This window comes from Bombus bifarius, unplaced genomic scaffold (genome assembly GCF_011952205.1).
Source record: "Bombus bifarius isolate JDL3187 unplaced genomic scaffold, Bbif_JDL3187 scf7180000010271, whole genome shotgun sequence".
Lineage (NCBI taxonomy): Eukaryota > Metazoa > Arthropoda > Insecta > Hymenoptera > Apidae > Bombus > Bombus bifarius.
This window is the reverse complement of record NW_022885586.1, coordinates 3833713-3947882: the sequence shown is the minus strand read 5'-3', so window position 1 is coordinate 3947882 and position 114170 is coordinate 3833713. Positions and strand designations below refer to the sequence as shown.

At 37.7% G+C, this 114170-nt stretch overlaps 1 long non-coding RNA gene across 1 annotated transcript; it reads right to left on the bottom strand.

The window, feature by feature from the left end:
• Nucleotides 1-44945: 44945 nt before the first annotated feature.
• On the bottom strand, nt 44946-110171 carry LOC117216320. Its single transcript, XR_004489350.1, has 3 exons — nt 109936-110171; nt 101965-102239; nt 44946-45067 (listed from the first exon to the last, which is right to left on the bottom strand). It is a non-coding gene; the product is annotated as an uncharacterized LOC117216320 (long non-coding RNA).
• Between the last annotated feature and the right edge of the window lie 3999 nt (nt 110172-114170).

The following is a 114170-nucleotide window of genomic DNA, read 5'->3' as shown; positions in this document are numbered from 1 at the left end:
TTCCTGACTTCGTCCTGCGCCATTAATGACCACGGCTCCCCTTTAACGACCAGCAGCGTTTCAACAAACCTGGCAGGGATCATTTGTACCAGTTTTTTCAAAGTAAAGATCTCTCCTTCTCTATATATCGTTCCATAACGCGTTCAGTATCCCCTCAACAAATTATATTTCCGCGGAAACGCATCTTGCTCAATATGTTTTTCGTTTCTACGTGTCTCACGTGTATAGAGTGAAGTTTCCGTGGTACGTGATGAAACAAAGGTTCCCCTTGTTTCCTCGACGAATCGAACGTCGTATAACGTGCCGTTGTTCCATCGGGCGGAGCATTAATTGCACCATTGTTTCGACAATGTCGTTAATCGAATAAAGTAGCAGCTCAACTCTAGGAGCCAAGTATTAATTAGTTTATCCCGCGAGCTATCGGCTTGAGAGCTGGCTCTGTCTGTAACGAGCCGAATCCACTAACGGAAATGAACGTCGTCGTCGCGTGAACGATCATTTTTTTCGTTATTGAATCGCGTAATGATCGTAAAATTGTCGGATGGGGGATTAATCAACTGCTCGCGTGGAATTACCATTGAAACGTCGATTAATCGATATTTTAACCATATTACTCCGAACTACACTTCTACCAATTTCGTCAAAGTTCAAATTCTAACAGACGTGTTATGTTTCATGATTAAAACGTCGGAGAATCTTGAAACGAAGATGAATTACTTCCTGACAAGGATCGATGATTGAACGATTAATCTTTGGAGAAGAATTAAAATGAAAAACATGTACTATATAATCTGCGGCGATTTTGCAACAACAAATTTCATTTAAATGATAGAAATTATTTCGAGGATTTATAAGAGTACGAAATTTCACAAATAAAATTAACCTTATCCCGAACTTCGATCACTTTACTTTCCAACTGTTATCTCAAAGTTGTAAACTTTCATCAATGTTCACGATAAAATTCATTTTATTGCTACATAAACGTAGCCGAGAATTGTGTATGATTCCGACAATTACAATCAAAAGATCGTTACTAGACAGCGGATCCGTTGGAAATTCATACTTCTACAAACTAGAGAAATGTAATCTAAATGGAGATTCGTTCCCTCGCTTTAAATATTACAACGAGTACTATGTATTTTCGATATATCGTATAAATTTGCATGTTACGCGCATTCTATGCATTTTTCAACGTTCTTTCTTTCTTCTTTCTCTCCGTTTAGCTGTGGCAATCTTTAAATTGTCCACTCTATTGAGGGAAGTTCGGTCGAATTAGAAATCGTTCAGGATTTAGGGGAGGATGAGGATGTTTCTAAGCGGCTTCGAGTGGCCTTCGAAAGCCGGCTAAGAGCTGAGCCAGTAATCCGCGGATCTCGTAAGCTTCTGTAAGCGGAAAGTCCTCAGAAGAGGAGGGAAGTTAGTTACATGAGGCTAATGGAAGCCAGCGGCGGCACAGCTAAACAATATGGGCAGCGACACGCTAACAAAGTTGGCCAGGCCAAGAAACGTAATTAAGGCTGCAGAAGTTAAGTTAATTTGGAAATACCGAGTTAACCGAGCCGTCGGGCTCGACCGGAGAACGCTACGGTTCAAACTAACGGGCTTGTCTGTAAATCAATTCCATGTCATGGTGTGCCTGGCTAGACGCCACCCAAGTGTTCAGGGTGTGATAGAAACGTACACGTAACCGGATAGTGGTTTCTATACATTAAAATGTCACTTTCTAAAGAAATGGTTCGAGTTAAACCATCGGTCTTGAAGCATGAATTTGTTACACGTTAATGGGGATGAAGACAAAAATTATATAAAACATTCTAAAATGTAGTGCTCGTAATAATATATACTAGATATCTTCTCGAGTCTTATCTTTTTAATTATGTCCCTCACAATATGAATTTGCACGATTATCAACAGTCTAATCATAAAAATTATTTTGTTCAAAGTTCAACTAGAGAGACTATATGTATGTGGTTAAATATTTATTTGAAGAAACGAAACCTCGTATGTTCATAAAAAATATAGAAAAATATTTAAAGGAAAATGTATTTGTACAGATACTAACAGTCTGGTCATGTACCATAAAAATTATTTTCATTAAATAGGATAGAACTGTTAAAGAAACTACATGCGGCTACATTTTTATTTCAATAAAAGAAACTTCATGTGCATTAACCCAATATTAAAAAGAAATATAGAGATATTAGTAATGGAAATAAAAACACAAAATGATAGAGAAAATGATCCCTTAATTGTTCTGCGAGCAGCATGGCGAAACTTCAGTCAGTATATCACGCTAAACGTTCTTCTTCTTCTTCGTCCAAACTGCTTCTAATTAAGCAAAACGTCGGATGCACGATTGTAGGCTAATACAGATTAATGTAAGAACTCTTGGTCAATGTATCGGGTCAGTGAAAGTAATCGCGTTAATAGCCGCGAGCTTGGGTATGTTCGTTATCCGAAGGAACCGGTCATAAACGATGAAACTTTATTTTCCACTCTCTTGAACAGCCGGAATAACAAATTCTCCACCCCGCTGCATCCTCACTGCCGAGGCGCAAGTTTTAATTAAATGAGAAACTAGAAAATCGCGGTCCCACGTAACGCCTTAATCTGGATTTTGCGAAATTTTCCCGGTTTAATTCCAGCGCGTGAGTCCGCGATAATCTCGAGTAACTCTAGTAACTGGCCGCTTTGACACAACACGTCAAATAAGAGTATTTGACAGGTTGAATCCTGTTACGTTCACAGAATATTATTTCACATTAAAATTCCGCGTGTATAATACAATTCTACTATATATTAGAAAATTAATTTTCTGATCGAATCTATGGACCAGGTGTACCAGAAGCTATCCCACTTTCCATAGGATGTACTTTAATTACAAAACTGTGGGCACATCAAATCGTAATAATTTTGTTTCTCATAATCATCATAACGAAATACTGCAACGTGTATCCGAAATTGTGGTACAATGATTATTACATTTCATATCTATAAACGGAATTTATATTTTTCGATTTATATTTATAGATTCCACGAAAAAAAAATAGCGACTGTTGTTTCAAATGACTAATTCGCTTGTTAATTTCTATATATTTTAAAACTTACGCATTTAAGATAATAATTTAAAAAAAGAAAACGTAGGCACAATAACTTCGTATAAAAAACGAAAATGACACTAGAAACGATTCTTTACTTTTACGATATATACTCATTTAAAAAGTTAATACATTTTTTAATGCTCAGAGCCTTTCTCCATATGTAACACAGGAAATGTTTTTTTCCAAATCCATTGAAGCCATTAAAACCATCGAATCCATTTTCCCAATTTTCACCAGGCGCCATTCGATTTGACTTATGAAATAGTGGAAAATCCGGCCCTCTAAAACACCGGTGCAGCACTAGGGTAACGTCATTGTCGCGAAACATTACAACTGGCCGCAATATTGCCATCCCTTTCCACGGGAAAGACCCCCGGGAACGAAACAAGAGAGCGGCTCGCGAGAAATCGGAAGGGAACTGTACCGGTTGCGCGTCCCATGAATAAAATATGAATCAGCCAGTTGCCGCTGTGTTTTTAGCGAATGAAACGCGGCACTCGTATTGGGGGCGGGTTTTCATTTCGTGTAGCAGGAAACGCGTAATTTTTCATTCCCGTACGAACGCAATAAAGGTGTACGCACCCGTTGGATCCTTAAATCGTGTAATAATTCTCACGAGATGTGAAATTAAACGAAGAAGAGACGAATCGCGATTCCATTCCCAGGTTTCACTGTGTCATTCGACGACTACACAGGCTCGTTTGTATACATCTTTTATGAATATATCATACGCGTGTTATACGAAACGTTTTGAAATTTCATTAGCATTGTTATGAGATTCGACTGTCATGAGCATATTAGTACAGGTGGAAACGAATTTAAAAATACATACAGAAGCTACAAAATATTTGATACAAGTGTACATTTCATAGAAATCACGAAAGTGTTTAAACAGTTAATTATCAATTATATTGATAAACTTTAATATTCGTATTTAATATTTCTAATGGGTTTAAGATACCTATTTATGTTATGCAATGCTGTAATATTATTTAATACAATTCATAATTGTGTGCAGGTAAGTTTTGTTGAATATATGTTTGCAATAAATGTCTCGTAATTTCTGTATACGTTAATTAAATTGCGTCTCATTAGTGTATCTCATTAGTTTCTGTCTCATAATTGTGTCTCATTACTCGCAAATGAAATTCCATTATACATACTGTATACATAAAAATTATCTATGGTAAGTATTCAAACACTGTCGTGGTCCGGTATATATCTGAATGTTCCTAATGAAATTGCGCAAGAAGGTAATTAAAAGGAGAAGAGAATCGTTCCTCCTACGTTGAGGATACGCAAGAATCTACCAGGCAACACTCTCAAACCCTATTATTGCGAACGGACGCAAGCTTTCTTGAAATGAAAAGATACTGCGTCATCATAGAAATGGATTTTCCCAGGCGTTTTTTTGTGTGCTTTTCGTACGATAAGATTCGCTCGCCTTTGCAGTGGAACTTTACAACAGAAATAATCCTGATATTTGTACCGGTTATATCTCTTGATCATCCGGATTCTTAAAACGTCTCGTATAACGAATACCAAGGACCATTAGCGAGTATAATCTCGCGAACAAACAGAACGAACACTCGTGAATCCCTTCCTTGCCTTCCATAAAATAGTTCCTTAAGTAAAGTCACCTTGCCAACCCTTATGTTGTCCTGCTGTAACACCATGGAAACTTTAAAACTGTCGGCGTAAGTCTAAATAACCGGCTGCAATACGTACCCAGCTAATTTGACCGCGTTTACAAGTAAGACCTCAAAGTTTGTCGTTAAATCATACGGCAGACGGTCGGTATGGCGCTAGCCAGTAGCAGGACAAGGCTCGTGGTTGTTAAGCGCATTCACCAAGAACTTAGTTAAGCAAGGAAGTTCGGTATCAGGAGAACGAGAGATACACATACAACATATACGTATAGGAACCGCGATAGAGAGAATAGGGAACACGAAGATCAGCCAATACTCGCGACCAACTCTCATCTTAGCTCTCTTGGATATTTAGATTAGGACACAGTAGAACTTGCCTAGAAATTTGTTGCAACTTGTTGGAAGACAAACAATTTATACAATTGTAATTCACCCATTTTCTCCGCTACTTAATATTTTTCGTCCACGTGATTAGAGCTGACGACTTGACAAGTGGATTCGCTCGGCGAAAGTTCAGTCAGTGAAATATCAACTAAAATTTCGACCCAACAAATGGAGTTTTACTGTACCGCTGTCGATTAAACATCTGGAGTTTTAGTCTCACGAAGTTTGATAACGGCGCTCGTAAAGGTGTCCTATAAACGCATCGCTTTTCACCAGAATAACGCTTGCATTAAGTCGGAAGATTGTACATCTCAATCGTACTGCGAAGTGTGAATTTCATTCTCCAGGTGTCAAAGTTGCTTTCACAGTCAGAACACGCAGATGGTAATGTCTCTATATAAACGATAATTTTCTTAGATTTGCGGTGAAACAAGAGAACAGTAGAGTACGGGTAAGTAGATACGGTACGTATGTGATCAGACATGGAGTAAAGTGGTTATATGAAACACAAGCTTTTGTTATGCGCATAAATTGGTGTCTATTATTACCTTCTACAACACTATAGCGTGTACATCAAACGAATTCAGAATTGTTATTAACTTATCCTCAAACAGATACCAAAAAGGTATTTCATTAAAATATTCCAGTATTAAAAAAAGACTCGTACGGTTTATCAATTTGTTCCTTCTTTAGCATATAGAATTTATTTTGGATAACAACAGATGATTTGGTGTATTAATATCCTCGTTATAAAAATACACCGTTTGTATTGCGAAATTCCATTCGATCGTAGTTTGCATAATAGAGGCTTGAAATTAACTTGTTCATATAAACGAGGCGCGGATAAACGAGATTTTGTTATATTGAGATAGTTTGCTTATTCCTCGTATCACTGTTATCAGAATCTCGTCAGGGACTTACCACCTGGTGAGACATTAATATTCACTTTGAAAGGACCGCGAGTCTTGTCCCGGCTTAAAATTTAATAACGACAACACCGTCGTCATCCTTCACACCCCGTGCTGTCTTTTCTTCCCCCGATAAATCATGGTTGATCGAGCGTGACTTAACGACGAGAATCTCTCTCTCTCTCTGTCTTTCTCTCTCTCTCTCTCTCTCTCTCTCTCTCTCTCCAGTTTCACATTTTAGGCGAGTTTTATGGATTTTCGTGAAAGGAGTTCGCGAGAGGAATTTGGAATGTTCTTGAGTTGGAAGTAGTAAGTAGTATGTACGTGTGTGTGTGTATGTGTGTGTGTAACAGCGTAGGCGACAATTGTTACGATGACTCAAGAATTTCCAAAAAATTGGAAAACCTGGTACACCGAGGTTCCGAGGTTTAATATCTAGAGGCTTGCAACTTCTACAAGGTGGAAGATTGGGGAGGAATCGAGGCGATTTGAACCCCCGAGAAAAGAAAAATCGATCGACCTGGAGATTCAGTAATCCTCCACGCTGAGTGGCGAGAACACAGCTTCTTCCGTATTCGGCAAAGGAAGTACAAGGGGAAAGGCGATTTATCGCCTCGCAGCCCCCTGCTGTGTGTATTTCCTATGTTGTTCTCTCATTTTCTCTATTTCCCGGACGCGTCATGACATCGCATGAAATTTCACCGTTTTCCAGAAGCAACCACTATTTCTTCGCCAATTTTATTTATTCCACTTATACCGGAAGATCACAGGGAAAGATATAATAAATATCCTTTTGTTGTTTTTCTCATTTTAATATCCCTTTATGACTAGGCAGGAGAATCTTAGTAATTAAAAAAGTAAAACAATTTCTTAGATTGAAAGATGAAAGTCTTTCAAACAGCTGATAAATCGACGAGATTTTACGGCAATCAAAGGTAGAATTATCAAGATAAACAATGTATTAATATTTTCAATATTGTAATATTATAATAAGAGATATTTAAACAAATTTTGAAGGTATGAAGAAACACATGTTTCGTTCGAAAAGCAAATATAAAGACGTTTATGATAATCCGCAGGGATCTCATTTTGTTTGACAGCTACGGGAACATTTATGCTGAACCTTTTTCGATGAATTAATTTGTATTTTATAATAACGCGATCAAATTATAGAGCTATGTCTGAAAATTTGTTTGACCAATTAACAATACAATAATTTGAAAGTGTCTATACCATCGAAGAGTTTCGAATTTTGAACGAGTCGCATCGCAATCGGAAAGCGGGGTATGAAGCGAATTTCCAGAATCGATCACGCGGTTAACTGGTAAAAAATCGTCGAGTATCGTGGTATCGGTGGATTAAGGCACGATAAATCACAGCAGCTCGATTTGTTTCGTTATCTGCCATGAATTTTTTTTATGGCGATTAAGGAAACGTAGCTACAACATACCTGCAGATAAATCATCCACGGTACGCGGAATGTAAAAACGAGGCACGTACAATGCGAGCAAATTTTGAGCGATCCTTTCCGACTTGGACGAATTCCAAACGAGGGAAGGGAGAGGGGAGAAGATTCATCGCTTTCGGTATCGATGAGATTCTAGTGCTGCTTTAATTAGTCGAAAAATAATATCAATATTTTAATGTTATTGTCGATAATAAAACTGAAAACAAATGAAATTGTTTCTAAATCTCGCTATGAATTTTCCGAATAATCCAATGCGTAGAAGATAATAAATAAAAAAACAACATTAATTTGTGAAAAATTTCCACACGACAGCATCAATTTTGAAAGCAAAAAATTTGGAAACGATCATTTCGACTACTTCGATAAATCAGTGTTGGAAGAATGAAGTCTGACCAGCCTGCCTGTTAAATACTTCGTCCAATATTTTACGAGCGTATCTGCACTCTTATTTCGCTCCATGTTTATCACCGAATATTTCACCGAATTGTCAAGAAACCTCTGCATTTCCCTCGTTCAATATGAGAACGCAATTTATTCTTCGATTCAATTTACTCCTCCAACAGACCTGTAAAATCGTATTAATGCGATTATAATAATGCACACTAAGTTGAGAAATTTATTCGTATACAAAATAGTAAATCGCAGACGTTGCATATTGGCCAGAAAGTAGAATCCACGTTTCTCTATGGGTGTATGTATATGTATGCGGGTGAGTGGGTGTTTCTTTGGGGAATGGAAGTGACTTTGGTAAAGATAAGAAAGAAGATACCGGGGAAGGGAAAACCGGCGAAATTATATCCGCGAGTAATGTCTCCGATATGCAGGAGGAAATTGCACCTCAGGCATCACCATTATGATAGAATATCTTTACCATAAATTCCTTTTCACTATGTTCGGCTATCGCCTATGGAGACCCCCCGTTACGTCCTCTCTCTTTGATTATGTTAATATAACGTTATATATGGGTCCTTAGTCACGATCGTTTCCAGATTTTGCAGAGGTATTTTGGTTTATAACAGGAGGCAACGTCGAACGATATTTGATATTCATAATAACAAATATTTTATAAAATCTGATTGAAATTGATGGAGATGCAAGTGAAAGAAGATAGAGAGAAGAAGAGAAGAAAGTAATTTACATCTGTTTTATTATACCAGTATGTAGATTTTACTTACTTCGATACTTTATTTATCGCGAAGAAATGCTAAGAAAAATTGCAATTTCTAAGCTAAATTAAAAAAACATGATATTCGTAATATTTTTTTTACTTGTCGAGCAATTACATTTTAGAATTAAAGTAGTTACGAGCTTGATCGATATAGCCTGTAAAATTTAAAAGTCTTCCAAGTCTAGCCGGTTTAATTATCGAGATGTGTCCCAACTCCCGATAATTCGCGCGCTTCTTGCGAAGTTGAGGGTGGTGAAATTTAAATGAGTTCAAGGTTTGCACCGTTCTTGGCGAATCGATTATTAATTAACGCTAATGCAGTGTATCTTCGCGTCAGATATACATCTACAATAAATTCAACCGCCAGTGACGTCTCTTCCACTCCCTTCCTCTGCTCCGGGATACTTGACGTACGGAAAGAGAACGAACACCGAACGGAAGTCTCGGGGTTTCTGTTTACTTAACCATCAAGATTATGCGCATAAATTAAACGACACACGCTACCATTAGCCGCCACTATCACGTCGATGCAATAAGGGCGTTAACGCCAGTAATAGAGCAGCCTAAGTACACCGTGGATGCAGCTTCCCAAGCGCAACGAAAATTGCCTTTATACAGCGCAGTAATATGGCATACAGAGCTTGTGGAATTTGCAAATGAAAGACAAACCTTCGACTCGATCGCGATATGATCCTAGCCAGAGTTTTCCTTCAATTTTACAACTATGGATTTGAAATTCTTGGCTCCATTGTATCGCGTTATTCTTATTGGTTTTGGGATGACCAAATTGATCGAAAACAGGAATGTTTTAATTGTTTAGAACGAATGATTGAGGTTTACGCGTTGGAAATAGCGCGTAGAGATGGAAAGATGCGAAAATAATAAGAGGATCGATCGGTTATTTCTTTCTATTGGGGTAATGAGAATTTTTGCTGATGAAATGTAGAACAAGCGATTGAATATTTCCAATGTTATGAATATTCTACGCAAATGAGAAAATAACTAGGCAAAAGAACAAAGCAATCAACTGATTATTTCTTACAAATCCCATGCAATTATAAATATAAATATACGAATGCTGATTTGAATAATTTTCTGAAAACGAATATTTTTGGTGATTGCAGCAAATGATCGAATTTCCTGTACTATGGATACGTGGATGAATCGAGCGTTTGAAAGATTTGCGGCTGTAGCCTACTGGCGAAAATAGGCGAAAAGTTGGTATGAAATGGAAGCGAAACTGTAATCCGACAGATCACAAAGCACAAAGTGAAAGTAACGGAGTCTCGCCTGGCATTGTTACGTAAACTCAGAAGATTCGAGATAAATGAAAACTAATCTGTAACTGGGTGTAAGTACTACTTCTCTCTTTCAATTCGAATTTCACCATGGAAGAGAATGAATAGCGAGTTGAAGGGAGAAGAAAGGGAGACTGAATAATCACAGATAATGAAATGATGCTGGATTACACGGAGGATCACACGGCTATCGCCTTCTTTGTCAAACGAACGACATTAGCCCTTCTTGCTGTTACTCTCGAGGGTTAACTTCGTAAAGCCGGCATGTTCGTATTGCTGTAAGCGTGAATAAATGGATATGTTCGTATTTTCTGCGACGGCGCTTGAATTGTGACTGTACAAACAAAGATGCACAAGTCGATCTGCATTTAAATGATCAAAGTTTCTTCAATGGCTCGCTATAGAAAGGGAACTATTCCTTAATTCGACACGCCAGATACATAAGTGCTATTCACGAATTCTATATTCCTTTGTACCTTCAATTCGTTTCACGTTTCTGCATACTTGGCTATACTTCACTAGAAAAGTTTTTCTTCGCGGAATTAAAAAACTCTCGGGTAGATCCATTAACTGGAAACGCCGATACGTAAATGAAAGCCACGGGTTCTACGTATTTTCTATTTTTCCAATCTCATTCCACATTTTTGCATATTTTATACAGAGAAGCTCAGGACAAAATTTCTAAAAGTTTTTCCTTGAAGAATTATACAACTGATCTTTTAATTGAATACACCAGATACGCAAGTTTAATTCAAGAATTCCATATTCTTTTATATTTCAGGCTATTTTAATACGATTCATATAAGAAGATTCAAGAAAGAGATCCACGAGGTAAATTTTATAAAATTTCCCCTTTAAGAAATCGAACACGTAACGTGTAGATCTGACGATCTGACTTGATCTGTTCTGATCTTTCTGATGTTCTGTTCTTTCCTTTTCCCAATATCATTCCCTGTTTTCGCATACTTTGTAGAAAGAGGTTCGAAAAAATTTTCCAGCGAGAGATCTGTAAAAAATTAACCAACTGAACTATAAAATAAATTAGTACCCAGACTATGACACGGCGTACGTTATCTGCCAGATACACACTGTTTTTCCAACAACTGATCCCTTGCAAGTGACACCCGCTTTCGCGAAGGAGACAAACCCAGTTCGCAGAAGTTAGTCGGAGTTTCTGCCGGTTTTTACATAAACCACTGAAACTTCCAGAAGAGATGGCTCGTGATTTATCCGACGTCTGTTTTCTGATAACGTATCTCAAATCCAGAGACTTTAAAAAGCGATCTAATTTCACGTGCATGAACACCGGATGAATCTAACAACTTTCATCGTAATAATTAAAAGGGCGCGTGATTTATATACGGCGCGAAACTTTCTTTAGGAAGCAGCAAGCAAGTCTCGTAAGTTTCTGAGGTTGAAGACCAGTTGGCCGGCAATTTTCCTACGTGAAATACAGCTCGGTACGGAGCGTTTTCTCTCTTTCGAATGACACCGCGCAGTTTCGTTCGTCGCTGTTCTCGCGCCTCTTCTCCGGCCTACGCGTAACCCTGAACCGTGGAATTTTTAATACTTGTTCCAGCCCCTTAATCAAGAGAGCAAGCGGCTATATCTCGACCACTGGAACGACTACGGCCAGAGGAAATGGCCTGGATCCTGTTTAATGAAACCGGGCGAAAAAAAAGTTTGCTTCTTCTCTTCGTAGCAACTTCGTGCATCGTGGCTGGCTTTAACGAAAAAAAAAGACAAGAAAAAAAGGAAAAAGAAAGCTCGTCTTTACATTAGCCGTGACCACGATGAACCATGCAGACACGCGAGTGTAAAGAGGCGCCTGTTACCGTTACATTATGTAATTAAAAAGTAGCTACGCGGTCGATGCTCGAAACAAACTTCGTTCGCTCGACTCTCTGTGAGTTGCATTATAGGTCGTTTATTAATTTTCTTCCCTCAAAAAATTTTATCCGGCAGCTTTCGTCGATAACCAAGTTCGACCGAGTAGAAAGCAAGATCAAGAGAAAAGAAAAACAACCGCGAATTTACCTTATCTATTCGCCGAGGAGCAACGAAAAAAGACGAAAGAGTTAACTCGATCGAATAGAGAAAATGTTTCTCGGAGGAGATGTACCGAGAGAATTTGTACCGATATCGTGTTACGTTCGGTGACGATTCTACGAGTACATGAAAGGTTATCCTTTCTCCTTTCGGGGTAATTCGATTAGGAAGACTCTATCTTCCATCGATGAAAGAGTAGCAAACGTGAAATACACGAGCCAATAATATATCAATATTATTGATAATAAAGAATTGTAGTCTTTTATCGTGTCTCTTCGAAAAGCAACGAACTCTGTGATTCAGTACGAATATCCTGCGACACTGCAGGCACGTACTTTCTATACAGTTTTTGTCAGGCTACGTGACCGAATTATGAAGCATAGCGTTGCGAAAGCAGCAACGGAAAAAACCGAGCGAATATTTTATTCGCATGCCGACGTTCCCAGTATCTTCGGTAGAGAATTGTTTCATAAATAATTCGCTCACCTTTCATCTGCCTTTGGTATCCGTTACACATGCTTCGTTGCTTTCGAATTGTCCTAGAAAGGAATAGGATATTCGTTCTTCCCGCTCGTTGAATGCACGTTATTGATAAAATTTGATACCTCTGTTCTTAGAGGAATCTGTACAGGCGTGAGAATTCGTGCGAAACCGCGTGAAATGCGGATTATTATGCAACTTTATATTTTTATGAACACGAGTAAGAAAGAGGCAATGTGAAAGTCTGTTTCACCTGTTGGAGATTATAACGCGTTCTCCTCTATTTTGGATGTTTCACCACGTGTATTTTGCGCATTTTTACATCTTCCAAATTTTATGTGAATGAGTAAAAGTCAACGATCTAATGACCAATGGTTGAGAATTAAATGAATTATAAAATTCGTACGTTGAGGTATCTTTAGAGCGAACAGCGACTGAGAGAATGTTCTTGGTGGAACGACACCATCATAGAAAACTTCTTTTTCAAATACGAAGGAATAAAGGGAGAAAGGAAGAGACAGTCGTTTTCTCGTGTCGTAGATTTTCGCACGATAAATCCGTGGCTGAGAGCGTGTCAATTAGCGAACCGTGGATGGCAGAACGGCAGGGAAAATTGTCAGAAATTGTCGAAGTAACAACTCAGCGATGGAACATTGTAAAATCGTGGCAGCTGTAAAGGAGCGTCGCTCGTAAACCACAAACTTCAACGTTCGTGACAATTTTGGTGGAAAACGCGAGAATTCGTTCGACCGATCATCCAGAGTCTCGACTTTCTATTTGATCGTGGCAAACATCGAACGATCGAACCTAACACGTCCCACGAAAGCACACCCTGGTCCCTGTCGAAACGATACTCGTTGCATCGTTGTTATCGCTGTCCACAGGCGCCGCAATAATAATTCAATTTTCGCTCGGCGCTCTTGAATTTCGAGAAGCTAGAAATTCCGCGATACAATCTCCGAACATTCGAAGCTTTAGACTTTAAAATGTAACTTTATTACTTTCTCTAGGAGATTTTTTTTAATTACCTGCTCTAACAAGCTTCGGTATTTGTTTATTAGATCTGGCAATAAAATTAATGAAATTCCAGTGTTGTAAATTCCAAAGTAAATACGATGAAACTAATTGTAAAAATAACAGCTCGACTTTATTCCCTTGCCTTGTAATATCACGGTATGTAGACTGTAGTTTTTATTCGAGGGAAATAGCTCGCATTTGTAGGAAAGTTTAATATAAACTTCAACTATAAGACGAACATTTTAGATTAAGAATTATCAAACCTTAGAAAAATTCCGTGCTATATTGTGTAATATATTACAGGTGATATTCTTTCAAAATTTCAAGAAAATCAGATATTGTGAATTTCGAGGGAAATTTAAGAGAACGGCTTTTCCCTGGTGAATTTCCCGCATATTTATCCCTGTAACTTTATCGAAAGCTGGAACGTTGATAAACTGTTTTTTACCTAATATTCTACCATTAAGAAGCCGTTAAAAAAGTCACAAAACAACAGATTAAAACTTTGAATTTTTAATAAACAACCGTACGATAAATTTCATTTTCTCTAGTCGAAATATTCGTCACTGTTCTTTCTCAATCCACTCCAAATACATTTTTAATTTATTCTGTGTTTTTGTTTTCTATCGTAGCTATAATAAAAATCAGCGACGTTCGATTAGTCGCAGATTAATCTACTGAAACTTCTTCTCAAAGCTATATCGTTCCTATCTTCTTTCTCTAATCCTTCTTTTTTCCCGTGGAAAAATCACGGAAAGCAGACACGTACTTCTTCGTTGCGCGGTCACGTAAAATCGAAACGCACGAACGAAACGATTCTTCCGTCCGCAAACAACGAGCGTTTAAGCCGCGGTAGAGAAGGGAAAGCTTGAATAGCAGACTTTCGCCTCGGCGTGACGTTGCTTTTCTTCCCGTATCGGCGACTCTGTATCGGCGACTCCGTGTCGACACCAGCCAATATCCTGGCCAGAAAAAAAGCGTTGACTTCGTTACCGATGCTAATGAAAGGGGATCGTCGACAATTGAAACAGATTTACTCAGCCAGAGAGTAACAGCGTGACGTACTAGGGTGGAAGGTATAAGGGATGGAACACGGGGCTGAAACAGGTTTCACGCATTGTACTCTAACTACAAGGCGATGTTATGGATTAATTCACCGAGCTTTCCATTGTCTACGACTCGAACTGAAAACGGATCAGGATTTTCAGCATTGTTACGCCATTTTGTAGCATTTCCGTGAGTTTTCGAGGAAATTGCGAAATTAACGCACGATCTGGTGTTAGCCTCGTATGGGTTCAAAGACTGAGGAAACGTTTAAAAGTTTGTGCCTGAATGTTTATTTTAATCTACGTTTCATAGATACGTTCCATTCGATCTTGCGAATTTGTTAAACTGTTATTCGTAGTTTTATTGTAGATTTTACTCGTCGCGGACTATTGTGGACTACGGTGGATCAAAATTCCGGTATTGTTGCGTCATTTCCTAGTATTTCCATGAGTTTTTTCATACTCAACGTTATCCGCGTTTCAACTGGGTTCAAAAACTGAAAAAAAGGTTGAGAAGTTTGTGCGTGAAAGTTTTTTGCAGACTGCCTTTGGTCGAAGTGGTCCATCAACCTTGGGAAATTATTATTCGACTCGAAGGTCTGGCGTCGTACGTGATCGAAATGTGAAGCGAGTACGGCGCACGGTCTTTCTCGTGCCATTCTCTCCTTCCCAACTGTGCTTCACGCGGACAGAACGAAAGCAGATGCTGGGAAACGCTCTAGTGAAAAATGTAGACCGCGGTTACGTGCGAACTTATCCCTCTGGTTAATATTGGAAAGCACTAACCAGACAGAATCTTTCACTATGTTAGCTTATGGTTCATCTCACAATGACTTCCTGCTTGTACTTTCAACTTCTAACCCATTCATATTCATACTTTATGCACCTATTCATATTTTAAACTAATTCATATTCATATTTTAAACTTCTATTCATACTAATGTAGACCGAGTGTAATATCAACGTCAAAGGAGAACAAAAGAACGCAATTAAATTTCATAAATTCCCGCGTCGCGCGACCGAAAGACAATGTGTTCTTGGAAAGGTGCCAGCTTTGAATAGAAAACGCGACGGTGTATACGAATTTTCTCACGGGCGCGAAAACAAATCAAAAAGAACTTGGTTAAACAAGGTAAAACGTAGGTAGAATTATGTATATAGCGAGGCAGAATTATTTCAGCTACCAGAGATCTAACGTCTTAAAATTCATCCTTGAACTTTCCACAGCATGATCTTTGTTTTATATTATGAGACGCTATTGATCCTCGGTGAAGGAGATTATGCAAAAATTCTTTCTGTTTTCTCAGAGATATTACATTGACACGCGAATCACGAGTTTGCTCAAACTCCCAAGTCGCTATAATCGAAGACACTTACGGTTGTATCGCTATATCTGTCAAGTTACATTATGATATTACGCGGTCCTGTTAACAACCATAAAATCAATATGACGTCAAATAAATAAATTTCAAAGAAGATGACGATGGGTTACGAGTTTTGAAAATTATTGCTCCTTTCGTTTTCTATTTTTAACCGTAGCAATAACACTAGACACATCGCGTCGTTCCTGTCCCATGGGTTCCATTCCGTAGGAACAGAAAACTCACAATTGCAGCGACAAGAATACAAGAGAAATTAAGTTGTCACTCTACCTGCGAGAACGTGGTTGCACAACAAAGATGAAATATTCATGGGTGCCGATAGAAGCACAACTCTTTACATACGGAATGCTCGCCGGGTTGACTTCTTGGCGTCTTTTGTCTTTCAGAAGTGAGAAAAATCCTCGCATGGGCGAGAGAACACGGTGAACTGTTACATTTTTCATCGTGGGAACCAGTCGTAACAAATTGCAACATGGTTCGACAATGTTTCGCCAGTGACGCCGAGTCAAGAAAAATTTCAACGTTAAATTTCCTTCCGATAAAATTTCTCTTTCTAACTCGTCAGAACTCCTGAGCATACACAGAATTTCTCGTAAGAAAACGAAGCGAGCAGATGTAAAAGGATTGGCAATCGATCGGCAGTAATCATCGTTGGACAGAAAACGATCGAGTTTGCTCGTTGCGATAAACATTGAATCGCCGTACGATTGATCGTGCCCTTTGATCCGTTTACTCTCGTAATTATCGTCAAAAGGGCGACCATGATTAAAGGGCTCGTAACAAAAATAACCCTTCGTCCTCTGGCTTTTTCCAGGAAAAAGGAAGAACATGCCGACCTTTTCAATTTGCTTGTTTGTTCAATAAAAGTCAAGTTTTTGTAATAAAATGTTCATAGTATTACGTAATTGTTGAAACAGTCTTTAATTATATCCTAAAAGAATTGTGTTTATTCGGTAATAAAACACGATGACAGAAAGTAACGAATGATGCGGAAGAGTAGAGAAATATGGGAAAATTCAGGAAAGAGAAAGACGACGATAAAAATGTCCTGAAAGCTTCTCACTGATTTACGACGATGACAGATGTTTAGAATTTCTGCTTTGCATAATGTTCCTCGCTGTTTTACACTTTCACAAGGCTGTTTGTCATATAACCATACGATCAAACAACGATTCTAACTATTTCCTCTCCTTTTTCCATCGGGAACCAACAACTTCGAGTTTCAACTTCGCAATCTCGACTTAAAACACAATTTGGGAAGTCATCGAATTTGCCAGAAAGCAAGATGTTATTTTGGGACGGTGCACGAACTCTCTTCAATCGAATGAAACGAGTTTCGAGTATTTTCCAAGGCAAAAATACCGCAAGGGGGAAATTTCCTGGGACGTTAGGAAATACAGAAGCAACAGGGCAAGAGGAATAGAAAAATCTGAGCTGCAAAGGGACAAACATGCGATTTAGCAAAGCCGTGGAATTAAATTCAAAGGAGGACGAATTTCGCGAACTATTAAAAACTGAAAAGTCATCTGTCCCGCTGTTGACGTATCTCTGAAGCAATCCACTTCATAAGCTAATTTCCCGGCCGATAGAAGGAACGAAAGAAAGAACTGGTTCGCGTTTACCGTGGAACTACGTTTCTGTTCTTCCCATTGTTACGTTTAGCCGCTCTGTTTATTAATCCTCCCCTTCCCCTCGCGACTTTTGTTAAATCGATGCATTAAACGATCCTCTTTCTGCCCCTGAAGAAGGGCAAACAATCTGACCAAGAAAGAGAGATGGTTTTGTTTGTGGCCTAGTTACATCGATGAGGATTACAATATTTGCGTCGTCGCTTAAGCTTCAAAGTCTTAAAATTCGATTTTTAACCTAGCACGGGATAATCTAACTTATCGTATCTTATGAGACGCTATTATCTTTGATATTATAATAGGAGAGGAAGAAAATATCGTGTAAATTTTCTACGTGCAGTAGGAGAAAATATCAAGAACGAAAAAATGATTTGAACAATCTTATTTGGATCAGTGAGAAGTTTTTGTGCGAGAATGAATAAAACGAACGACTGAATAATTTGTAGAAATAAAGTATACACATATTACTGAACTATGACAATTACAACTGAGGAGATCAACATTGTACTTCTTTCTTTTGATGAGTAGTAGTTACGCGAGTTAAAAGCGAGACAAATAGCCTGTTTCAAATGTAGATCGCTTAAAATTGTTCAGAGCTGAGTTTGTCGTATCACAAGGCAAATTACTTGGCTTCTCTGAAACAACTCTACCCTACTCCATAGCAATAGGGATTTACCTACGCTTCTACGTTTTCCAATCGTCGAATCTCTGCCCCTCGATGATATTTCTTTCAAGAGAACCTTCGAGTTTTTACATCAAAGGCAGAAAAGCAACATTTCTACGTAGCGCTTTGTACACGGAACGCAGCGTATCTCGATAGCAATCATTTGGAAAGAGAATATTTGGTCGAAAAGGACGATCTATCGACTGATGTATCCTACCGGAACGATCTACGTGAAATTCATGTCGACTGGGTCGATCTGTCGACAAAAAATACCTGTCGACGAGACAATCTATCCGACAAAATGTTGCGCGCTGGGTGATAAAGAAACGGATAAAAAAAAAGAAAGCGGAAATAACTTGTCACAGGAAACTACCTGTCGCCAACGATCGCGACTTGCCAGCGAGTTGATCGTCACGCGAAATGATAGGTACGTTCTCTGAGAAACGTCCTTTTATTTCTGATGTCGACTCCGCATGCGACCCTATTAAAAAGTTGTAAAAGAACCATCATGGAAAAGTATTTACAAACACGAAAGAAAGCAAAGAATGGATAAAGGGATAACTAAAGCAACGATAAAAAGGCACGGAGGGTAAAGATTGAAAAGCAAGGGAGGAATCGTGACTTTAAAAACCGTTTCGTGGTTTTCTTATGGAAGAAAACTCGTGGTCGGTATTCTTCCTCTTCCATTGTATGCTATTTCCATTATTCGGCTCTTCAAGAGGTTTGTCAAATTCATGTCGTGCCCAGAAAGCTATTTAATTAATTCAGCCAACGTCCCCTCGTCGTTCTTAGTTCCATCAAATCGTTCTTTCCTGTTCGATGGAGATCGACATCAGACGTATCCATCGCTCGCGAATTATATTGGGCTGGCAACTAAGTGATTGCGGATTTTGTCCATACCATCTACTGGCAAAATCCGCAATCACTTAGTTGCCAGTCCAATACATAATTATAGTTCATGTAGATCCTTCCCATGGATTCGAATTTGTTATATCCTTTTTCGAGGATCATTAGCATAGACTATGGAGACAGAGGTCTAACGTCAGTGATCATTTCGCCGTTTCTTGTCATCCAGAGTTTATAATAATTTATCGAGTTTATGAGCAGTCGGAAATGGTTGTCAACGTGGCGTCAAGAGGAAGCTATTGTCAACGCAGCATGTCTCGAGCGATCTTAATTCGAAATTCTTGTTACTTCGATGAATGAAATAACCATTCGAAACAGAACTATTGAGATACGTATAATTTTATGTGCTAGACTAGGTTAGATGCATAACAGTGATACTTGTATGTGAATATTAGTGTGTGTATGAATATCTTTGAAATCGTTTATCAAATAATTATATAACTATTCTAATATAAACTCCAAGTGTAAACTTAGTGTTCCTATACCATTATTTCGGCTATTAAGATCCAAAATTCTCAACAAAAACTTCCCCTTTTCCTGAAACTTTCATAGACAAGAACAATCAGAACCCTAGATCAGTTGAAACAGAGGGAATCAAAACGGAGATAAAATAGAAACGAGTCGTAAGCGATAGTAAAAAGATTGGTGGCAATAGGTTCGAGGAAATGGTACTTCCGGGGCATATTACCGCTGCAATGCGGTAACGCGTGGTCGGTTAACGTTTCGTGCGATATAATTTCCTGCGAGAACACCATTTCTGGCCGGCGATAAGCGGTCGTTCGAGAGACGACGAAGGGAGCCTCGGTGATCGACCAAATTATGTCTCGTTCGAGCGGTCTCTGGTTTAATCGACCCTGTCCAGATCGAATCTGCCCTTCCAACAGTCTTATCTAAATGGACCAAAAGTCTTTCAACGCGGATAGGATAGTGTGTATCTTGACTTCATCAAGGGATTCCTGCAGACCATACGAAATCAACGTCGGGTTACAATGATTAACGAGATCCAAATCAAATACACGTTTGCCTGAAGAATAAGCAATTTAAAAAAAAAAAACATAGTGAACTTTTGCGGAAGATGTTCCATTTTATTTAAGATACGTTCCTTCAAAATACATCAAATGACTGTTCTATAGGTCGTTATTCGCTATAGAGCAACTTTACATTTTAACAAGCGAAGTTGGGTAACTCGAAAAGTTAGAAAAATTTGAAAACGTAGAGCAAACAATGTTATTAATCATGAGGCCATTTTTCCTTCTAGCGAACAAGTTTCCCGAGATGGAATTACTCCTACGAACGATTCCAAGTTTTCATATTGTTTTGAATATTGCGAAACTATGCATAAAATGTTTATATATGCAACTTACAAATATATGTTTGTAATAAATATTTTGTAACTTGTATATGCATCGTCAGATTGCTTGCAAATTTTACTTTATACAAATTTCAAAATATTTCATAAGAGACACATAATAATTAACGTACAAAATCTTTTAGTATAAAACTAATAAAATAAAGAAGTAAAATAAGAAGGCTTCGGAAAAAGTTTTCTGAGCCACTGTAAGTTACGTAACGATGCCCTTAAAATTTTTCTTCAACCTTAAAACGTCCTATTATTTTTTAAAGCAACCATGTAGTCTTATTTGGAAGAAACAAGACTGTCTCATAGGTGTATTTACTATTTACTCGATGAAGCGGTGACAGTTCGTTAAAAACGCGACACCGGAATTCCCAACGCTATTTGCATGGCGTTTCGTTGCATTATACTGGAGGACCGCGCTAGAAATGGGACACCACGGTCTCGCGAGCAGCTTTTGTGCCATCGTCACACGCGTTCTAATGCGTCGCAATGGAATTAAATGGAAAAGTCTAGCTCTGCTTCCGTTGGCTTCTTTGCCTCTCGCGCGCTACACTTTTTCTCGTTTCTCGTCGCCGGGGCGAAATGGTAGTCTACGTCAACATGCTGTAATTATTCCGTTTGTTCCGCGAGGTAATCAGTTCCCCTTTTCACGAACGCTATTGTGAAGCTCATATAGGGACATACGAATGCTCTAAAATACTGGAAAATATTTAACCTCGCTCGAACTAAAGAATTTTCAAAAAGCACACTGGTTTTTTCTTTTCGAACGTAATTCAGTGAAGAATAGAATCGAACGATTCACAGATGACAGTTAAATTGAAATCGAAAAGTACAAAAGAGAGATGATGATGTTACAAAAACTGCTTTTTAAATTTACTTTAGAATTTAGCATTGTTCGTGTCAGTTTCTTGCGATGCAGCGAATTAAAGAATCGAATATTGATCGAGTACTTACGCGATGAAATGAACTGATTAGTGAAAAACGTTATCGATTAGTTTGGCTTCTGAGAGTGGTTAAATTGTAGTAATTCGTTTTCAACTTGTGTATGCGAATGATTTATGATAACTAAATAAATAGAAATACAAATAACAGTGATAAGAAATTTGAGTGGGTCGAAGAGATAGAGAGGATAGGGGCGGATGTAAAATGGGATTTGATAAAACGTAGGCGAGATTAAAATGCTGCTCGAGAACTACGGATATATCGTTTCCATCTTGGACCAAGGATCCTGGTGATGCGCGGCGTTGCTTTTAGGATAATGAAACATGAGCAGGGCACGTTCGATGAATGATCAACGGGTCGCTTTTGGAACACGTTGATCCTTCGCGAGAAAGAGAATAGTTCACCGTAGCAAATGGAAGGTATCGAGTTTAAGAAGAGAATGGAATTGTATTGGTGATACGAGAAACGCATGGAAGATTGTTGATATCGATAAACGATATATTCTCTCCTTTGTCGCTATCAGAACATTTACTGAAAGCGAGGTTCACCTTACGACTGATTAAAAAATTATTAAAAAAGTTTTGAGAATTATTATCTTGTTTGGGATTTTAGATAAAAGTACATAAACATTGCAGAATTTTGAGATAAATAATTCACACAATATTTCTCTAAAAGTTATGAATTATTGTAGTTTTAGTGTTACATAAATTGTTATATCGTGTATGATACCAGGTGGCCTATTTCTCATGAGTGGCAGAGAATATATGGACATATACTACTTATTTTGCTTCGAATCCTGCGTCGTTTACATTCCATTGAACTGATTAATATTACTTAAATCTCCCAAAATATACAGTCGTCAATTTATAAAACTTCCATAGAAGATTACGAACTCTGATGGTTTTGACGTTAGATCAATTGTTATAATAATATCTGATACGAAACCAGAAGGTGTTCCAGTATTTAACAGACGGCTGAGTATACACGACTCATACTACTTGCTCTCGTTCCTCCGTTCATTTCCCCACATTCTATACATATACATTCTGTATTCTTCTTATGTTTAACTACCAATGACAATTTGTTCTGAATAATCGAAAGGAATTGATTTTCTCCTGCTCGCCTTCTAACAGTTATTTGTAACGAATCGGAGATGTCAGTGAATCTCCCATTTATCGTCTGACTATCGACAAGATCGATCCCTGCGACCAATGACCCACGCGATTCAGACACAAAGGGCCATTGTAGCGTTGTAAGGGTCGACGTTAGTTTTACCATCGATCTGGTCTGGTAATCGACGAAATGCGATTACTGCATTTCATGCACAGACGATCTGATAGTTCCGGTCGTATACGCGGCCAATAGATTGTTTCCCTGTGGGCCGTTTCTAAGGCCAGGTCGATGTGAAACACTTGTTGGATAGTAGCAATCCACCTAATAACTTAACAGCCAACTTACGCAACACGTATATACTCTATGTTACATGGTGAACGAGCCATTTCTTGTTGCCCGTGTAATCTCACTTAACGTAACTTTAATGAAATCTATTCAGCCTACCATGGTGGGAAATAACGCGATTAAACTATCGTTTCCTTATTCATCGTTCATCTCACGTTGATTTTAGAGGGATTTCCTCTATGTCAATGCGCGTATAATATTTCAAAGACAGAATCAGCGTTTAAAAAGAATGAAAAACGTTAGATGATCTAGTCGTTTAGAATCTCCAAGTTTTGCCCACTCGCGTCGTATCAGACGTCTTACAATTAGCTACGAACAAATGACTCTGAGATTTAAAATTGGAAATATCGTAACCAGTAGCCTACCTTAAATATTTTATGTATTTCCACGTATTCTGTGCAATTAGTGTATTTTTGCACGTTTAAATTTCCCATGAATAAGTAATCGGATACAAAATGAGAGAACACGAGACTGGTTTATACAAGGCATAAATTTATTTAAACGTTTGAAATACCGTTACGGGACAATCTGTATGCGTCAGAATCCATGTTATTCGTCTCTTTAAGTAGTAAAACAGACTTTACGCGTCCAACCTGACTAAACCATTCTCACGGCGCTATAATTAAGACGCGAAAAGGCATAAAAAGATATAGTTACAAACGAAGAAGAGTAATTTACAGTTACAACGTAATTTAACCAAGAAATACGAACGCGCAAGGATAAAAAGTGAGAAGACGAGCAAAAAGAGTTGACAGTGCGACAAACACGCGGTAGGAAACGTAGCGAATTTAATTAAGGGAAGTTAGAGTAATTATCACCGGAGCTATTTGCCAGGCTGGTGTACAAATAAAGCGGCTTATTCGTATCGTTCGGTACATTGACAAGTTCTAGAAATCGCATTAAAGGTTCCATCGGGAAGATTGAAGAGTTTCGATTCCCAGTCAATCGCTTCGCATTGCCGAACAACTCCGAGTGTTTCGCTGACTACGATTGCACATCCGACATAATTTACCATCGACTAGCTCGTGGTTTCATTTGCGCGAGATTCTCGCGTCAGATATTCTGTTGCGCTACCAGAAATACTTCCAGGCGAATAAAATATGATGGAAAAGTTGCGGGGCTTCATTCTTAAATCGCGAAATTACGATATATGAATCTGAGATTTATATGGATTCAGCTAGCTCGGAAAATGACTGAGTAATTGTCATTATGTTTGCGAAAGCATGTTTTATATTCGTTGTAATCTCCGACGATTATTAATTTGAGGGAATAAAGAACATGTGTCCTTTTTGACTACAAAGATATAGCAAATTCTTGTCACAAGTTTGAAGTTATAGAATATTCTGATCGTTTGATAGAAAAGTTGGAAGTGCAGTATAAACGAGAGAATCTCAAGTTAGCCGTTAAAGAATTAAAAAAGAATTGAAGTTTGAATTTCATCGTTTTATTTCTATCATTTTGTTAAATATAGTTTTATTTGTTTTGTATCGCATTTAGGGCAGCAAAAACTCTATCTTACCGAGAAAACTTGTTGGCAACACTCCCAGATAGATATAATGTCGTCGTGTTAAAGAGAGAAGAAGCGGGAAGATAGAAGAAGCAATTTAAGAGTTTCTGATCGGCGGAAATTAGAAATTCGATTTGCCAGCGAGGAATCGTTAATTTCCAAATCTCATTATCGCGGCTAATCCTATTCGTGATATAATGAACACAATTTTCCTCGCGCGGGATCGACTCGTTGTGCCACGCAAGATATCAGCCATACAGGGAACACACCCCGTTCGGATATTCGCTAGTTAAATTTACTTTGGCGGTCTGCTCGTTCATCCCACCATTGTCCCTGATAAAGGTAAACCACGTACGTAATTTTACATTCCCCCAGCTTCGTTTCAAATTCACGCACCACGCTCTCGCGGTCTTTGATTTCCAAATATTCGTTCCTTTATGGCGAGAAATGAATCCATGTTGTATTAAAACTGTTCTACAAATTTCGAAATTGCACCAGAAATAATAATTTCTAACAAATTCTCATAATAATAATTTTAATAATAATTTTATTCGTTATCGACCATAACAAGGAAATCGCGAGATATTCCATAGTCAAGAATCTAAAACAAATGATTCGTGAGACTTTTCTTATCGTAGAAAAATTCTTTTGTCAAAATTTTATGAAAATAAAGCAAATTACTGTTTGTACTTATAGCGTCAAATTGGCAGAATATTCAGTGTAGCTGTATCTGAGACATGATTTTTTCTCTATTTTAATAGATAATGTATAAAGAAATAAAATAGCTAAGTTCTTCTCCCTTATCAAGAGAAGAAAATGGAAATTACATTCATGCTACCATACAACTCGTTAATATGAATGGTAATAGAGGAAGAAAGTTCTTGTATGAGGAAACATTTCGATTACTAACAACTTGGGAACAACTCGTGACTTCCTGTGTATTTTACATCGGTTAACTTGCACGAAGTGCGGCAAAGCGTTCGACATTTTAAATAAATCAGCATATGTAAGTACTTAACTGTCGCAAATGTATTACCCATAGGGATCTCGATCGTTCTCGACAACTTTTCTGCGAGTAAACTTCAGCTGGCTCCAGCAACATCCTCAATTTCTATTCGACCAACCGAGTGACTAAAAATATCTCCGTTGCAAAAACCTCGAACTTACAATAGTTACATTCCCTGAAGCAGTTTTTCCCCAAGTTCCTCTCCGAGTCTCTCACTCTTTCTCTCCCTCTGCAGTTTCTGAAGCGCTTTCGCGAAAAAAGAAGAAATACACGAAAAATATTTATTTGTAAATTATATTAAATTATGAGATTTTTATCCAAATTTTTTAATATCGAATTAATTCATGAAGTTCCGATTTTAAAGAAGTTCTAAAAATGTATTTTAGATTTATATTGTTAATTTTATTATCCCGGATTGAAGAAGTGCATGATGTTTCATAAAAGAACAATATAAGTTGATCTGATTTCGCTGTCTGTTTCGAAAAATGGATCGACGTATATCACAATAAGAATTTTTATTTTTATACCGATACCGATCTGTCTTGTGCACTCGTACAACAGAAATCCGATAACGATAGAAGTCTATCACCAAGTATATCTAGTTGAACATATATTTCTTCGCAATTGTGTAAAACCTTCGATTTATGTAATTCAGAGTTACACAGTACTGCAATTGTTTTCTTTTGTCTCGAACGTTTCTCAAACCTCCCAACTTCAAATGATTCAGCAGTACGTCTACGCCAATGTATACAATACGATAAAAAGTAGACGAATCCACAGAAAAATTTAGAAAATTTGCAAAAATATAAAATTTCCGAAAAAATTGGTATCGTACTCGATGAGTTAGCGTTCCCATAACCGCACGAAGCGTCTGACAATCCATTTGCTACAAAATGCCAGCGTAAACAGAAGAATCTTGCTCGTATAAACTCGTAAATCCGTCGATGATACGTGTGACGTTCGTGAGTGAAAATACTTGGTCGAGTTGTTCTGTTTGATATTTAAAAACGGCCGCATCGTTCATTGGCGTTGCCAATCAAGGGGTGGCTCGTGTTACGCGGATGTAAAACGACCTATTAAACATTCAACTCGTTCGTCGTGACGTTCAGCAATTTTTTACCTTCCTAAACGTTGCACGGGAGCAGGCAGAAAAGGGAAGTCATAGTTGACGGACAGCCGCAATAAAAATAAATCAGCCCGCTGCCTACGAGAGGGTCGGAATGTTACAAAGGGTTGAAGTGTCGTGGCTGTCCCCGTGGAAAAACCATAAAGGGAGAAGGAAAAATTGAACGAGGCAGAGTGGGAGGAAAAGTTGACGGGTCCCTTTGTGAGTTTATTTCTCTTCCTCGTTCCCTTTTGCCGCGAAACCCGTTTCCACGCTTTTTTTAGCCCGTTACACCAAAGACTTTCATGAATTTATTATTTACGATTCTCGAATACTACCCACAGTAAATCGCCTTTCATCGTTATTTTCTTTCCTTTCGATTTTCTGCAAATCGTCCTTTGAAGTCGTGAATCGTCCAAGCAAACCGACAAACCGGAAATTTCGATCTTAATGAACATCCCCTGTGGTTGGCTCGCAGTCACGTTCGATACAAACATCCGGGGAAAACCTTTCGACTCCACGAACATGCTTTTAAGGTTTAATCGGTCGCGAAGACACGGAACATTTGGACGTCTCTTTCTTCCGGCCTGTCGCGGATGCGCCCTCTCGTTAAGCTCTTTTTATGCTTTCGTGGAGCGCATAATGGTGTACTTTGAAATTTCGACAAGTCATAATGTAGAGTTTAAGTGCGGTATTTTTATGCACGCGAATATAAAATTAAAGTGGCTCGTGAAAATATCTCAACATTTACCGCGGGAAACATTTGTCTACGTATTAAGCGCTCTATATAAAATATTTCCAAATTTTACTAAAATTATAATGAGTCATGACCGTCATCGTTATATTGGTAAAATTTGTCTTATTTCGTTATAGTTCCATTTGAACACTGATACCTATTTTATTTATATAAATCGAAATTCTGATTGTTTAAATACTTTCGTCATTTCCGTGAACTATATATCTGCACTTAATATCTTGCAGGTTCTATGTACATTTTCAGACTTGTTTCAAACTTTACCAATATAGATCGCGATAATCGGATCTCGTTACAGTGCTAACAAAACTTTTAAACATCTTATGTAATACACATAATATATATTCATAAAAGGCTTCCAAATACTTCCCTGGACCACTATACATAGACGTAGTAGAAGAACATTCAGAAGAAGAATAGACTAAATCTAAATTGAAATGAAACAATAGAGATCGTTTCTAAGCGGACGTTATTTAGGTTGCAACTGTGATATCTTATAGCAGAAACTTCTCACACCCAAAAACCATTCACGAGAGGCGATACAACTTAGAAATTCTGCAAAGTACTATGTATAGACTTGGAGAAAGCTTGCTTGCCCGTACGTACGAAATATGTGTCCGAAACGTCGGCGCCTCATAGTCTACAGCACAGTTGCTTACAATAGAAAGTTGCCTCCGCTACAGAATCCATGAAACTTCTTCTTCGATAACACGTTTCCATTGTATTGTTTACCATTACTTTTTCATTCTGACGAGACACGGCTTTCCTCTCTTTTAATTATCTTTGATGATTTATTATTTCTTTGATATCATAGAATTTATTATTACGAATATTGGACATCAAAGTTTCAAAGTATAGATCCTTGGCGCCATGAAACGGAGAGTAAAGCAGTTTTCATAGACAGATGGCCTACATTTCAATCCCTGATAATTTCCCACGAAAATATTTGTCTTTCTCCTTCGAGAGTGATCCTCCGTCCTCAATTCTGTGTTCGTGATTCTGTTCAAGAAACGAACTGCAATTTCGTCCAACAGGCAGATAATAAAAATTATACTCGACGCCTGATCCTGTTCTTAGCAAACAGGCTTTGTTGAAATAATACACATATTGTGTTATTATTAAAACATATTGACATCAGTTCTGCAGGAACAAAAGTCCGCAAAAGCACGTGTCGCATTTGATCGTGTTTAATCGAAACATGGAAAATTGCGTTAAATTAACGTGTCGTTTATAATTTCTTGCTAGTCAATTTGCATTACTGAAAAATTGATAAAACAGGCAATTTCAAAAATATGTTTTCTATCTTTCTCGTTTCTACAATTTCTTTCATCTGGATCCTGCAAGTTTATGAAGTCTAAAGAAACTATAGTTTCGTATCCAGTGGTCCATAAACGACGTCTAGTATGATAAGTTTAGAGATCTTTTTTAAACTATCAACTCAAGTTCTTTTTGTATTTCCGATTTATGCAGCGGGCTTCTCTATTGTATCTATTATTGCGAGAGGATAAAAATCATGAAAGACTTTGAAATTTTATGATGAAACAATGCCGGAGGGTGACCGATATCCAATTACGATGTTGGACGTAGTATAGTCGCATAGACACCACATGGCGCCTCGAATTTTTCGATATGAACACCATCCGATGCCTCCGGGATATCTCGAATTAATTTAATGCCAGGTCATTTCGCTCGTCAGAATAATCGGCGTTAATTAAAAGATTTATCGTAATTACCAGCGCACCTACCACGCGACACTCGTATTAATGATTCAATGATTGTCCACTATTAATATCCCTGCGAGTACCGTTCGAATCAATTTTTTCTTCTTAATTATTGCTCATTACCGTGGCCATCATTCGACCTCGCCTACATTATAAACACATTAACTCCGCGCGAAACGCTGATGTGTGATATTAAACGCTAACGTTGATATCGGAATTCCTGCAAGTGCGACGTCGTAATGAAAATTACGCTACCCATTGGAGACGCTATCTGTCTTATGATTTGTGTTCTAATAGAAACCTTCAGATTATAATCTAATCTTAGATAATATTGGGCTGGCAATTATATAAGGCAACAATATAAACAAACGATATAAGAAAAATGATTTTTTGATTTTTCAATTTATCAACATAAGACGACATGCAATCGAGGATGCCACAAATTAGATTTCTTCAAGTACCGTGTGTCGGGAAGACAAGGTCGTGTGTCACGAACCTTTGTCAAAGAAGTAAAGATGTCGATAGTCGTAAGTTCGACCTATTCTTAGTTTTCTCCAAAATTGATGAGAATCGTATAGACATTTGGAAAAGTGAGGGCTCAGGTAAATTACTTAACAACGTCCAGAGGAGATACATCGATTTCAAAGAACTGTAGCTATAAATTTACCTAAGGCGTAACTAAACATTTAATGTTACAACCTTACGCTCAAGGAAGAAAATCTGATGCATGTTGTACTTTAGAAACGAGCTCAGTGTGTTTTGTAGCTCGATTACTCGATGTACAGGTACTTGTACACTTCGTTGGTTAGCCTCGAGTTACATGACAGAATCTATTTAATGCGATAGGAAAATGGATGTTTCCGAGTATAAGGCGAGAAAGATCGTGCCAGTTTTGAAAGAGGAGACCGCGGAAAGTTGATCTGTTAGTCTGATATTTTATTTTCTGTATTATACACCGGTATACTTACGTTCCATAGAAACCCTAAGAATCTTTATATTGGATCCTTTATGCAACGCATGTAATCTACATACAGCGAGTATACGTTTCAGTATCATGTTCATCCATTAGAAAATTATTTGCAGATTCAACGTTATAAAGGATGAATATCTAATTCAAGAAGAAGCTCTACCTAAATTACGTTCGTCTTTGCCTGTTGCTGTTGGAAATTCTATGCCAAAAAATCTTGATGTTCAACACTGATACCGTGCAACTATGATTGAAGACAACTAGTTCGCCTGCCATATATTTTGCTACGTAAAATTCCACGTTGTAATCCTCGGCGAGATTGATCGATCAAGAATTTTTAAAAGTTCCCGTAAGAACAGTTCTATACAAAGTGCTAGAAAAGAGTCCAAGATATAATATAATTGCACTGGATACATACATTTAAAAATTTTTTTCAAACTTTACCTATGCGATCATGATAGTCGTGTCTCGTTACATCGTCGATGAAATTTCAAAATGTTTTGTGTAATACACGTGCAGTGGCTACAATAGTCATTGGCGTTCCACTGTATTTATTATAACGTCCATGTGCTAATTAATTACGTCCAAGTATACTAAATTTCGTATGTTTCAGTAGCGTTACAAAATTTTAAGACTAAAAATGAAATATTTAGATCATAATTAAAAACTGTTTAAGTCAAAAATAAGGGTATGTGCCAAAACTTTTTGTAACCACTGTGATACATGCGCAAATGTAATGTATCTACAAGCGTTCAATCATTTTTATGAACCGCTGTACATTCATTAGAAATGTTTCATTTCTCTCAGTGAATACTATAGGTCCTAAATGTAAAACTCTCTGTTTTGGTATTATGTAACACAAAGATTAATAAATTCTTCTGGTTGTTTTTAAACGACGGCGTTCTTCCATCACGAAGTTCCCCGGTTAAAATTGAATTTACCACAAGTGGAGCTGCAAATGTAATTACATCTACCGGGAAATTTAATGAAAAATTAGCGTCATTTCGCTGGTAAATATCGCAGGAAAAATCGGGCAAGTTCACCGCGATATTTTTCGCGTTACTGCTCGGCCAATTTGCCGCGGATTTTATTTCGAACTTCCGCGTGACACACTGAAATTTAAGTTTAGCCACCTTCGACGTTGTTGATCCAGTTGATGTATTTCGCTTAAATTTCAAATGAAGAATATCCCGAGGATAGAGGCGTCTCGGAAATATCTCGAGCAACACACGTCGACGAGCGACACGTCTCGCTAACCAAATATCGGCTTTCGTCCGTATTTCTCGATCTGATGCGATCTACAAGGCCACGGTATGATGCATTCACAATTTTTATTTCGAATTACCGACGATACCAGACGATACAACCACACAGACGCCAGATATTGAACACGTTCGTCTTTCGCGACTCCGTCGAATCTTACGTGAAACTTTATGGCTACTACCGCCACATAATTTTTCCGCGGCACGACTGCTACAATTTCCTCCCGCCTCGAATTTATCTCTCACTGTTTCACTTGCCTTCTACGAACCTGAAGGAACGCGAAAATAAATCAATCCCTGTCCGCCAATAATTTTCCAAGGGAAACTGTTCATCACGGTACACCATCTAAATCTTTTGCACGAAGGTTAATTTTCGATACTGTTATTCGATACATCTCTGTATGCTATTCAATATATTTAATATACAGTTCTACAAATATATCTAGCTTTATGTTGCGAATAAAGCTAACGTTATGGTAGATCCGTGTTCCGATGAACTTTCTGATAAATACGTCAGAGTAGTTAGATATGCATAGAGATTCTTATGAGTGAATGGACTTTAATCTTTGGAATGATTCATTCGTCTGAATAGAACGCGCAACTACTATAATCATAGCCTAATTCTGTAATATCGTAATTTTCAATGATCGTGAAATCAAGCATTCGGTGGAAAGATTCGTATAACGCAATAGTAAAATTGATTATGTTGAAGGATTGAAATTTGATTATATTAGATAAGAGAGAAATGAAATTATCGTGAAAAATATCAGACGAAAATTCTTGCATATCTGATTTAATAACCTATCATTTATTCGCCATGCTTAATAATTTTCCACCGTTCCATCTGTGAATTTCAATTTCTAAAAAATGCTCCATTTCCAGATATCCCTGCCTTCTACGGAATCTACAACCATAATAAAAAAGAAGGTGTCGATATCGAGGTCCGAGAAACGGTTAGAACCGCTCCCTCCGATGAGGATGAAATCTAGTAGCCAGACGACGATAAGATCTCGCAATCCTAAATTGAATCTGATATCTCAATTCGTCATGCGTTATCCGTATGGCGAACGAACGAACGAACGAACGAAGTGGTATAGTAGCTAAAGGAAAATTTGCTGAATCGTTGGAGAGGAAAGTTTTTTCCATAACGGCGAGCAAACGAGAAAAGAGCGAGAGAGTAGGGCGTAGTTAGCGTCGTTTAAAGTTTTAAGTACCCGCGCTCGGTCGACCAACGAAATCGAACCGCATTAAAGAGAGTGCAACTCTCATAAATATTTTCGGTCATCGCGATTAATTCAAGCTCGTGCACAAATACACGGATATTTATACGCTCGCGTACAGGGGCAACCGTGTGCAAGCTACGAACGGGTAAATCACGGTGGCCAGCTTTAGGTTAGGTGAGAATAAATCGTCCAACTTGCCACTACTGTCTTCTTTCAATTCCGTGTTGAGAATGGAACGCTTGCCAGCTATAGCTCTTTCTTCCTGGCGAAATAATACCCCATTGGATTTAACCGAGCATCCTTGTTGCCTCACCGGGGACGTTAAATTGAAACGTAGATTTTTACGAGCTTTTTAATCGAGCTTTAGCACGATTAATTTCAACGTTTTCGCTCCTTCGCTCTTTTAGGTGTTTTGATTAACGAAACGATAGTAAATTGTTCGCAAACATGTAAAACAGCGATGGGCAAACTTAATCGTGAAAGGAATTATTTGTTTTATTTCGTTTATTAGAAATTCTCGATGTTCTTTGTTCCCTTTGGAAATAATAACAAATTAAAAGACAATCTTGGAATTAATTTGATAAAAGAATTTTGAAATTAGTTTCGCGTTAAATATTTTATCATGAAGCACCGCATCGATACTATACTAAAACATGTTGGAATCACGGAATCATAAGAAAAATTCTGAAGAACCAACTAAACTGAGTAACAGTTTGGACGACTTCTTCCATGACGAGAAGATCCTCCCATAGAGGAAACCAAATCATTTCAAACAAGAGTCAGATTGGACGCACGAGACTTACTTACGAATTCCTGCTGAAGAGAAAACCACGAACTCACTGCGACACATGCTGATGTCGCATGCCAACGTGCTTTTGGACACATATTGACTGTCTGTAAAGAAACTGAAACCTCAAGAAATCACATCAGACTTGCAAAATTCAAACTGAAGGAATCCTTCCGTGATACAAAAGAATGTTAAAAACCTTCTCAAATTTATTCAAAGCAATAAATACCTGTACGATTTCATCTATCACTAACCAGCAATACGTGTGGCTAAATGTCTTGGATGTTGATGGTAACTGTTTAAATAGAAAAAAAAGGAGCTGTATTTTCCCGTAGAATGTGAAAATGTGGCTATGGTCTTCAGTTAATTTCTTTTCTATTTATATAAAACATGTCGATATTATCCCTTTGTTACTCACTAGGAGAGTTGTAGATTTGGAAGCGAGATAAAACAATGTCATTGGTTAATTATAATACAAAAATAAATAAATTTAATATAATGAAATTCGTAAAAGAAAAAATAATACGAGTAGTCGTATAAGTATTAAAGTATTAAAGATCTAAATAAAAGAAACGTATAAGTATTAAAGTATTAAAGATCTAAATAAAAGAAACGTATGTGATTTGTGAGGCCACCACATGATTTTACCATTCGATAACTACGTTGCTGATAGAAAGATCGATGATTTATTCCAGTTAAAATCAGAGATGACTGGTACAGAACGACAGAAAGGATCGTTTATTGAATCAAATGTGGTAAACTGAAATTTCTGATTCTAAATGATGACATCTGTTTATTCGCGGTTCGAGCCTTTCATACCGGTCAGATTCGGTCTCGTTATTTCTCACTGGAAACCAGTGACCCGTAAATGAGGCAGTATTAAACGACAGTTCGACCGCGACGCCATGATATTCGTTCAAATCAATTAATTTCCTGCGGTTGAAGCGTGGCGTTGCATAGATCTCCACGCAAACGATTCCAAACTGGTTCGCCACTGTTATTTTACTTCGTGAACGCCGTTAATTCAACAAGAGTTCGCACGGTCGTCTCGACTTTCATTCTTTAAAATAGAAGCTAAGAGGCTAGAATTCTCTTTCAGTACAACGACGCCACAGAAAACAAAGTACCTTCTTTTGTTGTTTGTTTTCTAATTCGTTGTTATGCTTCCGAACAATAGTAGTCGAGCGAACATTTAAGTGCACTGGCGACATGGTTTCGCCAGCGAGATTGCAGTTTCTCCGTATAGATTGTAAAAATTGCCTAATTGTGGCTAAACGTTAGTCGCAGAATCACGGAAACACGCCCCAGTTAACCGGTTAATAGCAGTGCCCTGTGATTTGTAAAGAGCGGATTCAGCGAGGCGCAAGTTGAAACCACCTCCATTGAATTCGCAAAGTTTTGCTAAAGGAAACGCGTCTTAGTCGGTTGACACTATTTCATCCTGTTGAAACCTGCAGCTCGCCGCAAATTATATCAAAATAGCCGTCCTTCAGATTAAAATGGAAGATATTGTAAGATTAAGTAATTTGAAACTCTTGAAAATCATCTACGAATTAAAGTACAGAAAATGAACGTAAGTTGGCCAGTCGTACTGTTCCCTGGTGGTTTCCAATTATTAATTCAACCGCGACGAACGTTAAAAAATTAGAACCGGAACTTCCGACGCAATCTATTCAATTATTCGTCAATGTACTTCACGAGAGAATTCCTTTCTTCCGGAAAGTTCCTTCGTTCTAAATAATCTGAAAATTAGAAATTTTAACCTGTCACAGAATAATGAAGTTCTCGGACAAAAGTGTTCTTACGAAGATTCTAAAAAACCATAGAAATATTTTAAGCTTGATAAAGTTGGACGACACGTACAGTTACAGCTTGTCGCGTGTACACTGTGTACATACGTATATATTTTCCCCTTAATTAAGGGTAGTTTCATGCGCGACAAGTATACCGGATGAATTATTACGCAATCTCGTAGAAATATTTCGTGGATAATAGCGGAAAAACAGACGTTCCATTTATACCACTTTTAGCGTGACAGGGGGTAAAGCTTCGACACGGCAGTAGTATGAGGCCCGCATTTGTCAGACATCGTCCTCCATCTGCAAGGCCATTCTCCTTAATACAACGGTCTGGTATCGCGTGCTCGTGACACGTATTACGAGTTCGCTAGCTTTCGCTAGTAGCTTCCCGTGACTGTATTTCGCGCGAACAAGACAAACAGAAACGCATCCTGGGGAATAATCAATTTTCAGATTGTTCGGCAAATTGAAAACTCGCCGCTTGCCGCGAATTGGATACATCGCCGCAGCTGTATCCCCATTTATTGACACGAACGCACATACATCAGGAATAACAAAAATAGCCTGAATATATTCGGACACTATTGAAATTTTCAGTCTGACCATCGTATCCGTATTTCTCTTTTAGAAATCGACTTTTTAAAAATGAGTCTATGTAGAATTGATCAGATCAATGTATTTCGACGTTTATAGAAAAGTTTCCTTGATGCGTTGTATATGTTATGTTAAACATTTCCATGTTTCACGAGACACAGCTGTCATGTTTATATTGGTCAAGTTTGAAACTGATCTAATAACGTAATATAAAAGTTGCAGGATATTTATTTTAAAGATATATTTAATAAAAAATTAGTATACGAAATAAACAACCATTTTAAATATATTGACTCTTATTAATATAATTAACTGTTGAATATTTGTCTGATCTTTGCGAAATATATATTTGTACTATATGTTTTGTGCTTTGTATGTACATTTTCAGATTTGTTTCACATATTATTAAATCACTATCATTAATATTATTAAACACTACCGCCTTATTATACGAGAAAATGTTTCGTACAACACAAATAATACATTTACAAAAGGATTCCCATAAATGTTGGGATACTCTTGCGAGCTACTGTATATCGTGAATCGCGACTTTTCCTAATCGTGGTAAGGAGAAGGGATTTCCATTACCACCGGAAGGGGATTATGGTTACTTTCCTTTTAATTAACATTCAGCAGGGATATTTTCCAGCTGGAGATACATTCACATTCTCTAGGTTCTGTGACACACGGTAGACACACTTTAGTAAAGCTCGACGGGCCAAGTGCCATCTATTTTCCCGACTTAGCCACCGGGAAACTTAAATTAGATTCGCACGGTTTAACTTTTCGGTTTTGACTGTTACAGCCAGTTGCAAACTCTCAGGACAGACAGATCCGGTGGCCGCTGAAAATTATGTGCGCGTAAGAGCTTCTTCAAGGAGCGAAACATCGCCCGAAAACGTTATATTCTTCGCCAACTTCACGTTCCGCGATCTCCAAAGAGATTCGGAAATTATAGCAAAATACCACCTCGCGTAAAATCGCAAGCACGCGAACGAAACTCTTGGCCTAAGAAATGTTGCACGGCGTCGATAACCACTTGCACACCTGTGCGATTTTCACTGCACGTGGTATCCCTAAATAACCAGGAGAGCAGCAAAGAAATATGGTTTCGCGTATCGTATACAAGCCTCGCCTTGTATTGCATGAATTTTACACCAGTACCGCTGTGCCGCGTAACTCACGCGTTAGATTTTAATACGAAAGACACGCGGCCAAGAAATAAAGCGACGATCTTAGCTTACGCTCCGAGGACGCAACTTTTACTGTGTTGCACGACCTCGAATAAATTTCGCGACGGTCTAAAACATCTACTCCATATACTATCAGAAATTTTCTTAAAGTTCCTTTCTCATTATTTTCTCATTCTTTCCGTATAACTAATCGAATTTCAATAGCAAAGTTTATTAATCTTAATTACAATCGTTTATACGCAGCATTATGCTTTGACAAGCTTCAACGAACTAACTAAATCAACTGAGTTAAAACTAACAAATTAAATAACTACGCTAACACTGATTAACTCAAAATCGAATAAATTAAATCAAAAAGGGTAAAATTTCTGTATTTGCTTTCGAGCGTCCTACGGGTTTTAGTAGTTTTAAAAATACGTCAAGGAAGCGGACAGTTTGCATAATTTCCGGTGTAAAAACAACGGACGAAACGAAGGGGTATAAAGTAGCGGTACGAATGCTCGCGTAAACCCAATGTAAAACTACTGATTTACGCTTTCGATAGGCAAAGATAGATAACACGGTGTAACGAGTCGGGCCAACAATAAAGCTTAATTTGATATTTATTTAAACAGCCGCGAACGTTTGATAACAATAGCAGCAACGTAGGTAACACGATGGTCGAAGAAGTCTGGGTGGACCACTAACGTTTATCGTCCTCGTAAATTCGCTGTTGAATATCAATGAACGGCCGCGTTCTGCAACTGCAACAGAGAACCGTGCGAGCCCCGTTGTTTTCCATCTGATACGGAACACCGACTGCCACCCGCTCTCTGTTCTATTCGTGGTTTTCTTGGCAACGCAAGAAATTGCTCTGCTATCGACCCGCTGTCAATATCAATTCGGTCGGGTAAATGAAGATTCGCGTTACTAACCTTCCACTACGACTACTATATGGAGTCACAGTAATCATGGCACCGATATACAAGGAAATGATTCTACATGAAAAGAAGAAAAAAAAAAAGGAAAAGGAATCATCGTATAACAAAATCTTACTCTACATTTTCGAGTTACTAGCAAATTATGAGATTAATATCTCCACCGTTTCGTACCACTTTTATGTCGTTCTTTGAAAAAATCTCTATTATTTCTGGTGATTTGGCGTGGCTCGAGTATCGTTTTGAGTCAACAGAACAAATCGAGGCGCTTTTTTCCATAAATCGAATAAATCAAAATATCGATTGAATAAATCATAACGATTTTCTCCTACTCTGTATCAAAATGTTCTTTGGATTTATAATTCGCGTTAAGCTTCGACATTCTCAAACTGTTCTCATACTTGTTTTGTTCGCATGGAACTGTCGATCGTACTATGATTGCTGATAATCATAGGTGGACAAGAAGAATTGTCTCCTTCTCGTGAAATTCTCTCCCGTTTGTCCTCTATCCGTGCAACGAGTTTAACAAGCAGCCTGTTTCGTCGTTTTCGAGAGCTGTTAAAGTAACAGGACAACGACGTACGATAATAGAGGAATGATCCGATAGGAATTTTAGCTCTGTCGAAATTCCAAATACGAGTTTTCACCGGAAATTTCTACTTGCCTAGCGAGCAACTCCGCAGTTTAATTCGGACGCGAGTTTCGGCTCAGCTGGCATATCCCAGCGTGTGTCGAATCTAGTTTCAATTCCATCGAGAGACGTGAACAAGGCTCTTGATATTCGAGCAACAAGGCTCCAAGAGTGTTCGGAATCCGGCATTGGAAAGTTTTAGTCCCAAGCGTGTCGGTATATCGGAAATCGGTTGTAATACGACAGCATTATAAACTGCGGCTGGTGGACGTCGGATTTTCCTTGTTCTATTACGACTCGGGAATTCCTAATATCCACGTTCGTGCAAACTGAGTTGGACAGACCTCTTATACGTAGACACACAATGTTGTCCGTTATGAGGTGTAACTTTTTACTTGACCCATTCAAAACTCATTTCTGACTATTATTTATTCGATGATTTTTACCAACTATCTCATTTCTTTGAAATATACAAACACGTGTATCTATATGTATATTGGAACAGATCTCTGCTTAGGTTTCGTTTATTTATCCATTTATTTTGCTGCATTCATAATAAAAATAATAAATAAAAGTAATTAGTATATAAAAAATGAATATAAATTTCCATAAACATCCTTATTCTGCCAACAGAGATCCTTTCACCCGATACGCACGTCACTAGTTTGTAATAAATTAAAAATACAAAGAATTTGCTATTTTCGTTTAATAAAGCGACAGGTTCGAGTTACAATCGATTCGATAATGTTCCAAGAGGTAATTTAGGAAAGAGAAAATCCTTTCTAGAACTCTGGGACAAAGAGCACGCTAGCACTGAAAGGCCATCAAGAACAAAGGGCGTCAAGCCGTCAGACGTTACAGGGATCAGAGTAAAACTTTACTGACGACACATCTCGTCTCCAGATGGGACAATTAAACGGTATCGAGAGAATAAACGCACGGCAATACAAAGTGAATACGTTCACGAATACGCTCGAATACGAAGCACGATCTAATCAATGCACTCGAAACAGACAGTGATGCATCGAATCCTGTACGTCTTTCTAACTTGACCATAGGAAAACTGTTGTTTCCTATGTACCATGAGCTTTGTGAAATACGATGTATGCTAGTATTACCTCTACATAGTGATTATGTCGCTGAAAGTCCCAAGAGAGAGGCTGTCAGCTGCTCTTATTTTCAACTCTCACATTTGCATGCATACAGTGATCGTTAAACCGCGAATTTTTATGCAAATTCATATTTTTAAGAATACAATGAGAAAGATAGATCGTCGTTAAAAAATTGTTTTACATGGCAAATATTACAAACAGTACTATACTTGATTTATTCTGCATACTTTTTCGTATTATGTGCATATCGCGCAATTTTTCTTCTTCACTTTCAAATTTCCTATAAATATTTAAAAATATATATGTATGCTGTATGTATGTATATGTGAGAATTGAAAGTAGGAGCGTGGATAATATGAAAGATTTCAAGGGAATTTCACATAAACAATGTAGCTGGTGTTACTCTTGCGACGATATCCAATTAGAAGCTCCTTCGAAATCTCCAAGCGAAAGGATCATCATGCACTTTGAATAAATTAAAACGCGTGGCTGAGCATACGATCGTAACTTTTTCCCCGCACATAAATGCCTACTTGGCAACGCACATAATTCCTGCTTAGCAACGTACGAAGCAGATAATGGGCATTACTATAGCGGAATAAATGAGGGTGAAAGTGGAAAATACCCTTCATCTACAACGGTAAAAAAGTGGGAAAAGAGAGGTAGAAAGTTCGACCTTGAGTCATAAAAAGCATAAAACAGTTCACTGCTTGGCTACAGGGTAAATTCCTAGATCTCTTCTAAAGGGATGGTAAGAAAAGAGCAAACGCAAGGCCTTGCCAAACCTTCAACCGTTAAAAGGGACAAAAATGCACCATTTATCTCAACTCTGTGTGAGTTCTTCAAGCTTCAACAACACTTTTGGAAAAATAGAAAAGAGTAGAGTAGTGGCGAAAGTGTGCCTTTCATAGGAGCAGAATCGAAAGGCAAACGAGAAGTGGAAACCGATCGATCTTGAGACATTGAAGGAAAGTATTTATTCTAATTAAATTCTAATTCTAAATTACGTAACAGGAGATAATGGTACAGACAAGAAAGTTTTGAAAATAAAAAAGAACCTGCGTCGCGATTAAGACTTTAACGCGTGATGTTATGGAAAATATCGAAATTCGATGCTGGCAATGAAAATCTCAAAGTACAGGCGTATGTTAAGCGTAGATTGTCCTTCGGGAAACAATTTCGAAACAAAGCTCTCGGCAATAATTAAGAGCTCTAACTGGATGAGTCGCTCGCCAACTGTACTTGCCCGCTTTCAAACTCAAACTCTGAGCTCTTGAATTTTCCGCGTACAAGCTTCTAAATTTCGTTTCTCGAACCCATTCAGACACGAAACACTAACATTCCTCGAAACGAATTCTCAAACTTCGAGCCACTTTTCTGTCTCCTCTCATGCTCCTTCACTCACTTGTCGCTTTTGTTTGTCATAGAGAAAATTCATTAAAACTAAATCGTCAAGTATCTTTGCCGAACAGTATACATTTTGTGTTCTTCCGCTTGGCGAGATTAACGTTTTGAAACGAGGTAGGAACAAGATAAAACGATCGATCGAGAAACTTAATTACCGGCGGTAGAATTGGTTGACCAGCGCTTTAAATGAAACGAGTTGGCGCTCGTCGCTCATTCAAAGTTGCATTCATGCCCTTGCGACTGTTTAATTACACGAAATTTACATGATGAAGTTCGAGGTAATGGCAATTTTATTGACTGTTACAAATATTGTTTTTAATCAAACTGGAATTTTTGGAAGCAAAACCGTTCGAAACAGAGAGATCGCGATTCTATAGACCCTTCATCATACAGTGCCTCGCAAAAGTATTCGGACACTGTACCATAGAAAATTTTTACGTCCCATTTTTCATTTTCGACGTTTGTAGTTCCATGTTGCCAATTTTGACATCTTTCGTGCTATTAAAACCAAAAAAAACATTTGTGTGACTTTCTTTAACCGAGACACCCTGTATATTATATGCGTTAAATAGATTGTTACGAAATTTCATAAAGACTGTAATGATATAAGATAATTATTTTAAACATATAAATATTAACAATAATTTCACTGAATAATGGTCTCATTAATATAATGAATAATTAACTCTTTAAATACTTTTGTAATCTTGTAGCTTCCATGTACATTTTCAGATTTGTTTCAAATTTTACCAGTACAACCATGATTACAGTGCTGATGAAACTTTAAAATGTTTCATAAAAACTTCCTACCAGTGATCGATTATTTTTATGGGCTACTGCATTTACAGTAATTGAGATATCCTTTAACTAGTTTTGAAAATGTTCATTTGGTTCCTACTCGTGCAAAATCAACGAACACTCGATCGAGATGAAATTCATATTTGCAATCTCCTCGAAAAATATACTCATCGGTGATGAGGATCGATTGATTTACACGGAATACACCACCGAATCCGATGGACGATAGTAATTCGACTAAAATAGCGAGGGAATTAATATCGTTGATTCGTTTCTATGCTCCATGGTGTTATATATTTGCCATATTTCTTATCATCATAATAGTTGAAATAGACAGACAGAGAGAAAGAGAGATTCAACTATTTTAGAAATAAAATCGCTCGAAGGCGTTGGAAACATTTCGTAACACGCATGGAATTTGGAATTGCATCGATTCATGAAAAATTCATGCTATACCTAAATGAGATCCCTTCCTATTGGATTGTTTGATTGAATTATGAATATGAATGAAGGTCAATAACGACGAAATCGTATAGCAACGATATAGTGCAGTCTTAAATCAAAATTGCAAAAGCGGACAGCTCCTGATATAGTGCAGCCAGACAAACAGATATGTTCTACTCGTAGAAATATCGAATAATATGATATAGTATAGACTTCAATAAATATCTCAGGATCCTCTCTGATATTTTGACAGTTCACGAAAGAAACAGATTTTTTAACGTTTTAAGAAAAGCTTCAGTGTAATTTTAAACCGTAATAATTCTTTGATGTACTCTACTCGAGTTTAAGGAATTTTTTAACGGTAGTAGAAACGAATGGATCCAAAGTGTCCGAAAGAATGTAGCAGATTCAACATCCTTGTGAATTTGAACCCTGAAAGGACCTTACGATTTTCATCATTCCAAAAATGCAAGATATCTTAAATTACACGTTTCATCGCTGTAAACTTTAGTTTCTCGCAGACTTTACGACCGTTTTCTATATCGTTCGCACCTACAGTACCAAGAAGTTACTCGCCTGCGCACCTTCCATCGTACAACGATCATCGTAAAATCTTCCTGAGAATAAAGCCTACTTATCACGTTTAACGGCAGTGGTCGTTCACAGTCGAAACAGTATTAGTACAAAGTACGCTTTAATTAATTTATCGTCGCGGTGAATATCGCTGGTCGGTTTAGAATCGCTCCGGGCTACTACTTCCGATTAACTTGACCCAAATGTGCAATTGGGCCAGAAGTCCAAAGTCGGCCTGTGACATCTGTAATAGATAAGTGGGCAGCTGTTATTGACTTAACGTGTGTCGTCGTCGACGACGACGACGACGCAAGTGTGGATGGCTTCGTGCACAATAAACGTTTGCGGGTTTCACGTTGAGAACTTAACCTTTAATGGGCTACTTAAGTGTGCACAGCTTCGTCTCCGCACGCTGACAAGGATTATTGTTCGGCCGCGTTTGTCCGCGGGCTTTTGCAACCAGACACGGCCCTTGGCTTTAGCTTCTTCGTGCTCTCATAGCCGCTCCAACTTGATTAGAGTTCGCTCCGCTCAGGAATTATCTTTCACGGTTAGATCCTATGTAATCAGCTTCCTTGGAACATACCAGAGCCCTGGAACTTCCTTTATTTACCGAGGTTCGCTTCGACTCTCCTTTCGACGTTAAAGGGCTGTTTTGTCGTTGGATCGTTCAATGTGAACGCTGCTTAAGCTGGTTGCTTTCGGAAAACGAAATTTCAACGGCAGATGACGGCGCGCGTGACTGCTTGCTCGATATTCCTGGTCGCTGGGATTATTGACTCGTACTACTTGGTCCGCTGGATTTGGGATTAGATAACCGGCTAGGACGTACAATTTTCAGGTCATGCATGGGCAATGATCACCGATACTTCTTGACGGTTTCGAGTAAAATATAGCAGCAAAATCTATCGACATATTAATCTCCTAACAGCGAAGATTTACTATCTGTTCTTCGTTTTTAGTAGCGTATGAAGTACATTTAGCGAAATACAGAAGAGAAAGTGAAAGAATGGAACATAGTAGGCATATGTTAATAATAACGATGAATTACTAAAAATAACAAAAGGAGGCAAAGATACAATACGAAAAATAAAATGAAATTCTAAACTATTAAAAGAAGACACTAAGACGATAAAGAATCGACTTATGAATGAATGCTGGTCACATTAAAATTGAAGAAAAGATGTTGATTTACAATTTAGAGAAAGTATCGTCTTCTTTTGTCAAACTGAACAAACTATCTGACGTGATTGTCATGGGCTTACACAAATTGGATGTTCCTGCAAACTCATATGTCACGGGTGTGAACACGTGAATGGGTTAAATCTTCGACTAATGGGTGTCGAGTTAAATTCTAGAAAAGTATCAACTTAAGAATTGAAGGGTTTGCAGCAATATTTACACTGCATTTACTAGAACAGGTTAGTGCAGACGTCACATTTGAAAATGTAAAAGTTTGTTAAAAATATTAGTTGTGTGAATTTAAATAGCAAATTCGAGCAGGTACTTAGATTTTAGCTGGATTTTATGAGTTCGTTTAAATTACTGGAAAGTGGGGCCACTTCGACGTTTATTCCTTAAAATTTAATTTTTTTAAATAAACCCTGTCGATGGTTTTTGTAATTAATGCACTCTTTCGTTCACATTCATACCACAAGTATGTTTATAAGGCTACCAGCAAGTCGAAATATTCAACGAGGAACGTTCATTCGAGTCATTTTCCGCGTTCCGCCGCGTCTACCTGAATAACTGACGCGAATACGACGTTATAGGATTCTTGTAAAATGCAACAGCGATGAAAAGGCCGCGTACCTCTGCTCCTGCTTTTGATTACGTTTCACTTGTCACGTTACTAAAACGATTTTTGCACCACGGCCGATGTAAATCTGACAACGAAAGAATAGAGAGAAGGCAGGATCTCGTTTGCTATTCCATTGTGCTTTTCCTCAGTTATTGCGACTAAATCACTGAGATCGCATATTGTTTTCTGTTCGCTTTCAGAACACAAAGATTGCTCGTTTCTCTATTGGGAGTACAATCGAAACCGATGCAATGAAACTGAAGAAAATTGTTCTTCTTATTTAAAACTCCGACAGCGCAATAAAATTACCAAGAATTAACAATTGGAATTCTTCGTCTTTAGGATTTCCCATATTTCTCGTATTGGGTTCAAGAATTCCTTATTTTGAGCCTTTTGCAGAAAATACTAACAATTGCATTAAGTATGATAAAAGTTGATGATCACAAGAAAGAAAACTTACTGGTCTTTGGCGTTACTCGGTGGCTGTTATTTTAATACGAGATAATCAGATCCAGATCCGCAAACTTTTCTGAGAGATCTAACTTCGCAGCGTTCCAACATCTGTAAAGCGATTAAGACATCTACAAAAACGTATTTCGGGTCCAAAAACCAAATAAACTGACAGGATTTACTCATTTAAAACATAGAACTTATCATAACCATATTCGATATTGCTATATTCTTCACCTTACTAATAGATTAAATAATACAAGGGAAACACAATCTATTTTTTCCAGGTTTCACAAAGCAAAGAATTTCGTTTAAAATGTTCACAAATTCGTGGACGAATTCTTCCAAACAAATGGCATCGAATTACCGTCAACAAAGTTTAAAATGAAAAACAACGAAACCATGCTGGATGGTCCGTGTTTCAGCCAGTGATTTTACATTCGATGTAACTCCTCGCGATGGTACACGAACCGCGAGACCTAAATAGCGTGAACAAAAATACGCGCTCGTGGACCAGCGTTTCACAGCCTGTGGCTTTTTTAATCCATATTTTTTGCGATGCTCCGCCGGTTTGTTACACGCCGTCGACGGTACAGTAACGACAAACATGTGGCAAAATAGGTCTCTCGATTCATCTATTCGAGCTGATGCCACCAAATTACGGTTACGCCGAAAAGTTACGCCGAAAAAGACCGAGCCAACTGTTATCGCGGATTCGTACACGATCGAGTAGAGCGAGTAATTGAATTATTACAGACGAATACGAGACTTTTATCTGCGATTTATCCGATAACTAGTTGCCGACTGTACCGCGCCGCTAGCCATCGATTCAAATCGATAGAGTAATGAAGTGTGCATGCTCGAAAGGCGCAGTGTGGTGTTTTTAAGGCCACCGCGCACGATTTGCATGGTGCATGAACATACGTGCGCCGTTTAAATTGCCGCGAGAAATCTTTCTGGTAATAAAATCCTGCAAGAAGGTTCGAACAGACTAAAAGTTAATCGAACGAAAAACTGTCGGATAGAGATTTGCATTGTGACACTGTTGCAAATCGAAATCCCCCAATGGATATAAAATCTAATATTTTACACGATATATGGTAATCAAAGGCGCTCATTTCCAATTTTCCCGAGAATTTATTTTCTATGGGTAATAATAAGTTTATAGGGATGAATTTTATTGAAGGAAGTCGTCGAAACGTATTATTCGTTCACGTTTCGAAACGTTGATACTCCCAGGAGAAATTATCCTACAATATAGATATTAGGACGCGGCAAGAGGATATTGGGGCTATGCAAATATGCAAGAAAACAGGAAACTAATATGATCAGAATGCAAACAGATAGTCAAGATGTTTGCGTGGTTGCCGTATGCATATTCTGTGTGTTGCTGTTCGATCACGCTGGAATGTTTCGTAGTATCAACGACTCGATCAACAAGCCAGCCAAACCCATCGTTCTTATGCGATCGATTAAAGAAACTAAAAAGTCTTGTTGCTATTCACGGCAGGATATTTTCCTGCAACTCCATCTCCGTATTTCGAAGAATTTCAATTCAAGATGATGTAATAAGAATAGAGAGAAAGTACACGAATACTATTCGGAATCTTTCACGAAGGAAATATTCTCCAAATTCTTATTATGTCTATACATCATCGGAAAAATAGAGACGTCTTACAGCACATAAGTTGAACCATCTTTTGCAAATCACTGTTAAACGCTTTGACATGACGTAAGAGGATTTACTAAGAGATTCAAAGTTTACTTTCATAAAGAAAATCTCTAAACTTTTCTGTACATACCATCAGGAATACTAGAAACGTTGAAACAAATTAGATTAGATACAGGCAATTAATTGTACCACTTTTCTCGACTCTCATTCGTTGCTAAATTATGCTTCAAGATGGCATAAGATGCTTCTCTAACAAGCTCAAAAGTTTAAATCCTAAAAATGCATCTATAACGAGAACCTTAAAATGCTTCTCTGCATATCATAAAATAAGACTGGAATCATCTTACGCCAAATGAATTAAGCTACTTCTAAAATCTAATCTTATAACAGGAAACCTTCGATTTCTTTTCTTTTTTCGAGTAGATCAAAAAAAAAAAAAATATAGTAATCTACGCGGAATAAATGAAACTACTTTTGCAAAGGTCGATCGCTGCTAAACGCTTCGACATACTTGCGGACGACGTAAGAGTGTTCGCTAACAAAATCTGAAGTGTGCCTTTCAGAGATTCAGCTTGAAATAGCCGATCAATTTCGTTGGTAACTAGGCGCCGCGTTCCGTGGCGTCGACCGAAGAGCATGAAAAACGCTGCTTACTTGGCAGACCACGTTAGCCAACCCTTTCATCGGAGCCTCGTGTTCAACTTCGTGCTTCACCTCGGCAACTCGAGATGCCCGAACTCGCGACTTGCCAACTTTCCACTTGAAAGTCATCCCTTCGACGACACGACCTACTGTTCCACTCTTCCTCAAAACTAAACGAGGCAAAAGATGCAGTCGCCGCGTCGAATTCTTCTTCTTTGGAATGGGACGCGAATTTTCACGCGTGTAGCTCGATATTCGCTAGTTTTAAAATAGCGAAACAGGAAGTAAAGTGGCGTGTATAGCTAAGAATGTATGTATTAAAGATCGTGTGATTACAACGTTCGATAAGTGCAACGCAAGACCATGCGATATTAATAGAAAAGCAATCTTGGTGTTCGTTCTATTAATGTGTAATGCGAGAATTTGCACAATTTTCTTAAAATATTTAATTAATAAGCAAACAGGCAAGTAACGTTTCAGAGGCTGCTCAAGAAGGAAACACGTGCTATGAAATAAAAAGAGAATATTGATATATCGTTCTTCAGGTATACAGGAAGTTTCATAACATGTGACTTAACCCGACACTTAATGAGTGGACAGTGAATACAAGGACAGTGAGAAAGTTCATACAAACACGTGTACCATTTGGCTTTGTTTCATCGTATCAAGTCATAATCAATTATTATTCATGGAAAATGCTCGAAATATCCACTTGCTCGCGATCATTCTTTCAGATCTACGTCGAATAACAGAGACAGAGGCTAACCATTTCGGACACCCTCTATGCAGCTGAGGAATTATTGAAAGGAAATATTGAATCATTGCGAATTATTGAAACAAAAAGTGCCTATAACTTTGAAACACAAAAGTACATTGAACTATTTCGAATAGGAAAAATTGTATGGCTTCGCGGCTAAGTAAACCGCATCCTCGTTCTCCTTTCGCCAAAGGTAAAGAGAAAATCTAGTTCCTGGTAAGTGGTTAAGCGTTGACCAATTATGATGTTGATACTGAAGAATTATATTTAAAAATAACTACTGAAAATAACTATTATCTAATAATTATTATTTGCCTTAATAAAATAAAGGAATGGAATACATCAAACGAACGAATCCATTGACCAGGAACTTCTGAGTTTCGCGTCGAGTTCATTAAAGAAAGTGGTTAATCGGAATTTATGGTCTCTCGCCGGTATGTCGGTCGTATAATTTATGCGGTTGGCAAACATTCTGTGCTCGAAATTGCTTAATGAGGCTGCGATTAATCAAACGTCCGCGATGCTGCAAGATGATCCACTGCCTTTCCAAATTCCACTGGAAATTCACTCGCAAGTGGAAATCCTTCGGTGAAACTTATTATTACGAATGGATTAGTTGTGTAGCAAATACATAAATTCTTGACTAGATTAATGATTTAATCGTAACAGAAATAAGTCGTTCGTTTCTCGAGAATCGAATATTTATCCCATGCTTATGTATCTCGATTAAAACATTAATAAAAGCTATGGTTGGCCAGTTTGGCTTCTGGTTTGTTCAAATTGTCGTTGAATATAACAAACTATTATCGCGCGTTGTCTATAAATTTTCCATAATTTCTGTATGAAATTAATTCTCGCGACAATAAATAATACAGGAGATGTACGCGAGACTGAAAGGACGAGTTTATTGATCTAGACAATACAATTTCGTCCTATTTCCATCCTGTCCTCGTTGTTAATGTCTACTGAACAGAGAATTATGGTCAATTAACGCGAGGACTGGCCAAACTTAAATTTTTCCAAACTGCCTCGCCAGTAGTACAATACTCTCGGGTGAAATAAGCTCAGGAAATTCGAAATTACCCCGCAAAGTGGAACGAGCCTTTCTAACGCGCTCATTAATATACAGACCCGTACGTGCGAGTTATGCCATATAACTTCGATATTTATGTCGCTCCTCTATCCCAAAATGCATCCAACAGCCGTGTTTAACAGTCACGCCACGTAACTTTTTCGTTTCCCCGTGTTTCCTGCCTCTCACTTACACGTTCTTTTTTCTTTCTGCGTTGTTTCGTGCAAGGTCTACTTAAACTTCATTGCGTGTGCATAATGTTACGTTGTTAAAAAAAAACCCTTTCGTGCCTTGTCGAGATCTAACAGGCAAAAAGCTGGTCATTTTTCTGAACGCCCAGGTGTATAACAGACTAAACGTCTCGAATATTTCATGCTTCTAACCGTGGCGTTTAAATCGTAAGAAGTTCTCCAGTGTCTGATCATGAAACATGTTTCTACTGCCAATGTATACCATGAAATTTAGTTTATTTTGATTTGCAAATGAATTTGATTCTAATGATAAGGGCAAGTTGGTTTCAATTTTTCTTCAAATTCTCTCGCGGTAAACCGCAGAGTATATCGCGCACGGAGAAACTCGCGGCGTTGCGCTTGAAGAAATCGATAACCGAGCTTGCATAATTGAGCGGGTTTCGCGAAGTCAACATGGCGCCCCTATGCAAACTCGATGATTGATTGATGTCTTGTAGATTTCACTTCGCTTATCCCAGATTTCCATTGCATTCTTGAACATTTTCAACAATTAATCTGCAAATGTATTCTCTTCAAACGATCGGACTCTTGAAATACTCTTGTTCGGTATCTTCTAAACAATTAAAATAGCATTCCGGTTTTTTGAGCGCCGTAATCCTCGAAATCCCCGTGAATCCTGGAATTTCAAGCCTTAGGAAGATTCACGGAAAATTGGAAAAAAAATCTTCGCTGGCCAGTTTCTAGTCGATCAATTTCCCAGAATACGTAGCAGCCAAGTGCCATCGCATTCTTAACTTTCTTCCAATATAACAAAAACGTCTGGCGCGTCGAACAGTTCCAAGAAATCGAACGTATCAAAACGATAAGGTACTTTCGCCAGAGGATGCTTCAACTGGTGCTCCGCCAATCGTCCAGTTTCCTCCATCTGCCTCTCGAATGGATTTTTTCCCTGAAGAGATCCATATTCCTACAACAGTCACGAAAATGTCGCTCAAAAATGTATACCGTTCCCTCGAAAGCACTTTAGAATTTGTTCGATTTGTCGGTTCCAGATAGAAAGCCTCTTCCATCAAAAAATTATTTTCATCCATCTTTCTATTTATCGCTTATTATAAGCTGGCTGTTTATGCTGTAGACTAATTTCTTGCTACATATATGTTTGCAAGAAACGCCTTATGGTTTCTATATACATCTAGAAATTTATAATTATTTATTTGCGATCATGACAACACGTGCAATATTTCTGATCGATATTGAAATACTTTCGTGAGTCAGCGTAGTTTCACACGCTGCTCCATATCCTCGTCTACGATCGTTACAAAATTCTGTTCCATTTCGCGGTTCGTTTTACCAGCATTAAAGGATTATCATGTTGCTATCGGTTTATCCAAATTAGTTATGTATATAAACAAGCTGAAGCGGAGGGTGAGAAATCCTGGATATCCTGTCAGGATAAACAGACGTAATAATTCGACTTCAATAGAATGTAGACATGTATAGCGGAACATAGAGCCTATCGGACAAGCCGTATGAAATTCCATAGCTGGCTACCTGTTGCTCTGAGAAATTTCCAACTAAAGTATGTCGGTATGCGGCCTCGCCATCCTAATTAACCTATTTTCTAGTCTTTAAACGAGACAACGGGAAACAGACACGCGGCAAAGAATTCGTGGATAAAGTTTGTTCAGCAAACGTTGTCTGACAACAGAGAACCATAAGAATATTATCGGTATTACGGCGAGCAACACAGACAACGAAATCGCAAATGTTATGAAACATACAACCGGGGAAAATGGAAAAATTCCTGCGCAGCTAAATCCATTGTCTTAATATTCAGTCTCTCGAATGTGATTTTCATGAAGAATATGGTTCCTCCGGAAGCTTTCGCGGTTTCATTCCGCCAGACGTGCCTAGAGGGACGCGAGAATTTTATGCAAGATCCTTCGAAAGCTACGATTCAACCGCTGCGTTGAAATTTGTCGAGGGGATTTCCCATTTTTTTCATGAGAATTCGTGACGAACGAACAAACAGAAGCGAAAGGTTCTCGTAACGAGAAGTTCTCGACGAATTAACGCGTTGAACGGCGCAATTTTTGGAACAAAGGAAGAGAGAGTAACGCAAATTCTACGGGCGTTGAAATTTTGGTAAACGAGTCGCGAATCTTTTCAAAATTTTAACTTCTGATTGGAACAATTGTGAGAAGTTAATTCCTCTATGAGTTAACGTACACAATTTCATAAAATTTGATGGCAGTAACAGAATCGATGATTGACAGTTTACATTAACCCAGAAAAGAAACTTATGATCTTTATCGATGGCGACGTGAACAGGATGGAAGAGTTGTCATTTATGTATATCGAACGTCAAAACGATCCACACAGACAGAGGTCCCTTTATGACATCGTGTTACTTTTTATGTCAAATATCGGTCGTATATTTTTTTTTACGACTGCCTCATCTTGAAATTCTCATCGAACATCTACAGGCTTCTTCGCCAAGCGACTTTTACGCGTTTCACTTTATAATTCCTTGCAACTTACGGTATTTTCAAATTTTCATTCCAATCGGTCCCTCGATTTCGTTATTTACCATCGTTAAGTCAGTTTTGCGTTGTATTAATATTTTAACAGCAAACTAATACAATATGTATCATCCCTCTTATGCCAAAATCGTGAACGAACTATATAAATTGAAGACATGAACGTTATAACATATACAGTACAAGACTATAATGATTATATTCTAAACCTAATCCATTACCTTCAGGATTATTCAATAACTTAACGTTCGATTACAAATTTCTATAAATCATAATTTATAATCTATCGAATCGCGTAATCGTGATATTGGCACAAGAGGGACGATATTATATTATTATATACGAAATATATACGAGTGATAGTCAACGTAGGATTACAAAAGATCACGAAAAGGTTAATTCGTCGAAACAATAGCCAACACGACACATTTTACTTGGCGAGTTGGTAAAAAGAAACTCGCCACCTGTTGTGTCATAATTATTCCAACACCTTTGAGAATCGCGGCTTTAAATAACTTACGTGGCGTGATAGATAACATCGTTAGCCATGGCTCTCCTGAAATCAGTTCAACTTGTTGCGTGCTCGGCGTGCCCGCTTCTTTCGCGACTTCTCGCGCCACGGAATATAAAAGCAATTTTTCAAAACGAGTTACGAGACCAGCGCCAGAATATCTAACATTAGATACCGTGATATTTATGCGTCGAGACTTTAGTTTCCCAAGTAAATTTCAACTTTTACTAGTAAGAGAGGAGAGAGCCTCGTGAGTTTGAGTCTAGCAGAGACCGCCAAGTCTCGCGAAATATCGATCACGCGGCACAGCCAATCAGCTTTGCTTATCTTCCCCTTTTCCTTCCTTCGCAAACTACTTGTTATACATATGCACACTGTCATAAGTTTCTAAGTATGTGGATACTTCGGTACTTGCATTCATAATAAATAAATGATAGCAATCAAATACGAAGTATCAAGTACCAAGATATAGTAATCAATGGGAAATTAATTATTAGAAGAAATACTATCTCATTGTAAAATCAACGGACAGAGGAATCTAATTGAAAAATTGAATATGTTGTATCTCGTATTGTCAAAATTCTTCCTTTCAATTGAATTTTAGAGATACGTATTTGACATCAAAGTACAATGTACTGTTACTTTGTATGAAAATCTCATTGCTTCAAATAGAAAAAAAATGATTGCTTTGTTGCGTGTCAACTTTTAAAAATAAATTTCATTCTGTCACAATGTTTTGTGAAAAAATAACGGATATAGTCAAACTCAGTCTATCTACAATTTCGTAACTAAATTACATTCTGTCAGGTACAAACAACCGCCCACATACTTTTTAGTAACAGCAGCGTACGTGTTGCAATATCGCGATCAAACAGTCAGTCCGATTATCGTGGAACGTAAATGAAAAATTTCACATCCGTCGAAGATGCGGGTCAAAGAGATTGCGTAATTTTTCTCCGGGCGTTTCTCCTACGAATCATAAACAGTTTTAAGCGAATTTTTGCCACTGCAACGCGAAAACACGGACCTCGAACGATTTTAATATAGCGTTACCGAGCAGCAACGTAGTCTCTGGTGATTCGAGACAGCCTTTGTCGTCCGTTGAAATGAAAAATTTCCTAAGGATGAAAAGGAAGGAATTCGCCACTCTACCCGCTCGAATTCTCTCCAAAATTAAACGTTAAGTTAATTGCGGTTCATTTGTTTCCCGGCCAAAGCAATTCTTAAGACACGCTGCATTTTGCCTTGCCGCAATCCAATCTTAATCCATTATTTAATTCAGACGCAGATTATCTAGCGTGAAATTAAAGTAATCTTCGTTTAATGTCCACAATTTGCCTAAGTTAAATTAAGATATTTTTTTTTTCAAATAATCTTCACGTTATCTTTTATTCGAAATAAAAATTCGTTTCATATGTTGCAATTATGATTTGAATTATTTCTAATCGTGAATTACTCTTTAGATACTCACACGATTTACTAAAATCATTTCGTTAAATCGTTTAGATTACTATCTCTAAGTTTTGTACAGCACACGTAATATATGCAGAAAATTATAAAATTTTTTTGACAAACATATCCAAAGTGAAAAAGTAATAAGAAGAACAATAGGATTAAATGGACGTGATATTCAATGTGAAAACAGTCTCAGACTTAATCTTCGTCTTTAACGGTGCTTCAACTTTGCCCTTTCTTTAGAAATCGCCCTTTCGATATCGTAAAAGCACGGGTTTACGATAAAGTGATCGCGGACAGGGAAGTTGAAAAATTTTCCTGGCATATAGAACGGAAATATTTTTATAAACCTGTCGATTTTCCCTTCGGTTCGACTACGTTTGTTCAATTTCCTCGTTCCATGGACGATTCCCTCGCGACCCACGCCTAAAAGACGCAAAACATCGGCTATCGATATCACTGAAATGTTCCCTTCGAAACGAGAGATCAATATCCAGCATCAGCACCGAACTCCACTTCCATCCTCGTCTAATAACAGCAAAAACTTCGCAATACCGAAAACAGAATCGGCCCTGAATTGGCTGAAACTTTCTTAGGAGCAGACCGTTTCGTCATACGTCAACGTCTGAATCAGATTAGGGCGACGTGAGTGCGGTGGAAAAGCGTAAATTACGATTTGATTAAAAATCGTTTCGGCGACGAGAAAGTGCAAAGGAAAGAACAAATTGTTTGATAAAATTTTACAAACGTTTGTTCCTATTGGTATCGTGAATTGTTCATGAAATTGTAAATAGTTCTATATTTTTATTTTACTTTACGAAATAGCTACCCATCAATTTTCCTCGCTACTTATTATTTTTCATTCACGCAACAGGGGATTCGTTTGCAGATAAATGGATTCAATCGAGAAGATTACAGTTAATCGAGTATTAACTGTGTATAAAATATCGTTTTAATAGCGTTCAGATAAATGTAGTTCCACGATGGGATAAAATATAAAAAGATATTTTAATAATTTGATAAAGCAGCAGCAGTTGAGATGCAACGAGTAAATTTTTTCATACGTCATGATAAAAAATAATCCGATTGCAACTCCGGCAAAGGTACAGTAAACCTCTTCTGTGAACTCGTCTTGTCTTGAGCGAAGTTTTGCAAAAATGAGTATGCTGCTTTTAAAAATTCATAAATTATTGACAATATCAACGAAAATAGAGAGCAAAGGGCCCAGAGAAGTGGATTAGCAACCTGTTGGCTTAGAGTTCGATTCCACTTGGGGCTGCGAAATTATTCACCCCATCTAAAATTAATTCTTCGACTGGTACTCCGTGGGGATAATCTGTCGCCGAAAAAGTATTCTCGGGCGTTTTCGAAGCGTGGAAAATCGTATTTCCATTCGAACTCACTTCGGCATGAACGCAAATCGCAAAGTTTTGGGAATTTTCCAACGTTCTCCTACTCAACTGTATAGACACAAGATAAGAAGATGAAGGGAAGGGGAACAGTTAAAAATGAAAAATTCGATTTCGAAACTTTCAAAGGATTAAAACAATCACACGAGTACTAAACCCATTTCACTCGAACGGTAAGTGAGTTCCAAGTCAGAACACCATTAGAGAGATGGAAGAAAGCAACAAAGTAGCGGAACCGATTAAAAGGGGAAGATTCGATTTATTATTAACTTATTATTAATTTAAAATTCCTTGAAAGAACAAAATACTACACTGTCTTCCATAATACTCGCCTTCTTAGAAATTCTACTCTCTTTCAACCTGAATCCCATTGAACCAGCTATATAATATAATTATCTTAAGCGCTTATACATAATTGCTAAACAATTTCGTAATTCCATTGACTTCTAAATCTTTAGGTTCGTTCAAACTATCAGTCTGCAACGCGATTCGTAATCATTAATCGCCATTCGTATATTCCATCCTATTATTTTCCTGTTCACTTTTTCCCATTTTTATCTGTACCACTCATTATCTCGTATTGTCATTTTTTATTCAAACTCCGCTTTTTCGAGGTGCTTTCAAAGTGCTCTGGAGTATTTTAGAGTAATACGTAACCACGTATACGAAAAGAAGGTTTTGTTTCAGATAAATTACAAATAGATATTATTATTATTATTATTATTATTATTATTATGCTGTAGGGAATTCCAAACTTCATGAATCTTTTAAAAAGATAGGACACTACACGAATAGTTTGATATGCTATTTAGTAAAACTACTGAAATATAAGTAAACAGAATAGAACAAATCAAAGTAGGAGGTTCGACCTTAAGTCCTTCAAAGTAGAAGAAAAAAATTCGCAACACGTGTCTTCGACCCTGGATGAATTGCGAGCTTGGTTAGACGGTTTTTTCAGAGAAGTGGAAGGGAGATAAGATGACATTGCAAATATCCTCCTATCTGAGAAGCAAAAACAAAGATAATTGGAGGTGGGAAATTCGACCAAAGTCTTTCTCGGTGGATAAAAACGGAGACATTCACCTGAACGAATTCGTAGCAAAAAAAGAAACAATTGAGGCAAAGGTACAAGAAAAGACGAGCCACGCGTAAGTTGGCCCGATGACGCGCAAGATAATGGCCTGTATCTGTGCGCGAATAGGTTCGCAGCAAAAAGGATCCTTTGAGCGGCTCCGACTTTCCATCGTATTCATCCCTGCGGATGGCAACGGACGTATAGAAGAAAGAGATCACGAAGAGAGGGAAGTAAAAGGAAAATAAAAAGTGTGCTCGCGCGTGAACAAGGGCCGTAAGGGTACGGACGTGTGAGCTTTAGAGGCAAAGTAAAATCAATCCACATACGAGGTCCCGTCTTTCCACGATTTCTGAAATGTAAGTCTCGCGTGGAAATCGAAGAATCTACGAAACTCTCTGGGGACCTAACTGAATTCGAGTAGCGAAGTCGTTTTGGAATTTGAAAAGGACAACTCGAAATTGTACGAGTACGTGGAATCGTTGTCCCAAGAGGGCAAAGCTAACGATATTTTTTTGCAGTTATCACGGAGGAAACGAGCGCACGTTGTTAACGGCCGTAGTTGTAATATCGCGTTTTTAGCATTGCTGAAATTTGCAGTGGAAAAATTGCTGAAAAAATGGACTATGCAGATGTACGAAGATTTTTGTAATACAATTAAATTGAAATAAAAAATTATTCGTACTGATATTCGAATGAATTTTAATAAACGATAAAAACGCATAGTAATGGATTATATGTAACGAATAATAATGTATAACGATGAGTAATATTTTCGACAAATATTTGTTCGAAATAGATCGAATAATGCGCAGATCTGATTAAGAGTGCAGATGGCCTAGTTATTTTTCCGGGTGACCAAACCCGCGAATATATGATTCAGCAGCTACAAAATAATTTTTAGTACTCGACTACTAACATCTAAGGTAGAAGATTAAGCGTTCGTTTGGACAGCAACATTTTTCAAAAATAATAATCGGACGTAACAAGAAGTGGAAAAATAGATGGATTAAGACTTTGAGAAAGTCCAGTGTAGAAGACAAAGTAAAAACAAGAATTCGTGCCCGCTGGTCTGTGTTGGATACTGTGTCGTATCCATTATTCTCAGACGTATGAACGAAAAGCAGAACCTAGTAATCCAGCAAGTACGTTCACTGCTTATCGCTGACTTTCACGACGTGGCTCTCCGTCAGAGGCCTGTACCTTAACTCCGATACGGGCCAGATAAGTGGCAAAAATCCGAGGAAGAGAAAACGGGTTGGAAGGAAATACAAAAAAGAAAGATAGCGACGTATTTCGAAAGCGGAAGACGTAAATGTTTCCTGATGGGGATTTGGCAGAATGATGCATAATGTCAGTTTCGGGCTTCACGAGCTTTCTCAGCTACAATTTCCGTGCGACTTTCTATTCTCGCATTGTTCGTTTATAAAATTGCACAAGCGAATGTTGCAATTATTACGCACACGATCGTTCTATCTGAGGTAAATTTGAAAAAATTTGCGAAACAAAAGAGAATAATACGCTTAATATCATAACTAATATTGCTAACTCGATATCTCGATACGTTTTAGCAAACCATTGTTCGAAAAGGATCTGATAACGTCTACTTCCTATCGTAATAATATTTGGTACGAGCTTCAGACAAATTTCTATGTATAATCAGTACAGAGCTGAAATTATATTTTATCTGTGCGAAACGTAAAAGTAAATCGCGTATGGTCCAGTTACTATCTGAGTCACGTCGCCGATAGGAACGAAATAACCAGAGGCGGTTAATTCTCGATCGATTATTAATTAAATTACATTGGTTTTTACCGTAGAAACGCCCGATAGAAACGAGAGCATGCAGCTAAACGTACATTGGCGTACCTGGCATAAACAAACGGAACGATCGCGATTTAAATAGGAACAACGTGATTATCCCAAAAGGCACGAACATCAAAGCCGAGTTACAGAAACTCCTATTGTTTCATTCTGCATGCCAATGAACCGACTCTTTCCATCTGTACGCAAAGCGAACTCCGTGCTATTTGTAATCCAACTGCGCCTTTCATTCGCCTCATTATTTATCGATCTTCGAATGGAAAATACCGCGTGCTCTACAAAGAGAGAAAGCGAGAAAGGGAAAGAGAGTGTGTGTGTGAGAGGGAGAGAGAGAGAGAGAATGGCCGGTTTTCTAAAGCAACAATCACCAATAACAATTACGAAATTGTTGAAATTCCGTTTCAGTCTCTCTTCAGCATCCAGACTGCGACGCATATCTAATTGAAACGAGCTTTAATCTATTCCAATCTTCTTCCGCATCCCCGAATATTCTTTTAATTAAAGTCCGGCGAGCATTGCCGAGGAAAATTGGAATAATAATAGTTTCCAGTGCGTCGAGGGGAAGAGAACGCGAAATCGGGCCGTGGAATTGCTAGTTTCACGTCACGTCGAAGAAACAGAGATAGCGAGCACCGTGTTCTGCCGCACCAGGTTTCCGCTATCAGTGGACGAGTGCCAATAAAACGCGCAGATAGCGAAGCCTAGTTTAACCAGCTGCTGACGCGTCATCCCGAAATATGAACAAACTCGTGTACACTCGTTAGACACGCTTTAAACAACGATAATATTTAAATATCGGTTTACCAACGGGGTGGAAACGCGTAGAAAACTGCATACCGGCATGAAACCACTTTTGATGAATATATTATAGGTGCTATACGAAGCATTTTGAAATTTCTCTATAGTTGAAAAATATATGTAGACGTTAAAAGATATTTAATGCGAGTATAAATTTTGCAGAGAGATTACAAAAGTATCTAAACTTCGTGCTGTAATTAAATTTTTACAAAATATATCTTTGCAGCAAATGTCTCATAACTTGTATATATACTTTCAGATTGATTTCAAATTTGATGAATTTAATTAGAATAATCTAGACTCATTAGAGTGCTAAAAGAATTTCACAATATTTTAACACGCGTAATATGGACGTAAAACTTTTCTATGGTAACTAGAAATCATTTATAAATAAATTATACGTGTTGTAGAAAAAATTTGCGTTATATCAAAAGATCGTATTTGCAGGTTTTGTTTGAATCGAAGCATTGCTGCCAGGCAGTAGAAAAATAATTCATCTACGCATTTATCACATAAAAATCTCCTATCCGCCATTGAAACTGCAAATACAATAATAAATGACGTATATGAAATCGATGCCTGGTTAACTAATAAAAATCATCTTTCTTAAAAACGCCTTTTGACCGGATACACCTATTTGAATTAACACTACAGTATATATTTCATAAAGATGAGAAAGATATAAAATACTCAGTTTTATACAACTTTTCCATACATAGCACGGGTATTAAAGAATCGACGTAAATTCTGGATTATTCCGTCGATTCTGCCAATAAACTAATATCCCTTCGGGTCTCGTGTACACGCGTATTCTCCACCATTTTAGCCCAAATTTTATACGTCAATCCGTTCCACTCGTCGAGTTTGTCGGATATTTAAACGAACAAATAAAACATCTATGTTGCGCGATTGCGTCACGGCCGAAACTTTTAATTCGAATATCGAGGCTGATCGCTTTTATTCCCTTGCGAGTACCGGCGCCAAAATTGAACGAAGAATAATGGCTTCTGAATAAAGGCGAAAATAACGGAGCAACGATAAACGGTAGCGACGAAGACTCGAGGAACGGAAAACGTTGAAATATGTAGCGAGAGAACTTTATGTTGATGAAATTTAATTATGCTTGGCAAGTTTTAGCGGAACATGGATGCAAATATTACACATATACGACTAAAAGTGCTCTTAAGAAACTGCAATCCGACGCGCAATAACGTATTCCTTCAGATTGTCTAATTCGTTTGCAGCGACGATGAATATTAACGTCTATCAAGAAATGAAATTACCAAGCTTTAGTAAGTTTCACGGAACAGACAACCGTCGTACTATCTGATATTAGCAAGTCGAGTTCTTTGAAAGCGTGTTCCGTTTAATTTCGAACAATTTCTACATAGAAAAAGTTTTCCCTCGACAGCGTTTAAATTTCTGACCACATGCGAATTGCTTGCGATCGCGTGACGAAGATGGAACGAGCGATCGTGATTAAATTTGCGATTATCTATTCAAATGACAAACTTCTAACTTTGGCTTCTAATTTGAATAAAGTTTAATCTTAAACTGTTTATTCAATCGCGTAACTTTCTTTCGGTTCTCCCCGAAAATCCAACTTCGATTTTCCGTCGTTTTTATCCTATCGACTACATCGATTTGCAATTAACCTGATATAACGTAAACGATATAATGCAAATAAATAGCTATATACAATCATCAGCTTTCATTTCGATAAAAATAATTATTGTCATCTTAATAAACATTATAATTTTGCCAATGATACCCGCACACATTTAGTAATTGTGAAAATCTGGAATTTTATAGTTCCAACGATAGGAAATTCATCTGTTTGTTAAAAAATCTATTTGAAAATCACGTCGGTAGAGAGGTAATCGCTTGAGAATTAGTCAGAGTGCGTGAGAATCGAAATGAAAGACAAGGAGAAGCGAGTTATGCTACTATGCTAATTGTTTCACACGGCAAGGTTCCCACCAGCGGTTCTAATTATTGACATCCATAATCCGTTGTATCTACATCATCGTTTACCGACTTGCCCAGATAGTAAGCACCGCGGATGATAAGCCCCTGATATCGCATCATTGTAATCGCTAATCACCCCATCAAGGCAAACCTCCTTCGAGGAGCGAACGTGATTGTTGTTTCGCTCGTGAAACAGCGCTTTAATCACGATAAAACCAGTTTGACATGTACGGGATAAATTCCCTTCCAAAGTAATTACAGGCAAACGTCGATTCGCCGATACTTTTTACGAAGCAATAGCTTAACTTCAGCGAAATTCAGCTTAAGCAGCTCAAGAGATTATTTGCTAAATTACTGGACGACATTCCTCACGTGCATATAATGCCAGCTAAGTTTGGTCACCTAAACAGCGGTAAGTATACGTGCTGTTAAGGAATATTGTCGAGCAAGTTTACAATCTGACGAACACAGTTTCAAGTGGATTATTTGTCTTTCATCTTATTACTGCAATGAACATAAGATGGTAGTACTGAATGCGGCTATAAACGCAAGATAAGTTGGCTGACATAACGTAGAACGAAACTATAATTATATATAGTATATTTCAGTGCTATCTATTTTTCACACCGGAGTATTGTACTATTCGAAATCCTTGAAACTTTTAGAATACTAAAGCCTATAATACAAGGCCTGTTTAACTTCCAATTTTTCAATCAGGTCCGCAAATATTTGAATTTAATTTTATATCACGATATTCGCGGTCTAATGATTTATGCGTTTATAGGAAATCTAAAGACACAGAAATATAGAAAATGCATACGATATGAGAAATTACGTGAAATATTCGATGCGAAGCATTGCTCAAACAAATTTCTATTTTGCTTCTAAAATATAAATTTGCATAAACCGTTCGTTTGTTAATTCCACCATTCATAATTCTCCATGAACCGAATAATTCGCCGAACGTATCGAGTGAAGTTAATCGATTTGGCTTTCGCCTAACTCATATATGAAAACCTCGCAATGCTATCAGAACTAGCTGAAATTTCGATCCAATGAATCTGTACTTTGCAAAGTGGCGGAGTTCCCAGTTCGAAATTCACAACTCTCGACAAAACATCGCTCCTCATCAATGTCGCGTTTCCACCCCCTGATGTTCCGCACTCGGCAGCGTAATACACCAGCCAGCAATCCGGGCCAGTAACAAGGGGCCAGACGATATCAACGGATTATGTCAACGCTGCTATTACATATCACGGCTATATAAATTTGCACGCGTGTCGGAGAACCGCGCCGCGTTGCAGTTTCTTGTTCGGTTGATCGCGTTTCCTACCACTCGTGAATGTTCGACGCGCTCAATTGAAATCCATCTTTGGAATATATGTAATTGTTTGTTGGATGAGTTTCGTGATATGAATGAATGATATACGTCACAATTGACGAAAGCAGTCGTGAGATACGAGTATTTCACAATGGCAGTTAATTCGACGCGTGTAGAAGGACGGTGATTTATGACGTGCAACAATTTAATAAATGTCACTAGCGTAAATGCGAATTCACGTGCCAGATCGTAACACGTACTCAGCTTGCCGTCCACACTCTAACATATGACACTTTGCAACATCGTTGTCCCTTGTTTCTATTTGGATCCCGATCGAGGTAACGCCATTACAGGGATAGACAGGACACCCTCGTCCGTCGAAGAAGAAAACAGCCTTGTTTTGTGTACTTTTTTTTATCGCTTCCTGTTAGTCTCCATGTTTCTGTGGATTACTCGAAAAACGCTAACACGTTCGAGATAAGCATGTTTTGATAAAACAGGTGTCGACGGTTCAACAGTTTCAATAGGATTTTAATTGTTTATACAACGTGATCCTGAAATTCGTGGTATAATTGGAGTAGAGGAGATTCTGTGATTTAGAAAAAGACACGAAGCAAGACATTCAGTCGCGCAGCAAAGCAGAAAGTGCGTACGGTAACGAGACTTCTAGAAAATCCTAAACACGAGTCACTGGCATAAAGCAGCCAGAATTTTTTAAACTATTTTCGATTTTTTGATTTTTTTCTCCACTAAAACGTACATAAATTTGCCTTCCTCCAGTTAAAGCTCGATGAAACAGGATCAATCACATAAATATTTCATATATGTCATAGTGTCCAAACCAGAATACATATAAAAATATAAATAACCGAAGAAATATACTATCGAGCTATTCATCAATCATCCACGGTTATGTAAAATTTTTTCATGCCATTAATTTGTCACGGGGAAAGTTCGAAAACGGGGGAATTTGATGAGCGAAAAATCGCGATGAGTTTTAGCTTACTATAACATTTTATACACAGAGAAGAAATGAAATTCAGCGTATATACAGGATGCTGCTGTACCAAAAATTGATTCTATCAAACTTCATAACGTAATTTTATTTTATTGTAAAAGGTAAAATTAACAAATTCTATGAAATTTATCATACAAAGTAGATTTAATAAATTTCAATACCAAAGTGCAAAATATTGCGTGAAAAATAAATTCTATCAAACTTTATAATATATTTTATTCTATTCCGTAGCCACGTAAATCTTTGCAAGTGACCAAAACTTCCAGACCTCGACTACTTAGGAAAGGAATCGTATGACTCCGGGTCACCGATCACGAATGAGCTAACTTAAAAATTTTCAAGCTGTATGAGATTGCTATACAGCTGCAGTCTCGTTAAGAGAAGAAACGAATGGACTTCAAAAGAACGAATTTCAAGTTAAAAAGTATTCCCTGGTTATTCCATGAGAAACACTATCAAAAAGTTGTACACAGCCAGCTGTACAAGTTTGACACAGAAGTTCAACGATTCAAGGAGGGAAAAAGATTCTCTCGTTCCGCCTAGAGATTTCATTTCTTTATAAAAATTATTCACTCTTTTCTCTCCGGCGTTTCCTCGTGCCGCTTGTACACGAATTATAGCAGCGAAGGTAATACGAAATTTTTCGTTTAATCAAATATTTCACGCAGTTCATGTTCGATAAATGGAATTAAAAGATCCGCTCTGTATCGTCGAAAATTTCCAATGCGTGTTTTTTTTTTACTTTATTTCTTTAAGTCATTCGATGATTATTCATGAACCCAATTTTCCAAACATTGCACCTGAAATTAATATGTCAATACCACATGAGTGGAGATCCCTTCAAGCTCGAAGGATCAGCCAAGATGAATCACGAGTCGTAACACAAATCGACCACTGAAACTGATTTTCTGCATGAAAGAGGCTGGCAAACGATAAGCGTTACCTTTGAAGCGACCGCTATGTTTGATTTGGCACGAGCTTAACCAACTCACGACCATGCTTTCGGTCTTTAGTAACCTCAATCGAATCCTGACAACCTCTTCAAGGCCAAGTGCAGTGGCAGGATGCTCGAAACAGTTGCAGTATTCTTTGAATTATGGCATTTTGGCACGTGCCCCAGCCTAGTTTCATCTAGAGTATCCAAAATCCTCCAGTTAATACAAGAGGCGAGTCAAGAGTGTCGACTATAGTTCAGTAATAATAATTCAAAGTTCCAAGCGGTGAAGTCTATTACGTAGAACGTCGCTAAGAAGTTTCACGTAGATAGATTCTCCGACTTCGTTTAAGTTCCCGATGTATATGTAGAAATGTACGCTCTTTATGCATATTATCTCGAATCATTCGAAAATGATGACATTGATCTTCGCGAGAGACGAATGATAGCTAGGATATCAACTAATTATAATAATAAAAATAACAATTATTTAAGTTCCACATGTATATAAGTATACTGTCGTTATATATATTATCTCAAATTATCATTAAAAAAGAAATAACAATCTTTGTGAGGAACGAAAATGTCGCTAAAAAGTTTTACGTAGAATCTCCAATTATTGAAGTTTCAAATATATATATATATATTAACTCAGATCATTAAAAAGTAGCGATGTTGATCTTCGCAAAGGAAGAATAATAGCCAGAATATCGGTAAAAAGTTTCACGTTGAATCTCTGGTTGTTTAAGTTTCAGATGCATATGTGGAAATACACTCGTTATCTCGAGTCATTCGAAAACAGAGACGTTGATTTTCACGAGGCAAAAATAATCGTTCCAGGAATAGAGAACAACAATTAGGAATAATCGTTTCTTTTGTCTAGAGAACCTTTCACACAGATACGAGCTAAATTATCTAAGTGGTTGTTAATAGGTTGGAAACTAGCACCGAAGATCAAAAAAGAAAAGAAAATAAAGAAGCTGGGCAAAGAAAAAAAACAGTGGTACTACTGATAAAACAGACAATAGCGTAATTTTTTAATGGATACGGTTCCGCGTAATTGTTCCTTTCAGAGAATGAAGACGTCGTGCTACTCCCAAGGGATTTCATAATTTTTGCACAGCTATTGGATATACCTATCTTACAATAATTGCTCAAGCAAACGTTTTCGAATCGACACGCTTTCAAATTGTGGAAGAATATTTTCTGCTGAAACGACCCTCTCACCCTATATATTCTTTCTGACTTATGAAATATGCACGCAGGACGACTGAAGGTTAATCCAGTCGGCTATTTTCAGTCCTTTTTAACAATCTATATTCACCTCGTGACCCTCCTGTCTCAATGAATCTTTACAAATAGTTTAATCTCATATTCTCGCTGCATTTTTACTTTTTATATCTTTAAACGCACTATAGTCGGTCGTAAATAGTTCAACCGACTAAATACCAACGGAATAAACAACAGATTTCCATTTTCTTCCATTACACGCATCTGCTGTGAAATTTCAACTCGCTCCAAAGAGGAAAAGGGAAACTTTGCTTTTTATCAGGCTCTTTCTCTCCGCGAAATATGCTTTAATATTTAAACGATCGAATTATTTATCAGTCGCACGTTACAAGAATGTTCCATTACATGAATGATCCATTACAAAGTAAGTGTAAGAAACTTAAGAGATAGCACACAATCCCTGCCTACGAGCCTAGCCTCCCTGTTCTAGCCTGACCTCGTGAGGGATTCAGAATCTCCTCGTTCATCACGAGAGTCGAGCGTGTAATATTTAAAACAGGTTGCTAAAGTTCACGTTAGACCGGAAGCTCCTTTTGTGTTTCAACGAAGCCGTCTTTGCGACGCTGAGCATATGGTCGTCGTTTTCATTCGATTTAATTCACTCGAAATAAGGCGAATCGTATTAGCAGTGACATAGTTTTAAGGGTTGTCGATGACGGCTAGCCTGCCGCTATTTAGCGTTGCAACGATTTATGATACGTTACGGTAGCTATGAAACCATTGGAACGTACATTTATTTTCCAGCGAAACAATTTTTTAGAAGATCCTATATTTTATATTTTTATAGTATCAAATCTTTGTAATACGGTATAAAATTTCATCAAAGATATTTTCTATTGCAATCAAGAAGAAATCTTCTAATGCATGAACAAACAAGCTATTGCAACTCTGTTTCAAAATCTTCGCGTTTAACAAGTAAAAATCAACTTGCACTTTCCAACGTTCTTGAAAGCTATCGCATAAAAGTCTTATTGCAAATGTAAAAGGAGAAAGAACTACCGACTGAGGGAAATACGTCAAATTTTGTCAACCGATATAATCAATCACCACTAATTAACCAACTTGCAAGATGTAAGATTCGATCGACTAATCCCTTAATTCTGTTCTGATCGACGAAATCTAGATGGAGGGTACAAACGCATGGACAATTATTGTCATTTTGTCGGCGAGAGGTGGTCGTGGAAGAAGACACGTACAATTACGCGCAGCGAAGTAGGAAACAAGGAGATTGCTCGATTTTCCTTGTGGCTTGCGGGAAAGATTGACGCGCTTAATGGCATCACGTCAGCCCGGTAAATACCAGCGTTACTCGATCGAGTGGAAGGGCCCGGTGCTCGTGCTGTCAATGCAACGTCGCCTTATAATTGCGTTCCGTTGCCGAGCTTTCAGACCGGAGTAATTAGAAAAGTTATATTGCGACACAAAGGAATTCACAATGGGATAATAAATCTAACGTTCCACGGGTTCATCGTGGAAACCAGCCACCGAGCGGAATTTCGTTAATCGACGAATCCGCTCTCTAAACCGTTGTAATACGCCATCCAAGGGCCGACTCGTTGGCGCGTATAATGCGACAAGTAATATAATCCCAAGCAGAGTCGAAATTCGAACACGTTCTGTAATTTCCTCGGCGATTCGTTCATTGTTCATGGGACGATCTTTGCGTTCGTTAAATATTTTTGTTGAAAATGACAACGTGAGTTCGCGCTCGCTATCTATATGCAGATGCGTTAGTTACAATAAATAGTAACTAGAAGATAGTTCTAAATTTAAGATATTCTTTTGTTTTTATCCCTAGTCCATGTAAGAAAGTGCAATAAAGGTTTTTCGGCTCAGAACGGTGTGATAGATTTATCCAAGGAATAAAATAATAACGATTGTGATCCTACCACAAAATACAGAAATAACAACAATTTTCTTGATAGAGGAACACAAAGTATTGTTTGCATCACATGTTCACTTTTTAAATATTATGATGTTCCTTGCAGTGCTGCTATCAGATATGAGATTATACATTAGAATTACTAAGGGAGTGCCGATCAAATTTATTGGGTGGCAGCTAAGTGAAGTCATTAGGTGGTATTGACAAAATCCGCAATCACTTAATTGCCAACCCAATAGTTCTGACGTTTTTCACCAGATATTAGCACTTATTTGAATAAACGAATGAACGTAAGAATTCTCTGCAACATTTAACGTGCGAAGTATCAACGTATACGTTCAACATGCCATAACGGCGAAAACAATGGAATAAACAATAAAATAAACGACATAGCTTCGAGATATGTTGCAAAGAATTCTTATTAAGTTAAAAGTTATTTTCTAGAGCTGATATCTTGTTTCTCAGGCAAGTAAATGATCTTTTTTCTATTATGTATACTATAACTATATCTTGTCCATTAAGTGTAATTACCAGCCCCAATTTTGCAATTTTCTTTGTATATCAGATACATGCACGAATTGATGGATATAGAGTGTCACTTTGTCAAACGAAACTTTAAATTCGGATAGTTTCATCAAAACATCATATCGACAAGGAATAATTCATTTCATTATCCAATATTTATAAGAATTATCGTTTCTAGAATTAAAATCTCACTCGCTGAATTCTCGCGTAAATCCAGGCAAGCTTGGCTACTCCAAGTGACGAAAGTAATAAATTTTAGCAGGACATTTTGAATATGGAAAAAGGATATTAGCGCGAGTGAAGCTTTAATATCCTGACTAATGTTTAACGTCTAAATTGAATGATCTTCAAGCCAAATATCCAAGAAATACGAAAGACGAAAGTTCAGTGAACCCTATGTAAAGTTTTACGACCAACGATGAATTCGTTCTTCATGAGACAAGAAAAAGAAATACGAAATAGTACATGTTGCTGGAGATCGAAATTTAGAGAAAGAACGAGTCTAGAAGATTGATAAAACATGATTAAGCCGACAGTATCTTGATTTCCTATTTGACGTCATCAAATTTAACATGAATTTAAAACTAGCATTAGCATAGTTTGACCGAGTTCCGCACAAGGTTCGTGTTCTTACCTTTTAACCGTTGCTTCGACGAGGAAGAAGTTTCGCTTCATTCTTCCGCGTCAAAGTCGAACAAAAGAGTCTAGACGTTCAACCGCATTCAGGTAACTTATTCATGAGGCCGAATTTAGTCTCGCGCCGAGTTACAAAATCTAACAGAATTCATTCGCAGGTACAGTGTTTTACAAAAGTATTTTGACACTTACAGAAACTTGATATGAATATATTACGTACAAAACATTTTGAAATTTCCTTTCTATAACGAGACATAATTGTAATTATATTGGTAAAATATGAAAGGAATCTGGAAATGTACGTAGAAGGTGGAAAACATTTGCTGCAGACATATATATTAATTAGAAATTAGTACACAGCATGAAACATGTCAGTAAAGTTTTAAAATGTTTTATAGAAGATACATAATATGTTCATAAAATGTTTCTACGAACATTCAACTGCTTTTGTAATCTATTTTATATAAAGAAACGTGTGATATAGAATAAAGCAAAAAATATATTCAACTTTTTGTTATGTTTTAAGTAATTACCAATAAAATTTCAAAATTGTTCGCGTAGCACACGTAATATATTCATAGAAAGTTTCCGAAAGTATTCAAATACTTTCCAGCTCCATTGTACGTTGGACAGAGAAGTCGAATAACTTGCACGGAATTAAGAGCGAATCTTTGAGAACCGTCGTCCTCCATGCTCCATCTCGAAGTTCATTTTCTGGAAGACTTCAACCGGTTTCTATTGATCGTTTTGCTCGGCTTTTTTCTTTGCGTTAAATCAGCTCTCGTGGAACTTAACCGCGACGACCGTCCACTCGTTCGAAAGCAATTTATCGGCCAGTAATTGTTTTCCCGATTCGTCTTGCCCGGTTTCTTCCGCAAGAAACCGAGTCCGAGTTCTGACGAGTTAAAGTTCGTCGGATGTAACATGAACTTTCTGTGTCTTTCATTTTTTCTTTCGTCGCCTTCGAGCTGAATAATGATTGGAAGTTTTATGGTTGTTCAGAACAGGGGTTTCTAAAGTACGAATTGGAACCCCCATATGCAGTGAAATGAAAAATGTCGATCATCTGTCGTTAAAGGAGCTTGAAGAATTCGCCGAGTTATTAAACGTCATAGGCATAAAAAGCAGCAAAAGTCGTTGACATGGATTTTTGCTTGGAATTAAGTCAGAATTCCAAGCAATTTCTAAACCGGCCTTAAACACACTTATAACATTTCATACTACGTGTCTATTAGCAAACGTCTTCATCGTTCACGATTGTGATATCAAAATATCGATTAATTCTGGAAAACGTTGAAGATGTTTTGTTCTATCAAACATTTAGACAAGATTTTAATCCTTTATGCGAAAATAAACAAGCATATTTGTCTCGTCAATATGCTTTGAGTTTGTCAGTAACAAATGGTAATAAATAATAAATTCATAAATACAACAAAAAATTATTTAAAACTAAGCTTCTCTAAATCGATCACTGTTCTTTTTTTGTGTGTATTTATTTTATTCCGGTTGATAGATATAATTGGAGTCGCGTAAAATTTTCCGGGGAAAAATGTGATCACGAAGGGAAAAAGTTTGAAAAGCGCTGGTTTGAACGAAAGGTGTGACATATTGTTTCCTCTGTCCGCGTTGGACGACGCGTCGTGTTCGAAAACAATATTCGGGAAACATCAAATACAAAGTAATAAAAGATCAGACAATCGCAAATGTTATTCTCGAAATCACATGTTGGTAGTAATCAAGGCGCAAAGTGAAAAGTATTGGGAAGAAAGTTGTTCCGAGACTGAAACGAAATCTGTTGCTGAAAGTTGTTTGATAAAAGAAATAATATTGACTTCCGAAAGCTTATATAAAATTTAATATACGATTTTAATTTATAATTTTAATTTTAATATTATATATGTTCGAGAAGTAGTTGTGACACACAGTTAAATATTTAATAACCAGACTGCAAATTTTTATGTATTTATGAAAAATATAAGAGCGCAAAAATGCTTACGAAAAGTATTTAATATGCAAAACTATATAAAATATATTTCCTGTTATAATATTTGATAACTGAAATAAGCCCCTGCCTAGTCCCTACTCTTTTATTTATGTTCATAAAAATATGAATTTGCATAGATATCTGTTACTTATTAGTAATTATCGCGTCTGTATTTTGCACTAATAATTACCATGTTTTCGTTCTGTAGTTTCCAATTGTAAACTGTAGAATGTTCGCAAATTGATACGATCAATCACGATCTCTATAATGGAACGAATTTCTTGCGAACGATCTAAACGATCCAAACGTTCGAAGGGGAGAGAAGCGACGAAAAAAGGACTGGAATTTTTTATAAAATCATTCATAAATCGTCGATGTGTCGTTGATCGACGTAAAAGGGAGTTTACGAGCGGCAAACCGTCGTACGAGGAAATCGAGCAAAACGGAGCAACGATAAACGAAGATCGCATAAATCGCGAGTCGATGTTTTCACGGGCAGTCGCGAGCCATACCTCATTCGATAATCGCCGTGATATAAAACGAGAAATAAACGGATCGTAGGTAAACGATAAAAAAAAAGGAGTTTGACAAGCCGGATTTTGCGTTTCGAGGATCGTCGACGGAATGTATTCAGATTATTCCAACGTATTCGGTTCGATAGCTCTTTTTATGACCATGTCGATGAGCACGCATCTGACGCTGTATACAATTGGATTATCCGTCGTGTAAATAAAAGGAAAGACATATCGAAGTTGTATCGATAAAAAGAGACTCGGCTTACGGATTATTTTCATAAGTTTTGCGCCTAAGTCTCACTCGAACCAGTATAAAGCTTCTCCAGAATTAAAAGAGATACTTTTAAGAGAGATACGACTTAAATTTCGTGGAAACTACGCGCGAAAGAATCCATTTAATTCAATTGATCGGCCGAATTATCCGCGAATTTGAAAAAAGGATCGTAACTGTGTCGATAAAAAGCAGAGACTCGGTTTATGGTTTATTTGCTTAAGTTTGGTTCTCAAGTCCCATTCAAATCGACATAAAACCTGTCGAGTTTTAAGAGAGGCGCGATATGATTTAAATTTCGCAGAAGCTACGCGTTAAGAAGTCCATTTAATCTTATTTGTTATGTTTGAAGGTGTTCCAAAGTAAACCGGTGGCTCGAATGAAAGAGTAAAGCTTGATAGAATGTAGTTGGCAAGTTTCGAAGTGTTTTTTACCCCCAACGTGGTACACCGCTTTGCTGTTTCACGCTTCATTGTCGACGAGGTAAGTTAAGTAGAAGCGCGTGCCCGAAAAAAAGATTGATTCCACCGACTACTGGAAACTTAACAGCTTTCTCGTTCGAAACTCTTCAAGCCAGGTCTGTTAACCTTCTTTAGTCGCGACAAGACTGGTCGTGGCAAAATCAAGAAATACTATCTCAAAGAAATCCTGAAATTTAGCGAGTGCTAGTGTTCGATTAAAAATACCCTGCAAAAAGCTAAATTGTATTGTTCTTGTTACTGAAAAATTTGTTATCGCGTGTACGTCTATCGAAGTGTGAAATTAATTTGTTTATAACTAGAGAAATAAGCCTGAAGCAATCTCTGTGTAATAATAATAACTTTCTTCATTTCGTTAGACTCTAAATCTGAAAATTATTCTAAGACGAAGGAATTCGAACGCGTTTTTCACTTTTTACTTTCTGTGGAACGTGTAATGATTTTGGCTTCTAAAAGACAGTGCCAATATTCTTTAAGAATCAAACGGATAAAACGATTGCTTTTTAAATAAACTTTAAAGCCTTCGTCTTCGTCGATTTCATTGAAACAAACTTCTTTAGACATCGAAGCGTTCACAATCGACATGCTATCAGAAACGACGAACGACGAGAATAAAAGGAATCTCCGTCGAGCGAAATCCCGGCAATCACACGCTCTTCCAGAGAAACGGAAATAATATAGAAGCACGCTGACGACCAACAGCACGATATGAAGCCTACTACACACTGTGGGGATAAGAAAATGAGTACAAAAGTCAGGGGAGATCGCAATTTCCCGTGAGAGGGTTCTTTTCTCTATACGCGAAGATGCTACGTTTTTTTCTTTCCTCCTCTCTTCTGGATATCTTTCTCTCGCGGTTGTAACGACGAATGATAACGTTCGAGGAGAGAAGAAACGGCACCACCTGGTTACAATTCTATCTCTGAAATCGTATAAACGCGCAGGACACGATGGAAATGAACGGACAGATGGGCAACGGGGAATAGAACAAGTAGGCCACGTACCCTATAAGGGTCGACACCCTTTTTCGACTGTCCTGGATCCAATCAGAACCCTCTCCTCACCCGGCGTCGACCACTCCACACCCTGGAACCCTAGCTCGACCCAGTTTCACCACTCAATGGAGGAAACAACAATTTAATTTACAAGTTCTTGTTGGAAAAGAGCCCCGTTAACCCTCCACTAGCTAACATATCTTCCCACTATCTGCGGAAAAGCTGAGTCGTTTATGTCGACGCCTAATTTTTTTTATTATCCTAAGCTGTCAAGAAATATGAAGAAATAATGGAACGCCTATCGAAGTCTTTATTACGTTGTACAGTCAGTTTGTAAGTGAAATGTTTGCAAAATTTTTCACGAGCAGTAGGAATTCACTTGGAAGAAATTTACGGATGAAATGTCACTTAGGTGAATCTAGTCGTTTATGTCCAGGCATAATATTTTTATTATCCTAAGCTTTCAGAAAATCCGGCGGAATTCTGGTATGCTTATTGAACTCTCGGTTAAATGTTTGAAAGTTTTGCAAGAAGAATAAAAAAATTTTCGAGCGAAACTTCACTTCGTTGAATCTAGTCGTTTGTGTCTACGCCTAATTTTTGTTTATTGTACTAAGCCTTCGAAAAATCGGAAGAAATATTGGAATGCTCGTTGAAATATTTACTACGTCGTACGATCAATTTGTAGGCGAGACGTTTGCAAGATTTTTGAAGAAAAATTTACCAGCGAAACTTCACTTGGAATATAAATAACCCGGGTCGCTCACAGAAAGTTAACCCTGAATAGTCGACGAAAGATTACGCGTTCTCGAAAACAGCGGAAAGGTAAACGAGACACAAAGCTCTTCGAGATGAAATACGAACGTATTCCTCGTATCGAGACGGTTTTTTGTTCCAGTTACGCTGCAAGTTAATTATCTCTTTGCTCTTTGTCCGATTACACGTAGGCGGTAACGAGCATCGTATCAAATAATAATTTCTTTGTAGAACATTACGATGCCTCACGTTCAAATGAATGCAAGTGGAATAACACGCTAGCAGTGCCATACACTTTTGTGCCTCGACTATTATGGTCTGTATGCAAATGCGATATAATTACCAACTATTGAGAAACAAACTCCTTCCATTTATTTTACGTTAATATATAATCTTCATACTTGAACTTTCAAACTGGTGACCTTCTTCCACATCGAATTTCACGTATCATTTGTGCATCGTTGATAGCAACTATGAATTACAGAGTGACCTTTTTCAAAGATTTTGAAGAAAGGCCACAAGTATCTGGCTAGGCTAGGTCGCCGATAGATTTTGAAAGTATAATTGCCGCGAAAGCTATACCGATCGCGTGACATTAAGGTCGACACTGGCCGAGTCTTTGACATTTTACATCGACCGTAATGCGATCGGCGATCGTGTTATGTGTCATTAAAGTGCGGCCATCGATATAGTTGCTCGCGTTGATCATAGCGGGAAAGAAGATGGGGCTGGATCGAATCACGGTTCTTCGATAAGGATAATAAAATTCAACAGATTATTTTCTGGTCATATTATTCGACCGTATCTCGCCATATATATTATTATTATCATCGTAACATTGCTATCCTGTTTTATTTTCATTTCATTTTCGTATTATATACGTCCATTTTGCACGTAATTAAACCGCAATTAAATCGTTCAAACAAATATTTTAAGCAAAATTTCAAGGCAATTCCAATACTGTTCAAATTTTCATTCAGTTTCCAGCTTCTATCAACTACTAGGAAATACTAAACAAATTCGTCGATGGAATCAACAATGGAATCACTTAAGCCGGGAAAATATAATTCGTCACGTGTTAAATTCCTAAAATATAGCGTCGAGTAAATATTTATAATACCTACTTCAAATACATTCCAGACGACTTTATTTTATGATCTATTTGGTCTCCCTCGCGCGATGGAATTAACATTGTTAAAATTTCATACGCTATAAATCATATTTGATTACAGAGTCAGTAATATTTTACAAATAAATCTTTGTTGATTTTCGAATTGTAATGTTACTTCATAACCAAAAAGGAATAATTTAATATAAAATAGTTGAAAATCAACAAAACCTGTTCGATGAAAAGTAGAATTACAAAGGCAGACGATATTTTAATATCTTTTGTTTTAAACCATAAAAGAATATATTAATTTCCTTGATTGTAAGTTTCGATCGTAAAATTGTAAAACGTATATCTACTACCAGTCACTTGTCGATTCACTAACATTATTAATTAACAAATTATCACGCAAGAGAACCCTAGTTACCGTTCGTTCGTGAATACAAGACAAACTTTCAAACGAAGAATATTCAAAGCTCATCCAGCTTGCATGTTACATTGTCATTCTAGATTTCGTCGTCGTGAAACGAAGCTAACGACGAGGCGAGATTCCAACGTTTACTTTCATGTCAATGAAATTTTCGGTCGAGAAACAGTGAATAGATGCCATTTGATTAACAGCAGGATAGGTCCATTCATCAGAGGACGGTATATTGTATAGGTTGAAGTAATGCATGTGCATGGAAGCTCAATCAGCACGCAAGTTACACTGCGTCGTATTTACAGTGTCGATCGTCGTTAGTTAGCTGTTTAGCACGATCAGGTACAACACGTAAGAGGCGTTCGATATCGGCCACAAGCTGGTAAACGCAACGTAACGAAGACCCATAACAATTTACCGCCAATGCTCCATCAATTTAGGATGTAGGAGGCATTAATTACAAACTGCCCGCCGCGTCGTCTCTTAATTAGTCAATCGAATCTCTGATTTGCTACAGAACAACAAATACCGTGAAATTAAATTTAGACTATTCGTTTTATTCCCCCTTTTTTAATTTTCCTGAAGTAGGAGAAAGAGCTTGAAATTTTACGGTAAGTCGGAAGAAATATTTATATTTCTAAGATACTACTATACTACTTATATTTCTAAGATTTAAAAGATACTACGAAAAAATCGTTCATTAATGTTGAGGTTGAGGTTGACTCATTGAAGAACGAGCGGATGAATTTGTAATAGAAAAGTATATTGAAATAATTAAAGATATAAGTTTATGCTGATTCAGATCCTCACTCTCTTAGTGTTACTAGACAATGGAATGATAGGGAGCACGTTCATATATTTATAGCAAAAGTACATTACCAAAAAAAGTTAAGCTTATAGCTTTGGCTAGAGGCTAAAGGGAACATAAATAGAAATCTGTTTATTAGTTCCTTTGTTCCTAGACCTTGCAACCCAAAACATTATGTACACTCAAGGATACAATAATATGCACCGTTCCTTATTTAGAACATTTCTGCGTGATAGCAGTCTCCAGGTGACGGATGTACATAAATAAATATGTAGAGCTTTTCTTGAGGTAGTTACTTCAACTATTAATTCGTTTAACTTTGTAGACACGTTGCTGGTACAAGTTCAATACGAAAAGAAAAATGATGTAAAATTCGAACGATCACCTTCTTCTTGGTTATTGCTCGACATGTACGATGTGCTTTTGTTCGACGACAAAATTAAAATTAATAGCGTGAAAATTAAAGCTGTCAATCTATCCTTATCTTATCATTGCAGGTTAGAATCAGCTGGAAGAAAAAATATCTACCAAACATGTTATTTTCAAGAAATATTCTCTTCTATACCAGCAATCTGCGATCAAATTTTGAAATTAAAATTAATATCGTCAAAACTAAAACAGCTACTCTATTGTTATCGGTATCGTGTCTATCGCGTGCAAGATATTTATTCAGATAGTCGCAAGTTGCACGGGCAGTTTTCTGCTCGATAGCCACGTCAGGGATTAGTAAATATAGATCACAAGCAAGGGAGAATCGACGCGAAGGAAAAAAAATGTCCACCGAGACGTGCTATCATAAATCTCATAGCGTGTAAAGTCGCAAAAGGAGTGCAACTACGCCAGCAGCGTTCTCCTCGCGAGCATTTATCAGCCGGATCGATTGATCGGCCTGATCTATCGCATTCTTTACGCGCCATCGGACAAAGCTTTGTACGTGCCCGGTGTTAAGGAGGGGGTTGAGAGGCCGGCTTTATGACAGCCCTGTATTTTCTTGTTTTTCAAGCGAAAAGTAGTCCCGTGTACGGATTTACTCGTCGCGCCTCCGCGTTCAATTGTCGATGGGGGAAACTACAGGTTAAGGAAACTGTTTTTCTTTACGATCCAGTGACGAATAGAACATTCGTAAAAGTTCTACCAGGATCAAAGGAGTTCCATTCTTTTGAGCAATCAATCGCCCTTTCTATTTAAGTTTCACACTTCCCGCCACTTTAAGAAGAAATATTTTCGAAACGGGTTACTCTGTTCTGTTTCGAGTCGTAGTTTTATTACAATGTCGCTTTATCGGTGGCTAGAAACCCGGACTCTGAAAGGATTTTTCTACATTTCGTTTTGCTCTGACGTACGCCGTCGTTCAAAAATTTATTCTTATTTTTGACAAGATGCATTTTGATAGCGAGGACTTATCATCTTTTACAGACTTCAAACTTTCACCATGGTGAGACGCCGTGATGTCAGTAAGTTGAGTTTCAGATCTGCCCTGAAGAAGTAGCCTGCTATGTTTACGAAACGTTGGCGCAAGGTGCAAGTGCAAAGTGCAAGTGCAAAGTGCAAACATGTGTGCTGCCAAAAATCCAATATAACGATTTATCACTTATCTTAAGAAGGCTTATATTTTTCTACTTAAAATACTTCTGTTCTATCATCAGGTAACGTAAAAATAAAAAGATCAACAACGATAGATATTTGGAACACGATGTCAGTAAAATCTACCACCCACATATATATACACAGGAACTAAATTGGTAAGAAAAATGTATTAGGTTGCCCCAAAAGTTCCTTTCGTTTTATAAAGAAGTAGTAGATGCACAACATTTTATATTTTATATTATTTTATTGAATTATGTGCGATCCAGTTTATTCTATTACAACAAAATGGATCATACATAAATCCATAAATTAATATAAAATAAAAAATGTTGTGCATCTATTATTTCACTTAGGAAACGAAATAAACTTTTGGTAGAACCTAATACTATGCCAATGTATTAACGAGTCGACATAACGCGCTTGACCAAAAGTCCATTCCATAAACTCGTCGACTTATTCGTCGATTCAGAGCGGCTAATTGGGCGATTCAGTACACAAAACTCGGCAAACTTTTTCTCGAACAGGTCGCTCCGTTTCGAGTGCAGCGGCAACTTCCAGCTATACACTTGGCGACGAACGGTGGACTCGTGGCAAACTTTTCCAATACTTTATTAATTAACTCTATCGATCGGATAAATTACATGCAGAGGCGTGTCGTTAACGAATGCACTTGTTAATTATTAATTTAACTGGTTATCAGCGTAGCTCGGCGATCGTCAAGGCTACTCGGAAATTAACTTCCGTCGACCTCTGTTATTGTTCTCTCGAGACGATAATCGTCACTCCACGTTTCTCCAACTTCGCAACTGAAACGTAACTCGATTCCCGTGGATCGTGAATTCTCCACCAAATACGACCCTGTGTCCAAAAAGTATTCGACCCGTGGATATAATCTTTCTACTTGAGCATACTATTATAGAAGGCTGATTTTTAAAATTCTTGTTTAAATCTGTAATATTGTAACGAGCTGCCTCCTTTTTTTTTTATGAAAAGCTTAGTAAAAATTCTGAATTCGTTCGAAGCGCACGTTATAATGTAAAAAGTAACAGTAGACCCTGATTTATTGCGTAACAGAAGCTCTAGCGTCTCGTATGGCCGCTTTACGCCATGTTCGATCACGTGCGTTCCGTATCTACTTGGCCGTATTTTCTTACTTTACCGCGAATCCAAACAAATTATTGTTTATATCGAAAGATTCCCAATCACACTTGGGAAACTGTGAACGCAGCTGTTGTATCTGTATCCACAGGTCGCATACATTTCACACCTTGTACCTTACTCTCGTTCTAAGGTTTGCGTGAAAAATTTTCATCGTTCTGTAGTAGTGAGAGGATGTACGGTAGGAAGTGTCCAGGACGCGAAAAAACAGCAGCTTCGTGGTTAATGGGAAATTCGAGAAGATCAGATTCTTTCTGGAAACTAAACACCCCTCACAGAAGCCACTGCTCTTTTGTCAGATTGGAAGATATTGATTCTAGGCTCCTTCGAGAGACTCTGCGTTTCATCTATTGCTTAGGTCTTTTATTAACGCTTTTCGTCCTATTTCTCTATGATGTTCCATTGAAATTTTTGTTTATTTACACCCTCGAAAATTTCTTTGCCTCTTCCATTTGATTTCCTATGCTTTTTGCTTGCTTGTTCGGGTAAAAGTTGGCAGACTTTCCTCAAACCTCAGAACCTGTTATTGTGTTATAAAAACGCGACGAATGCTCGCAAACTTGAGATAACTTAAACCTGTTAACAGGTTAGGAGAAAAAAAGAAGTGAACTCGTCATTTGGATTTCAATGCCTTTACGAATCTCTTAGGAATAACAATTTCCTTATGTATATAAATCTCCCAATTTTTCAAGTATTAGTTCTTTCGAATAGTTTCTTTCGTTTTATAAGGAAATAATAGACGCACAATGTTTTTTGTTTCATATTAGTATATTGAATTATGCACGAACATAATAATAGACATAGAACGAAATGGATCATACCTAATTCAATAATATAATATAAAACAGAAATTATTGTTCATCTATTATCACCTTACGAAACGAAAGAAACTTTTCGGACAACCTAATATCTTACGTCAACTTAATGTTATCGTATTACCTACATAATTTCTTCCAATTCTGAACTGTTTCAAAAGCTTTAAAAACGGCTATACTATTATAATTCCCAGCTCTCTATTTACATATTAATCAAATTGCTTGATTTCTTGCGATTCTCCTCCTATCTCTACCCGGTCCAAAGAAAAGCTATAATAACGAAATTGAAACGCGTAGAATCGCGATTTTCCAACATAATTAAGCCAGAACGCACGCTGAAAGGTGGCGCGACACGACCCGCTCATGAATAACAAATTCAACGTTCGCTTTTAACGTATTACCGATCACGAACCAGCATTTCATGGAACGTGAGAGCCACACCTCGATGCTGATGCACAGATTGCACGATATATGTTTCCTTCGCGGTGGCCAATCGTTTCTCGATCGTGCTACATGTAAAAGCTTCGTAGAAGCAAATAGCACGATGGCAAGATGCGTAAAAGCAGAAGCTCGTCTCGAGACAAAACGAGGATTTCGAAATCTTCTCCCGTGCGTGTAAACTTTCGTAACCATGGGCGAAATTTTGTGTCGGCGCGCGCTTCAACTGCTCGTCCAAACTCGCCGGCTCATTTGCATTATTTTTCGTTTAAAATGCAAACCATACTTTATGGCGCAACTAAGAGAGCGGCAGATTTCCTCTATGCGATTTTATTACGCTCGTCTGTTAAAAAAGCAGGTGAAACGATATGGAGATCCGAGGTAGAATATTTTTCTCTCTTTGGAAAAAGATAGAAAAAATTGCAGGGTGGAGATAATTTTGTTGACATCATGATGGACAGAGAGGTAGTTTGATGTTGATAATGACCGATAATTAAGAGTAACCTTTCCCATATTTATTCGATGCGTGTACGTTTTGTTTTTCAAACCATTTGCATTATGATTCGTTTAATAACAGAGAAATTCCTTTGTTATTATTCTACATATTGGATTGGTTTGGCGAAAATTTTCGTTGTTATTAGAAAATTTTTGATGGTACGCAAAATACGTCTAGTTGATAGGATAAATATAAGTATGGTATAAATTTTGCAAAAATATTCAGAGTATGTTTTCTACCTTTAGAAAATTCGTCGTCCACGAGGTGAGAGGGAACAGGTAGATGGAAGTCTCTGCGAATCGTGCATTACACTGGAAAGTTTCTATATGTCTTCTTGAATACACTTGAAAACAGGTATCTACACAGTGGAAAAGTAAAGAAGAAAGAAAGAAGACCAGAATACAAGTTGCTACCTATACTAATACTAACGAAGTTATTTGCAAGTAAATTTAATCGCATCGAATTTAATTATCTCTGATAACAATTAAAAGCAGTGCTTTTGATAAACATCGAAACATCGAGGAACAAATAAAACGCTATGTAAGGACGAGTCAATAGCATCGAAATGACGAAATGATGCGCGGTGAACACTTGACTGTAATCGGCAACTAAAATATTGTTATTGAAACGTTGTAATATTGGCGATGATAATTAAAATTCGATACGTACCGGTAACAATATGCGGAATTCTATATGTAATTACGCTTCGACAAGTATCGAGATTATTCCCATAATTAATTCTATAGCAGGACAGCAGCGTTTTATACGTGAAATAAATATTCTACAGTTAGACAGAGAGAAAGAGAGAGATAGAGCTAATATGATCGTATACGATAATTGTCCTCGAAAAACTACCTCGAATCGCACAGGGTAGAAATTATTCCTGACCAGTCCGTTTCGCGTAATAGACAGTTAAATGACAGCCAACTAAAACAACGATCAAGAAAATAGTTTTATATTTTCGTGGAATTAATATAAGCAGGTTAGCAAAATTTATCTCCTTTTTAAGAATAATGTTGTTTCATTATTACATCAGAAACTGTTTCCACAGTTATTCTGGTAACGATCGGCGCGTAAACATTCAAAATTAATTTCAGAATTCCGTTCCGCACGAAGCAACGCTACATACTGCAGTCTAATTTATTTAAAGAAAAAAAGTATACGCGCGTAAAGTTGTATCGCGTGTTGGAATCACGAAGCTAAAGTGGATAAAATTTCGAAGCCACGCATTGACGGCCAGTATAGAAATTTCATTCTGAAAATAATTTTCCAGAAACACTGAAATGTGTATAGCATCGACACATCCTACCACTTTCGATAACACGATGGAATTTTTTAATAAATTCTTTCCGTACGATATCTACACATCGGTCCATATATAGTAGAACATTTGCAAACAATGAGGTAGACGGGAAAAATTATCATTTGCAGTATTAACTATTATCACATGTTGTACCATAGACTGTGGAGAATTCGTATATGCTATATTATAATCCAAGCTTATTAATAAAAAAATCTCATATATTACAGAATTAAATCTCTTTCTCGTCTAAAAATTTGGATATTATTAATTTTCCCATTGTTTTATTAAATGTATTATTAAATTTCCCATTGTTCTTCCATTCTTTAATTATCATCAGAATATTCTAAGTAATTCGTGAAAAATCTTCTGAATAGAATTTATATCACGAAAGATTCTATGGGTTAATACATAATCGTCGATTCATATTTTTACCATTATTATTGTATAAGCTACTAAAAAAAAAATGTTCTTTTCATTATCCTACACGAACAGATAATTCTGGCCAATTAATCGTTTCTCTGATAATCTAACTCAATCATGACGTTCAGTATGTATATAGAACAATTTTATTTCATCTTTACTGCATTTTATGGTTAGCATCGATACTTATAACTTTATATTACACAGACGATAGTTCGATTAACCACCATGACACCTGCTACATGCATCGAGGTTTGCACAATACCATCATCGGTTATTACTATTAAACCTATTAACTGGTCGTAAGGAGAGATAAAGGGTTATCGTGCTTATCGTGCTCCCTATTAATTACATCTATCTTCGCAACGTATCTGTAAGCAATCCCCAGATTATACTGTTACCAGCTGTTACCTGTTATTAACCGGTCAACTGTTCTAATTATTCGTATCCAGGGAGAATAAATCGGGTAACTTTGTTTCAACGACCCTTATAATTGCAAAGAGTTTCACCCTCCTATAATCTCTCCATAATATGTAATTATAGATCGTTGTCATGAAAATTCATAGCACAAACTTCTTCAAAATCATATAACAAAGAAAACTCGCCAACTCTTAATTACCGATTTTGATGTAATTTTTGGAGATGTTACTTTTAGTAGAAAAAAAAAGAGTTTTATTCTGGAAAAATATCATGACCCATATTTCTTGATCGGCAATCCTCTGTATAGAGAGGATGAAAACAGCCTTTAAAAATTGGAGTTGAAAACATATTTTCTGGAATATCTCGGATATTATTACAGATCATTCATTCATACAGTAATCATTGTAAAAAGTCAGAATGGCAACTCGTTCGCCATAAAACGAAAAATTGCCCCTCAATTTTATGGAAATAAATATACGATTCTCTACGTGAATATAATTCGATTAAAATTATAGTTATATGTTTCCAATCGCGTATCTTGCGAATCAGTGTAAATAGAAAAGAAATGTATTGTATCACTATGAACGACTATGCTGCGTTATAAATTGCATTGATGGAAAAACGGTGCCTGGTGTTGGCACACATCGCATTATAACGTTTCATTCTCGCGTTTAATTCAATCTACAAAAATTGCTTCGTCCCGTTAACACAATTTTAAATAATTGCCCGTTTCACGTTACACGCTGCCGGTGTTTCGCAACAATTACGGATTCATTCTTGTAAAGGTCGTTCGTTTGTAATGAAATTTTAAATAATTGTGTCCCGAAGATACGATATTCTTTATGACGTGATCGAGAAGAATTTTCACGTCGTTAATACTTGATAGCACCCTGATATCCTTTTCCATCGAATCGTTAATTAAATTTATAGTTTCGTATCATTGAAAAAAAAGAGAAACATTTTCGAACATAAAGTTTGTAGTTTGTAATTTCGTAAACTGGCTACGTTTATTAACCCTTCCAGGTAAAACATATTTTTACACTTTTTGCGAACAAACTGACTCATTTATATTCATCCGTAACTATTTCACTGTTGCAGACGTTCAACAAGTCTGAAAAATTCTACCACACTCGTCAAAGTGTTCGTTACCTTATACAATTACCTTTTAATTCAAACGTCTACAGGGTTTCTTAGGAAAAATAAAATTTCGCTTCGAAGAAATTTACAAGTAAAATTCCACTTATTGTGTAAACGTGCCAGATTGATAGACACGTATATTTATACCGATTACAAAATTCTGAGTTGCAAAGGCTCGATTGTCGGCTGTCGTTTAGAAAATCCTTTTCCTTTTTTACTCTGACAAACAATCATCGCCGAAAGATTCAACATTATTTTCAACGTTGCGTTATTTCCGTCATTTATTCTCACCTAATACTCGTTCGGACCCTTTTAACCAGATTCGTTGAAACATTTTTCAGTAAGGTCCACGTCACGACATATTTCTCTCGTTTCCTTCCTCTGCTTATAACACTTACTCGATATGAAGTGTCTTTAGGAAAAAAGCAATAACTTTGTGACAGCCTCCATCATCCGCTATTACGTGTGATTTCGTAAAGCATAGCAATTAGACAAATTTGATCGAAAGAAACTGACAAAACCAACCACCGACAAGCGATTATTTTTCCTCGTTAACCGTGATTCGTTTCAAGTACAGGAGAAACGAACGTGCTCCGTTGACACGTCGTTTGTTCGTCCGACGATTTTCCACTCGTAATTATTCGTTAATTATTCCGATGAGTGACTTTCAACGGCGTAACGATGATAACCAGCCGGCCTGGTAATTTCGTCGCATCGTTCGATTAAACAATGAGCCGAGGGCGCTGAGCAGCGAGCGGATTATACGAGCAGCGCGACGATTTCCGTGATCGATACGGCCAATAATTCAGATTTTATACCAAGCCTAGGCAATCGAGAAAAAGAGGATAATCGAAATCGATTATTATTCAACTATTCCGCGTCTCTTGAAAATAATAATTCATCGAGAGAGCTTCGTTTCGCTCTCCGTTTGTTCAAATTCAAATCCCGCGCTCAATGTGGTATCACTGCGCCTGTTCTTGGATGAATTATTGCTCTAAAGGCGGATGATTTCATTCAATACGAAAGGAATACCGGATTCCAGAAGATTTTTCAACCGTTTCCAGATGAACTTTTCTTTTAACGTGAAATACGATGTTATATATAGTAGCACAGACACTATAATGCACAAGTTTCGAAAAATATGGATCAATCGTGATTTTCCAAGTAAAAGATACACGCCATAGCAATTATTTAATCATTTACGTGTTATTATTGCAAACAGAATAGAGGCATCTGTCAGAGTTCGGTACTTCGTCGTTTCACGCAACTTTATAATAAATGATCATTTTTCAATTTCAAAAACGCCATGAACTTACCAAATTATCTAATACGCGGATTTTGTCAATACCACCTAATGACAAAACCAGCAATCACTTAGTTGCCACCTCAATAGTTTCGTAACGATTACTCGTAAATCTTACCAAATCAGAAATATAAATTGGAATTTTATCTTTCAAACGAGCCGAGATATTCGATGTCGATAGATTAGACACTTTTCTGCTAGAGAATAGTCAAGTTCACTTTGAAATGAACGATATTTAATTCAGCCATGCTAGGGTTAAATTTGTCGCGGCGTCCTTCAAAGGAAATTAATAGATGACGTTATTACTTGGCTATTATTCGCGACCACGCGTCAAATAGATAGATATTCGAACTATACGGTACTAATCAGTGATAATTACCGGTACAAGTAGCTGACTTCGAGTATTTATTAAATTACGCGACCTCCCTTTGTGATCAGCGACAAATAGAGAAATACGACGATAAAATGTTTGAATTTAAATGACAGCGCCAATGGAACGTTGTAACACAATCGGTGGAATCATTAATTATTTCCCTTTTCGCAGGAGAACGCTAATGAAATACGGGCGGACGAACTTTCATTGACTCTGATGAAGTATTAACGAACGACATATTATCTATACAGAAGAATATAAGTTGTTCCATATAGATCATAAATCAGAAGATAATAGGACTTATGGTAATTAGATATCAGACTGATAAGACTTAAGAACCAATCAAGTTCTTCCTAACAAGCTTATTAACAACCAATATATACAAACTCTTTTCGATGACTGATATAATTAATAATATAACTTTATTAACGATATCTCGCAACGGAGGTTATAGTTAAAATTAAATCTTTTTTGCGTGGCTTTTATTAGAAAGTCGTTGATGCTAAACTCGATGTTCAAAGGTGTACGTTTCGATCACCTGATGGGAAGATACGCGTGTTTATAAAAACACGATAGCTTTAGAGGCGTTTAAAGTTCTTCTTAACACTACGATAAATACACCATAAGCTTTCGCGCGCACCTGATCGCTTCCTGGTTTACGTTCTTTCTCTTTTCAGGGTTCTTCACCGATAACCTGCCGTCGCTAACGATAGTCTTCCTGGGCTAGTAATACGCTTTCTCTGTTCACGGAATTTTCATTCATTTTGGAAAATTTCCTAAACCAGGTGCGAGAAATAATTCTACAAATGTTGAACGCTTCACGTGAACGATGTGAGTTGGTGTTTGATAATTCACTGTTATACAAAGTACATAGTACAGTTACTCATATTAATATCCGGACATAACGCTATCTCTCGTTGCTTTGTATGAGATGGGATAATTTAAATAACATGTTGCTTATTTTAAAAAATATGAATCATTTACGTGGAATATTCTACGTGTTCTATATATTTAAATAATCGTCTGCCGTATCCAAAGCAACGTATGTATACAGAGATAGTGCGGCCTCTGAATATTAATGTGAGTAACTGTATATATTGCACCGATTCAATTATTTAAGTGATGCTACTGATGCATATATTATGTCGATTCAATTATTCAATCAGTGCTTCTGGCACAATTGTATTATAACTTCTAACACGTTTAAATGAAATAATTTACAAAGGCAAACAAAGCAGTGGGCATTGCTCTTGAACAAGGACGATTAACTAACATAAAGAAATTTCTGATGAAGAAAGAATGCGGTTCAAGAAATAATATGTTGGTAACAACATGTTAATCAAAAATATATTACCAGAGTTTTGTTTACCAGGCTTTGCAATTAATATAACTTTGTTGCGATTAATATCCGAATTTTTCCAAATCGAAATATTCAATTGCTCTTTCGAGTGCCTCGGTACTTTAACAAAATTTCAGCAAATGCATTCTCCAAAGTAATGTTATCGTTCTTCGCCTTTTCTCCCATTTTGAAGCATTTCCCTAACTTTAATTGTACCACGAAACTACCACATAGTGTCTTGCACATTACGCGCACTCCGTACATTTTTGCATATAACTGCGAACTTTCCATAAATGAATAAACATTGCAATTAACCGTAGTACAACTAATTATCACAATAGGAAAGCGAGTTAAGAATCACCACCGAGAGACGAATAATTTTCCACGAAGTACGAGCGTAACTGTTGCGATACGCGAAATATCGTTGACTAACGCCCGCCTTCCACGAAGAACGAATAAACGCGAACAATTTGCATCTGATGGTCGCAAAACGCGGAGAACACGACATATCGTCGTGACGGTCAGAATACAGCATTGAACGAGTCGTAATCACGTACAGAATGCGTGTAAGAATTTCACGAACGCGACGTTTCGTTCACCGGACTGGGACGAACAACGAGATTAAACCTGGGAATCGGGGATTCAATTTAATGAAAAGGAACTTTAGTAGTTCGTCGTGGAACCGGTTTCCGGAACGCTACACGCGCTTTTCCATTCTTGAATAATTTCATACATCGCGACCATCATGATAACGCTAGAAGGTAACAATGAAGGAACAAGAAATTGCGAGACAAGAGACAAAAGACGTAACGGAGATAGATGTGAGATAATTGTGAAAAAAAAGAATTTCAATCAAATAATTAAATGCCATGATTTCCATATGTATACGATATTAAGGATAAATTAACGCTAGAAGAACGCGGAACAAAAGCAGATATTTCTCTGGAGATAAGGTGATAGAAACATTAGCGGAACGTGGATATTGAAATTTTGTGAACGAGAAACTTTATAGAATTTCTGTACACAATATTAATACTAAATGTCCGTTTAACCGTTTAGAAATAAACAGGATCATCCCGAGGTTTCATTAATTTAGACGATGCAGTTAATCAAATATTAATTAATAATGATTTAACCTCAAGCATGTAGATAAATTTAATTGAAAATAGCTGCGCGAGTACTCAAAACGTACAGCATTATCGATAATTGTTTGCCAAATTACATATTCTAATGGCAGACTCATCGACCATTTCAAATACAATCATCCGATCTTCTCAACTTCCAAATTGTCAAGTTCCCGAGTATTTTCTAATTTCTTCCTTCAGTGAAGTAAAACTGTTGTCAAAGGTCGGGTCTTGTCCGGCTATTTCATTTCAAGTCCGCGTGCGAAGTTGATTTAATCAAACATTTTCAAACGCCATATCGCGCACGGACGATGGAAAGACAAAACGACGAAACGATTGCACCGCACGAGAATGTAAGTTCGCAGAGTACGCCGCATGCAGAAACCGCGTAAAAAGATTGCTGGAGCTCGGCCAGCGTCTCGTGACAAATTGACTCAGCCAACTGGCACCTTGCGGGTCGTCATAAATTTAAGAGCATGCGTAACGCGCGAACATACTCGCTGCTCTGAATTACCTCGAAGACCGCAATAATTGGTCGGGAATCCGAGGCAATAGTCTAGCGCCCATTCGCGTGCATGGCCAGAACTGGGGCGGAAAATCAGCCAAAACGACGACCAATCCACTTTTCCAGAGACCACTTTTCGCTGGCGTATAATGGAGAAATTGCTACCACTCGATACGGAAAATTCCATTATACGCCTCGTCCTCGAAGGAATCATCATTTACACGTTGGCCGCCACGCTGGTCATCGGTGAACCAAATTATTAAATTTTTTAGAATGATTAAAATAAAATAAATTTTATGGGCTAAAAAGTTGTAAACAACGTGAATATGAGTTAGAAAAGATGGTTGGAAAGAGAGCAAATACAATATAATACTTGGCAAAAATTAAATATTATGGTACATAAGTGGTGGATAAAGGAAAGTTCAACATTGCTACATCACGAATTTTAGTAACTTTTGTACTAAAAGTTGTTCACCATGTTGATAATTTGTTCTGTGGTGTATATTATATTTATTCGTTGCTCTTATTAAATATAAATCCATTTTGTACAATTATGATGTCTTTTCATAAACTTCCCTTTGTCCTCCATTGTACTCCAATCTATTGTCATTTCCACGGTTAAGTATATAAAATTCGCGTGCAATTAATGTATTAACGTCACCTGCTACAATCTCGGTCAATTACATTTTCGTTCGTAAATATTTGGGCATCCGGTGCAACTCATACGCAGTCAAAGAAAAAAACGTGGAATTGAACGAAAATTGAATGGGAATAGAGTGGAAAAAGCGATACCTGCAAGATAGAATTCCATATCCATAATTTTTAGAAACATTTCTATATGCAATCTACGTGGATATAAGCGCAAAAGAATATTCATTGCCCGAGTTTTCGATTCTTTTAAAGTAAACAGTGTTATTTCACCTGGCAATTCGATTCGACTCGATCGATATAGTGTACATTCGAAACGAATTAGAGTGGACTTATTTTAAAAAGTTTTTATCGGAAAGGGCCTTCAAAAATTATTTGCCTGAGCGACGAAAGAATATATTTGAAACGCGATGTTCAGTATAAAAAATTTCTGAAACTTTCTGTACTACATAAAGGTAGAAAAATTTTTACCCACTTTACGACAATTTTTACGACGGAAAATTCGAAAGATATGTTCTATTTAAAAATGCTTTAAAATTTTTAAAAACTCGAATTAGCACGACATGATACTACATGCACCTGGAAATTTGGACAAATTCGGCCGTCAAGAACTCTATTTCTATGATAATATCCAATGTCTATTCGATACTCAACTTCCTCTTTCTTCCTACATTCTCGCTCATACCTCCCACCGTAAGATGACAAATTTAGAAACGTCTTTCCGAAAGTCACGTCATTCCATGGCTCATTCCACGGATAACATACATTTTATTTAGCTTGAAACCGTATTCAAACGTGTAACAACGATGCATCGAATGTGAAAAATGTGCGACGTACCTTGAAGCGAGTTTCATAAATTACACTCGTATAACATACATATAACTATGTTCGTTACGTTACTGGTTGAAAAATCCGATAAACGTGAATGGGATTCCGAGAAATGATAGCTGGATTTTCTTGCATAATGATTTATTTAACGATATGCAAGTTGTATGTTACAGATTCCTTTTTTACGATGTTCAAATTTTATGTTCAACAGAATGATACGGTAACTTTTCGCTTGCCAGGTTTATATCGCTTATTTTAAAACTTCTAAAATTTCTCTAATAATAAAAGTAATGTCGATATTTAGTATTTTAAAGTAATCGTAAAAATAGTAATTGTCTTTACGTAATTTATTTTATTACGAAATTCGTTACCGTTATATGAGAAAACTTGTAATACTAAATCTCGTGATTTACGAGTTCTAAAATTTCTCTAATAATAGTGGTACCGGTCAAATTTAGTATTTTAAAGCGGCATTAAAAGTAAAAATATTTCTCAAATTTAGATCATCTGTTTCATTATCAAACTCGTTACTGTTATACGAGGAAACTTCTATTAATAACTTGTGACCTACGACTTCTAAAATTTCTCTAATAATAAAAGTAGTATTGGTCGATAGTTAAATAAATCGTATTAGTTAGTTCAATTATGTTTGTAATTTGTGCTCCGTACGTGTCCTAATACTCACGACCAACCGTGTACTTTTAATCAATTTTCGCGGGCAGATGCGTTATTCGGCGGTTTTGACATCCCATCCGCTCCCGTAGTCTAACTTTAAACGCGTTTCGTTAACTAATTAGCGCGACTATTATAACTTTATAATTCCAATGCCGCGCTCTAGCCAAAAACCGCATAATACCAGCGTAATTCTAAAACGAGAACGAACTACCCAACTAAACCCGATCCCACCGGAAGAAACAAACTGTCTGCCGTTGCTCCGGTTCGGTTCTCCGTTCGCCTAATCAAAGGACAGTTTAAACGGTGTGCAACGAGCAGCCTGTTAACCGTCCACGAAATTGCCAGAAGGTGACGTCCGTGAAGGTTTAACAGCGAAAGCACAGTGAGCCACTTTAAGAAGCAGAACTCCAAGCATCCATTATTCGAGGGTTAGCGTCGTCGTGTCCCGGTTAATCGAACGTGAAAAGCGTGTCCCGACTTTCGACAATGGAACAACGACATCCGGTTTACAATGTCGCGAAAAGCGAGGCAAGAGGAAAGCATAGGATTAGGGAAAGGGACGTCTTTGAAACAAGACGACGACGTCTAGGAAACACGACGACGACGACGACGTTCACGAAACGAGACATTGACGTTGAATTTCTAGAGGGTTAAATGTCGTTTCAACAACGTATAACTAGGCGACATCGACCTCCCTGTTACCTGGAATCGATTCCCCGGCGCAATGTCAAATTGCATGGAGTTCGCACGGCACCGAGCTTACGCAGCGATGCATTTAACTTCCGAATGATCGATGAACGCTCGACTCCGTTCAGACGAGCAGAAAATGACGGCCTTGAAATTTGTCGCGATCCCGGATGCGTTTGACGATCAACGGATGATGAATTTGTTGGAGGTTTGTGTTTACGAAGGTTTGAGTTTGTGGCGAGACGAGAAGAAAAGTGAATGAGCTTCGAAACAAGTATGTACATACTATTATTGTACTTGGAGTTGGATCGAGTATATTTGTTAAGTTTCAGGATCGAATTTAGCGAATTGCGGAAATTTCGTTGAAGAAGATGTATCGTACTGTCCACATCATGAGTGGATCTCGGATGTTTGTGCAAATTCATATTTTTCGAGAACAAACATCATTTCAAAGCAACGTGATATTAACATAATATTAACGTAATAACAAACAACATAATGATCGATAAAACGACAAACCTAATCATAACAAAAGAATCTACATGAATAAATAACCTACATATGTAAGCTTACGTATATAAAAATTTGTTTCATCAAATAAACATTACAACGAGGAATTTATGTTAGACATTTTCTCTATTTTCGCTTATTTTCCGTTCCGTATACTTTTGCATATTTAAATACAAAATATAGACAGTCTAATCATAAAGAAGACCTCGTTCATTCTACCATAATGCACGTGCTTTGACGTCGTTATTTTGTACATAACAATAACTTTTCAATCAATGTTGGTTTAATTCTAATTAACTTTCCTCCGTCTAAATTACTTTGTACTTCCTTTGTGTTTAAATGCTTCTCTGGTTATTAAATTCTGCATGAATTAATCTACTTTTGAACTGTGTTCAAATTTCCTTATTTTTTAATATTTTTAATTATTATAATATTCCACGTGCGCGTTATTGAAAGCATCGCCTTCTCTGCGATTACCAGCGAGCATCGAGCTACTTTTGGCAGAAAATCCTCCGTGAAAGAAACTTCCGTAATATTTCGCCGGCATCGTATCCGCGGAGCTCTATTTTACGATATCGCGCATTTATTCCCGACGAATTACGCCACGTCAAAACACTCCTACATAACCGTGATGATCGATGAATGCTTTCGACCACGTTCCTGTAATTCGGCTGGCGGTGGCTGTTTGGTGCTCGATGCACTTCCTACGATCGATTCATCGATAATTACTGTGACGAGTTCGAAAAGGCCCGTCTGTTTCCTGGAATCGCGCGGTAATGGAAAACAGAAACAGAACGGAAAAAGAAGCCGGAGGAACGAGGAACAGAAGATACGCTTTAGACACATGCCATTCGCTTAGATGCATGATAGTTCGTTTAAAGATAACACTTAAAAAAAAAAAAAAGAAAAAGAGAAAAGAACAATGAAAAACAATCGATCAATGGTGCTACGGTAGAATAATTCTGTCAAACTATGGAACAAAGCGTGCACGCCTTTCAACTTTCAAATTCTTGTTGTTTTTTCTTCGACGTAAAATTCTAAATTTCCGAGTCTATTATTTGCGAACGTTAGCGTTAAAAAGTATCGCTTGTTTATTTTTTTACCAAATTGAATTTCATTTTATTTGTTTTTAAGATTGTTTTTTACGTACCTTGTTACTTGAGACAAGTGTCCTTTATGTTTAAACTCGCACGACAGACTTTATTTATTAATTTATATTAACTTTCCAAATTATACGAGAGATCGTTGCAATTAATTTGTACATTTTCATACAATTCTTATGATGTTGTTATAAATCGATCAAAGTGCTCATATTTGGAGACTCTTTTCAGAAATAAAGCTTTCTCCTTAATGTAAATTGAACGGAGATGTAAAAGAAAATGGGATGGCACATAGAGTTATCTATTTGATCCACAAAGGGTTCATAGGTCGTGTTACACCGTTTTTTTACGTAATACGCGCAGAAAATTTCGTAACGGTGCGACGATATCATCGTCGAAGAGGCAGAGAATAGCTGTATCGATTATGCAACGAGCTCGTGCACGTGGAAATTTCGGCGATGACCGCCTCTAATTCCCAGTTGTAAAGTTTCTCGCCGCTTTGTAAAAACGATGTACAAGCGTGTCGTTGTATTCTCATTCTCTCGCCATTATCTACGTTATTTATTATCGCGATAATTCCCTTATGAGACGAGAATCTCATTGTTGCTGCCATGCTTGCGTGGAAAGCAACTATGGAAAACTTTATGCCTGCTTATACATTTTCACCAACGATAATTACGTACGCCCTGGGATAATTTCGGTTTTAGCGAAGTAGAAAATGCGAACATTCCCCTTTCGTAATCAATTCTTCGCTTCCATTTTAATTACGTCGATGAACCGATCGTTTCTTCTTAAACGCTATAAATTTCATTTTAGCGGATAATTAAGCAATCGAAATGTATGTACTTAACACGCGATGCATGCTATTTTAATAAATCGGATCCAGTAAATCATAGAAATATTTGGACACCGGTATAATTCTGACCTTTAAGCTTCGTCGGTAGCGACGGTATGCCCGTTCCAAAACTAAAGCAAATGGTTGACTTTGCAGATATAATTGCATTTAGAACAATAGTGAAAAAGGAAATAAAATTTCATATCACAAAAGTATTCTGAATATATAGTTTAGAAATGGAAAATATACTGGTATTCTAACAAACGCCAGATATTATATTTTAAACCACGTGTAACTGGATATTCGTATCAAACGTATAAATAAATTTTAAGTTCCGATACATCTATGAATTTTTATTCTGCAAACGTAAATTGACCAAAGAATGGTTTCGCCATATTTTCCCAAAAACATCAAAGATTATTGAGAATGAAATGCGAAAATCCCATACAAAATTTAAGTGAATGATTTTCCCTAAAAAAAGAATCAGACCCGCGTGGAACGAATTTCTAAAACGTCAAAGACTATTAACTATGAAATGGAGAAATCCTGCACAAAAGTTGATTGAATGATTTTCCCTAACAAAAAGGATCAGACCCGCGTAAAACGAATTTATAAGGCGTCAAAGATTGTTATGAATGAAACGGGGAAATCCTACATGAAAATTAACTGAATGATTTTTCGTAAAAAAAAAAAATCAAATCCACGTAACACGAATTCATAAGTTTCACGAGAAATGCGTTAAAGACTGTGACAAACGAAAACAAGAGACTGGAATTTGAAGGTGGTAGGCGTTTACAAGCAGACCGACTTGCTGCCAGGACGAAACTTATTTCATGGACCAGCGATGTCGACTGGTAATTCTTGAATGAACTTCGACTTTTAACAAGTCATTGAAATAATTCGTAAATTCGAGGAACGCTGTCCCTCGGGATCGATACGCCACGACGCGTGTAGGTACAAATGAATGCCACGTAACATTGATTAATAAATTTCCGAATGTATTTACGCGACACCCGTTAAATTATATATTCTACGCGTTACTAAACTGACCATGGATATAGCGCACGCAATCGACGGAAACATAGCTAAATAAACAGCTACATTTATCCTAATAGACAAATTTCAGTCAGTTCAAATTTCGTTATCGATATTTCCACGCGGTTCAACGCGATAAATCTCCGATTCTCGGTTAATTATTTCCACGCTGTTAAAACGTTCTCGATGAAAATTAAACCACGTACGATTTTTCAATTGCTCGGTGATCATTTTATACAAGGCTAACATACGTAACGTCGTGATTCCGAAGATACGATATCGTCTCGTATCGTGTTCAAAATAATTCAATTTCTAAAAATTCTTGGTTAATAATATTCACTTTGATCAAATCTTCTTGGTGTACACGAATATCGTAGAATTTTTTACTTTTCTGAATGACACTTAAAAAAAAGAAAGAACTACGATGTCTAGAAAACGCTGCTTGTCGTGACTCCGAAGACACAACGTTACCGTTCTCTCGTCGGCGCTTCTCAAAAGATTCTACAATTTCTTGACTAATCCGAGAATTTCCCAATGCAATCGAACCTCATGAAATTTCCTATTTTTCATAATGAACGTTTCTTTAAAAAAAAGCTACGATATATATATACCGTATAATGTTTATTGCAGCTCTGAAAACACGGTGACATCGCGTTCCAGATGTTCAAATCGAGAGAAATCTTCGTTTTGTCTCTCGTTCCTTCTCTTTCGACCCACACCAATCCTGGATCTTTATATCCGGTCTTTACGCTGACGATATCACGGAAGAACGTGCACCGGGAAGCATAAAAAGCGACGAGCACCCTGGGAGAACCACCAGCCACTGAATTCAAGCACCGACGAGCAGGCGCGGCTCTCCCTTTTTCTTTAAAATGTGTCACTCGTCGCTCGTTTCCTTTGTTTCGTTAAGCATCGTCTATATCGGCAGAAATAGAACGGAGATTTCGAAAAACGTATCTACGTTTCCACCAACCATACCGTTAACATCGACTGTCTCTCTGTTAATCGCAGTTCGAACGATGGTTGCGCGCAAAAAAAAAAGAAGAAAAAAGATAGAGACGAAAGTATTATAGAAAAGCTACGCGGAGTGCAACAAAACGAGGAGAAACGTTGTCTCGTTATTCTCGAAATTGTATCGTCGCGAATGGGATTTCGAACTTTTAATGAATAAAAAGAGTGTCGTTTTTTCCCTACGGTAATAACGGACTTCTGATGCAAATTCAATTGGGCCAAACAATTATTTCTCTATGGCGTTGGAAACGCGCGATTGTCGGCCTCGTTGAATTATTATTCGAATCACACGGGAAAGGAAACACATAGAGATTTTGAAATACGGTATACGCCGAAAAAAGGAGAAATTTGTCATCTTACTTGTCTGTGATTTCTGTAAAATTCCGACTCTTTAACGCGGTAACATTCATTCCTCTGTTCAACGTTCCATCGTATCACGTATGTCTACGTTTGCTATGTGACTGCGTTAAGATAAGTGATTTTTCGCATGATTTTTAGTTACAAGCAGACCATGGATTTTTATGCATTCGCGAGAGACTCGAAGATGCAGAAGAGCACAAAATGCTCGTAATATACAAAACGATATAAAATATTCAAAGTGAAGTATTTGTTAATAGTGAAGTATACGTTTATTAGGTGAAACAAATATCTATTTATGTTCCATTTCTGTAGTTATTCTTTAGTTACAAACAGACTGTGGATTTTTATGCATTCGCGAGAGACTCGAAGGTGCAGAAGAGCACAAAATGCTCGTAATATACAAAACGATATAAAATATTCAAAGTGAAATATTTGTTAATAGTGAAGTATACGTTTATTAGTTGAAACAAATATCTATTTATGTTCCATTTCTTCAGTTATGTTCATGAAAATATAAAATTGCATAAAAAAGATCTCATCCAATAACAGGTAAAAGAAGAAAAACAAGTGGCCTTAATTAAAAGAAACGAATGTCAGGCATGAAGCATACTTACATCACTAAATATCAAGAATCATATTAACCTTATTTGTTTAGTCTTAAACAATTAATCAAAATAAACTTCAAAGAAGATCATTTGTCAACATACAATATCGTAGCCGATGAAACTCGTATTCGTAGAACTCGTACACTCGAAAATCAAACACAGGACAGTTTGTTCAACAAAAAGGAACGAAGGGAAGAAAAACGGACACGAGTCGAGGCTTTCTAAATATCACAGACTAATTGACTGGCCTCTGAAACGGCGAAAAAGAAGAGACCGAAACCGGTTCAAAGCTTGGTCTTCTTCAACGTGAATTCAACAAGTTAGCCGTTTTTCTTTGGGAGGACGGAGCTTTAAAAGAGGCTGCACCGTGTGAGATTCACGAGAAATCTAGATTAAAGGAACAAGGGGTTTGCCGTAAGGACAAGCCGACTTCCTTTCCTAGGTGACTATTCTTCAAAGAAAATTTCCTTGATCTTTCTTCACCCTTGACTTTCGAGATAAGACACACTTTGATCGATCAAACACCTTCAATGGAAAACTTGCTCGATAGATTCGTACGCAAGTTGAATAGAATCAGCAACTTTCAATGAGTTTCAATATCGCGCACGTTCGTTGATGATACGACAAGCTTTTTGCAAGATCGATTCGAAACCATTAGCCGAAAGTTCAAAAACGTTTTTCGACGTCCATTTTGGGCAAACTTTTCCTCTTAGAGATTATTTTCTTTCTTTCTTTTTTTTTTTTTTTTTAACTTTCTGTGCATTTTCTCATGGCAAATGAATAGAAACGAACTATGACAGTTTCGAGTTTAGCAATCCATTGGTTCAAAAGTTATTTTTATTCTTGACGTACTGCATGACTTATTTTAACGTGATAACTAATTAGACGGTAAGTCGTGTTATTTATTTAAACACGTATCGTGCTCAGAGTAGCGGAATATCGCTTTAGTATAAATTTATAATTTGCCAAATAACATCTATCACGAAGGTTGCACAAGTGCAGAAATGTATAGCCTAAGCTATACGAATATTACTCGTACTTTTCTATTTCCACGAGACAGTGTCCAGTGACGCTCATAGTAGCAACAAAGACGAACGATCTATCTAACACGCATATGAGGAAGAAAGCCATACAAAATTTTGTTACCTTTTTCGTACAGTCACTTTTGAACGACAAGATTGCTAAAACTTAAAATTCGTGTCGTTGAATTTTATTCGATAAGTATTTCATGAGTATAAGTTTCGACTGAAAAGTTAAGTTCCCAGAGGGCAAACTTCACATTCCATTTTTAATGAAACTTTGATATTTCGTAAAATCTGAAAAATTCTTGTTGTCTTTCTTGTATCGATGTCTCTCTGTTACTAAAATGTAATATCTTAATACAACATAGTTGAAAATAAAAAGTTAGTTTAAACTGCTAGGATCGATGATGACGGTTTCTAAAAATAGTTCACAGATTGATAAAGTTTCACGAGAAACTGTACCGAAGCAATATTTTAATATCTTTAATAATAACAAAACGTCACGAAGAGAAGATTTCAATTCGAAATACGTATTTGTAAATAGGTTGGTATTTTTCTTTCGTTATAGCTTTCGCTGAAAATCAAGCGAGTAATTCGTCTACGATAATGCTTTCATCGCCGAACATAATATTTATCTTACGATCGCAACTTAATCCCGCAAACGACGAAACTAATAACTTTCGCGTAACTAATAATTTCGTAATTAATTAATTTTGTCTTTCGCTTTATATGCATGTTTCTAGCAAAGCCACGTTTTGTGAAATACGACATATTATACATACATTAATCGAATCGTTTGAACGCGTAGATTGCAAAAATAGCAAAATTATTCCAGGGAAAGTTATTACTAGAACATTTCGATGGAAATCACATACACTGAAAGTAAAGAACACGTTTATTTCCTACGTACTGTTTCATTGCTTAAGATATGTCTAATAAGACACATCGTTATAACTATTTACTTTCAATAGAAATATAAAAGAAAACTAATACAAGTTGATTAATTAACACGTCACTAAATCTTTTAGAATGATTCAAACAAGACAAATTTCGTGGACTAAAAAATTCTCACCAATATAAACGATTTACATAACATCGTCAGATAAAATTGCACAAAATACAGTGTAATATTTTTCAAAATTTAAATGCCATGATATAGCGTGTTTCGATCTCTCACGACTCCCACTTCAAACTATATAAAACTCACGTGGCAGTCAACGAGTTAAAACGTTTCGTCCTCGAGGGATAAGGAGCCACGATTCAAGTTGATTATGAAATTACGTTTCTTATGTTCTTACGTAATGTGTCAAGTACGAATGTCGGAGGTCGACCTCCGATCGGATCGAAGCCGAATGAAATATTAATCGACGACGGTGTATCGTTTCGATGACGTTCGCGTGTAAATAGAATAAAGGACGGAATAAATATTACAGCGACGAGACAAAAAGATGCGAAACAGAAGGAAATACGACGTGGAGGGTAAGCTCAGATTGCCAAAGGGGTTTCCTGTTCGGTGTAAACCCCTCGATGCTTTATCTTTGCAGTTGAACCGTGTATTCGCGTGCTCTGGCGAAATTTCTATTCTTATTTGCACATATACCATTGGTGTTTCGCGGCAAGTTCGTTTATTCTTCGCTCAAGTGGACTCACGATCAGCAAATCCCGTATTCGATGGCAAAACGATTTGATAGCTTAGTCGCTAATGAAACGAAACTATCGGCACAATTAACCGAGTTCTCGGCGAAGAACGAAGCTTCGTTGACTGTAGAATCGTTAACCGGACGCCTCTCGATCCGTACACTGGGTAAATGGAAGGTGCGGCTTGAATAAAAGCCTCGAATGGGAACGCATAAATTTCTTTGTTACTATCGGCAGAGCGAAAAACGCAAGGGTAAAGCCTCCTTTCGATTCGAAAGCATTCTCTGGATACAAACGAACGTTCCTATTCGCGCAAATTCTTTCTTTTTTTCTTTTCTGTTTTTTTTTTTCTACAGGAAATAATACCTGGCTTTCGTCGTTTAGTTAAGCAACGAAATGTTCAATTGTTTTAATGAAAATGCGATAATTAAATTAATGGGTTGGAAATGGAAATGTGTTGCAAGCGTTTTGGACTATGGGGAGCTTTCTTAGGAATTTTCAGGCCTTTATGAATAAGCGTAACAATGCGTTTTAATGTTTAAATGCATGCAGATGTCTCCATTAAAAGTTTACTTTCTTAAGTTATGGTTTCTACCGCTTTTCATCCGATTGGACTCTATTCAATTCCTGCACTAACGAGAATGAATGTACCTAATTTTCTATTGTTAATTATCTATCTACTCCTAGTTGCTATTATTTGGTATCAAATTAACATTAAAATATTTAATTTTAAAATATTTTAATATTAAAATATTTTAATTAATCGATGCTTCGACGAGAAAATAGTAGCACAGGTGCATTTTTTGATCAGATATTTATCTATCACGCTTTGCTACGATCTTATAAATTTTTATAAATAATATTGCATGTACATAACGGTATGTTTCAATCTTTAGAATAGACCTTTCTACTAGACCATAGATTTCTCTGTTAAAATTTAACCCTTAAACTGTAAAAGCGAGTATTCCGTGCCCGGGCTATCTCGACAGACTCGAATTTCTCGCAAAAAATGTTATTTCACAAAAGCTTTATGATAACCTTAATTTTGAACGTTTGAAGATGTTACGTGAATTTTTGTGCGAGTATTGCTTACTGAGAAACGCATCAAGCACGAAAGTTTCGCGTTTTGAGCTTAAGGGTACCGTAAAAATGTTTCCACTCTAAAGATTAATTAATAAATTCACAATTTTCTCAAGTTAAAATTTCGTCATATACCACTTCGATCAATCGCTCCCTTTATTCGACGATTTTAATAACGATAATGAATATATTGACTATTATATAACGTATGCTATTATACAGCTATAAAAAGTTTACGATGGTATTAAATATTGGAAAATTTCTGTCGGGCTTACTCACTCATTGTCAGATTACGGGATATTGCCGGAGGGTACGCCAAACCTTGTGATTACAGCACTCGCGTGTTTAAAATTAATAAATATATCGGTTTAACACGTAACCGCGATCGTAAAACGAGCATGGCACGCCAACAGTTAATAAAAGTAACGTAATTATAAATATTCTAGAAATTTTAGAGAACGCCATGGTACGTACGCGCACTTCGAAGGCTGAGCGAATACTAAACTGCGTACAATGACGAGTAATAACGCGACCCAAACACACCTCAAAACCGACCTGTGTCGAACTCTACGATTCACGAATTGTTTATTCGGCCGAGTGAAAACCAAAACACACTGCGATAACATGGAAGACGTTCAGAAAAAAGAAATGCCTCTGCGCTTGACAAGCAATGATACGATATCACAGTTCGTCGAACACGTCCCTTTTTTTGCTGGATGAGGAACGCGAGCACAGATGTTTACACTTCGTGGACAATTTATGCGCATGTTTTCGTTTCTCTACGATCAATTCCGAAACATTTTGGTTAGAAAGATACCCCAGGCTTTTGAATAATAAAGTAATATGTATTACGGTTTGATTCGATATGAATGACGGAATAATATTAGAATATGTATTAAGCGGGGATGCAAGATTTTTTGAAATACGTAATCTTTCAGGTAGAAAGTTATGGTAAATAGAGTGGTTAAAGAATACAAGCGAATATTCCTGTAGGTAGAAAGTTATGGTAAATAGAGTAGTTAAAAAATACAAGGGAATACTCTGCCAAAATTAAATGCCCCTCGCTCTTGAATAATACAAAAGTGTCACGGTTTGATTCGATGCGAATTGCGGAATAATATTAGAATTTTTATTGTATGCATGATTTCTTTGAAAATACCCAATCTTCTAGATAATAATTTATTATACGTAGAATGTTAAAAATCTCTAGCTCTAGGTAACAGCTTTTTATGAGAATCTATAGAGATACGAAGAGAAGAAAATCCTTCTAGAAATACTGGTTCATCGTTAATAAGCAGATTGCGGATGCTTATGCAAATGCATAATTTTATGTATTTATTAAAAACAGATAGAAGCCAGATAAAGAATTTAATTGCATCCAGTAAATACGTAATTTTCATACAGTACACATTTATCACAATTTTAGATTTTCTCTAAATGCATAAACATCTGCCATCTATCAGTAACGTATACTTAACGTAACTTGATCATTTTCAAGCAAAAATAATTCCTCCCTTAAATAACAAAACAAATTTCCCAGTGTATTTCTCGTGACAAAGCTCGAATATATCAGCCTCGAATATTATATCCGCACGAGCGCCAACCCGCCTCTGCCACATCCTTCGTAAACAATGAATCAGTAATTTATCATGGCACAAAAGTCACTGGAGGCTGTGAATTCGTAGGAAAATTTGGCTCATACCTGAAATCTCTAGGCAAGGCCAATCTCAGCGGATGACGACGCACACCATCGTTGTTGCATCGTCTGCATGCGCGACGTTGCTCGTCTAGAATGCCTTATCCCGGTGGTACGTGATCCAAACGGCGATGATCCGCTCGCAGACGTGGACAGTTTGACGAGAACGATTAAAACGTTGAATCATTAGCGAGACAGAGGCAACGAAGTGGCTAGCAACGCGCTGTTTTCGTCGCTTTAATGCTAGCTGCACCGGATACGCGCATTATCGGCCGAGACACCTACCAGAAATACCATTAGCGGCCATTTATTTCGAACGAATACCCAATCACGACGGCCGATAATCTAGTGTCGGGTCACGTTTTAGCAGCAGCTGAAAGTAGCAGCCACCTGGCCGGCCCCGTTTTTCGTTCGACGTTTCGCAATACGGGGAAAAGGTTCATCATCGACTATTCTAGAGACTAAACACCTTGGCTGTTGAAGTACACTTCGATGTGTTTTTATATAACTACCAGTCCCTGTTTAATCCTTAGTTGCTTAGATACCCTGGTTTCTCAAGTACACTTGAGTGTGTTTTTATGTAACTACGACCCCTGTTTAACCCTGGCTGCTTAAATACCTCGGTTGCTCAAGTATACTTCTTCGTCGTCTTTATGTAACTACAACCCCTCTTTAACCCCTGCCACGGTCCTCGAAGGATTTACACAGGCCACGAAATTATTCGAACACTTGTAGACACTTCCTATGAATATATTATGTGTACGATAAATCTTGAAATTTCATTAGCACCATCGTGAGACTTGATTATCATGATTGTGTTGGAGAAGTTTCAGGCAAATCCAAAGATACGTATTTATAGAAATTACAAGATATTTATTACAAATTATTGTACATTTAATAAGAATGTAGCGTATAGCATAAATAATTATGCTTCTGGCTTCCGTAATAGTATTTAATGCCTCGGCTTTACTTCAGTTTCAACTTTAAACGAGGAAAAATCTTTCAATGTTTTAATAAAATCTGTAGCACACGATTGTTACTTTATAAATGTAACTTTATAAATACATTCTTCCCCGTGTTTTCCTCAAGTTTAAGAAACTTTCGAAGGGTAGAAAAATACGATCCGATGGAAAACGACTCAAATGTCACAGCAGGGTTAACTCGAATGTCTAATCGATATACCAAGTTTATGAATGACATTTCCGTGAATCAAAGTACGATGTATTTATCACCATAACGCGACCCTTCTATATTCTATTTTTATTTCCTTCACTTACGACAATATTCCTCTTTATGTACCTGTATCCTCCTCGTACAATTTTATTATTTTTTTTTCTTTTTTGGTAGCTCCATAAATTTCTTGCTATTCGTCCAACCGAAAATTCAACGAGCCATCGCGATGTTTATTAGAAATAATCTGTGAATATTCTATTAGAATATTTTTGATTATTGTGAAAAATTTGCTTCTTTGATGGTTTCGAACAGCCAACAGTGGTTCTCTAGAATAATCGCAGTGTTTGGGGTGAATGACGAAAGAGGAAGGTGTGATAGGGAGTGTTACAGGTTTACACGAGCTCCTATCAGTATTCCGTGCGCTTTCAGGAAGGCAGGTTCCTCTCTGCAGAGCCAGAACTTCCGGCCGCAGCTAGTTTATCGTGAAACGAAGAGTTCAACTCTATGAACTTACGACCGGGCAACGTTTTGGGACATCTTCGTCGACTTTGAGATAGCATGTCGATGTTTGCTCAGCGAGCAGCTGGCAAATTATTTTCCAGCAAAACTTCGAAATCGTTTGCGTCTTTGGAAAGGGGTTCGAGATCCTCGAGCGAAATCTGTTAAAGTATAGGGGTGGCTTTTGTACGGATTGAAGCTGCAATTGAATCCAGAAATATCGTGATTCTTTCGCAGAAGCAAAGTAGATAGGAACTGGAATGAAGTATCTCGTTACTACTGACTCGAGATCTTCCTCGAGAAATGGCCGTACTTTGTCCCAGATTTCAAAATCTTATACTTTCCACGCCAAACTGCTCCATCTTTGTTCATAACGAAACGTCCCAGTCGACGATCTAACATTCCATCGGCAATTAATTTTTACGTTTCCTCTTCTCTTCTTATTTTCATCGACCAGGTAAGAAAAAGTTAATGATAGCTTGTTCGTCGAAACGAAAGATACAGAGAGAAAGAGAGAGAGAGAGAGAAAGAAAGCAGAACCCAGCAATGTGAAACGGTGAAAAAGGTAGACATCTCGAGGAAAAGGTCAGCCAGCCACTTAGTCCTTAATCCTCTCATCGAGTTCCAATTAATACACGTCGGCAGCCGTTATTCAACATTCAGGAAGGAGGACCGCGCGGATTAATTGACTCGCTACGATTTAAAATCGCCGACGACAATGGACTACCGAGACCTCTTCCCTTTTCCTTCTATTTTTCTTTCTCTTTCCTAGCCGCGGATTAAGGAAATCATTCCTTGGGACGAAGTCCTTGCACCGCGACGGGAATTTTTGTAGGCCGATAAGACGCCGGACCGAATTGGATCCGATAAGAGGATCAAGAGCAAAATTTGTGACCGCGCTTAATAAGCGGAATGAAAAGCAAATAGAACAGAATCGTTCCACCGGGAATCCCCTGTATATACGAGAAACATTTCTTTCTAGAAATATACAAAATAATTGGAGTGCGTAGACGAAGAATATACGATAAATCACATTTTTCGTTTTTTACAATGCAACGGTTTAAAAATTTAGTAGAATATAATGTTGTCGATAAAACCTGTGTTACGAGTATTCTCTTTTTATTTGATTTTCAGGCTGAACGTAATGTAGCTTTCCGTGCATCTCATAGTTTAGACAATATTGTTTATCCGAGTATTAAAATATTATTTATAAATATAAACATTAAAACAGCGTTTGTTGTAACGATTTTGCCTTTGGCTGGATCTGACAGATTCTTTCCACTTTCAGCTGTTTTATATTAAAACGAACCATAAGGATATTAAAAATCAACAAATTAACAAAAATGTGTTCCTCTCCTGTTGTTTACGATTTACTGTGAAATGAGAGATTTTTTTCTAAAAATTCGATAAAATATGAATACTTCAAGACGAAAGATTTGCTATGATTCAGCAATTCCAGGAAGACTTCAGAATTCCAGAGGAGCATCGCTCAGAAAATTTTCTTCCACAAAGTGTTGTTTTATAATGTCCTTGTTTCTATCGTTTTCTAAGAGGAAAGGAAGATGAAACTGCATGCAGAAACATCAAATGGGTTACGACACCTTATGTAACGTATTGCGTAGAATTATTCAAGTATTTCCAGCACGCAATGGAGGATAAAGGTGACCCTGTTAACGACCTTTCTTAATCCTTCGACCTTACGTTCTGCCGAGCGAGGGTCATCATGCTCGATAAACCAATAAATTTTAATAATCGCCAGCGAGAGGCGAACAAAGGACCGAACGATCGCTAGCAGATCGAATATTTCTCTTATTCTTTCGACGAATAACGTGACGAAAGAATCTCGTGGACTACGATGGAATCTCGAAGTCATACGATGCTAGAACATCCCCAAGAATCTCTTCCACTTACAACAGAGAAATTTCAGCATCGCCTGGCCACAACGATGAAGAACTCTATATGAAAGTAAAAAAGCGAAACTTACATCGCGAAAGTATTTGAATAATTCACCATAGAAAACCCCTATATCCATATCGTACGTGTTATGTAAAATATTTTGAAATTTCATCGCCACCTTAACGAGAAAAGAATTTCGTAATTATATTAGTAAAATTTTGTGGCAATCTGAAAATGTATATAAAAGTTACAAAACATTTATTACAAACGTATAATATTTAATAAAAAATTGATTTACCGTACGAATAACCATTAAAACTGGAAGTGATAAAATGAAGAAATTCGGTGAACTGAATATCGAAACCTATTACTATTACAATGAATAATTAACTGCTTAATTATTTTCTTGATATCTGCGAAATATACGCTTATACTAAATATATTGTAACTTCTATATATTTTTTCGTATTTGTTTCAAACGTTACGGATATAAGAATGATAGCGAAGTTACATTATAGTGTTAATAAATCTGAGAAAGAATGTGAGCAAGGGTTCGAATACTATCTCATTCTTTTAATATCGTAGAGAATAGAATTACTTTCTCAATTTCTTCATAGTCCATCGATTCCCACCCAGCTATATCGATAAAAGAAGCGAAGGGAAGTCACAGAATGACCAACCGGTCGAATAATACTCACCATTGACCCAGTAAACTGCAACTCGAGAAATTTCCTCGCCACCTTAGCAGGAGAAGGAAAGGAAACTGCCTAAGGAAATATAGGCTCGTTAGAAGTCAATGCATTTCCTTCGTTTCGCGATCAAATATTCTACGGAATCGAAACGAAAGGAAGGCGGCAGACCAGGTGGTCTGTCTTTGGCAGATAGAATTTTCGGTAGATACGAAACCTATCGAAGATAGAATCGAACAATCGGAACGTCAGAGAAAACGAGAAAGCTTAATGAGAACGAGAGCTGCCGCTAGATACGCGAATTTTCGATTAATCGCCGAAGTCGTGGCAGAAAGGTTCGAAGATTTTAGATGGCAGCCAACGACGATGTATCGCGTGTCTTGCGCGAAACATTCTGCAATTTCATTAGTCTCGTTGTGACAACACTCGACTATCATGATTATATTGGCAAAGTTTTGAATAAATCTGAAAATAAATATAGAAGTTACAAGATATTTCTAGTAAATTATACATAATTTAGCAAGAATTTATTTAATAGGAATAGCCATATTTCTATCGCTCACCGTATGAAACAAATGAATAATAATAAGTTTTCGTGTCTCGCTCTGGCTTTGTTTCAACTTCGTAAGGGACCATTTAATGGCTTAAGAAGATTCTGATAAGATCGATTTTTGCCATCTGATACGCGAATTTTCGATTAATCGTCGACTTTGTGTTACAAAGGTCCGAAGCTTTCAGGTGACAGGGAACAACAATGGTTTGTTTCATCAAACGAAACGTTGCAGTGGAACTTGAACTAGTAAACGTAAATACCATCCCGTAATTACGACGCGTGTCATCGTCTGTTCGCGTGAATAGCAGAGTCCGCCCAGGGTGATTTGAGGAAGCAGTGCATCGCGTGCAAACAGCAGCGACGTGTCTCTTTAATGGGAAAACTCTAGACAATGTTGTTGCGGTTAGTCGGGCCCAGAACGAAAGAGAGGGAGAGCTTTAGAGATAGTTCAGAATCAGATGGACGAGAAAAAGAAGCTGCAGGGAGCGAGAATTGATCGAGGTCAGGTTAATGCCGGTCGAAAGAAACCGTAATTGCTTAATTCTCGGAGCGATTCCAGACGATTCGAAGCGAACCAAGAAACCGTACAGCCCTGATCCAGCTGTTTGCTGTATTCGATTTATCTGCCATTGGTTAAACGAAAGGAGATCCTCGGTCAGATCTAGGGATTTTAATAAATAAAAGGGAAACGCCCGTTTCAGCCGGAGAGACAGCCAAGAAAAATTCAATTTGTCAGCTGACTGGATCTAGGAATCGGTCTGATATCAGTGTGATCAGAGAAATAGCTGGAAATTCGGTGGTTCGTAGAATTTAGATTTCAGCGTGGAGCTCACGATCAAAGGCGTGACGTGGAAAACGATTTCGATGGCGATTCACGGTGACAACCGGCCCAAGGAGATCCGGAATTTCAATGATAACGCGATTTCCGTGGACACACGGTCGCATGCTACCAATTCGATCATAATGCACATCCTGCTTTACGACATCAAACGTTCCCAACGCGATATGAAACGATGGCAAAACCTCTGCTGACCGAAGAGGTAACATCCCTTCCGGTGGACAACTCAGAACAAATTCAATTTATCGGCCGGCTAAATCTCGAAATCGAATCTTTCGGAAGGAGGAAAGAGGATTAAAGCCGAGTGGAGGATGGAACTTTCGATCGTGTAAAATGAACGTCCACCCTCTATTCTTTAAAGGACACTAACTTACACGGAAAAGCAGAGAAGGCAACGAGACAGAATTTAGAGCGGAAGGAGCAGCGATAAAATTCCGGATTTCCATTTTAAAATAGTGACAGGGATGAAAGGGGGGAGAAACAACGCAACGATAAAGCGGCATTCGCACTAAAACGAAAAGTGGACCGCGTTTTTTTTCGAGTAGATCCCTTCGTTTTTCGGGCTGCGTTCGCCAACGACCGAGAGATCTGCGAACGAAAGATTCAATCTGTCGGCGGGCTCGGTCACGAGGGGATCGACTTCTCCCCGCGGAGTGCGAGAATAACAAAAGGGGGATGACGAAGGAAAGCCAGAAAGGAGGAACGAGATAGAAGAAAGAACGCGCGAGTTACGGCCCACGATATTTCCACGCGTGAAATTGAAACCCGTGACGATCTCACCTCGAAGCGACGATCAGCCACTGCCGCTTTCTCCGCGTGCACCTTTTATTCCCTTGACGTAGATGGACATTGAAACGCGTTGGTGAAAGCGAATAACCTCTTCCACAGGAGCATGCAGAAATGACGAGAACCAGGGCTCAGAGAAACTTCATTTCCGTGGGAGTATTTCTGATCCACGAATCTCTAAACTTCTCGATTGAGATGAGACACAGGATGAAGAACAGGAAACGAGCGACGGAATCGTAAAGATACGACACTCGTCTCCGAGACTTGCCAATTTGTTTCCATTATCGAGCTATGTTTGAATGGACACCAATTTCTCGTCTTCTCTTTTATTTTTATTTTTCTTTTTTTTTTTTCAAGGAACAACTCAAGAGTTTCTCCGTGCAGTTAAGTTTTCGAGTTGTTTGTCCATTTGGAGTAGTATGCAAATCGGGGAACGAGAGAAACGTTCAGCTACGTTTTCCCTTTTTTTTTCCTTCTCTTTCTTTTCTTTGTTGAAGTTGAAACTGTAAAGGAGTTTCGAGTTCCCAAATGCCAACAAAGGTGCGAATGTTTGCGTGTCACTGAACCTTCGATCGACAGAAACTCGATCTTCCTTGGACCTTCAGGAGAAGCAGGGGGGAAGGGAAAGCGTATAATCCAATGAGCAAATATCGAAGATAGAACGAACGTGTTTGCTATCGGTCATCCTAAGCCGCAAATAACGAGAGGGTTCGTCTAACACGAGGAAAACTCCCTGTGATTCTTCCCTTCCTCGTTGTCTCGTCGATCCTCCTCTCCTCGCACCTTCTATCGAACTTCTCAACGAGAATCCATAAATGGCCCTCCAAAAATGAAAGAATAGATAGATCACAGGAATATCGTACGAGGCTGCTGGTAACATGATATTCAAACACTCGACTCGCGATTTATTTAAAATCACAGTAGCGATCCAAGCGACTGGTGCAGGACCGAGCAACAAGTTATACACCATAACAAGCGTATCAGCAGAGAGGTGTGCCGTTTCCTCGCGTCGATCGTTAAGGCATTCATTCGAATTGGAAAGAAACTTTAAAGTTTCAAAACAAAAACGCTCCTTCTAATGCGCTAGATCTGTTCGATCCTTTGGAAACTTTCACGTCATATAACGAGTCACAAATAAATTTAAACAAATTAAGATAGATTAAATCGTTATGTCAGGGATGCGAAAGGAGGGAAATTCGTCATAGGAAAATCGAAGCGACGTACCGTCGTGACGCGTTCACTCGGACGAGTCACGGATTTAGTGTTGGATCCAACCTTTCGAAAAACGAATGAATTCTAACAAATTACAATAAATTAAAAAAGAAAAAAAGAGCATGCGTTAAGGATGCTAAGGGAGAGAGAGAATTGTTCAAAGAAAAGTCAAAGGGTGCTCATCGCGCCTTATCTCGCCACGGATCCACGGCTGGATCGTGCGCGTCCGATCGAAAATCACGTGAATTGTAACGAATCGGAATAAATGAAGAAACGTGCATTAGGAATGTTAAAGGAGAGACATTTGTCACAGGAAAACCGAAAGGATGTACCGTCGTGATGCGTTGACTTGCCACAGATCCAGCGCTGGATCGTATTGCACCCGGTCGAAAATCGTGTTCAGATCCGGTTAAACCCGAGTCGAACGTCGGCCGTCGATGCGCTGTCGCGTAAACACGGATATCGATATCCGGTGAAAACGGTTCCCGATGGAAACGGCGCGATGTTCGAGCGACCCGGTGGTCCGGAGTACCGTGCCAGTACTGGTACTGTGGAGTTTGTTATCGAGTAGCGGCGAGAGGAAAAGCGGGCAGGGTGGTGGCAGCTCTGCTTGGCTGACAAGTAGACAGAGATGGTATTACGCAGGCGCTAACTCGGCTCGCCTCGCGGCAACCTTCCATCCTCCCTCTACAACCCCCGACAACTCGAGTGTTCGGCCACCCTACACGGCCAACGATGCCACCTACACCGTCACCCATCCTTGGAACGCCTTATCTACTCCGAGATGTCCAGCGAACCACCGTGCAAGCGATTCGGGATTAATGACGGAGATAAATACTCTGAATATTCATTATTTAGGTATTCTGGTTTTCTGAATGGAGATAAGGTATTTCGTGAATGTGTGCGTGAGAGTAATTGCAGAGCTTTTTGAAGAAGAAAAAAAGATGACCTATTCGTATATAGTTGGTACAATTGGAACAATAGAAAAGGATAATGTCTTCTGTATTATTAGACACGTTCAAATATATGTAACACATAAAAATACACATGTAAAAATGCGTATGATTTATATTCAATTTTTATTTGAAACATTTTCTCGTAGGAACAGTTTACGAGTAATTTGGCTTCGCGTTACGAAACTCTCTCTGTCTATTACACACAAACGCTTGGCATCAATTGAAGCTTCATTAAACGTTAAAAAACACGATGAAAAATTTGTCTTGCGAACAGACCCTTAGAAAGATTTTCACTGATTAATATTCTATCCTGCTTCAGGAAGAAATATTTTCAGTAAGACCAGACAATTTTGAAAAGTTTCTTGTAAATGATACAGAGAATTTCTCAGCGGCAAATATCAGACGGAAGAAGTTGCAGGATCTTAAACTTCTTATAGGGTGGAACTGTGAAATAAAAAGGAGGAAGACAAGGAAATATCGCGAGGTATCACGAGCGATCTAAATTACCGCGCTTCTTTGTCCAATGAAACGATCAGAATGAAAGAGGCGGAAAGTAGAAGCAAGAAGAAAACGTTCGAGTTTGGATTCTCGAAGAATTACAAGCATCGAATCAACTTCGTCACCAGCAACTGTTTTCTTTGGAAACTCCGCCAGTCCTCTGAGGGATGTACGGTCTCTTGACTTTCCCACACCTTTTCCATCTTCCTCGCCGAAGCGTTCCAAGATTTGATCGACTCGACCTGTCAGAGACGCTGAATTGTCGTCGATAGCGTTGACGTGACTTTTCACCAAGTACGATTAACCCGACCCACTCCCTTAACGAGCAGTGGTTCGACCTATGACACATCGAAAGAGAAGAATTTTCTTGCGGACATTTTTGTGGAATTGGAACGTTTAGAACGATTGTACTATGATTTATGATTATTACTGAACTGTATAATTTTCTGCGCTGCTCTTCTCAGTTAAAGCGAGTTATCTATCATTTCGAAACTGTAACAGTTCTCGTAATAAGTAGAAAGAAATAGATAAAAATAAGTATAAAAAATTCTAACTACAAAAATAGCAGCAAAATCACGTTTACATCGTAAACCAGACTTAACCCTTCCGAGATGGATTTTTCTTTTAACAACGAACGAAATTATTTGTATAATAGTACAGGATATAATACGCACAAGTTTTAAAGTATCTAAGTTAATCCAGACAGAGTTTCATTTATAACGAGATTGTATAGCTGAAGGAATCTTTGCTCGCAGAAAAATTATAACAATCTACTCGTTGATACGTTTGTAGTTCGTGTTTTTACTGCTATCTTCTGCCGGAAAATCTTTCGGTGCTCCCTGAAGAAGCATACTGGAATGTTCACGAAATACAAGAAATACAGTACGACGTACTAATAAAAACGCGATTGCACAAATATATATCATCATTCAATCGTCGTGAACGTTCGAAATCTGAAATTCACTGATTGTCCTAAAGATTATCTCGGCACGTGTTGTGCCATTAATCTCGCGAGGGTCGAACCTAACTATTCCAAACGTCTTAAGAACGATAAAAACGTATAACTGCCATCTTTCCGCGGGCTGCTCGAGTTTTTGACGCGAATAAATTTCGCCGATTAGCATCGAACGACGTTAAAACGTTCACGCTCGCACAGCCGGATTTCCAGCGGAGAGAGACCCGGCAGAATAACGTCTCGGTTAACCGAGATTCGATTATCCAAATTTTCCATTATCGGATCTCGATTATGACACGGCCGTCAGCGAAGCTTTTGCTAAGCGGACGCGTTGTAAAATTTTCTGCGTATTAACGAGATAAAACGCGGCGTGCGTAACGCGAGAGATCGGAAGGCCATCGCTTTACAGTCGATTCGTTATGCGGTTTATCGTGGCTCGCCGTACGGACGCGTTGTTTTTCTCCCTCGTTACGAACAAACAACGCACGATCCTGTTTTTTTTTTCGCTCAGAAAAAGATGTACATTACGTCTGGATTGTTCATTGACGAGCGCATCGACACCCTCATTCTATTTTCAATGCTCCCCTGCTGGATGTATCGATAGTAGGGAGCTTTGTTACATCGGGGTCGACGAAGCTTCAGGTGCCCTTTAATCACCAAGTAGCGAACCTGATCAACGTGTGAGAATGCGCGCGTGTAATCGATCAGGAAAACACCATGCTTCAGGAATTTCTTGAAAAACTACGATTCTCTGGAGACCTTGCACATGAGACCAAAACATATTGAACACATCTCGAGAAAAAGCAGTTTGTAAGGTACACTGTTCCAGAAGTTTCAGAAACCTAACGTGCTTCTTGTATTCAACATTGGATGGCCTTCGAAAGGAAATATCTGCCCCGACGAAATATCCGCAAGCTGTGTGTACCAAAACGATCGATCGTAGAACCATACTCTACAGTTGATTCAATTTCGACCAAAATGTACTATAAATCCTTGTTCGAGATTTTCGTATATATTTTATGAATATATTACGTGTTTTATACTAAAAACATTTTGACATTATATTGATACTATAACGAAACACGACTATTATTATTCACATCGGTGAAGCGATAATAGAATACACAATATTCGTGGAATCATTGTAACGTTTCTTCACGGTGAATCATTTTAGGAAGCAATTGGAATAACAAAACGGTTCTTAATCGTTCGATTTTTGATGGTGTTTAACTTAGGGCAGTTGCTAGAAATTTCGACGATTGTAATTGCGTCTCATTGAATGATATCAATAGCAGAGGTGCTTTAATAACTTCTAGTGGAATAAAGGACACGCTATTGGATTTCAATCTCGATCTAAAGATAACGTGTTTCATTGGAAGAAGTTATATTTCGAGGAATTACATCCTTCGTTCATCTCTTTCTCTCTCTCTCTCTCTTACTCATTTTGGTGTGTGTTGGGGAACTGGCGTTTAAAGTCCAAGACGAAGAATTCTTTTTGTCTGTGCGACAGGTTGAATAGACGGGTAAGCGATATCAACGAGAAGCGAGGCCAATATTGCACAAATATTGGCTAAATATCGGCTAAATATCGGCCCTCGATTTTCCAGTAATAACAAATGGCCGTACATTTCGATGTCGTAAATGCTCGTTGCCGAGAAACAGTCGAGTATGGGCTATAATAAAAAATCAACAAACTGAAATTCGGCGGAACTGGCGGCTTGCTATTAAATATGTGTTCAATAACCGACTGATTATAAATACGAAAGCTGAGAAAAGGAACAGGCACGTACATCTGGAAACGAATCGATAGTCTGAGTATCACCTTTCCAAGTTATCGACTAAATTGGGCGATAAATGTTGTCAATCGGAACTGTTTCAAGTAGATTGTGACCGAGCAGGGCGGGCATCGATGAATTCAAAGTGTTGGGGAGGAGTTTGAAGCTCGATATAGTAGCAGAGGAAGGTTGCTGCGATCTCGAGCGACTTGAAGTAGTATCCCATGAATCGGAGATGATTGGTGTAGGTTAGATCAAGTTCGCTGGAAATAACGGCAGATTTCTGCAAGTTTCAAGCGGATCCGCGAGAATTGCAATAAATATCCATGAGATAGAAGGAGTTGTAACGAATTCGAAGGGAGTAAGTCGAGGATTTACACGAG